Raw genomic sequence first — 144,179 nt, forward strand, 5'->3', positions numbered from 1 at the left:
GCGTCCAGGGTGCATGCATGCCCTGTGCCCCTGCTGCAGTGCCGCCTGCCCTGGAACACCCCCACCACAGCCCAGCGATGCCTCTACTGTGGCTCCACCCGGGGCGTTCCGGAGTGGGGCGGGGGCGGAGGACGCACCAGTGCCCTGGGTGCTTTTCCCCCTTGCTATACCTCTGACTGCAAGACTGCAAGAAAGTCAGGGAAAACATGGGAGATTGTGGAAGCCCACAATGCCATGGAGAAACAGGACAAAAACCACTTCCTCCCAGTGGCATCCAAGCCAAGTGAACTCCCATCTACAAGATACAGTTTGGTCTTCCATGTGCGTGTTTTCTTCTATTCCACTGCTGAAGACCCCTCAAAAAGGAAAGCAGACACATAATGAGAATGGAAGCAATTCCCTAGAATGATAAACTGCATTACAATGATGTAAAAGTGCACAAGGACTAGTTACACATTCCTCCACTGGTTCTGTGTTTTCTCACAGGCATATTGCATGTTTGCCTGTGTAAAAAATCATGTTTCCTCTTCTTGCTACCAGCTCAAGATACAAAGCCCAGCCTGTCAGGAATTAGCACCTCTAGGTATGCTGATAAGGCTGCCTCTGAGCAAATACAAAGTGCACAACTCACAATTTCCTTGGCCCCTTTCCCCTGTGGGTGAATGTCCTTAGCGTCTATGAACAGTGTGTGGACAGAATTTCAGACAGTCTGTTTTCTTAAACAGGAAAGAAGCTCTATTACTGAAGATTAAACTAGAGCACATACTGTAGAAAATAGCTGTTATAGTAGAAGAAATACAAATCTAAGGAAGTAGAAGAAATACAGATAGTAGAAGAAATACAAATCTAGAGATAGTAGAAGAAATACAAATACAAATTATAGTAGAAGAAATACAAATCTAAGGAGGAAAACATAGCTAAGTGCTAGTTATGCTAGTTACCTTCAGATGGTACAAACACATCCCCAGTCACTACAGCTGCGCAAAGTGTTTGAACCCAGAACTAGAGAAGAATTCATCTTGAATATCTCTCCCCACATCCAAAGTTAGGAATCGTGGCCCTCATGGGAACTGCTCTGCCCTCTGTCAATGGGGTCCCTTGGTACATAGCTGTTCTCTCTCTCTTTCTCCCTGATCAAATTTTATGATTCCCATCCATCAAATCCCCTTGGCAAGTAGACCCAAATGGCTAAACCACAGTTCCTGTTTTCCTGACTCTCTCTTCTTTTCGGAAAATAAACAGTTTGCCATGACTTCAGGAACTCCGACCATAACATCTTTTACTTGATATTACTTTTAAAAAGTGAAAACATCCTTCAAGTCTGTGAGTTTCAGCATAGAAATAGCAAAGGTAAGACCAAAACAGCTTAGGTCCTTGCCTTCTGATTGGCTTTCTTCTCAGAATCTTTCCTCCTTGTTATTTCTTATCCTTGGGGTGGGGAGGGTACATCTTTCCTGAAATGGAAAGGTAAAGCTGCCCCTCCACCCACCACTTTTGCACTACTTCGGGGGTTGCTTTCTGTTTTTATTTTTTTTAAGAAAACAAGAGCACAGTTTCATGTGACATGTAATTTGACTCCCAGTTCTGAAGTTATAAGGAGAAACTGTCACTTCAAAAGCAATGGTCCCAATACGACAAGTATCATCCGATGCAAGTGCTCGTGGTTAGTGACAACCCTTGAGCCAGTTGCCTATATAGTGAAGCATTTCCATATACTTTTTGCATGAATAATAAATAAATAAATAAATAAATAAATAAATAAATAAATAAATATTCAGATATATTCTTCATGTTTGATCCTTTCTACCTTTGCATGTGTGATATTGTTACCGCTGCTGCTCGGGTAACATTAAGCGATTTTAGTTCAGGCAATGTAGTGAGGCACAGGAAGCCGGTGTTCTTCGAAAACAGAATATCTTTATTTGAAAGTGATTGATACAGCTCAGGCAGGGGACCGCGCGGCCATAGCCGAGCGCAGGACCTTTTATACACAAAGATCAAAAGAGGGCAAGGGGGCAGGTAAGAGGGCAGGTAAGAGGGAAGGTATCTTACCTCGTAACAATAAAGAAACATCAACACATAAAGAAAGGTACAGTTACAACTTTGTGAATGGAACTCTGGGATCTCACTGTCAGGCATCTTCCCACGAGACTTTATGGTAGTGCAGAAACAGGGAGCGAAGAGTGTCCATTCATAAAACTGGGTGAGGCTGTTAAATGCACCCAGGTATCTGGTTATCAGATGGGCCGCTTCCTTGAGTTATGTCCTGAGGCTCCTGCACCTCAGTCCTGCAACAAAAGAAAGTTCAAATGGTCCAATGATGGTCCTGACATGTTCTTCAACGGCTGGGGCATCTGGGTTGCCGTCATCAAATTCTATTTGCAATTCGTCTTTGCTAAGGGGATTTGGCTGGGTGTTGGTCTAAACTGAATTCCAAGACCATCTTTCTTGAGTTCCAATGTTAACTATTACAAGTAGGCAGGTAATCACACCTTCAAATCGCCGAAAGTCCATACCTGAGCCAGGTAAAACGTCTTTTTCTTGGCGCACCAGCCATGAAGCTGGCTGTGTTCAACTGTCACCCTTCGAATGTTCATGCAGCCTGTCTGTCTGTGGCCTGAGGGCTTGGTTTGAGGGCTTAGAATGTTCGTGCAGATGGGCAGAGATGAGCAGTGAAAACAGTAAATAGGTAATACTGTTAGGTAATATGAGTGGAAGTGAAACACATACCTACACTTTTGGCTTTCGTGTGAGACACTCAGGTGGGGGGGTCCCCCACTCTCACACTCTGGGTAACTTTCACTCTCTGTGTGTGCCTCACCCACTCGCTACCTACACAATGGCCACACATCCAGCTCATCCCTCACACACCTCACTCTGCCCTCCCTCACATCCAACCACCACTTACCCACTTCCTCACCCATATTCACCACAACTCTCTTTTACTAAAAGCGAGCTGGAGTTTGCCTTTTTCTTCTTAAAAAATCCACGGGGTGGGGGCGAACCAACACTACTGGCTCCGCTTCTTTGCACGTGTGCTCCCCATTTACTGAATCCAGTCAGGAGCTGGCCTTTCGATCTGAGCGCCTCACCACCCTGCCTCTGCTGCCTGACTGGGATGGCCTGCTTGCTCCAGTTCTGCCTTACCCAAGCCAGGACTGTGCATGTCAACCAGCCTCATGGACAGCGGGATTTACACTCTGGACAGTTCCATTGTGGAATGGGAAGGGTTACCTTATACTAAAAAAACAAGACAGCACCATATAACAATGTGAATTGAAAAGGGAAAGAGGGATTCCATTTGACCACCCCAAAAGGCTATGTTGGGGATCATTGGACCTGCATGGACATCTGTGTGGGTTGCGGACTGTGATGAGAAGGACAATTGCCACAGCAACATGTGGCTGGGCCTGCTAGAGTGTGTGTGTGTGTGTATGTATGTATGCATATATATATAATCTAAAGTAACATTTTTAGTATCCTAAACCTTAAATCAATTAGAAAACCTAGCTGAGTTCTGCAGTTGGCAACAAAATAAACAGTAGGGAAATAATAAATCTAACGTTGGAGAGCTTACAATAAGTCTTACAAAACAAAATCAGGGAGAGAACCACCTGAAATCTTGGCAGAACCACGTATACGTGTCCCTATGGGGACTTCTGGGTAACGCTGGTCTTTGTGCTCTGGTCCTTAGCCAGTGCAGTCTGGCGATAGGCTTAGGAAGATTTTTTTATATTTTCCTGATGGTAACAGTATTGCATCAGTACACAAATTACATGGTCCATTTACATTGCTGCAGGCATGCTATTCTGTTATTTATGCAAAGCTTCTGTATGGATTGGGGGGGGGGATTACTTAAAGAATCTAAAATGAAAGTCATGCCAACCTGCTACTGGAGGCACATTTTGTGTGAGGGGTGTGGGAGGAGATGGGAAGATGAAAGGAAGATGAACTACTAGAGTTTCTGCCTGGGGAAGTCCTTTAATGACATTGGACATCTGACATTGAGTCTTAGACATGCCTGCCTGCATATTTCTTCTTACTACCACATAATACCTGCTTAACAAGTACATTTATAAAATAAACAAATCACAGCCATGTATAAATCTTCAGTTCTCAAAGGATTGGTTACCTTAAGTTGCATTCAGAGTGGCAATCCTCCACATATCTCTCACTGTTGACATGAATGGGAAGCTATTTGCAGTGGAAGCTGAGTGAACACTCAGCAATTTTCTGTGAACATTTCCTGCCTCAGCAACACCATATCTACCATCCCTTCATTATAATGCTGCAGTAATATAGCACTTCCTGTTTTTTTAAAAAAGTCTGACAAAACCTACTAGTGGTACTTTATGTGGGAAAATAACATCTACAGGGGATTGAGGACAGGAAATGGTACCATTGTGGTTGGGACTTTAATAAATGCACATCTTCCTGTTCACACAGTATCCAAATGTGCTCAGAATGCTATCTTTCTGGATTGTCTTCTACTGTAGTTTTTATGTTTTATGCTATATTAGCTATATCTTATGGAAAAATGTATTTTATATGTGTGTTAGCTGCCCTGAGCCTATCCTAGGCTGGGAAAAGCGGGATAGCAAATCAAATAAATAATGATGATAATAATAATAATATAATAAAGATCATAGCAAAGCAGAGGAAAACCTGAAAAATGGACAGTTGGAGCATGACATTGTATGAGTGTTCCAAAAACCATCATTTCTATTTGAAAGTCAAGAGCCATGTGGAAGCAGCCTTGGATTTCCCACAATCCAGGATAGGGAAGTGTAAAACAACATGAGACACTGACGTGCTTACATTATATCATAGGGATTATTCATGTTGAATGTAACACGTAGGCCGTTTCCGCACGGCCAATTAACGACGGCCTGGGGGCGGTAAAAACGCCTCCCCCAGGCCGCCGTTCGCACAGGCGCTGCTGCTGCAACGCAGCAGCGGCGACCTGAATGCGCTTCCCTCCCCCCAGGGCGGCGTCAAGCCACCCTAAACAACAACCCTTTAAAGGGTTGTTGTTGGGGAGGGAGCGTCTTCCCTGTGGCACGGTGCGGGGCATCGCAGCCCCACCCACACTGCGGGGCATCGCAGCCCCACCCACACTGCGGATCGCCAGCTCCCACCCATTGACTGTCCTCCGCCACCTCCAGGGGTCGAGGAGGGCAGCTGTATGGGCTTGAATGAACGACGCTCCGCAAGCGGGCAGGAAGGACACCGTAAGGTGGGAGGGAGGAGGGGGAACAGGCGGCTCCATGCGGAGCCGCCTGCCGTCTGCCGGCCTCCGCTTCTCCCGTTCGCATGCTTGCATGCGAACGGGCTTGCGCCCCCACGCCGCCCGCACTCTTGGCGGCGTGGGGGCGCAAGGAGGCCGTGCGGAAACGGCCATGGATTCATTTGCAGATTTTCTGGGGCAGACCTATCTGATTAGAATTGATCTGTGTCTATATTTGCACATAAACTGTGAAGTATAAAAAAGGAAACAGAAAATTACTGTGATGAAACTCAGCCAGAGCTGACCTGTAAATCATAATTCCTGGCTGGGCCGACGCTTCTTGTGTGGCCTCCCCTCCATCAAGTTAACTAAAGATCCTTGCTTTTGGAGTTATCATTAATTGTGAGGATACTGGGAGCTCTATAACATGATGATTTCTGTAATGTATTTTGAAATCCTTGACAAAAAATGGCTACAAGCCCTGAGGTTTGTGTATCTGAAGAGAGTTGGATGTTACTAGCCAAAAGTAAAATTAATCTTTATTATTGTTCCTATAATTCCTCCCACATGTTGAGGGATTTGTAAAATGCAGTCATTTGAACTGTATTTGAATCTGGCTTTGGTTCCATAAGAAAGTGTTGTTTGCACAGCTGACTGCAGAGCCCATTCAAAACAATCAAAACTGCTTTAACGTGTTCTGTGGCTTCAGTTCTGATTTATAGTTTCAAGAAAATGATATGCAAAATAGCTTGTAGTTAAATTGTTTGAAACATTTGCTCTCTAAATTGCTAAGAATTAGCTACCTCCTATTTTGCCCAGTCAAGGTCTCTGTGGGATAGAGATGTTAGGCCTAAAATGACACAGGCTGGCCTAATGAAAAGTATGCTATCTATTTTCTATCAGGTGGGACTGGATTGTTTTATTTTTGCAAAGTTGGGAGTCATTTCAGCACATGGTAGATGCAGGATGGACCTAAGCATTATGGGAAATGAAAAGCAGCAACACTGTCTTGGTGGTAAATAGCATGGAATACAACATTGTAACTCCAATAAATTAGTTCTCTTTTACTGTACATTACTGGAGGAGAGATGCACGACTGTTGTTTCCAGCAGCTATCACAAGCTATTGTAATATTTATAATTGCTTGTAATATGAGCAAACATTTTATGCAACATACAGGGGAAAAAAATGGACAGTTATTTGGTCCTCCAAAATCATATCTCAGAGAAGCTGTTTGTGTTTTACTGATGTCTGAAACACAATTTTTGTTGAGATTACTCTAAATGAACTAGTTTTCTATTCTTTGCCCTGTAAAGTTCTGCATCCCTCATGACTTTGGACACCTTTACAGTACAAGAGGTTGGACCAACAGAATATATGCTTCTATACTATGTCTTTTCTGCATGCGCAGCTTACCACAGTTTTTCCCAGTAGCCATACTTTGTGTCCTGGAAATGCTTCTGTGAAACCACTGTGCATATCTTCTTTCCTCCTGTAGTTTTGGGAGTTTTCCCCATTGCCTCTTCAGTTGCATTTATTCCACATGCTACTACTGAAAACATATGATTCCTGATGATGGTGGGATGTCATCCATGATGCAGAAGACCAACCTCCCCCCCCCCGCTTTGTCTTTTGCACAGGCACTATAGTGTTGCAGTTACATTTTGAAGTGGCAATTAAAAATGTTTCAGTCTCCGTTTCTACTATTGAGAACTATCAGCTCAAAATGCAAGCCAAAACAACTCCTGGAGCAGGTGTGATTTCCTATGGGAACAGAAACACAGAATCACCCTTCCACAAAGAACCACATTTTTCATCTGAATTTGATCTGCAGTAAGGCACAATTGTTACTTCAGCAATCCCCAATTACTCCTAATACTGTTTTCAATTGCCCCAGCTTTGAAATTGCTCTTTGCTTCAATGTTAAATGGCAAGTTCTAAGTGAAATTGACAAAGCTGATCCAGTCAACTATGCTAGTTTGTACCTCTTCCTCAAAATTATATTGCTAGAATTTTTTTTAAATCCTTCTGAAAATGGAGAAAATGGCTGGAGGGGAATTCGGGCAACTACATGGGTATAGATAACAGCCAGGCGTTTGCACAAAATGAAAACAAAAAAATCTTACTAGAGCAGGCACCATTACCTGAAGGAACAGAAACCTGTAGACCATCCTCCCACACAAAGAACCACATTTTCCAGCCAAATTAGAGCTGCAGTAACACATAATCATAACTTCAGCAGTCCCTTATCAATTTCCTCCTGCAAAACCAACTTCCTTTGTCAATTTCACTTGCTCCTAACTGTGTTTTCACCACAGCATTACATGGCTAATTGCAGATGAAATTGATGAAGCTGATACAAACAACCTGGCTTGTTTTGTGTCCTAATATTACATTGCAAATGCAATATGACAAAGAGAAAAGAGGACAAGGGAAAGTGACTTGAGGGGGGGATTGGGTGACTACACAAAGTGTGGATATTTGGTAGGGTGGAAAAATATAGTTTCAGCATGATCACACACTCAAGGAAGACTGTCTTAGAAATGAATAGAGAAAAACATTGCAGTAAAAGTGCTCAGGAAAGCAATTGGGGGGGGGGGATGAAGGAACCAAATTGTGTGTGTGTGTGGGGGGGGGAATAGCATTTGGTGGCAAGATACATAGTAAACGACTCCTGCAGAAAAGGCTTACAATTACACAGAGAAAGGGCCTATGAGTTTATCAGTGAATATGCTCTGTTGAGACATTATAAGGAATGTACATAGAGACTGCAGGTATGAATCCGCCCACACCCCACCAATACCTTTCTAAATGTGATGTCTACAGATAGCTTCTGCCATTTCCCCAAACTCTGCCATTTCCCCAAACTGATAGGTATCACATTCCAAAGGCTGGAGAAGGATACCATGACAATAAAGATGATCATGAGACTAATAAAAGAGGAATGTATTTCATGACCAGAGTCCCTGGGGTGTTGTGTGGCTTCTGGGCTGTATGGTCGTGTTCTAGCAGCATTTTCTCCTGACGTTTCACCTGCATCTGTGACTGGCATCCTCTGAAGATAGAAAATGCTACTAGAACACGATCATATATTCCGGAAACCACACAACACCCCAAAAGAGGAATGCTGCATTAGCATTATGCCAAGTAAACTATGGAGTATGGCTAACCACCAACTATGGAGTTGTTAACCACCAGGTGAGGCCTGGAGATCCTCTGGAATTACAAGTGATCTCCACACTACAAAGATCAGTTCCCTGAAGAAAATTGGTGATTTCAAAGGTAGAGTCTACAGTGTTATACTGTACTGAGGAACATCTCCCATGAATTGTATCTTCCTCAGTCTCCACCCTCCAATCTCCAGGAATTTCCCAGTCCAGAGCTGAGAATCCTAAGTATAGTCCTGGTAAGACTGGAGACCTTCTTGGATAGGAAGGAACATTCCCAGTTCTATTTTATCCTGCATTCTATAAGTACAAAGTTTCTGGCAATTCCCAGAGAGTTGTGAGAGTTGCCAGTTGCTGGTATGTTGGTGGGCTCATGGCAACCCTATTACACAAATCTGCAAAATTACATCAAAATTCTCCCACGTTTCAGTCCTGACCATGGGTCCTCAGTAGTTGTATGCTTCGGCTCTGGGTGGTTTCCACTGTTTTTGCTACCTGAAAATATCTGGCAGCCATTCAAGATGAAAGTTGCTACAGTTTAGAATGCTATTGTTAGCTCATCATTTTAATGAATACTTTTGGCCAGTATTGACCAATGTACCTCTGCAGAGGAGAAATGTTGAGGCAATTAATCTGAAATGACATTCTCTAAATTAGAAATTCCGACTTGTTCTTCAGCATGAATACATCATTAAAAACAAACGTGTTGCAACACATTGTCACAACTGGCAAAGCAGGACCTGCATTGGGACAGTCTGGTATGGAAAATATATAATTACTCAGAAGAACCCCTCTGCTCTTACATTTAACAAATTATATTGCTTTGCCACTGGGTTCCTTTCCTAGATCAATGACCATCCAGTGCATCTCCCATCTCTAGGGATAGCATTTCTAATGAGGATAGAAGGCCAGGGGCGAAAACATGTAATAGAAACCACAGAAGCAAAAAACAAAGGAGTTAGGATCAATATTCAACATAGATTTGCAGCACCACATTAAAGAGGTGGCATCTCCCACATGCAACCCGAAGGAAGTTAGGAAAAAACCTCCTGGATTGTGTATGGGTGTGTGTGCGTGAGAGACAGTGTATGTGCTTTGTCTTTCTCTGTCACCCAAGCACTTCAGGACTTATCCAAGAGAGCTATGCCAACCACGTGTCAAGCTCCCATAATCCACCTATGCTATACCAACTGCCTGTCCTTGTCAGTCCGTACTAGCTGATGGGAGAAAACTAGGACCAATAACAGCACAAACTATAAGCGTGCGTCAAAATTATCTATAAAACTGGACCATAAGAAGTCATCCTCTGCAGAGTTCTATTGCCAGCTCAGATTTCATTCCCAAGATTAGTTGATTGCATTGACAAATGTACAGAGTAGAAAAGACAGACAGAAACAGTTTTCCTCAGTAAGAGTTAATCTCTTTGCTCTGTAAGTATCTTTCTACTGGACTACTAGTTTAGTCTGTTCCCATATGGGTTTTTTGCCTAGATTTGATGTTGTGAAGTGAGTTTTTTTCTGCTTTCCCACAGCACTGTACTGCATTTGTGTACCTTCCAGGTTTTCCCCTGGCGGTGGGCAAACAATCTATGTGGCCAATTTTATTGCTAAAAAGTATATTGGAAAGAATATTGAAAGTCTGCTTGCACCACATGTCCACTCAGAGCAAAATCACATCCCCATCACTTTTAAAGTGAGACTCTTCTGAACATCGAGGAGTCAGTCAGCCAACCCTGATCTGATTTGTGTCAGGCATCTCTTGTAATAGTTTTAAAAGGAGTTAACAGATAGATCCACCAATAAATTGATGTTGCATAGGTCCACAAATGACTGTTAGCCAGGCACATCCCACTGCTTCACAAACTCAAAGTTTGGATGGATTCTGATTGTTCTGTCACTGAGTCACCGAAGACTCACTGCACAGTGACTACAATTGTGTGGAGAGTTTAGAATCTGTATCCTCTAACTTATGCAGTGAGGAGAAATATAGTCTCTAGTTAGAAATATGGGGTTGCTGGGGCACAATAAAATTTACCTCAATGTCTAGTCTCAGACTCTATGGATAATACACACGCCTCATGATTGGTTCACTATTTTCAAGTGGTCTCCATGATGGAAACCAACATTTAATTTCTCTTGTAATATTCAGATGGTTAGGAAGTAAGAAAGCTATGTTACATGATTCGCTATATATGTATTTATGAAGAAAAGCTGCTGGATGCTGGACTTGTATTCAGGTATCTTGCAATTGGCTGGACTAGTTCTCCTGCAATCTGACTCTAATCTCTGAGGTCTCACATCTTTGCTTCTATGCTGATTTCCTTTTTGCCACTCCAGAACTAGTCACCACTGCCAGTTTAATGTTAATTGTTTATAAAATGTGCATGTGACCTCTCCATAAACTTGCTTGAGGCAGCTCACAGTTTGAAAATAATAAAATAACATAACCATAAAACCGGCAATATTAATTTAAAAATAACCATAAAACAGCCTAAAATGAAAGCTGTAATATATCTCTCAGGATAGAGGCAAACCTTTAAAACTCCTGAAAAGATGACACCCTTCAGTTAAAAGTTTGGGTAAAGAGAAACGATTTGGTGTGACAATTAGATAGGAAAGTATGTACCAATAAAGACTGCAATTTTCAATAGGAAGGGACCACCACTGAAAAGCCTCTGTCTCTGGTTACCACGTATCTTTCGTTCTATATAGGCAGGGCATGGACAGCAGAGCTTGGGATGAGGATCTTAACATGAAATGCATAAGAAATAAAACAATCAATAGTGGCAGCTGAAGGCTGTCATGAAAAAGTAAGCAAGAATCACCAGCAGGGAATATAGTATAGCTAGAAAACAAGGGGCCAGACAGATCTAGTGTGGTTGCTACCAAGTTAAGATCTGCACTGGACATATTTGGTCTTATTGAAAGTGGCATGAAAATTGTACTCTTTAAGGATCTCCCACTCCCATGAATGCTAATAGCCTCTAGTTACTCGCAAAGCTTGCCCAGTCTTCTCAAGAGCCTTCATCCAACCTTTGAGCAAATTCAATCTGTCTATTCCTCTTCTGCTTTTGAAAATTACAAAAAGAAGTGGGAATTAGCACATAGCCAGGGTTTTTACAAATTTTGACCTCAGGTCAATTTTATAGAAAAACATACGCTGCCCTAACCAGCTGTATTCAGAATGACTTACACTGTGGGAAGAGGTTTTCTGGAAAGATAATGTCACAATCTAATTGGCCACCATTTTACAACACCCAATTAAACAATAAATGGATGTGGTCAGAGAAGGGAGACATGAAGGTCATTATGTAAATGGTGCTGCAGATCTCTAGCAATCAGCCAAAGACCTGCAATTTGGCATTGCCTGGAAGGAGCGATAAGACACTACTTCAGGATTCACATTTCCTTCGTTAATAGCTATTCACTTTCCAGATGATCCTTTCAGTGCACAATAAAGACTGTGTGTGAGCTAAGTAACTCTCCTTTAGCTAGACTTGCCAGTGTGTGGATATTATGGGAGAAAGTATTACGCTTTTCCCCACTGATAATTCCAGTACCTTTACAGCTTTTGAAAATTTTGAGAATCAAACACAGATCAGCTGCAGCCATTCCGCAAAAAACATGACCTGGGCTGTTTCCACATGGAGCTTTTAGTCTGTGTTAACAACTCTAGTAGTGCATGAGTTGTTTTATTCCACACAACATTGCCGTTTATTTGAGTTTTGATTGTGCACAACCTATGTTTACTGCTGAACAGTCCACTTTTTAAAAACCTGGAAAATATTTTTTCCCCTGTATGGCACGGTTGTGATGTTATTTGCAGTGTGTCTGCAATGGAATTCATGCTCTGATTACATCCATGTTATATTTCTGTAATGTACTTGGTGTAGGGCTGCTGCCTTTGAAAACTGTCTAGAAACTTCAGATGTTCCAAAATATAGCAGCCAGCTACAGTTGAGGGAAGGGTATAGGGATCGCATTATTCTTGTACTGAAAGACTTACACTGGCTGCCTATCTGTTTCCAGGCACAATACACAGCGCTGTTTCTTAGCTTTGCATGGCTTGAGGCTGGAGTACTCCATTACTGCTGTCCAGCCCACCAATTAAGATCTACCTCATATGCCCTGCTGTCTGTGCCCCTACCTTCAGATGTCAGGTGGGCAGGGTTTTTTCACTGGTGGCACCACATGGAATGTCCTTCCCCTTGATGCTTGCATGCTATTTACACTACTGTCTTTTAGGCCAGGGGTGTCAAACTGAATTATTACCAGGACAGATATGACATAAATGTGACTTAGTTAGGTCGGGTCTTGTGGTCGGCACTGGCGAGGGGGTGACTGCCCCAGCTGGCAAGCCCAGCAGTTTGCCAGCCAGATGACACTGGGGAGATGGTCAGCAGGGAAGATGGGCGCTGTCAGCTGGTGAGCTCACAGAAGCCTCTTCAGCCCAAATCAGCACTGGGGGAGGCAGTTGGCACTGGACGGGGGGAGAATGGTTTCTTCAGTTGGCGAGTTTGCAGCAAGTTCACAAGCCCAGATTGCCACTGGGTGTGCGTGTGTGTGTGTGTGTGTCTTGCCAGACTAGATTGAGAATGGAGTGGGTTCCTGGACTGGCAAACCTGCAGCTGGGTGGGGTAGCTGTCTGGACTGGCAAACCTATAGTGCCTCACCAGGCCAGACCAGGAGTGGGGTAGTTTTGCCTTAGCTAGCTTTCTAGTCTGATAAGCCCTCTCAAGGGTCCATATGCAGCTCCCAGGTCACATGCTGTACTTCCCTGGTTTAGCCACTAGGGACTAGGCTAAAATATTTATTTTTACCTGTTCCTGCAAGTAAGAAGTTGGTCATTTAAATTTTTTAATAGGGTACTACAGGAGTCCCTTGCTTTACTACCATCAGATCCTCTGAAGATGCCAGCCACAGATGCAGGTGAAATGTCAGGAGAAAATGATACTGGAACATGGCCGTACAACCCGGAAAACCCACGACACAATAGACAATTAATGGACAATTGGAAACCCTTGATAGACTATCTAGGTATAACCAGTGGCATATCAGCCCAGGGAAAGGGGGTAACCTCTGTCCCAGGCGCAACTAATCTGGTCATGTGGGGAGCGCAAAATCAGCCCCCCACGTGACCAGATGCCTTTGTGAAGACGATGAGGCAGCATGAAGTCCTGCTGCCTCGTTGTCTTCGAGCTCCCTCGGCCCTGCCCGTGTCATCACTGACAAGGAAGCCTGAACATGACATGGTCTTTGTGCTCCCTCGGCCCCATCCACGTCATGGGAGCCATGATGTGGGTGGGGCTGAGAGAGCCCAAAGGTATGGTGCCCTGGCGCCCTGCTCCCCTCCCAGCTCCTGTCCTTCCCAGGACCTGAGGGGGGCAGGAACCAGCCTCCAGGGATGAAAAGAGAGGGTGGGGTGCTGCCCCTCTTGCCCCTTCCCTCCCTCCTTCCCTCCTCACAGCCTGGTTTCTGCCCTCCCCAGAGCCTGAAGCGACTGCCAGCCTCCAGAGACTTGCTTTTATAAGCATGGAGGCTGGGGACGGGGCTTGGGGCATGGGCCCACCCCCAAGCCCTGCCTCTGACTTCCGTGCCCATAAAAACACATATCCAGAGGCTGGCAGTTGCTTCTGCTTCCCCCAGCTCTGGGGAGGGCAGAAGCCAGGCTGTGGGGAGGGAAGGAGGAAGGGAGGAGGTGAGGTGCGTGGGTGGAGCCCCACCCTGAACCCTGCCCCCAGGCATGGGGTGGTGGTGCCTGGAGAAGGTTTGTCTCTAGGTAAGATTATCCCCCCCATACGCCTCTGGGTAAAACAGAAAAAAAATGACTCAGGGGTTCTGAAGGTTAAGGATCGTTAAAAGAAAGTTCAACAGAGAAAGGTAAAACTTTTGATCAATAACGATGCTAAATATTTAATTTTGTTTTGATGTCTAATAGCCAAGTGCTGAAAGTTTAGGGTTTAAGAAGTTAATATTTAGTGCCATGGAAACTGGAAGTTTCTATGAAATAAGTACTTTATACTTATTGTATAAAGTACTTTATACTCACTGCCCCATTCAAAGGGCGGGGGGGCAAATCCACCCTTGGGAGTGGTGAATGACTGCCCAACGGATTTGCCCTCCCTTGGGTACTTGATCTGGTGGAGAGGAAATTCTGCTAGCATGTAGCTGTTGCAGCCCTCCCTGGCACTGGGACACAGCACTGGATGCAGCACCAGCGTCCCAGTGTCACTTTTGCCTCTGGCATAGTGGGGATGGGCTAGGGGGCATCACTAGTGGAGGAGCCAACAGTAGTTGGTTTCCTCTCGGACATTCAACGTCTTATGCTGGTGGCCGGGACTTCAGACTCATGGCACCTTAAAAGATGCCATAAGCCTACTAAGTACAATGGGGACTTCTTGGCTACAGGGAGGCTTTTTTGCTTTGCAAACCTCTCCACGCCACTGGGAAGCCCCTATGGAGTGGCAGCATGGCCACAGTGCTGCAGCCAGCCGCCTGGCCTGTTGGATGGGGCTGTTAGTCAACTCTTATTTTCAAGCATGTTTTGGATTTTGACTTTAAAGTATATATTTTAAAATGTTACAAACAAACTAGAGTTCATGTGGAGGAGGCAGTGGGTGAGATGACGGTGATTGTCATCACTGTTGACAAGGGGGTTTCAGCAAAGCGGCTCTTAAAGTACTGGCAGAGCTACCGGGGCTTGGCTGTGCTTGCTCTTGGCTGCCAGCAGCTGTCTCAGGCAGAACCCCCCCCCCCCCCGGGACTTTCCCTGTAAACAAAATGGCCAGTCTGCCTCTGAGGGATTTGAACCTGGACTTCTCTGTGCCAGTGCCTGGTCCGGCATCCACTATGCCACATTGGTATTCTAGTTAAAAGCAAGTTCACAGCTAATCCATTTGTAAGTGTTCGAGTGTTGTGTATCTTGGACTGGCTCTTTATTAGAAGGTTGTTTGGAACAAAAACAAGACTTGAACAAATCAAAGTGAATTTTAAAGCATAGTTCAGTGCAGCTGACCAAGCAAAATAGCTGCTCAAAAGTATTTTGATTACAGTATTCTGTGCCTGTACACTCAGAAAATATCATTGTTAAACTAGGCATTTTACCACTGCCAGCTCCATTGAAGGGGCACAAAAAAGGGTAACTTTTTGCTGTTGGTTCCCTTCCAAAAGCTAAGTAAAAGGCAATGGTCTTTTGGCTTCATTACTGCACTTCCCTGCCCCCCTCCTACCCTGGAAATCCAACAGGATCTGTCTTGATTCCAGAAATACTCAGGAAGATCATTATAGTGCAATTGACAAGATTTCAATCTTTGCTAAAGTAAACATTACTCAGCAAGTTTCTGCTTTATAGTATAAACAGTGGCTAGATCAAGCTCATCATGTGTAGCTCACAGCCTGTTCCAGGCACACCCTTTGGAGAATTCTGTGTTGCAATTCACATAATTGTGCAATTCCATAGGAATCCTGATAACAGAGAAATCTATTATTGAATTTGTAAATTCTTGCCAGCCATGGCAACTGAATTACTGTTGTTCTAAACAAGCTGGCCCTAAATCAGTGTCTCTGTATTATGGGCTGCCAGGAATTTGTCTCAACAGGCAAGCGTGTGAGTAGTTATAGATGAAAACTTTACTCTTTCAAGTGCAGCTTGCCTGCAGCCAGCCAGATTTCAAGGGAGATGGATGGGGGTAAGGAGTGGAGCCTGAAATTGCTGCAACACAGCAACAAAATCTCCATCCCTGCAGCCAGTAGCAGCACCAGCCATCTGCTCAGTCACTCTCACCAGCTGCATGAGAACATAGGGTCATTCCAGCTGGAGATTCTCAGTTTCTCTGCAGAGATTAATTAAAATATTTGTAACAAAAGTGAATTTGTTCTCACTTTTTTCATGAATTGAATGACTATTTGGTGTGCCACTGGATTCTATTTTGTCACCTATCTGGAGTCATATTTACATTATCTCTACATGTGGAATAATATTTACATGTGTCCATTAAACATGGACAAATTGATGACATCTAACTGTACAATTTGTTAATTACTTCAGGTCATTTTGTTCCAGCTTGGAAAGAGTTTGAGTTTTCTCCTCCCTGCTTCTGTACAGCATTGTGGTGCTCTAAGCTCAGTTCAATGTGCTGGTGCTTATCTTTATCTGACAGCCATACCTCTGAGGGACTGCCTCTTTTGATACCACTGACACACTGAGAACAGCCCCGTGATCTCTTCTGAATATTCCATCACGGATGGTCAGCCGAGTTTAGACCAGAAATCATTCCTTTTCTGTAGTTTTGAGAGGCTGTGTGGACACTGTGATTGTTTTGATATTTTATTGTTTTGATTATGGGGTGAATTTTAAACTGCTTTTTCATCATTTTATTCTGTTTTTAACCATCCTGAACTGATTGGAAGGGTGGAATAAAAATGTTTCAGATAAATGTATATGTGTATAATATTATGGACTTATTAAGGTGGTGGTACAACTGAGGGACAGAAGGCAGCATAGTATAGCCCAATTAGAAGACTGGAGCTGGTGCAGCATGCTGCAGCTAGGCCACTTGCTGGTACATCTACATCTGGCCAGATGTACATCACGCTGGTTCCCGAGGAACTGCACTGGCTCCCAATTCAAGATGTTGATGTTAATGTACAAAGCCCTAAATTGCTTGGACCCTACCTACCTAAAGGAACACCTGTGCTCATATATACCTGCCTGGGCACTGAGGTCAAGGAGGAGGCTTTCCTTTGTTACCCTCCCTCACTGAGATATGGGGGCAGAGGCATGAGGGAGGGCTTTCTCTGTGATTGCCCCCAGGCTTTGAAATAATCTCCCCTCAGAGGTTTGCCAGCTGCCTACCCTTTATTTCCTTACTTTCCTTTTCACCCAGGCATTTGGTTAGTCTCCTTGGATGCCCCCTCTATGATGCTGCTGATTATAGGGTGGGGGGTTAGGGTTGGCTTTTAAAAAACTGTTTGCATGCTGTGTTTTTAGCAGATATATTTATGTAAGGGAATGTTTTAATTCGGTAGCTGCCTAAAGATCCTGTATATAGGTGAAGTATAAATGTAATAAATAAATAAATAAATCTTGTCAGACCTTGGAAGCTAAATAGGATCCGTACTTGGAAGAGAGACCACCCCCACCCCAGGAATTCTCTGTGGAGGAAAGCAATGGCAAATCACCTTTGCTTCTCACTTGCCTTGAAAGCTCCTTGTTGGGGTCACTATCAGTCAGCTGTGGCTTGCTGGCACTTTACACACACAGTATAGCAGGGTTTCTCATGTTTCACAGCTGATGAAGTAAGCATTGGTTCACAAAAGTTTATACTGGAATCACTTTTTGTTAGATTTAAAGGTGCCACTAGACACCACTTTTGTTTCACATAGTGAAGCTCAATATGGATTATGCTTGCACATGCAGTAATAACTAGAAATCTGTTTGCAATCATTAGTTTCACTACTCACAGTATAAAAGGGAAAGGTACTTTGTGGCATAGGGATAGACTGTTCTCTCTGTCTTCCTGATTCCTCATTGCAACCACTTCCCCCATGTCACCTCAAACCAGCGGAGAGGGCACCTTGACAAGGCAATTCCTGATCTAAGTCAGATTGTGTTAAAAACATTTTCCCCACCAAAGTAAATCTGCTGCTTGATGAGGCACCCTTTATAACAGATCACAAGATTTAAAATAAATTAATTTAAATGATGAATCAAATAAGTGTTACAAGACTAGATAAAATGAGACTTCCTGAAATGGGCACAACTTCAGCCTGTGTAAACTCCACCCTCAGTATCACAATCAGAGGCGTTCCTCCCATTGGGCAAAGTGGGCAGTTGCCCAGAGCACAGCCTTGTGGGGGGGCGTAGATTCGTTTGTGGGATTTTTTGTATTTTCAGTGGGGTTTTTTCATTTTTGGCCTGCAGGGGGCGCAGGTTTTAGGCTAGCAGCACCAAAATTTCAGGGATTCTTTGTAAGACTCTCCTGATGATATCACCCAGGTTTGGTGGGGTTTGGTTTAGGGAGTCCAAAGTTATGGACTCCCAAAGGGAGTGCCCCCATCCCCCATTGTTTCTAATGGGAGCTAATAGGAGATGGGGCTACACCTTTGAGGGTCCATAACTTTGGACCCCCTGAACCAAACTTCACCAAACCTGGGTGGTATCATCAGTAGGGTCTCACGAAGATACTCTGAAATTTTGGTGCTGCTAACTTAATAATTGCACCCCTGACAGCAGGCACCCCCTAAATTTCCCCAGATTCTCCTTTTAAATCCACCCACTTCCTGCCAATGCTTGTTTTCTTTCTTTCTTTTATTCTCTCAATGCCTAATAAAGGTTATTATTATTATTATTAAATCCATCCCCTTCAGCATGGATTTAAAGGGAGAATCTGAGGTCCCCGGTTTAAACATTGAAAGTGATACTGTTTCAGGGTGGGGGAGAATCCACCCCAAAACAGCATCACTTTCCATTTTGTTTAAACTGGGGACCCCAGATTCTCCCTATAAGGTGGATTTAAAAGGAGAATCTGGGCTCCCTAGTTTAAACACCATTGAAAACAATGCTGTTTTGGGGGTGGATTCCAGCATCGGTTAAACTAGGGAGCCCAGATTCTCCTTTTAAATCCATCTTAAAGGGAGAATATGGGGTCCTCTGTTTAAATAACATTGAAAGTGATGCTGTTTTCCCCAATTGGGGGGATTGGATACAACACCATAAAATGTTTTCATAGCAGTAATAAAACATTTCAAAAGTATTTTGAAAATGTTTTCAAAAATATTTCTGCTGTGTTCAGATTTGTGCGTTGGGGCATGTTCTATAATGTGATGGTGACTTTGAAACAACCTGGTGGAAAAAAATCATTGTTTGGTTACCGTGGGAGAGGTTGGCCGCTGATGGGGGGGCACCAAACTCAGGTTTTGCCCAGGGCTCCAGTTTGCCTAGGTATGCCCCTGATCACAATCATGTATTTGACTTGGACAATCTTGGTGGCATGCGGAATATTGTGTTGTGAGAACACCACTTTGGTGTATATATTGTATACATTGCAATGGACAGTCTTTCCCCCTCTAATATTTGTGTTTCTTAGTACTGTTTCTTAGTACTGTTTCTTAGTACTGTTTGTTAGTTGTAATTGTAGTCTGTTTTGAGCTCCCTTGTGCTGAAACCAGTTGCTCCCATCCCTGCATCTCCTTGCTAATAAAAGGATATTGGTTTGAACTCACCTGTTTCTGCTATGTAGACCTAAGAGAAATCTCAATGAGTGAGTTTTCTAAGATTCCTGATTGGGAAACAAAGGGGAACATTTACAAGTGAAACAATAGCTATTTCTGAATCTGCCTATAAAATATGTATGGAAATTATAAGACCCAAGGAATGAGCAAAGAAAAACAAGCACTAACTATTGAGCTGATGCTCAGCTCACTCTTGAGGAGGATGTAGCAATAAGTTGTAAAGCTGCTGTAAAGCAATTACAGACATGTCACCCCCAACCCCCCATATTTGTATGGGGTGATTTTACATGCAGATGGCTCAATATGTGGTTTGCCACATAGTGAGATTTGGAGCTGCCCTAGCAGGCTGGCTGTCCTGCAAAACTGACCCTGTAACTCTTCTCCCTCCCACACCCCCGCCTGACGTTATTCCTTCCACCCACAGATTACAGTTCCATACATATTCAGTGTTCTTTTCTGATGGTGGCCTTTTCGTCCTCCCAAGTGTAATGTGAATTGTGATGCTAATGTTATTTTTTTTGTCACTCACACAGTAAAGCACGCACACATATATGCCTACTGCAATCAACATCAAAACCATGTAAAGTTTTGTACAGAGCCTACTGGGAATTTTAAAGGCAGCGATGCATGTGATTGTACATATGTCTGCAGTATTAAACCAAAATCAGCTGTTGGCCTTCTTTCATTTTCAAATTAATAATACCCAGAAAAAGGCTTTGAAAGTCATTTGAATGTGTTTATATCAGTCCTTGATAAAAACAGTCCGCGAAGATGGAAGAGACAGGAAGCTCAGCAGGGACATTCCTGCCTGGAAAGCAACTTGTGAAAACAACTGGGCAGCCCATGACGTCCTCCCAGATGTTCTTTTTAACAGGGCACTTAACTTGTTTATGTTTGCCCTAACATTGGAATTGTGACAGATTATTTTTGTTGCACAGCTTTTGCAACATTGTGTAGGTGGTCTTGTAAAGAGAAGGAGGTATTTAACCTCCGCCCGCCACCACCTCCTCCTTTGCCCTGACTGTTTACGTAGTGGCAGTTGGTACCACTTCCTTCAGATAGCAGGGATCCTCCAGCAGACCCTTACACTGACATGGAGGTAGGTCAACTATATATCGACTTTGCAGCTATTTCTGTTGGTTTATGCTGGTGGATGTGAGAGGAAAGTCAGATTCTTGACATAAATCCCCTAGAAAATGTATACAAAGAAGTGAATGTATACATAAAAAGTATGCATAATGAGTAGGGGTTTAAGGTCTTATCAGCTTGAGTGGGTGATCACAGCAATCCCAGGTAGCTCAGAAGGTAGCAAAGTCATTCCAAATGAAGTGCGGCTAAAACCCATTTGCTACATATATGTATTTTTTGTTGTTTTATAGTCTATCACTAAAATGTGGGTGAACAAATCTTGTGAACATGGATCCACAGATGAATGTTGTTGCCTTAATGATGGGAGGGTCATTGGTATATGTCAAGGAAAGTGAGAAAGCATACAGCTAATTTAGGACATTTAGAAAATTCCCCCTGTCATTGTTAGTATGTGTGGATGTCACCATTCACCTAAATGTGGATATTCGCTTTAGCATATGTGTTGCAGCAGCAGAGTCTCCTGCTGTGTTCACACTGAGGCCCCTTCCGCACATGCAGAATAATGCACTTTCAATCCACTTCCACAATTGCTTGTAAATGGATTTTGCTATTCCGCACAGTAAAATCCAGCTGCAAAGTGGATTGAAAGTGGGTTGAAAGTGCATTATTCTGCATGTATCTCTGTAAATTGGGGGGGGGGGGGAGCCCATCAACAATCCCTAACTTAAACAGATTATTCAGATGGCAACAGCAATGTTTTCCTTGGATCAGCATATAGTTATATCAAAGCAGAACATCAGAAAACTTGTTCCTTGTCAGAAGAACCTACCCGAATACAGCACAAACAGTCTCTTTCACACATTCAAATAGAGATTTACGGTTCCAGGGCCCTGTTTACTACTGTGGCATAGCTGCTGCTGAGAAACTGCTCTTGCGTAGCTGGGCTGTATTGTGTATCACAAAGGTAATTTATTTATGTTATTTTATTTATCAAATTTATATCTTGTTACTTCCTTGACAAGCAAGGTTTGGGATGGCTTAAAACAAAAGAAAATACAATTCAATAAACAATCTTAAAAGCAATAATTATAATAAACATGTGATGAACATACAACACAATTTTAAACCACCTATAAAAATCTCCTATTGAACTATATCTGCATCCAACCACCCAACAGTAAAATGACCTGGTGGAAACAATTAAAAAAGAGAGAGATATAAGATGACTAGTTAAAAGCTTGTTGGAAGAGCTCTGTCTTGCAAGCCCTGTAGAAACTAACAATTTCCTATCTGGACATTCTACTTGTAGCTACTGTGGAAAGGGAGTAAAGCTAAACATTGCCTTCATAATAGCAGAGCTAAGCACTACATTTCTGCTTCTCCCCTTTTCACCCTTTAAGCCCCTCCCCTCTTTTCAGCTGAACCACACTGTAACATTATAATGTGGATTGGCAAGGAAGCGGAAAGGGAGAAAGGCAGTGTTCTGGCCCACTGGGGCCCTCTCTGCACACACATGGCTGCTTACTCCAGGGTTTGACTCGTGATTCACAGAAACTGTCACCTGAGCTTAATTCCTCTTGTTTCTCCGCATAGCAGCTGACACCTGCCTCTGGAGCTGAAGTCTAGAGGGGAAGCGGGATTACCTCCTCATGTCTTCCGCTCCTCATTCCCGATTGGCTGCCGTTCTATGGTGGGAAACGTGAGTGCATGTCCCTTTTTTTTCGATTACCCACGTAGGAGCTACGTGGGAGGATTTTTTTAAAGGCGCACTTCTCGCTGCCGCCATGAGTCTCCCGTTCTGTGCATGGCCGAAAATACTGCACTGTGATTGGCTGGCTGACAGAGTCGAGGCGAGGGAGATTCCGCAATCCGCTGGCTTCGGCTCGAGTACAACCCGAGTTCACCAGGAAGTTGCACCTCCCAGTCGAGCTCAAAAATTTAACGGTGAGAGCGGGGTGAGCCGAGACAGACACGAGTCCAACGCTACGGCTGTGCGGAGTGCCCGGGTTGGACCTATGTTGAACTAAGGTCAAATCCTACAGTGTGGAGGGGCCCTGGGAGAGGATCAGAATTGCCACCATGACTGCACTTTTCTGCAGACATGTCGAAGAAAAGTGGGGGGAGGTAGCAGCCACAAAGAGCAGTGGGGGGAGGGGTGGCAAGACGTTGTTCCTCCTTTGCTTGCTGCTTCTGCCATGGCACAGGCTCAAATTTGGCATTTTGGGAGTATGTCATATAATATAATGCCATAGAATCCACCCTCCAAAGCAGCCGTTTCTTCCAGGGGAACTGATCCCAGTAGCGTGGAGATCACTTACAATTTTGAGAGATCTTCAGGCCCCACCTGGAAGCTGGCAATCCTAGAGTACCAAATTTTTAATTTACAAGAAAAAGGGAGACATACTTTGTATTATGCCACTGCTTAAAACTTGTTAATTCCTTGCCCCCAAATTTTGTATTATACCTAACAATAGATCTTAATGTAGGATTGTTGGCTTCAATGTTTTATGAGGGCCATATTGCAATAGGACCTATTTTTAGTATATGTGCTGGCAAAATGAGCATTGTGACGGGACATACTTTTGTGGTAGTACCACCACCCTTCTGCCAAATTCCCCAAGCTCTATGAAAGTCAGATTAATACTCTAATAATTGTCAGATTAATACTCTAATGTAAAAATGAAGGCTGCATGTGTACATTTAGCTGTTTGTATTGCAATGTATTTTTATTTCGCTACCGGCTCTTTTCTAGCTTCCCCCTCTGCTTGCAACTGCACTCTATTTTATTTTCATTGTTTATTTTTCTGTAGGGCTGATACCTTTCCTTTTTTGTGCTCATTTTTCTTGATGGTTATCTTTCCCCAAAAATTCATAGTGCTGATATCCTCTGCATGTAGGGAAAGCTCTGCTTTTCACCATAATAAGACATCCTTTGGGAAAGATTGATGGAGAATCTACCGTATGGTGCAGATAAAACATTTGTGAATCTCTCGCACTCTAGCTTTGCCTCATGGATTCAGCAGTATGACACAAGAGGCAATTAGTAATTCAAAAATTCATGATATTGCATTAATTTCATAGCAGAGGTAGTGCAATAAAAACAACTAAATAACACATATTAAAAAAATTTCTATGATGGAATTATATTGCCCCATACGCTCCATTTTTGTGGTAACAGTACTGTCCACTTTCCTATTGCCACTCCTACATGTAACCCTGAGAGGAAACCTCACAGCTAGTGTAGACTTCTCCTCTTACTGCTTCCAGAGAACTTCCCTTAATGTTCAATGCACTTCAATTTACTCAAGCAGATCCGTTTGTGAGGAAGGACTGCAGCCTACCATGGCAGACTGCAGGTGAGAGCTTTCCCCTTCTTCCAGTGAATCTACAGAAGAAATGCAGTCCTCTACTACTAACCAGATAAGTGGGGGTGGAGACAAGCTCCTCCTCTCCAAGATGTGTCTGGACACTAGCAGGAATCTTGTACAGAAAGGGGAAAATGAATACTCTTTGAATAAAATACCACCATTTTGATCTACCCTCAGCTCCTCCCCCATCCCAAAACCCAGGATCCCTATGGAGGGCAGTACTGGGATAAAGGAGCCTTATGTTTGTTTAAGTTAAAAAAAAATCCCAACCTATGTTGGTATAAACCAAGCCTGACTTTTAAAAACGTGCTCTTGTGTCTTTAACAGAAATTTAACGAGTATATCCTTTTAAAAAGTAAAGTAATATGGAAAACTTCACCTGCTAAAAGTCTATGTCTGGTGGCAACCCTGAACAGAGAGACATAGCACCATTTTACCCTAAATCTCATTTGCCATGTTGACACCACTCACTCAGTTTGACTTTGGTACCAGACTGACTTTGGTACCACCTTGAACAACATGGCATCCTTTGCTAACTTTGATGCTCACCCCCAATTCTATATAATGTTGGATAGCACAGGTCCCAAGGTTTGCATGGCTGCCTCCACTTATGTGTGTGTGTAAAGTGCTGTCACATGGCAGCTGACTTAAGGTAACCCAGTAAGGGGCTTTCAAGGCAACTCCAAGAATTCATTCTCTACTCTGTTGGGTCACCCTTGTGTGAAGAAAGTGTATATATTCTTTAAAATTTATCTAGAGATCATTTATCTTGTATATTGGTTCTTTTATGAGGCAACCATTTGGTTTTGCTAGGTCATTTACAATGCAACCATTTGGCCTCACTAAAGCTGGAAACTGTTTGTGTTTAGTTCAAGTGGTGCTATTTTTTTAGATAATGACTTGAACAAGGCTACATTCTAAATCAGACGGATAAGGCTTAATTTCCAAGAATGCTCAGGTGAGGGTCATCTCCCTCATCATCTAGAAGATTTGACTGTATTCAACACTTATTTGGTTAATTACTGATCAAATGGTCTAGATGAGCCAGTTCTGTAAAACCCTTGACACCATTAAAAGCCCCTTCCGCACATGCAGAAAAATGCACTTTCAGTCCACTTTCACAATTACTTGCAAGTAGATTTTGCTATTCCACACAGTAAAATCCAGCTGCAAAGTGCACTGAAAGTGGATTGAAAGTGCATTATTCTGCACGTGCGGAAGGGGCCTTAGATAGGGAGATTCATACAGGATTCTTCATAAGATTTTCCTGTTGTTGTTCTTGTCTTTATCCTTACTATTATTTTGCCTTAGGCTGAATAGCCTTGTATTGTATTATTATTTATATTTGGAACTGTCTAGAGCTGAGAGAGAACTGGTTTATCTTTTCCTTTCCTTTTAATAAAATTTTAAAATCTCAGCTGTTTAAGAGTATCTGGATAAAGATTCCAGGTTTCGTTACATTACTGGTACGGTACCTGGCTTTGGGCAACCTTTCACACCTCGTCCACATGTTTATTAGAAGTGTGTTAAGACACTCCAGAAGGCTGGTGAGGCAGGACTTCCCTCTACAGACCAATGGCTGATCTTTCTTCAATAAAGCTTGTCCCTCTCTATATTTTTAATCATTCCACCATAGCAATGGTTTCCATCAGTTTACATAAAAGAGATGTTGGGTTAACTACCTGTATCTCTTTTTTAAAAATTGGGAAAACATGCATAATTTTGCTAAGAGAGTAGTAATGTCACATCTAAGTTTCTTGAGAACCCTTGGGTTTCTTTGTTATCAAAACCTGGTGACTTGCTGATTTTAAACGGTGCCCATCTGCACTATTTGACCCAGTTCTGCTGACACCCTTTGGCCCATTCCACACAGGCCAATAAACATGGGTTAAGGATGGTTAAAAAAACATTTTTGGGGAAACTTCTTGCAGATCCCACCCCTAAAGCGAGTCTGTCTCGTGTTTTTTTTTCCAAACCAAGTTTTTCGAGAATCACACTATCCACAAGTCTTTTGAAAAATCCTGGGTTGCAGCCGCTTGTGAGCGAATGGCTTTATTCGATTGCACTTTTCCTTTTAAAAAAAATTTCCCAGCTTACATCTGTATAGCCACTCAGGCACAAATGGTCGTACCATGGTATTGTGAGACATCAGCATGGCTGTGGGGGTTCATTTGTGCTTGCCTGCGTAGCTACGCATTGGTGGGAGGTAAATTTTAAAAATAGACGTGCCTCCATGTAAAGGCGTGACAGCAACCTGCATTGTTTCCGTGGGCTCCAATCACTGCCTGCACGGATGCATGTGAACACGAAAACAGGAAAGTGGGTTACTTTATCCTGACTGCAACCTGCTATACATTTGCTGGGGGGGGGGGGAGCCTTTCTCAGTACAGTGGTGAAGGTGTGGATAACTAGCCCACTTTTTCTGCAGTGAAAACTGAAGGAATTAATTACATTTCTCAGCAGTCCCTCTGTCTTCTTCTAGCAATCCTTTTGTCCCTTTGTTGACCAGGGACTCCACTGCTGCCTTGCTGGTATTTGTGCTTCTGATGTATTTAAATAAATTGTTATGCTTCAATGTATTTAGAAACATGATCTCCATTTTCTCTGTTCAAAAACCTCCCTATCACTCTAGTATACTTGGTCATACAGCTGAAACTGATTTAGAATCAATGACTCTATACATAAAAATGTTTTAGTTGTCAACTTCTGGGATTATCACTGTTTCTTAAACTGGAACATTTAAAGCTGCACAGCTAGTAACTGTGATTACCAGCTGCAGAGTGTATAAGACTGTCTTTGGGTGGACCCTTTTGTATTGCAGAGTGGATAGTCAACATGCTCTCACCAAGATTTAATTGACATTTCAATAAAAAAGGATTCTTGCAGATTTTGTTCAACTGATATAATGATTCTGATAAAAATCAAGCCATATATCTTTTAACTCAAATGTTTCTTTTGGCCTTCTCACTTCCTGGCTCTATTCATGGTGGTCTGCAAAGTTCCTATCAGATGCTTATGAGCTGCCTTTATTGATTTAACCAACACATTTTTAAAAACTTACAATTGCCTGTAGTGTACTAAAGCAGATTTGCCAAACCACAGGTAATAAATCAAAATGCAGTTTTCATTAAAACTAATGGAAACTCTCATTTGTTATTATGTGGGGGAATTTCTTGGCTTGGACTATATTGAAGGGAGGCAGAATAGCTAAAGTACAGGAAAGAATTAAAACGAGAGAGATCTGGAGGTTCTTGAATGTTATCCAATCTAGCTGATACACTTGGAGACATCTAGGTTGCATCTTCTAGCAGCTCAGTCCTCTGAAAGGGCTGCCTGGCTAGATGCTTCAATAAATAGAAAAGTGATTTGTTTTACCCAAGGGCTCAGCATTAATCTTCTACAGTAAACCTCCTTTAGAAACAATTGGCTGATTCCCATGCTACTGAAGCCAACAATTCTTCATTAAGGAGTAAGTTTATATTATACATCAACTCCTCTTTATTTCAAAGTGTTTTTTAAATATTCCATTATTACAAAACTGTGTTTATATTACAACTTCAAGGAACTGTGGCTGAAAATTATAGACTGTCCCTGGAAAGTGCACCCAGAATACACACACACACACACACACACACACACACACACACACACACACACACACACACACACACACACACACAAAGAGAGAGAGAGAGAGAGAGAGAGAGAGAGAGAGAGAGAGAGAGAGAGAGAGAGGTGCTTTCATACCAAACTACTTTATACTGAACTGCAGGCTGCAGCTGGCACACCATTTTCTATTTACATCAGAACAAAGACTTTTATTTGCTCTGGCTTAGAAGAGAAAACCCTGGAGCCCTATGATATGTGATCAGAAAGAACACAACATTGTGTGGGAGATCCCCAAAAAAGTCAATTTATCCCCAATAAAGTGTGTTGTGTTCTCTCCAGGACAGAATCCCTGTTAGAAAGCAGCTCATGTTGTTGGGGTGCTAACTATTGGTTGATTCACACAAAGCAAGTCCTTTTCATTACAAGTGAGAAATTGTGAGAATCTCTTGGGAAACTGACCTGATTGCCAGTCTCTGTGGTGGTCACATGTCAAATGTAACAAGTAGCTCAGTCCTAGTGCATCAACTAAAACGAATATCCAATATTCTGGTGAACTCAAAATTTTGCACTTTGTGTTATATCAGTTGACCTTATGAAAGGTATTAGATGCATTTTTGTTACTGGATTTTAGTAATATATTTTATGTGCCTTACATTTCCTTAAATTTCCATTGAGCACCAGCTTCAAGAGAAAGAGTTTCCACTACCACATGCTAAAATGTAACATCCTCATATGGTGGAGTGGAGTGGCTTAATGAAGAAGGCAAGATAAACTGTTCAGTTGACTGCTCAGAAGAAAGGTTGTGAGAGAGAAAGAGAGGGAGAGGTAGGAAGTAATCAAGCGGCTGAGAACTCACTCTCTGCCTGCAAAATGAGTATTAATCAGCCAAGACATTATTAGAGGGAGCCTGACCACAAATGTCTGGTATCTTAAGGGATTTGGAGCTATACAAAGAAGAACTGATATCTGATTCCCCTAAGAGACTTTACCAGTATCTGGTGATTTTCAGAAGCACCTCATGTATAAACATTTCCTGAAAAACCTGGTCTTTCCCTGACTTCTCTGTATAATAATCAGCTGTTTTATACTGATCTTGCTCTCTGCAGTCACATTTTCATCTGATGTTATCATGAACCTCACATGTTATACAGAATTGACCACATGAAGGTTACTGCAAAAATATGATTTGTAAGTGAAAGGGCTCCCCTCCACTTGGCTCTCTGGTACCACAACTCTCTGTGTCACAACAAGTTCTGTGTCACAACAAGTTTTGTGGCACTTTAAAGACCTAACAGATTTCATTTTTAGGTAAGCTTTTGTAAACTAGAGTCCACTTCATCAGACACATGAAGTGTTTTCTCAGTTGATAAACATACATGCAATCTGTGATATTTGAATTTTGCAACAAAACGTCACAGATTGTATTTCTTGGGTTTGTCCCACATAATGATGATTCTTTGTGGACATATTTTTTCCTGCTGCACCACTGGTGGATTTTTTGAGGATTCACATGGAGAGGAGTGGAAGGGATGAGGTAGAAAAAAGAGATGAGTGCACACCAAACTCCCATGTATAGAAATTCTATCATCAATGTATATGCCTCTGGATTAGAAGAGGTGATGAAAACAACACAGGGAATCCCTGCCGTCCAGTTCTATTTGCTTGCAGCCAGCACAGTTTAGCAACGTTTGGTGAGCCATATGTTTCACTTTTCACATCAAAAGATGCAACCAGCCAGTTCAGTAATACTTATAGAACCATAGAGTCATAAGAGTCGGAAGAAATCCCAAGGGTCATCAAGTCCGTCCCCCCGCAATGCAATCCAACCCCCTGCAACACAATCAAAGCATTCCTGACAGATGGCCATCCAGCCTCTTTTTAAAAACCTACAAAGAAGAAGACTCCACCACACTATAAGGTAGTGTTGAACAGCCCTTACTGTAAGGAAGTTTTTCTTGATGTTTAGGTGGAATCTCTTTTCCTTCACCTTGAACCCATTACTCCTGGTCCTAGTCTCTGGAGCAGCAGAAAACAAGCTTGCTCCCTCACCAACATGACATCCCTTCAAATATCTAAACATGGCTATCATGTCACTGCTTAACCTTCTCTTCACCAACAAAATGTACCCAGCTCCCTAAGTCTCTCCTCATAGCACATGGATTCCAGGCCTTTTACCATTTTGGTTGCCCTCCTCTGGATCTGTTCCAGCTTGTCAATATTCTTCTTGAATCACTGTGCCCAGAACTGTACACAATATTCCATGGCAATAAGAACATAAGAAAGAACATAAGAACATAAGAACAAGCCAGCTGGATCAGACCAAAGTCCATCTAGTCCAGCTCTCTGCTACTCGCAGTGGCCCACCAGGTGCCTTTGGGAGCTCACAATAAGTGTGCAGATGGACATTCAGATCTATACCTACAGCTACATTGACTGTAAATACACATCTTTCATGCTGGATCACTGTGACTGTCTGGAACATATGCTCTGCTTCTGTAAGGTTTGGATAAGCACAGTTTTCAAGAGGAATCTGCAACAGTGTTTGAGCTATTTAGCCTCCCAGAAATGTCACAAATTGCTCACATATTATTGCTTGATGCAGTGACAAGTATGCTTTTGAAAACTGCAGCTTCATCATCTTTATCCATTATTTAAAGAAATCACAAGAAGTGCTCCAGCCATAGGTTTTCCAGTCTTCCCACATCACAAGCACCAAAGCTGGGGTTCTACTTCACGAATCCCTGGCCTACCCAACTAATCATTAGCATCTGTTTTGAGATAGAACACACTAAGATAACACTGGCGGGTGGGGTAGCCATAAAGCCACAATTTTCAGAAATAAACCACTTTCTGGATTAGATTATATACTTCCTTCAGCAATAAGAATACACAGATGTTTTGGAGCCAGACAGTGTCCCCTACTCACTGGTCTAGAGGAAATTGCCTTTTTATTTTATTTATTTATGTACTGAAGGAATTGGACCCAATATTCTGCTCGCATTCCATTCACCAACAGCACATAAAGGTCGTCCAGTCACCAGAGAGGTTGCCATCTTAATCATGCCATATCCAACTTTAAACACTGGTTCCTGCTCTTCCAGTAGATAAGAAACTTCAGGGACAGATTTTTACAGGGTCAGTTTTCTTGTCCAGAGAGTATATATAAGAACAAAAGACCTGCTGAATCTGACCAGTGGCCCATCCAGTCACTGGCATAGCAAGGGGGCATGGGGGATGGCCTAGATGCCTAAGCACCAGTTCCTAGGGTGTGAATTGTAGGGTTGTGTAGGGCCAGGGTGCAGTTAAGTGCCAGTCAGTGGGGCTGGTCCTGCCTCCAAACTCCATTGGGAGTTTGAATGTGAGGTCAGCCACCTCACCCTATCCCTGATCTCCATGTGGAGCAGAGGCGTTCCTCCCATTGGGCAAAGTGGGCAGTTGCCCTGGGCGCAGCCCTGTGGGGGGTGCAAAAACTGCAGGTTCGTTTGTGGGATTTTTTATATTTTCAGTGTTTTTCCACTTTTGGCCTGCAGAGGGCGCTGTTTTTAGGCTAGAAGCACCAAAATTTCAGGGATGTTTCAGGAGACTCTCCTGATGCTACCACCCAGGTTTGGTGAGGTTTGGTTCAGGGAGTCCAAAGTTATGAACTCCCAAAGGGGGTGCCCCATCCCCCATTGTTTCCAATGGGAGCTAATAGGAGATGGGGGCTACACCTCTGAGGATCCATAACTTTGGACCCCCTGAACCAAACTTCACTAAACCTGGGTGGTATCATTAGGAGAGTCTCCTAAAGATACTCTGAAAGTGTGGTGCTGCTAGCTTAACAATTGCACCCCTGACAGCAGGCACCTCCCAAATTTCCCCAGATTTTCCTTTTAAATCCCCCCTCCTTTGACATGGATTTAAAGGGAGAATCTGAGGTCCCCAGTTTAAACATTGAAAGTGATGCTGTTTCAGGGTGGGGGAGAATCAACTCCAAAATAGCATCACTTTCAATGTTGTTTAAACTGGGAACCCCAGATTCTCCCTTTAAGGTGGATTTAAAAGGAGAATCTGGGCTCCCTAGTTTAAACACCATTGAAAATGATGTTGTTTTGGGGTGGAATCCAGCATCACTTGTTTAAACTAGGGAGCCCAGATTCTCCTTTGAAACATTGAAAGTGATGCTGTTTCCCCCAATTGGGGGGACTGAATACAACACCATAAAATGTTTTCATAGCAGTAATAAAACATTTTGAAAACATTTTGAAAATATTTTCAAAAAATTATTTCTGCTGTGTGGCATGGCCCATTGCTGTGTTCAGATTTGTGAGTTGGGGGATGGTTTATAATGTGATGGTGACTTTGAAACAACCTGGTGTAAAAAATCATTGCTTGGTCACAGTGGGGGAGGGTGGCTGCCCGGGGGGTGCGTGCGTTGCATTGGGCAGCACTTGGGGGGGCATCAAACTCAGGTTTTGCCCAGGGCTCCAGTTTGCCTAGTTACGCCACTGATGTGGAGTTTGGGAGCAGTGTGGCTTGTTTGCTGCTGGCCTCAGCTGGCCAGGTTCAGCTTTACAATGCAGGCTGGAACCCTGCAACTTAAAAGGTGACCACAATCCTCTCTGAGGCCAGCAGCAAACTGAGCACAGGGTCTAACTGACTCTAGCTTTATACTGTTGACAAGCTCCACTATGGAGCTGGGGGCGGGGGGCAGAGCAAACAATATAAAGCTAGAGCCAGTCAGCCCTCAGTGCTCAGTTTGCTGCTGGCCTCAGCAAGGCTTGGAGCTGGCTTTAACCTGCAGCCTGGAAGCCTGACCAGCTTAGCCCGGCATCAACTGGGCCTGTGCAGCTCTGAACTCCAGAGATAAGAGTGGGGAGCTGGCTGGTCCTGCATTCAGACTCTATGTGACTGGCTGCACCCACTGGCCAGTTGTACCCCCACCACAACTCCACAGTGTGCAGCTGTAGGAGAGGGGTGTGACACTGTTTTAGAAAGCTACACGGTCACCCCTGCATCTAGTCCTGCACTTTGTCTCACACATTGGCTAACCAGTTACTCTGGAGGGTCAACAATGGCATAGAAGCTGAGGCCCTACCTCTGCAGTTGACTCCTGACAATATTCAGTGGTTTACTACCTTTGTTGTGGAAGATCTCTTTAGTCACCATGGCTAGCAGCATGTAATTATGTCTGTGATCACTGGAGAATGATGGTACTTGTTCTATGCCAGTCTATTTAACAATATAAAAGCAAGGCGGGAAAGAGATTCAAGTTGTAGGGCTATCAGTTCCAGAAAAACCTCCAAGCTGTTCCTTAATAGTTATCTCCAGATTTTGTAAGTCTTTGATCAGAGTCAATGTCTTCCTGCCTGTTGATACACATCTACTCAGGCAGATCTCTGGTCTTACTTTTCTCCAAGACCTTTACAGCAATTTAAGCTGTAAAGAGATGTGTTGGACAGGCTGTTAAACAGGCCAGTATGACTCCTGACAATATTACTGCTACTTTGATTTTGGCAGTACCTTTACCCAAATGGTATTGCTTGAAAAAGTACCTGTGACGGCATAGTACTACTTCCCCTCTTTATTGATGTCAGTGGATGCATACCCTGATAATTTTTAAAAAAATTGAATTGATTAGCACTATTATACTATGTCACCAGGATTATTACCTAATGGTAGAAATAATGAAATGCTATAATAACAGCAATTTAATTTATTTTCAAAGAAATTTGCTATACGGCGGCAAGCAATGCAGGTGGACAACCAGTTCTATGTTGCATGTGAGACAGCATGGAAAATTATGCATCCAGTTTTACTTCAGAGGGCATTGGGTGGGAGCTGTTGTGGGAACTCTGGCTATGTTTTTAGTATGTATTTTTTGTGTTTTGTGGGTTGTATGTAATTGTGTGTTTTATTGTGGATTGTTTTTAACTTGGTGCTTGGCGCTTGTTATGTTTTTGTGTCCTTGCAGCTTTTATTCACTAATTTAAAATATTTATATGCCTGACTTTCTCCTAGTCTCTTAGGATCCTTTTGAGATGCTTTGTTAGTCTCCTTGAGTCTGAGGATATAAAATGAAATATAAATATTTTAAATAAACAAGAATTTAAAATTTCAGTCACACCTAATTAACTAAGTTGATTAGATATAGGGTTGTTGTAATTATTCTGGGGCGTCATTGATTGTGGGATGTCAACAGTTTAGTTTAGTTTAGTGTAGAAGTCGCCATCTAAATTTGATGCTGTTATCAGGTTAGCTCGTCTATGGGGTTTGGCTTAGTTGTAATAGTTTAGGATTTAGGGCTTAGGGTTGAATGCTGTTGTAGGTGTCAGGATGTTGTGGCACCTGGTGTTATGCTATCATGTTATGCATTGTATTATGTTTTATGCTATTACAAAATGTTATGTTGTTATGATGGTTATGTTATGAATTGTTGACCTGTGATAGGAATATTTAGTATTACTGTATATTAAGCATTATTGAATTGGTGTTGGTCTATGTTAGGGTTTATTGCAAATGATGTTGTTATTATGCTCATTATACTGGCTTATTGTTGTTTATCCATGGTTCATGCTAGTCCTACTGTATTAATGTATTGCTGTTTATTATTGTGTTGTACACCGCCCTGAGCCCTCTGGGGGAGGGTGGTATATAAATTAAATTTCAAATCAAATCAAAAATCAAATATTGTTTTTCCTTTTCCTTTTTGTTTTCTATGAGACATCTTTGAAGCTATGACTTGATATATGAATACACTTCAGATTCTCATATTGTGGACATATACCTTTTTCTTTATATCTTCATGAGGGAGAGGGATGGAGATTTAATTCAAAACAATAAAAGCTGGGAATTCAGAGAAGAAGAAGGAGGAGGAGGAGGAGGAGGAAGAGGAAGAGGAAGAGGAAGAGGAAGAGGAAGAGGAGTTTGGATTTATATCCCCCCTTTCTCTCCTGCAGGAGACTCAAAGGGGCTTACAATCTCCTTGCCCTTCCCCCCTCACAAACACCCTGTGAGGTAGATGAGGCTGAGAGAGCTCTGAGAAGCTGTGGCTAGCCCAAGGTCACCCAGCTGGCATGTGTGGGAGTGTGCAGGCTAATCTGTATTCCCCAGATAAGCCTCCACAGCTCAAGCGGCAGAGCTGGGAATCAAACCTGGTTCCTCCAGATTAGATACACGAGCTCTTAACCTCCTACGCCACTGCTGCTCCTGCTACACCACTCTAGCAACATACTGATATTTCACAAAGAAAGAAACATTATGCACATGGAAAAAGCCAACTGAAAACCAGCTTCCAGAAAAAAATAGGAGTAAAAGAGATCTTAAAAAACCTCCTCCAGAGGAATGAAAAACCCAAAGTGAATGCTAATGCCATAAAAACATGTGTGGAAATCAGGGAATAAACTTATTTAGAAAACCCATGAGGAAAAAACCTAGGTTAAGATATCTGATCTCTCTCTATATATATGTAGATGTAAGGGAGTAGCAGACAGTTAGATGATGGCTATATTTATGACCCATGTGTTATGACACCTTTCAAAGTCACATTTCCTCTCACTTGTCAGAACCCTACACTTAATAAAGGGAGTCTGGGGAAGTTTATGCTTGTTTACTAATTGGTTCTTGGCTGTGAGCAGAGAACACCTATTTATGAGGAAGGGTATCAGCAGAAAGTTTTTATAGAAAATCAACACCAACCAATTTCTCATGCTACTCTTAAAAGACATGGACAGCTCTTGGGAGTTAACACCTACAAGCAATAGAATAATATGTGCACATCACTCAGGCAGAATGCATTCAGTTTTCTCCCCCACAAACGTTTTTCTCCCTGGGTCTTCTCTTCAAGATAGATTTGAGTCCAGTAGCACCTTTTTGCCCATAGACAACCTCCTAACCTGTAGGGTATAAGCGTTTGAGAGTCAAAGCTCCCTCTGTCAGACACGGTAGAGTAGAAGCAGAGATCATCTGAATCCTTTTATGCTAGACCAGGGGTAGGGAACCTGCGGCTCTCCAGATGTTCAGGAACTACAATTCCCATCAGCCCCTACCAGCATGGCCAATTGGCCATGCTGACAGAGGCTGATGGGAATTGTAGTTCCTGAACATCTGGAGAGCCGCAGGTTCCCTACCCCTGTGCTAGACAGAAGGTGTGAGGGGTGTTGTAAAACATGCTTGTAAAGGATGCAAAAGTACAATGTTCATTGTGATCAGCTTGATTAGAACAGAGGGAAAATGTTTGAGGGCAGAAAATTAGCATCTGTAGCGAAGATAAAAATCCTGTGTCAGTCCTGAGGGGGGGGGGGTGTCCATTTTTAAAAACTTGTCAGTTAACAAAAGTTCAGCAATCTTGCACTGTAATTTCCCTTTGAATTTTATTTCTTTGAGGACTGTCACTCAGTGGAATGACCAGGAAGATTAAAATGGTTCCCTCTGGTTTCTTAGTATTGTGGTTTTTAATGTCTGATTTATGTCCTTTGGAGTGGGGACTGGCCTGTTTGTTCAGTGGAGAAAGTTGGAATGTCACTGCTGACATTTGATGGCATATTTAAGATTGGAAGATGAGCAAGAGAATGGACCTGAGATGGTATGACAGGTGTTGTTAGTTCCAGTTATTGTCTTGACATAGTGGATATGGGTTCTGAGATGGCATCTGGATGTGTTGCAGGCCCTGATCCCAGAGTCTGTGTCCACATTTAGAAGGGTATTGCTGTGGGTGAGAAGTTCTTTAAGGTTAGGAGGTTGTCTGTGGGCAAGAAAAGGTTTGCCTCCCAATGCCTGTGAGACAATCAGCGGGAGAACCGGATCATTCCATTGCTATCCTAAGAGTGGCAGTCCTCAAACAAAGAAATTTCAAAGAGAAATTACAATGCAGGATTGCTAAACTTCAGTTAATTCACAAGTTCAGACCAATAGAATTTTTACCTCACTACAGATGCTAACCCCAAACATTTTCCCTCTGTTCTAATCAAGCTGTTCGCATTGTACCTTTGCACCCTTTACAAGCATGCTTTACAACACCCTCCCACCCCTAGGGTAAACGGACTTGGATCTCCATTTCTACACTACCGTGTCTGACAAAGGCACTTTGTGCACGGGCTAATTAAACCAGGATAACACCAGTAAAAACCCCAGATTGGGGGGGGGGGGCTTCTAATGGATCCCAATCCTAATGTGGATCAGCTCCGCGCTTCCCCCCTACATGGGTTTTTCAAGAATCGTGTTATGAGCTTTTTTTTTAAAGGCAGTTTGCGGCTGAGCAAACGGAAAGGGCCAAATAGAGCTTTGACTGGAGATCTTATACCCAGAAATTCCTGTTGATCTTACAGTACTATAGGACTCAAATCTGACCAACACAGCTACCTTCTGAAACACTTCCTCAAGATAGTCATTACTGAATCTTCAGGTATAGCTTTCTGGGTTTTGAGTGTTGAAAACACAATTTTATTTCTTCTAAGAATACTGGATTGTGACACCTTTCCTTGAGGATAACCATACTTTGTACTGCCATCACAATAGTAGGACTTAACTTCTACTACTCTGCACTGTCAGAGAGTTTTTGAACCAAAACAATGTTGTGTTCTTGCAATATGGTGGCTCAACCAAGCAAAGCCAAGTTCCAGCAACTCTTTCAGTGTCTCAGGAGCCATTTGGCTCAGACCAGTGGTGGGATTCAGCAGGTTCGCACTGCTTCAGCAGAACCGGTTGTTAAAATGATTTGTAAATAACCAGTTGTTAAATGATTTGAATCCCACCACTGCCTTAGGGGCCCCTCAGTTTCAGTTGTTCCAGGGCTATTTTCACACTCCAGTCCACTGCTGTGGAAGTAGGTGCTGTCCTCAGAATTTCTTGTTTGATTTATAATATTATTTTAACAGGTGGCTGTTGTTGCTACCATTACAAATATTTGTTAGAAAAGATTATCATTAACATTATGCAATAAATAAGTAAAGAACAAAAGATAAGATAACAGAATAGAACCCACTGAAAATAATCTGGAGCCCTCTGTCTGAATAGGGTCACTGCCAGACAGACTAAACAGGAATGGGCAAAACTGACCAGTGATCTCAGTAATGTCCATAGGCTATATGAGAAACTTCCCCATTTTTTTAATTGTGCTGCACTCATGAGGAGTTCCCCCTGGATTCTGCCTGCCACTAATCTGCATTCCCCCCCCCCACTTATTAATCATTCTCTCTCCTCTCTCCTTATTATGAAGCAACTAAGAGGGGGAGGGGGGAGGCTCCCTGCAAGTGAAGGACAAAAGAGAAGGCATTTGCATTGAAGCCACCAACTGAGCTAGCAATTAAATCACTGCTATCCTAGCAAAGGGCTTCTGTGGCCTATTACTATCTGTGCACTCGGTTTATGACAGCAGCAGCTGACATACAATGCTTCCATTCATTTCCTGACTGGTCTTTGTAGATGCTGTGAATTTGCCTTAATTCACTGAGCAATGATTTGCCACCATCTCACTGACCCATTTACTGTCACAAAGCAGGGCAATCTAGAGTTGTTTCAGGTAGCTGATTTGGCTGTGATTGTACTGCTTGGGGAAGGATGCTTCTTGTGTTACGCTGTTATTTCGTAATGTTCACATTGATAGTTCATGTGGTTGCCAATAGGTCTGAAACAAATGGGCAGCTGAAAGTCTTCATGCCATGGATGGAGGTCAACAACATTCTATTGAGGCTCTGTTAAAGTGGCAAGACTTTTTTTTTCTCCAGGCAGTAGGTAACCTTTGTTATTGTCTTATTTATATAAACTATCAGAATACAAAAGACAGAAAAAAAGTTTGTCCTGTCTCAAGAAGGCTCTGCTTTGCTGCAGTTCTAATGCTAGAAAGGCTCAGGGACCCTGACTAGCAGCCACTAGTTTACGTTGCATCCATCCTGGATGTACGTCTACATGCATGTGGTACATCTATTTGTAAAAAAGGAGCCAGTGTGTGTTAATTTTAGAAATGAAACTGGGGATTAGTACTTCAATAAATGTTTAGTTGGTGGATTATGCGCAAGGTGTCTGGTGCACAATTGGGGGGAGGTGAATGTCCATCACGACAAGATTTCTTGTATGGACATATTTCCTTGAGCCCCAGTTTCACTTTCCATTCTCTCTGTGACAAGCAAGACTACTTTGAGCATGACTTTTAATTTGCTTCACCTGCAGAGCGGGCAGATTTGCCAATGAGCACAGCTTTGCTTGACATATTCCCTCCACCCATGGCCGGCATACCTATCTCCACCCTTCCTGCTCCCTCGCATTGCTGTCCAGCTCTTCCCTCTCGCCTCCTTTCCATGGCATGAAGGAAAGTAACATTGTAGATCAAACTGATATTAAAGGTACAGCTGGAGGGCCAACCTTAAAGATTAGCAACCCTTAATGACTCCAAGGGAGGGAAGACAGCATGGTATAATATGTTATTGTCAGATCTTGGGAGCTAAGCAGGGTCAGTACTTGGAATGGATACCACCAAGGAAGACTCTGCAGAGGAAAGCAATGACAAACCACCTCTGCTTCTCACTTGCCTTGAATGGCACTTTGCATACACAATGGGCTTCCTAATTTCTTGGTGATCTTTCTTTGAGCCTGTCCAACTGGATGTTCTCCCTTTTGTTTGATTTTACTTTATCATGAAGTCAGATGAAGGCAAGAAGTGCAGGCTAAACCACTATTCCTTTGGTTCAGCAGGAAAAAGGCCTCTTTTTGTTATATGTCCTAGTATAGAACATGGTAGATAACAAAAAAAGGAAGAATGTGAAATATCTCACACAAATTCATTTGGTGGCCATAGTAAACGACTATTTCATCAGTCTCTCCTTTCTATCTGCAACCTATGGTAGAGGAATAAAATCCTATAGCACTGTTTAAGAATTGCTGGGATATTTGAAATACTTTGAACACATGCAGTGGACTAGTTAATAATATAATGGAAACAGCAACAATAAGATTTGTGGAGTTTCATTTTGCTGACGTCTAAGAATCTTTTCTAATGAAAGTTATAGAAGATTCCCACATACCACTGCCTGATCAAAGTCAGCAATGTATGAGTTAAATCAGAATATTCCCTTTGACTGGAGCATAATATTTGGTATATTAAAAGCACCCCCAGTATCACCAAAGTATGGCTCTAGCTAATCACAGTCAGCCTTGCTTCTGGCCCACTGAATTATATATGTGCTGTTTAGAGTCTCCAGTCACATAAGCAGGACTTTGCACAATTCATGTGTAAATGTCAGATTTGAGAGGATCACCATCTCAGCAACTGGGTGGAGGAAGAAAAGAAGTAGCCAGCCAGTAGCCAGCAGGTTACAATATAGTGGACCTGAACAATACCAGGCTCATATAGAATGGGTCAATAGCATGACATATGCCTGCCCCACTCACCTCAGTGTTTCTTAATCTCTGTTTTTAATAGTATAATTAATGCCATTTGCTCGCCTGCTTCAAACACGGTGCTGTTTTTTTTAGTTCATTCTTATTTTTAGGCTTCTGAAATTTTATTGAGCACTGAGCTCACAGGGAATGTTTTTCAGTTCCCAGAGCAGACCATTGGGCAGGCAGTCTGGAGAAAGCATGAAATTAATCTTGTCTTCCTGAAATGCATCACCCATGAAGTTTGTTTTATGCCATTCATTCAGCAAAGCAACAAAGACACAACGAACATGTACACAGGAAAGGCTGTTCTCGCTTTTGTTGTCTGACTCTGGTGATGAAGGGGACTTGATTTATTCAGTGCTTCATCTTGCTGCAAAGTTGATAGAACTAATGCTGCAAGAATCACTCAATTTTTAAATGTTGATTATAGTTGTTAAAATTTATATTTATTACTCAAGGGGCCCATATTTGTCTCTGGAGCATTCTTGTTTATTCATACTTCTGTTCTTATAAACTTCTGTACAACACAGAATCTTGCATAACAGAAATGCCAGCATTTAAAGATGGCAAGGGTGTATCTACCTAAAACAGAGACTGGGTGGGGCATAGTTGAAGGCTGGCAAGTGTGGCTCGCTCCCCATTTGCAATCTTTACATGGAGATTGTGAATGGAGCGAGGTGGCTGACTCCACCCCCTCCACGTGGAGGTTGGGCCTGGGACCAGCTTCATAGCTGACCTCCATGTGTGTATGGGGGGGGGGGGGCAGAGCAAGCAGGGCTCACCCTGTTCACAATCTCCACATGGAGATTGCAAACAGGGCCAGCCAGTTTGCCCCACTCCCTCTTTATGTGGAGGTTGGGTGAGGGGCTAGTCCCATGCCTGACCTACACATGGAGGGAGGAGCATCAGGCTGGATTCCATCCTGGCCCCAGCCGTGCTTAGACTGAAATAGGTTGCTCTGGAGCCTCTAACTTTATACTGTTGGCTCTGACCCCCCCAAGCTTTACCTCTGGTCAAGAGGAACTTGTGTGTGGGGGGGGGAGGGTGTGTGTGTGTGGGAAGCCAACAGCATAAAGCTAGAGGGATCGAGAGTAGCTGGCTTCACTCTGAGCTCAGCTGAGGACAAGTTTGGATCTAGCTCTAAGCTGCAGGCTTAGTCTGGCCTCAGATGGGCTCAAACAAGTCCCTGCTGCTCCCAGCTCCACATTGAGATCACCCAATCTTCACATAGAGATGAAGGCTGGCCTCGCTCCCTAGCCTTCAATTGTGCTCCTGAAAGGAGAGTTCCCAATTGAGGTGCAGTGGGGTAGGGAATGGCTACAAAATGTGCCCCCACAAGTGGTGGCTGGGGTTCAATGGCCAAACAAAATAGCCCAAAAGGAAGTTATTTCAGTTGCCTGCATGACTATTCACTATGAAGTAGTATGTTGACCTCCTCTGCTTGCTTATTCATGTCAATGGAAGGGTAATATATACTAGACTTGAAAGATAGGATTGGTAGATGCATATTAGTAATGATTGGCATAATTGCTCCTGAGTGTTCTTCCATCACTGGCAGAGCCCTTCAGACTCCATGGTATACTGGGGATCTGAGGGCAATGAAGCAGGAGGGGCAATAGCTTGTGTGCACTTGGTGGAAATAATGTTGAGGATCTGACCAGACACTGATGAGAGCCCATTATCAGGTCTACCAAGTGACAGTGGTGTATTTCTCTGCTTTCATTGTATCCAGAAGTAGCTATCCAGCAGAGTTATTTAGGGTGGTTAACGACTTGCTCCACTTGGTAAACTGGGGTGCTGACAGATAACCTCTATCAGGAGAGAGACAGGGAGAATACTACCCTGTTGATTCTCCTTGATCCCTTAGTGGCTTTTGATACCATAGACAATGGTATTTTGCTGGATCAGCTATGGCACAGGTGTCAGCTATGGCATCCCCTGCCAGCATGATGCAGGGGATGATGGGAACGGTAGTCCATAACATCTGGAGGACCGCGAGTTTGACACCTATGGGCTATGGGGAATGGGGTTAGGGGCTCTGTGAATCTCCTACCTTTGAGGTTATTTTTAGAAGATAGGTATCACTGGAGACCTCATGCTTACAGTCCTGGGAACTCCCTTGTGGTGTTTCCCAAGGCTTGAGCCTGTCCCCTATGTTAGGTCTATAAATCAGCAATCTTGTGATAGTTTGTTGACATTTTTATACTGGGTCTAGAGTGTGTTGAGCTATCATTTAGCAAAGGAGTCTGTTTTTTTGTTTTCTGTGCACTACTAGGACATTATTTTCATACTTGTCTGTTAGGGTGCTTTTAATTTCCTGTAGCCATCCAGGGGCAAAGGGTTGTATCATGGCTGTGGGGGCTCACTCTGGTGCACAGCTCGCCACAGCTATGCTTACTGGTAGGGAGGTGGGGGGCTTTAAAACATCACTGGAAAAGGTGCGAAGGCTAATTCAGCAACCCGCATTGTTTCTGTGGGCCCCAATTGCTGCCTGCATGGAGGCATGCGAATGCGGAAACAGGAAAACAGGTCACTTTATCCTGGCTGCAACCTGCTTTACGTGTGCTGTGCAGAAGGGGCCTGAGTCCATGTTTAGGATGCCATGTTTAGGATGCCACATCCATGGATGTGATCAAGTCTCTTGGGAATGCAGATCAAGATCTTTTCTCCAAGTTGTTCTCTATTGGAAGCTTGCTTCTCTCCATACTTGTTTCTCTTCGGATGCATGTATCTGTTTCCAGCTCTGGCATGCATTTTTGCTTCATCTCTACTACTTTAGGAAGGTAATTGGTGTTTTTAAGGTAGATGTCAGATTTATCCATTTAAATGGATAACAGCCGTGTTGTGAGCTGCCTCGAGCCCTTCGGGGATGAGGCGGCCTATAAGTCCAATCAATCAATCAATCAATCAATCAATCAATCAATCAATCAATCAATCAATCAATCAATCAATCAATCAATCAATCAATAATCTGTGATCTCAGTGTGCATTTTAAGTCAAGTTTTTCTTTTTTAAAAAATGCACTAAAAAGATTCTTTGGATGAGGGATATAATTAACAAAATGGCCAACCAATTAGAACTGTGCATAGTTGGCTAATTGGCCAGTCAATTAGAACTGTGCATAGTTGGCTTCTTCTAGAAACAGGACAAACTGGTTGCTTGTGGGTTTAATTCAATTTGGAAGTTTGTATCTCTGTTGAAAAAGGTGTGAGTGCAGATTCATACCTGCTTCTTATCTGTCTTAACCTTCAGAGTAAGCTCAATATTTGTTCAGTTTTGTCATGTGACTGGAAAATCATCATCACACACCCATTATGCATAATCACAATACAGTTCTAAACAGAAACTGTGAAGTTTGGTAACATCCTGCAGACACAATTTGTACATGTTCATGTTGCTTTGTAAGTTCAGCAGAAATTATAGCACACATGTGAACTATTTGTGACGATTCTGACCTGATGTGTACCTATCCAATTACTTTGCTATTTTGCAGAAAGATCCTTTTCCATATTTTATTAGATAAGAGATTTTAATTCTTCGTGGCAAGCACATTTGTGTCTATTTCAAGGACATTGTAGTAGTTATTAACACTGACAGTCCCACGTCAGTCTCTACCTTGTCCCACAGTTGCATTTCTAAATTCAAATTGTTGCAGAGCTGACTAATAACAGAGTTGTATAAATTAAGATCTGAAGTTCATTGGTAAGGAGAATATATACATGCATGCACATTCACACAATAATCATTTTAGATGTAGTGAACATGTATCCACATCTGGCCAATAATTCCACAAAAGGCTATGTCTAGTGGTAAATATTACACCTTGCAAAAATTTCCATTGGGGATTTCAGTCTCATGACAATAATCTATAGCATGTTTTTCTTTCTTCAAATAACCCCAGTATATAAGCCCTAATGTCCTTAGGCTATGTTGATGGGAACAACAGAAATACCTGTATAATGGTGAGTTTCATGTTTGTACGAAAAAAAAAGAGCTATTACACATTTATGAGCTGGCTAATGAGTGTCAGCATAAGAGCCTGAGGATTTCCATTTCTTCAGTTTGCATGATTAAAATGTCACTTTAAAGTTACGATAGCATAGTTTCTCTTACATTGTGGTATAATTCGTATCATATCTGGGAATGTTTCTATAGGAGAACTCTCAATTAAGAAAACAAATTTTACATTACAGAGAGCCTTATTGGTAATAATAACATACTGTTTCTATGCAAACAGTGTGAACGTTCTCTATGCAGAAATGGGTAGCCGGCCGTAAGTCAGCACTCATCATCTCTGGAATAAGTGGGAAAGAGGATACCTGGGACTCAGCATAGTAGCACTTTAGCTATGAACAGGTTTCCAAGAAATAATAGATTTCAACTGGGGTTCTTGCAAAACTACATTACTAGCTATCTTTTGGAGAAACCAAAGGGAGCCACAGCAAACTCCAGCAGTCTGCAATCACTCCGAAGGGGTGAAATCTCCAGCAAAGGCAAACTGGGTTCATTAATCACCTTGTTATACACAATATTAGTGTGTGCTGTGCAGAAAACCACCAAAACAGTACTGATGATCGCAACAGGTAACTGTAATATAGCAGCAGACTGCAGGATCACTCTAATCAGTGCCCTGGATATCTCCTTTGAGGAATAACATGTGTTGCTCCAGGTGAAATCTTCCAAGCTCAGCACAGCCTTTTATACCTTAAGTATCAGAAAGCCATGATTGCCAAAATGCCTCCTCCTTCTTCAGTAAAGTAGAAATGCATTTTAAAAAAGGTTGTCATTTTGTTTCTTCAAAGTTCAAATCCCACCATCATCCTTTTGCAAGGCAGCATTAACACCAGCCTATATTGCGTATGTTTGCTGTCCCTAATAGGGAATTTATATGCTGCCAGGGAGGAAGGTTAGTTGATCCAGACGGCCACTGGGAAAGCTTTGAACGCAAGGTCTAGGGTTCCGTGAGCCAGATGTGCCCCTCCCCCTTCTTGGAGAGGTCAGTGAGGAGTTCACCTGTTAACTCTCTTTCCATGGGATTAAGAAGCAGTAATTTTATGAGGCAGGTTACTGCTTCTTCCAGTCAGGATCATCATTGTCTCGTAGCATTTTCTCATGGCAGCTTCCACTCCAGTGTGTTTTTTTCTCACTAGATTTCGTGGTGACATCATTAAATCCCTTTGTTGCATCCATCCTTCCAATGTGTTTTTAATAGGGATGCATCTTTTCAACTCTGATACATGCTATTCAGTTTCTTTGGAGTTTGTATGTATGTTGTAAATAAAACCCACATGATGTTTTTTTTTTTATTGCCAAACACTTCATGTCAGATGCATTACTTGTGTTCTTTTATTTTAACCTGTAAATTACAACCACAAACATGAAAAAAAAAAATAAAATGTTGTATTTTAAGAAATTCCTATAACACTTTTAAAATTCAACAAACTTGGACATCTGTTTACTTTGTTTCCTCATGCATCAGAGTCATTGATGAAATTTAAAACCACAAGAGCTGGTAACATACCTCTATAAAATTGAAAAAGAAAAAATTCTCAGGGCTATGTAATAACAGCAAATGGCCATATTTCTGCAAACTCCAAAGTAACTCAGTGTGGACGCTTTTATGTTTCTCAGCAAAATGGTTTCCAACCCGCTGGCTAATTGGTCTTTCTTGGAAATTAAAGATGCTCATGAGACACAAGCTCTAGGGATAGAATGAAAGTGAGGGCAGCACTCCTCTCTCCCAAGCCAACAGCAGTAGACAGGCAACCCTCATCAAATCAGAGCAGCATAAAGAATGATGTAACATCAGGCAGGTGGCAGACATGAGGGGATATGGGCCCCTTTCACCTGAGAAGAGGGCCTTGTGTTACAGGGGAAGCCTAGAACTCACACTAATCCAGCTTCTAGCCTTCACATCATGAAACTATACATGATTTCAGGACAATTTTCCACAGTTGGAATCATTGTGAGGAAAGCTATGCTGCAGCTGGCAGCTCCGAGGAGAATGAAAAGAGGGGAAGGAAGAAACCAAGGTAGTGGGGAGTGGGAGAGTGTTTCGGCAGTGGATCTGTTTTCAACTACTTAAGCTTAGAAACTCTTCCTAAGTATTAGATTAAAACAAGGCACTCAACAAGTTTATCTTTTCATCCTTAGTGAACAGAAAGGGAGCAGAAATTTGACAGAGGGTGATCATTGCATCAAAGAAAATGAACACAGCGCTATAAAAATCCTGATATCATGTCAAGACCCCTGTTAAGATCTGTATTATTTTTTAGCTCCTTTCCTGGTTCTGCCATGAACCTTTTTTTAAGTGGGGGGAAGCAAGTGGCAATGTGGGAACCCCTGACTTGTTTTCCTTTACTTTAAGTGCTCAGTAACTTTCTCTTCCTTTGGCCAGTAACTCACTCCTATTCCTGAACTGCCCTTTTGAGACTCTGCATTGCTTGGAAATGTTATTAGTGATTTCAACCTGTTGGAACTCAAGGAGGGACTGGAGGGAGGTACGAGGGAATGATATTAATCAAAGAATGCTGTAGTGGAACTCAGTTCCAGCAAAGCCTGTTTGTATGCTGTTCATAGTATTCTGACAATAAACCAATTTCTGAACTCAAGAATCTTGTTATTATGGTTCCAAAAAAACCCCAACGCACTGGAGAAAAGCCCACAGGAAGCCCAAGAGAAAGCCTTCCACCACACATGAATGGCCGCAAGAAAAAGGCCCACACCGGAAGATGTCATATTTTTCAAAAGTAAATAATTATTGTTTTAATTATTAGGGCTAGGTAATTGTTTTAGGGTTAGGTGGTCCTTTGCTGTAGTCACTGGGTTTTTTGTTTATATTATGCTGTTTATATTATTCTTTTTAATTATATTTTAATTCTATTTTTTCAATGAGGGTATCTTTCCATGTGGGCATTTTTTCCATGGGTCTCTTTGTCCTTTGTCATAGTCACTGGGTCTTTTGTCATAGTCACTGGGAAAGCCATTACAGGATATGTAATTATGGCCCTGCATGGCCCAACTGAGATTTGCATTCTCAGGAAAAGAAAGGAGGTGGCCAAGAGTACCCAGGCAACTGCATCTGATTTGGAGTCAGCCTATTTGACCAAACTGATCACTTCTGTGACTTTGCAGTTGGATTCCAGAAATGTGTTACATGTTGAGCTGCCCTTGGAGAAAACCTGAAAACTGCAGGTGTCCAGAATGTAGCAACATGGCTATTATCAGGGGCTAGCTGATGGGGACCTGTTTCAAAACAGCTACCTTGGCTTCCAGTTTGTTTCTGAATTCAAGTAAAGGTGCTCGTTATGACCTTGAAAGCACTTCATGCCCCCTGTATCTAAAAGACTGCTTCCTCCTACATATCCCACGATGTGTACCAAATTCAGTTTTCTTAGGGCTGCTAGCCTCCCCCTCCCCCAGTGGGGATTAAGTGATTCTTTTTTTTAAAAAAAATTCACAGATATCTGTGATCTCCTTTATGCTTGGAAGGGGACCTTCTTTTTAGGTTTTTCTGGGTAATTAACACTGGAATTCATGCTTCAAATAGTCTCTCAGGACTTTAATAACCCAGTAGTTGATTACTCTCATTGAAGACATAATCCATTTCTGTTGGAAAGTAGTTACGGATTGGTTTCCCTACTGGGGAGAAGGGGTTACAGATGCCCCACCCTGCCTGTCTACCAGCCACCTCTTCAAGCAAAAGTTCATAAAGTCAGTTTACGCCACCTGGGGTGCAGCTTGATCATTGTCACCCGTTTGATATCTTTTACAGTTGTGTATTTTAAAAAAGTGGTATACTCATGTCATTTATTTACATTATAAGTCCACCTTTCTTACTGAGACACAGTTTGTCAATACAATCAACAGGAAGGGACATCCAATAAAAAGTGTGACAGGAATAACATTGCAAAAATCTAAAACCGCCGAAATCTGGGACAAAGTTGAAACAAAGCATAAGTATACATATGATACTTTAAATGCAGAAATTACATAGATGGGATTATTGATATAGCAACAGATAGGTAGCTGACTATACCCAATGGTAAAAGTCTAAAAGTCCCTTTTAAAAGCAGACTTCTGAACCATTTCTTTACAGTACAACCCTATTATCTATATAAAACCCTCCAGAAGGATTCATAGTTTTGCATAGTTTGTGAAAGGCTAGTAGAATGGAACTTTCTCGATCTTATCAGGTGGCTATTCCATAAGATGAAGCAACAGAGAAGCTGCATACTTGGGAAGCTGCTGATTTTGCCACTTACTGGAGTAGGGCACTCCGTGGCAGAAGGCTGTGCCCAGATGTGGGAGTTGTTCGATGGAGCATCGGAGATGCAGTTCCACATATATAAGGTCTTGCTAATCAATCAATCAATCAATCAATCAATCAATCAATCAATCAATCAATAATCTGTGATCTCAGTGTGCATTTTAAGTCAAGTTTTTCTTTTTTAAAAAATGCACTAAAAAGATTCTTTGGATGAGGGATATAATTAACAAAATGGCCAACCAATTAGAACTGTGCATAGTTGGCTAATTGGCCAGTCAATTAGAACTGTGCATAGTTGGCTTCTTCTAGAAACAGGACAAACTGGTTGCTTGTGGGTTTAATTCAATTTGGAAGTTTGTATCTCTGTTGAAAAAGGTGTGAGTGCAGATTCATACCTGCTTCTTATCTGTCTTAACCTTCAGAGTAAGCTCAATATTTGTTCAGTTTGAGCCATGTGACTGGAAAATCATCATCACACACCCATTATGCATAATCACAATACAGTTCTAAACAGAAACTGTGAAGTTTGGTAACATCCTGCAGACAATTTGTACATGTTCATGTTGCTTTGGAACAGTAGAAATTATAGCCATTATGTGAACCATTTATGACGCATTCTGACCTGATGTGTACCTATCCACTACTTTGCTATTTTTGTAGAAAGACTTTTCCATATTTTTGGTTAGATAGATTCTTAACTTCATGCAAGCACATTTGTGTCTATTTCCAAGGACATTGCAGTAATATTAACACACTGACAGTCCTTACGTCAGTCTCTACCTCCTTGTCCCACAGTTGCATTTAAATTCAAATTGTTGCAGAGCTGAATAACAGAGTTGTATAAATTAAGATCTGAAGTTCATTGGTATGAGAATATATAATGCATGCACATTCACACAATCATTTTAGATGTAGAGAACATGTATCCAATAATTCCACAATAATTCCACAAAAAAGGTTGTCTTGTGGTAAATATTACACCTTGCAAAAATTTCCATTGGGGATTTCAGTCTCATGACAATAATCTATAGCATGTTTTTCTTTCTTCAAATAACCCCAGTATATAAGCCCTAATGTCCTTAGGCTATGTTGATGGGAACAACAGAAATACCAGAATGTGAGTTTATTGCTTGTAATGAAAAAGAGCTATTATACATTTATGAGCTGGCTAATGAGTGTCAGCATAAGAGCCTAGATTTCATTTCTTCAGTTTGCATGATTAAAATGTCACTCTTAAGTTTAAGACAGCATGTTTCTCTTTACATTGGTAGCACTGTATCATATCTGGGAATGTTTCTATAGGAGAACTCTCAATTAAGAAAACAAATTTTACATTTCAGAGAGCCTTATTGGTATCAACATACTGTTTTCATGCAACAGTGTGAACGTGTCTCCTATGCAGAATGGGTAGCTGGCCAAGTCAGCACTCATCATCTCTTGAATATGGGAAAGAGGATACCTGGGATCAGTTAGTAGCACTAGCTATGAACAGGTTCAGTCAATTAGATTTCCCTCAACTGGGGTTTTGCAAAAATCACATTACTAGCTATCTTTTTGGAGAAACCAAAGGAGCCACAGCAACCCAGCAGTCTGCAATCACTTCCTGAAGGGGTGAAATCTCCAGTGCAAAGGCAAACTGGGTTCATTAATACCTTGTTATACACAATATTAGTGTGCTGTGCAGAAACCACCAAACAGTACTGATGATCGGCAACAGGTAGTAATATAGCAGCAAGACTGCAGGACTCTAATCAGTGCCCTGGATATCTCTGAGGAATAACAAAAGTTGCTCCAGTGAAATTCCAAGCTCAGCACAGCCTTTATATCTTCTAACAGGCTGATGATTGCCAAAATGCCCTCCTTCTAGTAAAGTAGAAATGCATTTTAAAAGGTTGTCATTTGCTTTCAGTTCAAATCCTACCATCATCCTTTTTTGCAAGGCAGCATTGTTCAATTACCTATATTATGCTGTTTGCTGTCCCTAATAGGAATTTATATGCTGCCAGGAGGAAGGTTAGTTGATTCAGACGGCCACTGAAAGCTTTGAACGGCAAGGTCTAGGTTCCGTGTTTTCAGATGTGCCCCTCCCCCTTCTTGGAGAGGTCAGTGAGGAGTTCACCTGTTAACTCTCTTTCCATGGGATTAAGAAGCAGTAATTTTATGAGGCAGGTTACTAAGCTCAGTCAGGGATCATTGTCCAAAGCATTTTCTCATGGCAGTTTCCACTCCAGTGTGTTTTTCTCACTAGATTTCAGGTGACATCATTAAATCTGTTACATCCATCCTTCCAATGTGTTTTAATAGGGATGCATCTTTCAACTCTGATACATGCTATTCAGCTTTGGAGTTTGTATGTATGTAAAATAAAACCCACAGGATGTTTTTTTTATTGCCAAACACTTCATGTCAGATGCATTACTTGTGTTCTTTAATATTTTAACCTGTAAATTGCTACCCACAAACATGAAAAATAAAATGTAATAGAGCTCTTAAGAAATTCCTATAACACTTTAAAATTCAATAAACTTGGACATCTGTTTACTTGTTTCCTCATGCATCAGAGTTATGACTGATGAAATTTAAAACCACAAGAGCTGGTAACATACTTATAAAATTGAAAAGAAAAATTCTCAGGGCTATAATAACAGCAAATGGCCATATTTCTGCAAACTCCAAAGTAACTCAGTGTGGTGCTTTTATGTTTCTCAGCAAAATGGTTTCCAACCCGCTACACACTGGTCTTTGGAAATTAAAGATGCTCATGAGACACAAGCTCTAGGGATAGAATGAAAGTGAGGGCAGCACTCTCTTCCCAAGCCACCAAAAGCAGAGACAGGCAACCCTCATCAAATCAGAGCAGCATAAAGAATGATGTAACATCAGGCAGGTGGCAGACATACAAGAGGGGATATGGGCCCCTTTCACTCTGAGAACAGGGCCTTGTGTTACAGGAAGCTCAGAACTCACACTAATCCAGCTTGTGCCTTTCACATCATGAAACTATACATGATTTCAGGACAATTTTCCACAGTTGGAATCATTGTGAGGAAAGCTATGCTGCAGCTGGCAGCTCCGAGGAGAATGAAAAGAGGGGAAGGAAGAAACCAAGGTAGTGGGGAGTGGGAGAGTGTTTCGGCAGTGGATCTGTTTTCAACTACTTAAGCTTAGAAACTCTTCCTAAGTATTAGATTAAAACAAGGCACTCAACAAGTTTATCTTTTCATCCTTAGTGAACAGAAAGGGAGCAGAAATTTGACAGAGGGTGATCATTGCATCAAAGAAATGAACATTGTGCTATAAAAATCCTGACACTATGTCAAGACCCTGTTAAGATCTGGTAATATTTTAGCTCTTTCCTGGTTCTTGCCATGAATCTTTTTTTGGGGGGGCGGGGGGGGGGGAAGCAAGTGGCAATGTGGGAACCCCTGACTTGTTTTCCTTTACTTTAAGTGCTCAGTAACTTTCTCATCCTTTGGCCAGCACCTGCCTTATCTCTGAACTGCCCTTGGAGACTCTGCATTGCTTGGAAATGTTATTAGTGATTTCAACCTGCTGGAATCCCGAAGGAGGGGACTGGAGGGAGGTACGAGGGAATGATATTAATCAAAGAATGCTGTAGTGGAACTCAGTTCCAGCAAAGCCTGTTTGTATGCTGTTCATAGTATTCTGACAATAAACCAATTTCTGAACTCAAGAATCTTGTTATTATGGTTCCAAAAAAACCCCAACGCACTGGAGAAAAGCCCACAGGAAAAAAAGCCCGCAGGAAAAAAGCCCACCGTCATGAATGGCCGCAAGAAAAAGGCCCACACCGGAAGATGTCATATTTTTCAAAAGTAAATAATTATTGTTTTAATTATTAGGGCTAGGTAATTGTTTTAGGGTTAGGTGGTCCTTTGCTGTAGTCACTGGGTTTTTTGTTTATATTATGCTGTTTATATTATTCTTTTTAATTATATTTTAATTCTATTTTTTCAATGAGGGTATCTTTCCATGTGGGCATTTTTCCTGTGGGCCTTTGTCCTTTGTCATAGTCACTGGGTCTTTTGTCATAGTCACTGGGAAAGCCATTACAGGATATGTAATTATGGCCCTGCATGGCCCAACTGAGATTTGCATTCTGCAGGGAAAAGAAAGGGAGGTGGCCAAGAGTACCTTGTAGCAACTGCATCTGATTTGGAGTCAGCCTATTTGACCAAACTGATCACTTCTGTGACTTTGCAGTTGGATTCCAGAAATGTGTTACATGTTGAGCTGCCCTTGGAGAAAACCTGAAAACTGCAGGTGTCCAGAATGTAGCAACATGGCTATTATCAGGGGCTAGCTGATGGGGACCTGTTTCAAAACAGCTACCTTGGCTTCCAGTTTGTTTCTGAATTCAAGTAAAGGTGCTCGTTATGACCTTGAAAGCACTTCATGCCCCCTGTATCTAAAAGACTGCTTCCTCCTACATATCCCACGATGTGTACCAAATTCAGTTTTCTTAGGGCTGCTAGCCTCCCCCTCCCCCAGTGGGGATTAAGTGATTCTTTTTTTAAAAAAAAATTCACAGATATCTGTGATCTCCTTTGAGTGCTTGGAAGGGGACCTTCTTTTTAGGTTTTTCTGGGTAATTAACACTGGAATTCATGCTTTCAACAGTCTTCTGTGACTTTAATAACCCAGTAGTTGATTACTCTCATTGAAGACATAATCCATTTCTGTTGGAAAGTGTTATGATTGGTTTCTCATTGGGGAGAAGGTTACAGATGCCCTTTTACCTTGCCTGTCTACCAGCCACCTTCAAGCAAAAGCCCATAAAGTCAGTTTGCTGCCAATTTGGGGTGCAGCTTGATCATTGTCACCTGTTTGATATTTTACAGTTGTGGTTTAAAAGTGGTATACTCATGTCATTTATTTACATTATAAGTCCACCTTTCTTACTGAGACACAGTTTGTCAATACAATCAACAGGAAGGGACATCCAATAAAAAGTGTGACAGGAATAACATTGCAAAAATCTAAAACCACGTCGAAATCTGGGACAAAGCTGAAACAAAGCATAAGTATACATATGATACTTTAAAATGCAGAAATTACATAGATGGATTATTGATATAGCAACAGATAGTAGCGACTATACCCAATGGTAAAGTCTAAAGTCCCTTTCCCTTTTTAAAAGCAGACTTCTGAACCATTTCTTTACAGTACAACCCTATTATCTATATAAAAACCCCTCCAGAAGGATTCAGTTTTGCATAGTTTGTGAAAGGCTAGTAGAATGGGAACTTTCTCGATCTTATCAGGCAGGCTATTCCATAAGATGGAAGCTACAACAGAGAAGCGCATGTTTGGGAAGCTGTTGATTTTGCCAATTTGCCGGGAGCAGGGGCACCTGCAGAAGGCTGTGCCCAGATGTGTGGAGCTGTTCTGATGGAGCATCGTGAGATGCAGTTCCACATATATAAGGTTCCAAGGTTGTTGCCAGACTGACCCATAGTAGGTGAGCAGGGGCTCTGTTTGTCTACCCATCCTGCCAACTCTTGAGGTACCTGGCCAAAATGGAGATCCCATTCTCTGCACTGGCTAGTTTGCCCACAAGGACAGTAAAATCTTGTCTGGACTTGCCATTGTCCATATCTGCCTTGCAAAATATCTGCCTCACAAACCCTTCAAAAAGGGATTAAGAGAAAACAATGCCTCTGCCTTGGAAAGCATTCCCATCTCCAGCCCCGGACTCCCCATCCTACTGAGACAAAATACTTGCTCATGTATTTGCCCAGATTTCTTCCTCTGATTAATTGCTTTCTAAAGACCAACTTATTTACATTGTCATTGTTTTACAGTTGTAATTTAATCTTTCCCCTTTTGGGCATTCCAGTGATGTAGGTACAGATTTTTTATGGGGGGGGGGTGTTCAGGGGCAAGGCCATGCCCCCACCTCCCTCTGGGGGCATGGCCACACCTCCCCAAGCCCCACCTCAGCCTAAGTGCTTATAAAAGCAGTTCTCCAAGGCAAGGGATGGCAGACTCCCATGACTCTTCTCTCTCCCCTCCAGGCAGAGGGGTAGCTAGGGAAAATGGAGCTCAGTGCAAAATGGGAGGTTTGTGCACCCCCCCCCATGGGCAACTGCTGTGATGCTGGAATCCACCCCCAAACAGCATCACTTTCAATGGTGTTTAAATTAGGGAGCCCAGATTCTCCTTTTAAATCCACCGTAAAGGGAGAATCTGAGGTCCCCAGGAGATATAATCATTGGAAAGTGATGCTGTTTTGGGGTGGGATTATCCCCCCCACCCTGAAACAACATCACTTTCTATAATGTTTAAACTAGACCTCTAGATTCTCCCTTTAAATCCATGCCTAAGGCGGGTGGATTTAAAAAAGAGAATCTGGGGAAATTTGGGGGGTACTCTGATGTCAGGGGTACAATTGTTAGCTAGCAGCAATCTCAAACTTTCAGGGTATCTTTGGGAGACTCTCCTGATGATACCACCCAGGTTTGGTGAAGTTTGGTTCAGGGGGTCCAAAATTATGGACTCTCAAAGTTGTAGCCCCCATCTCCTATTAGCTTCCACTGGAAACAATGGGGGATGGAGGCACCTGCTTTGGGAGTCCATAACTTTGTACCCCCTGGACCAACCTTCACCAAACCGGGGTGGTATCAGCAGCAGACTATCCTGATGATACCACCTAGGCTTAGTGAAGTTTGATTCAGGGGGTCCAAAGATATGGACCCTCAAATGGGTAGACCCATCTACTATTAGCTCCCATTGGAAACAATGGGGGATGGGGCACCCCTTTTGGGGGTCCATAACTTTGGACTCCCGCAACCAAACTTCACCCAACTTGTCTGGTATCATCAGGAGTGTCACCTGACGATAGCCTGAAATTGTGGTGCCACTAGCCTAAAAACTGCACCCCCTGCAGGCCAAAAACCGAAAAAACACTTTAAAAATACAAAAACCCACAAATGGGGGGGCAGAGCTTTGGACATGCAATGGGGGGGGTCTGAACCCGAGAACCCCCCCCTTACCTATGTCCTTGGGCATTCCCAGTTTAGCACTTGCCAAGTGCTCAACCCATCAGACTAATGTTCCAATACTAAAGTTTTATGTCTCTTGTTTGTCTCTACCTGAAAACTCTCTTAGCTTGGCAAGAAGGCTCAACCTTCCTTATAAAATAGCTCCACACCCAATGCTCAGCGCCCAGTACTTCTGAACCTACCTGTGAGAGCAGTTGCTGCTGCATGCCACCCACTCTCAACTCTGCTTCATTGGAGCCTAGTGCAGGTTACTGGTCTCTGCTTCATGGACCCTAAGCCACTTCAGAATCTGGTACAGTATTACCCCTAAGAATTCCCTGAAATCCACTGCTGTTCTCAACCTATCCCCTCAGCACTCCTTATATACTAGAATTGTGTGTGTGTTTTGCTGCTTTGAGTATTGTGTGCTTGTATTTTTTTATTATTGTTCCTTTAATACCATTATTAAACTTTACCTCACTCTCCTGTGGATTTCTTGCAAAAGCTGACTTTAGTAAACTTAGGTAATAAAAATCTCAAGCTTGTCTGACCTTTTGCTAAGCCTTTTGCTTGTCTGCTCTCACTAATTCCCCACTCTAAAAGAAACAGACTTCCACAATTTCGGGTAACAATGAAGGCTTTGTATATGACAGCCAATACCTTGAACTGAACCTGGTAACTGATGGGCAGCCAATGGAGTGACTGTAGAATATGAGTAACAAGAATGCTACTCCACCCAGCTCTTGAAAATAGCTGATCTACAGCATTCTATGCCCAATGGAGTCTGTAATAAGTTGACTTTGAAGTGAAATCTATACATTGCACTAGTCTAGTCACAGTGTCACCATGACATGGATCCAAGTGGCCATATGAAAGCTGCTTGGAAATATTTTTTGTAATGAAAAGAGGGGAAAACAATGCAGAATTCCATAAAGGAAACATTTTATTTCCAGCCCTGAAATGTTGTAAGCTTCTTGTGCAGAAAGGGCCCAGTTGGAGCAACAAAGGTCATCAGCTAAAGCTACCCGAACTGTCTTTATCCCATAGCCCAGCCTGAAGACAGACTGAAAAGAGTCTACCCTGTTTCTCCAAATAAGATGTAGTAGAGGTTTTGCTGAAGTGTGAAATATAAGGCATCCCCCGAAAGTAAGACGTAGCAAAGTTTTTGTTTGGAATCATGCCCGACGAACAGAACAAAGAAAAATAAGACATCCCCTGAAAATAAGACATAGTGCATCTTTGGGAGCAAAAATTAATATAAGACACTGTCTTATTTTCGGGGAAACACGGTAGAGCAGATAAGTTATGCAAGAAGATCTGGAGTTTTTCGGCTACTGTTCTCTCTCAGTCACTTTACATAGAAAGGGCAGATTAGAAACTGGGCACATCATTGTTAGGTAGAGATGGTTTTTAAAGTAGTGGATGGAAAAATGCCTCTTCAAATGACCAAGGAAAGATACTCTGAATTGGTGACTGATTTATGTGAGATACTATGGACTAAGTGGTGTGGTATTTCCATGATTTTCACAGCCAGGATGGACAAGGATCCAGGGAACAAGTAGTGGCCTTCAGATATATCTGGATCCTGCCATCCTCCATTATGGAAACTGAGTCAAAATGGTCCATAAATAAACCAGATGATGTATTAGATATTTCTTCTGAATTACCTATGTTACAATTGCTATCCAATCTCTTCTTTCTGCACAGCATTTTTGTAAGTCAGAATGTACAGGGTCACTATTTAACATTAAGTATAGTGATAAATCATTAGTGGTAACTTCTGTTGGCCTGTCTGAATAATTGAAGACCATTATTGTTGTTGTTGTTGTTGTTGTTGTTTATTTTACAGCTGCCAGATCTTTAGCTGGTCATTGGCCTTTATTACAATTAGAGCCTCACCCAGAGGCTTAGGAAGTTGTAATATATCAGCGTAGTATTCGGATCCATTATAGTATGCAGATCCATTGTTGTTGTTGTTGTTGTTGTTGTTGTTGTTGTTGTTAATCTGGTACATTATATGAACTGTGATGCAGGGAAAAGTGCTCTACTGGTGTGCTTATTAAATGAGTGAATATTAGTATGTAAATTGCTATCACTATCTTCACTACATTTGGTGCATCTAACTACTGTATGTCAGGTGAGGTTACAACTCATTTAATTTACCTCTCTAGAATTGTGTATATTACCAATATAGAAAAAAGTACACTCATTGGTGCTATCTCTTACTACCGTGGGTATTTGGTCATGTGTACAGGGAATGTTAGAAGTGACTGATACAACAAGAATAAACACAATGCACTATTGCACTCTAACTGTACAATCTTAAACAGTTACATTCTTCTAAGCCCATTTTCAATGGATTTAGAAAGGTTAACTCTGTTTAGGATTGCACTTTAAAACAGAGATTGGCAGATGGCAGTGTCCAGATTTGGCCTTAGAAGCCATCTGGCTGCACTAGGTTCTATTTTGGTCCTTTTGCAGGAATATCTGGTTGGCTACTATGTGAAACAGGATGCCGAACTGTTTTCAGCATTGGTCTGATCCAGCACAGCTGCCCTTTAATACTTATGCAACAAAATATTTCCAATTGCAAAAATTAAAGATTTTATTTTTCAACAATATAGCTCTCTCTTTTTTTAACACTAATACGTTAATATTTGCATGTAATGTTATGCATGAGCCTATGTGTACTAAAGTATGGCGGGATATTGCTAGATGGCACCAATTTTAAAATGAAGATAATCTCCGCCAGCCTCAGCCTCATGAGAAATAAAGTGCTCTTATTCAATATTTTACTTTAGTCACTTCTTTTCTGAGTATTAGTATACATGCAAACTGAAAATCGAGAAACTGGTCCTTGTTAATGCTCATGTACATCATGGCACGATCACTCCTGTTAGTCACAGGAAATTATCTTTACTAATCTCTGACATTCTCTTTCTTCATCATTTTTGTTTTGGGAAACTCTGCAAGATGTTGTTTTGGATTATCTGGGCTCTGTGTTGTACTGTGTGTGAGCACAGACATTCTGTGTTCTGAGGATCCTGTTTTGGATGAGACAATTTCAGATAGTTGATTTGTCATGACCACCTGGCCAAGAAGAGTATTACACAGCACAAAGCACTCTTTGATGTGTCTGAAGGACGATATTAAGACAGAGTGACACAATGGCTGGAAACACTCTTTGGAAGACAACAGTAAAGAGGAGCAAAGCTGCGGATGCTCCCACAGAAATTGTTACATATTACATGCTTTGCTGATGCTGCGTTTACCATTGATTATTTCACTAACATTTTATCAACACAATAGCAGAAATGTATGTGTAATATACATGAAAAGCTTATTCAAAATTCTTACATTTCTGCCCCTGTCTATTCATTCTCAGTCAGAAGCATCTTAACCAGTTGAAACATTAGAGATATACCATTATTATATCATGAAGATAGAAACAAAAAGGCTTCCTTGAAACTATGGAGAGCCTTTAAAATACAGATAACTGGCAGCCTTGCTAAGGCATTACACAAATAAACTTTGAAATCCAAACAATGCAAACTGTAGTAGTGCACTGCTGACCCAGCAGCACCGTGGTAGAACGTTGGGACGCCAACGGACCTACGGCCTTCTGGTCGCACCGCACCCCCACTCCTCATCCCCCTATGAGTCACGGGTCATGAACTGTCTGGCTCAGTCACCGGGCGCAGGGACAATGGTCTTGCCCCCAGGTGAGGATTAGGCTCAGACGCTTACGCTCCTCTCCGCACGTAGCCAGGTGAGATCATGCATCACATGATGATCTCCCGACCTCCCGCCTCCCGCTCTCCCGGAACTCCCCCCGGTCCTCCCTCCTACACGCCCCCGATAGAATAACAATAAAAGGTGCCAGGAACCAGCACCGCTGAGAGACTCGCTAGGAACATCGGACTCCCTCCGGGCTCCCGCTGCCATTGGCGACATCTCCACCAGATGTTATTCCGCTGCCCGTCTCGCTCGCTTCTACGCTTGACCACGTGGGTCGACTACAAGTTGGTGCCGGAACCCGGAATCCTCTCAACCTCCACTCCTGCTCACCGTCGCTTGGGAAAGGGGTCAGCTGGATAATCAAGTCCGCTGGATCGGCGTAGATCCAGGGACCACTGCTTCGCATCGCTTCTGTCCCTTCTGATCATGCGATCCAGAGACATCGCCGTCTTAGACACTCTCTCAACCGGGATCGGAACACCGGTGAGTATGGGAGCTTCTTGCAAAAGCAGGGCTTGGCGACCGGCATCGCTGACGAACCTGAAAGCGTGCTAGCGTAAAAGCGGCAGGGTCCCCGTGAAGAGAAGGGGAGCTGGCGAAATTGGTTGAGGAGGATTGGAAGCCCAGTGTCCATGGTACCCAGAGGGGGGGGGACATTGAATCTAAGTTGACTGAAAACATCGGGCGACTCTTCGCATACAGAGCCCTCGCTACGATGTCACTGGCTACCGATCGGAGATACGTTATGTCAGCCATCAGCCTGTGATCTTTCACCTTCAATTTCAACTCCCGGAATTTTCTATCCACCAAATTGGATCACTTGTCCTCCTCCTCTGCCCCCCCCCCCCCCTTGTTCTCCTCCCGGCCCATTCTTCAAACTCTCCTCACAAGCTCAGCCGCCTCCTCCCCTTGTTCACTTCTTCATTTTCCTCGGCTAATTGCACCTCCGGCTACGCTGCCATCGTAATGGCGCTGGTTTCAAAACCTCGTGAGAACGATTGTGCCACGACATCTGCAGAAGAAAGAAACCCTGACGGAAGACGGCATGCCTATAGTTCTTGCATTGTGCCCCGCCCATTCTACAGATACCGGTGGGAGGGTGACGCCATCCTCATGGGTTGTCGAAAATCACCTAAGCTATAACATCCTCACTTGAGTTCGCGAAATGCGAGCGGACGGGACGGAGCCACTAGCTCCCTAATGCGGAGAGGCATGCTGGAGGTTAATACCAGGAACCACCCAATGGTTCCGGACGACTGGAAGCACCACCTTTCGGCATGCTCCTGAGCCCTGCACAATTTGTGATCTGGGAAAGCTTAGGTTCCGCCTCAGCAGTGCTTCAACAGGGCAGCCAGGTCTCCATGGCGGCGCTACACCGGGCCACAGAAGCTTTGCACGGGCTCGGCATGCCTCACCAACCCCAACGCATCAGATTGTCCTGCCTGTGGCCACCCTTACGGTCGCCTCTTCTTGAATGCGCCTCTACCAAGGCGCTTTTTTGAAAGTCCCCTAATACCGGACAGCCAACCCAAAGTTTTTTCTAGCATTCCCGCAGAAGCCCTCAAGAGCTATTCTATGCTGAGTTTGTGAACAGGTCTCCAGGAGGTCTCCCGGGAGTAGGCAGGTTGACAACGCAGGGAGGCTCCAGGGCTTAACCTCTTAAGCGCCTTGCCAAGTGAGAACGCCTGGCTGAGTGCCGCAAAGCTTATCACAGGCCTAGGAAGGAACTCCCCGAGTTGGCCGGCTTATGCTCAAAGCTTGCCAGGATATCGGGTCTTCGGCCCATCAAGCCAGCCTTCTAGTCAGCTTCTTCTCTCCGCTGCCAAGTGAGACAGCCCCGGTGACTGAAAGTGTTTCACCTGCGGGTAAGCTAGGACATTTCCTCGAGGAATTGTAGTCGTCTCATGGGGGCCTACAACTCCTGACGGAGGGAGGGTCTCTCCCCAGAGGGCTTAAGACCCCAGGGAAAGTCTAGGGTCAAGGCCCCTAATGCCCGGCTGGGAGTAGTCTCGCCTCGGCATCTCCCCAGCCCGGAACCAAGATCCGGCACCTCAAACCCTTCCCCCCCGAGCTCCTTATGAGATCTTCGCTGCTCTAGCTCAGTATAGCGTGATCCCATCCCCTAATGGAGACCATTAGGCTGGTCTTGCTAAAAGCCTGGGCTGAACAGGTGGGTTGGTTCTATCATCCCAGGGGTCATCGGACCTTACGCACCAGGGAGCCAACCACATCCAAGTATGGGACAAACATCCCAAGTAGAAACCGCCAAGTTCACCCGAACACTCTGCCTCTGCATGCTCTCACTCCTTGAGTCTAATCTAAGTTCAGCTAATCTAAATCTCAAGTTGCTCGCCCCCCCCCACGCCTATACCTCCTGCTCTGCTAGCCCTTTCTATTTCCAAAGTCACCATGTTTCTCCGCCTAGTGCCACAGAGTGGTAACGATTTCCAAAAATCTCTGCAGGAGTCCGCCAATCACTGAACCACAAAGCAGCTGTGAGGGATCAAATCAGATCTCAGAGCTCCTCTGAGCCTGTGCAAAGCCCTGTTTCTCCAAAGCTCCCAGTGGCAGGCAAAATCGCCAATACCTCAGAGAGAGCAAGATCTCAAATCAGAGTTGCAATCCCCACTTTATGCCTGTATGCCTATATATATGCTCTGTATGTCTTACCCCTTTCAAGAGACCCCTAAAATTTTCCTCTATCAGAGGGATTTGTCCATTGCTTCTAAGCTATGCTCTTATGCTTCAATTAAAGTCTCTCCTTGATTATGTAAAGCAATGCCTTGAAAGGTTTCCACCCATTACAGCATCAACCCAAACAGGACGCAGTTCGCGTATTGCCCTAGGAGGCCGATGGGACCTGCTTCAGGTCACTTCCATCTTAGTTTCTTAAAACCTCAAACTCTTCTTCAAACCTCTCTTTGAGAACCTTTTCTTCACTTCATCTGAGCTCTTACACTGCTACATTATGACGTAGTTACATATATGTGCTTACTACAGATCATTGATCCTGAATTTTCAGACTTCCTAAATTCAATTTACTCAAGGGAAACTGTTTCCTCTCCTTCTCTCTCTCCTTCTGCTGAATTAGCGGGAGGGCCACTATTGACTGGGTTCCCTCCTGGATTGGGAAGAAATTGGGCCCGCCCCTGATACCGCAGCACTGCCAGGACAGGCCCAGCTCAAAAAAGCGAGGCTGCCGCACTACCCACCCACAACCGTCTGGCTTCCAGTGGTGATGGTACTATAGCACCATCATCAATTTCTTGTAAGACGCTTGGTCGAAAGGGTTTCGCTACGCTCCTCCCAAAGATAATTGGACACAAATTCGCCACTCCAGCCTTCCTGCATTAGCCACCAAGGTCACGGTAAGTGCAACTCCTTGTAAAGAAACCCCTTTTTTTTTCTTTTTTGTCTGTCCAGTGAATCTGCCTCTAATCGCTTCTGATTGTTTCATTCCCTGGATGCACCTCCATCCCCCCACAAAAGGCGCTCTAAAGCCCTTTTGTGTTGCTGATTAAGCATGTATACCACAATCCCCCAGGCCCGCCTCGTCAACCTTCTTCCTCTCGAGGTTCGGACCTCACTTTGACGCACTTCTGATGACGCCCGCTAATTCTGCACCAGAGTCAGCTTTACCACTCTGCCCCTCCTGTCAAACAATTAAAGAAAGAGGAGTAGGCGTGCCCCCAGTAGGGATTAATTAAAGTAACCTTCACGCAGGCTGCAAAACAAGCCTTCTTATATTAAACTCTAAAAATCCAACTCAAACAAAAAATCCTCTCGATCTGATTCTCCACCACCCGCTTCTTAGAACCGGGAAATTGGCGGGAACCCGCCCTCCTATAACCTGGGGAAGGGGGTGTGTTTCAGTCCCTATTCCTGCCAGGCTCCTGTGGATTCTAACTGGGCCATGACGGCTGCCAGCCCATGGAATGGCTGCCAGGAGGGAAACTAACCCTATCCTGCAGAGATGGGAACACATCTCTGGAAGTTGATCCCGCCCCAGCGGCCTCAACGGGAACGCCAACGCCGACGCCAGACGGTCCAAAGCATCCGATGACCTGGGAAACGCTGCCAGCAACCAAGCCAGCTGCTTTCAAAGAGTCGCTGCAGCCAGCAAGTACACCCCCAGACACCCAAACTCCTGTGCCGCTTCTTTGCTTATCATCACCGGGCCAACTCAAGGCCACCATCCTGTTCTGGTGCCTCTTGCTGCTCTCCTGCCGCATGGCGCATCGGCCACCCCTGACGAAGCTTTCTACCAGACCAACATCTGGGGAGCAGTTTGCTGCCGCTGCTAACGCCTTCATCTTTTCTGCCTGCTGGCCAGTACCTAGGAGTCGAGCCTGCTAAGCTCCTGCCTGCTCCCTCGGTCTGCAAAGCGCCTCGGAGACTTCCTAGCGGGAGTTCGCTAAGCCCCCTTCAAGGAATGCCTCATCCATCAGGTACTCTATATGGCGAGCTTCACTGGGGACCCATCGCCCAAACTCTCGGGTTGGCGCTTCTCCTTTGTCACTCAAAGACTGTCGCTAACCACGAATTCAACACCTGGCGCCTTCTATCAACAAGTAGCTAAACGGGAACCACCTCGGCTCCATTCATCGGCTCGGCCAATTGAACTGCACACACATGGAGTGGACATTCCCCCACATAAATTGGAAACATCCTGCTCCCCCCCCCCAGGGCTTCAGTTCTGGGACCCATGGGAGAGAACGCTTTAATTACATTCTCAGCCTCAATTTCTGGCCGGAACTCTTGTTGCCTCAGTCGCCACCATCGCCCAATACCCCAGGCTCCTTCCACTTCGGGAGCCCGACGCCGCCGCCGCCTCGGGCTTGCCTTTCGGACCCTCCTGTCGGAGCTGCACGCTGGTGTCAGCCTTCTCCTGCCGGGAGTTCACCTCCCCTCGCGAACTTCCTAGTGGGAGTCCCTTCGGACTCGCTTCTTTACAATGTTAAGACTATTGGCCGGTTGGCCTGTGCTCTTGCGAAGTCCATCAACTTCTACCTCCATTGCTCTGGATGCTCTGGCCTCCGAAAGCAGCAGGAACTTCACAAGCCGGTCCCTAGACAATCGTACCAGCCTATTGATTTCTTATTGCTATTACATCACGTCAAGGTTGTGAGAATGTACATAATATGTGTTGTTTTACCATCTTCTTGATAATTCCCAATTGATTCCATATGAAAGTACGTGGAGTTGCAAGAAAGTTGTATCTAATCTGGAAATATGATGTTTTGCCCCTATTGGTGGTCAGCCCTCTGAGCTGGAAGGCTGCCGGGAGTGTGATGGTTGAGTGCTACTGTGCAGCTCTGCATTGGTTTAATTCAGGTGCCTCAAGCTATCGGATCTTGTTTCTGTCAATGTGTGTCTAATATTGCCTGTAACGGTGTAAAAAGCCCCCCTCGGAATTTCTACTCCTCAAGCAGAACCAAGCTTCCTAATGTTACACAAGCAGCTCGGGTTGCTTGACCAGACGGGCGGAGGGAGACAAGCCGCCCCTTTAAATCAAATCTCTTGGGCATTCTCGTCCCCCCTTCTAAAATGTAAAAGGAGGGGAGATGTGCACTGCAAGGACCCAGCAGCACTGGGTAGAACGGGTTAGACGCCAACGGACTCCACGGGCTCTTGGTCGCGATCTCCCCGCAGACTTCTACTCTCATCCCCCCTATGAGTCACTGGTCATGAACTGTTCGGGTTTGAAGTCACCGGGCGTAGGGACAATTTGGTCTGCTCCCCCAGGTGAGAGGATTAGGCTCAGACGCTTTACGCCTCTCTCCTCGATCGTAGCTGCAGGTGAGATCATGTATCACATGATGATCTCTCGGACACCTCCCCGGGCCCCGGGCCTGAACTCCCGGGTCCTCCCTCCCACACTCTCGGGCATAGAATGGGTCAATAAAAGGTGCCAGGGAACCAGAAGCATCGCTGGAGACTCAAGAACACGGACCTCGGCTCCCCGGCTGCCATGGCTTATCTCCACCAGTATGTTATTCTCATGGCTGCCTCGTCTCTGCTTCTTACGCTGACCACGTGGGTCGACTACAGCAAACACAAAATAAAACAATTTATTTGGGTGCTGTGTGGTTTCCGGGCTGTATGGCCGTGTTCTATATTTTAGTTTAGTCACTTCTTTTCTGAGTATTAGTATACATGCAAACTGAAAATCGAGAAACTGGTCCTTGTTAATGCTCATGTACATCCTGACACGGCCATACAGCCCGGAAACCACACAGCACCCAAGTGATTCCGGCCGTGAAAGCCTTCAACAATACATAAAACAATTTATATCTCAGAATTTGATGTCTCCTGCTCTCCAGGGCAATAGAGTATGCCTTCCTAGTGCAGCCCATGGTTACACACTAAGTCCTATGAGCTGCAAATGCCATTTTAAAAGCTAAGTGATTTATTTCAGTCGCTGGAACCCAGCTAGGGTGTAATAATGTATAGAAGCAGGCTTTTGCAAATGTAGCTCGTGGACATAAGTTATGTGTTTGTTCCTATGGTTGCCAAAAACCTGGAGAAAAAAATGTCCTGTCCTTTAATAGAGGCTCAATGTGTGGAAATGAGCAAGTGAAGCTTTTCTTAAGCTGAAGGAAACCAACATCAACTGGTAACTGACATCACGTTAAGCCTGTGTTAAAGTCACAGGGCACTTTTCCCTCCAGGTTGTTGGTCAACCCTATTAGTTCCTCCCTTGATAAGGCTGTGGCTGTGCATGTGTTGCCCTGCTAGAAGACCGGAGAGCATAAATTGACTTCTCTCTTACCTATACAGCTGTTGAACTTATCAGAGCTTTATTTCCCTTTGCAACAAATAAGCTTGAAAATCAAGAACGCCAAAGTTTTATCAAAGAGCTGATACTTAGAAGACTGATGATGTTTAAAATTGATCACCTGAACTCATGACTGTGTTGAGATGAGAACTGGGTGGCTCAGCAGCATTAACTGCAACAATCTGAATGCCAAAGCAGTAACAGCAGCTACACACCCGGCATTAATGATTCATAAAACCAACCTTTAAACCCCAAGCAAACGCTCCTATTCTTGAAAACAAATTCCTACTTTTAAATCAGTGCAGGAAACCCTTCTTTCACTGTAAAATGACTGAAGTAATGTTTTATTCATGGAAAATAAAGATTTTATTGTCCCCTTCCTCTTCATCTCTTCCCACTGCAAACCTCTTCGCTGTGCTACAGCAATTACGATGATCTGGCACAGCAATTTAGCTCATCTATCCCTCAGGAGGGCTTTCCCCTCCCCTGCTGTACCTTATTTTTTAGCCAGCTGCTTTGCCTTATTGTGTTCTTGAGTGAGAACACTTTAGTCAGGTGACTGATTTTGCCAAAGGGTGCTCCCCCACAAATCTTTTTATAGTTTAAAGCCTTGATTTATAGTCAGGCTGGGAAAAAATTAGTAGAGTCCCAAATTGGCTGGGTGAGCCACTGGCGGTGGTTTCATCTGCGAAATAGTTACTGTGTCCCCACAGGTAGCACTTTCACAGAATAATTCTAAACAGCGTCACCTTCTAAACCCACCTGTGTGGATTGTACTGTTAAACTGTTGGGAGGGAAGATGGCAGGTCTGAAATAGGCTTGAGTTTCTGGGCAAGAATCTAGACTAATTGAAGAAATCTGAAATTTTGTACACATATATAGAAGGGCTACTCTTTGTAACAGATATCAATTAAGCAACTGAAGTTTTAGTTGCTTACTCACCAAACACAATTTTTAGTCATTTGGAGTAATGGTTAAGAGCATTCTTGTTTATTTTTTGAAGTGATTTTGGTTCTGCTGAATAAGGAATAAAAGTATCAATGACATCCTTTTTTACAATGCCCAAATGCATGTGTTTGTTTTAGACATCCATATAGCATACCTCAATCAGACAACTGATTCCCAGTGCAATCTACAATAACCACAGTGTGATGTAGTGGTTAAGAGAAGGGGAATTCTAATCTGGAGAACTGGATTTGATTCTCCACTCCACCTGAGTGGCAGAGGCTTATCTGGTGAACCAGATGTGTTTCCACACTCCTACATTCCTGCTGGGTGACCTTGGGATAGTCACAGTTCTTTGGAACTCTCTCAGCCCCACCTACCTCACAAGGTGTCTGTTGTGGGGAAAGAAAGGGAAAGGAGTTTGTAAGCCACCTTGAGTCTCCTTACAGGCAGAGGTATAGCTAGGAAAAATGGAGCCTGGGGCAAAATCTGAGTTTTGTGCACGCCCCCTGTATGGGCAGCCATTCTCTCCCACCTTGACCAAAAGCCACCCTCCCCCACTACAACTAAAGAATGATTTTTTGCACCAGGTCATCTCAAAGTCATCATCACATTATAGAACATGTCCCAACTTACAAATCTGAACACAGCAATGGACCATGCCATATTTTTTTGACATTTTCAAAATGCTTTCAAAAAGTTTAACAACTGTTATAACACTTAAAAGTGTTTTAAGTGTCATATGACTTAAAATGTTTTCATTCTTACTTTACATAATGACATTATTTGCAGCCTTTTTATAAATACATTGCAATTTGAAAAACAGGACTCAATCATTTAGTTAAGTCGATTTATTTACCCTCCACTCATTCTTTGCATTTCTCCCAAGCATTGCCAGAAATAATAGCCAATTTGGATTAATATCAAACCTGCTTAACTAAGGCACAGTACCAGCAAGCCTGAATTTCCATCTCTTCCTCTGAATGCCTATTTCATGCTTGTATCTACAAGAACTCCAAGCACTGAGTTTTTTTATATAGAGAAGCAGAGAGCTCTAGAGAGGCTGAGACCAAGCACACCAGGCAGGGACTGGGGAAGGGAGGATGAGAATCCACGAGAGCACATTGTATTTGTACATTTAAAGTATATTTTGTAAGTTGCTTTGAGTCCACACCAGAATCAATAAATAAATTAATGATGTCCCCAATTCAGACCAATGGAGAGGGGCAGCTGAATCTGCGTTTGGGACTGGTGGAGGCCTGCACCTGTGAGTTTACCCCCTGCCCCCAGTGTAAGGAGCACCTATTGGTGAGGAGAGCAAAGATAGTGATGTGTGGGCGCTGCTCAGCTCTGTGGTGGCCAAACCTGGAAATGGGCACTGCCAGGAAGCAATGCCGACATTAGATTAGATTCTGACACAGGGAGGGGCAGCCTGGGGGCATTCCAGGGTAGAGTCAACTTTAGTTGGCTTTCACCAGACTTTTTGCCCAAGAGTGCCCCAGTGCAGCACTCTTACACCATGGAAACATGTGGCATAAGTCATTTTGTGCTATGGATCTTTTCCAGGTGGCAGTGAGGTTTGTATTCCTCAGTGGTTGCTCCACTGCCTGGAGCTCCACTGAAGGCAACACAGTGCTGCCTCTCCCATGTCATCTCTGGCTACGGTGGTGTCCCCCCCCCCCCATGTGGATTGGGCTGTAAATTTCATAAAATAAAATTCCACTAACTATGGTTTGTTAGGATCTATCAGGATCTGAAGTTGGTTTACTGACCCCACAGTCTAAGGCCGTTTCTGCATGGCCCCCCAGGCGCCTCCACGCCGGCAAGAATTCTGCCGGCGTGGAGGCGGAGGCCGTTCGCATGCAAGCATGCGGACGGCCTCTGGAGAGGCCGGCAGACGGCAGGCGGCTCCAAGACATGGAAAGTCGCTTCTTCCTTTCTCGTTTCATCTCACTTGTCTCCACCGTTGGCCTGTTCGCTGTCGAATGCTCGTTGCCCATCGCTGCCCTCCAACCTCCAGGGGTCGGAGGACAAATGCATGGGCGCGTATTTCACGGCCAGCAGGTCGACTACAGTAGGACGTACAGGGAGAAGTGGGACGGGAGAAACAGCGTGTTCCCCGGCGGGTGCTGTTACCGCGCTATGCCGCCTGGAACACGCTGTTCGGGGAAAAACAACCCTTTAAAGTGGTTGTTTTTTTTCAGGGCTGCTCTGACGCCGCCTCTGGGGGAGGGGAGCTGCCGCCACAGCGAATGGCTCCTGGGGATCTAAGGCATAGTCCCGTCCTCCCCAGGGCACCATTTAAGGGCCATGCGGAAACGACCTAAGTTAGGGTTGTCAGTCTGGCTCCTTTGAGGTCTTCAACCTCTTTGCTTGGGAAGAAAAAGAGTGATAATCATTAAGAAGCTTTTAAAACAAGAGTGGAACCTACTAATAATCCAAGATGCCAGATGGAAACGTTCCTCCATGCCATCTGGGAATCAAATACTTAGCAGAATTTGATTTCTCATCCTATCTTTGCATGCTGGTGATACCTAAACTAATGTGGTCTTATTAGTGCTTGTACACTGTAATGTGAATAGATCAAGGGGGTTTTTTTTGCTGGGATTCCTCCAAAACAGTGTTTTTGCAATTGCTCCTTGTCAATGATTAACTCATTGTTGCATGCTCTTCTTTATTGTTCCAAATGCATGCAAAATAACTGTTAATATATTCAGCCACTTCTGACACTCATGAATTAAGATAGTTTTTGAATGACTTTTGTAAAGCTTGCACAGTTGATGTGGCAAAAATTTTCTTTTCTGATATTTTTAGTTCTTAAATATTTTGTTGGTGTACGGCTTTTGGGGTGGTAAACCTGGGAGATTACAGAGGGTCAAAGACTGACCTTTCTGACATCCCACTCACATCATGACATCATTTCCAGGATGACCCAGAAGTGATGTCATTGTAGGGTTTTTTTTTTGTAGAATTCCCCCATAGTGATGACTTTCCCATTTGAGCTGGAAGTGATGTGATGTTGCCATGATGCTGATTACTCTCCATTTTCTTCCTATTTTCTCCCCACTGGTCAACTGAGCAATGGCAAGATGACTGGGGCTGCTGGAGGGAGGTCTCCAGCTTAAGTGGGGGATCTTAACTACAGTTTTGTGTGATGTTTCAGTATGGACAGCTTGCCTGAATCCTGATTAAACCTTGGTTTATTCTCCGACAACATCCTCCCAGGCAACAGAAAGAAATTTATTTATTGAGTTTTGCTGAAGCAAGCAAGCACCCAGAGTGCCAGTCAACAAAACAGTGCCAATTCTTCAAATATGAAGTCCCCTTCTCAAAACCCCAAGAACTTCTGTATCAGTCACCGGTTATACTAAGAACCACTTCTGTTCAATCATTGCCCATCCAAGTAGGTTGAGTATGTCCAGTAGCAGTAACTGCCCAAAGTTATCAATACAAGTAAGCATCTTCTATTACTATTTAAAAAAATATTTGTTATTATAAGCCGAAAGAAAAGATCATTTCAGTTTGAATGGCTATGACACATATTTCAGTATGTCTCTTTATGGATCTTCACAGAACTCACTTGTAACATACCCATTTACTTTCAGACCCATTCCACACAGGCCAATAAACACTGGTTATGGGGCGGGGGGAAACTTCGCCTGTTTTGGGGGGGCGGGGGGTTCTGCACAGATCCCTCCTCTAAAGCTACTCTGCCCCATGTTATTTTCCCAAACTGGGTTTTTCGAGAATTACACTATCCACGAGTCTTTTGAAAAATCTCAGGTTGCAGCCACTTATGAGTGAATGGTTGGGCAGGAGGCTCTTTATTGGCTGCACTTTCCTTTTTAAAAAATTTCCCGGCTTACATCTGCATAGCCACACAGGTGCAAAGGGTCATATCGTGGTATTGGGGGATGTCAGCATTGCTGTGGGAGTTCATTTGTACATGCCTGCATAGCTATGCATTGGTGGAAGGTAAATTTAAAAAAATAGATGCACCTCCGTGCAAAGGTGCGACAGCAACCCACATTGTTTCCGTGGGCTCCAATCGCTGCCTGCACAGATGCATGTGAATGCAAAAACAGGAAAGTGGGTTACTTTATCCCGACTGTAACCTGCTATACATTTGCTGTGGAAAAACAGCCTCAGCAATGGTAAATTTCCAAATAATGGCAGTGCTTTCAGAGTGTTTTCAAGTATTTAAATATCATTTATTGCAGGTCTGTGTCATGAAAGACTTAACAGTCCAGTTAAATACTGCTTTGCAACTATTCCCAGGCATTGCCTGAAGCCAGAGTCTACTCACTCTCTCTCTACTGAGTGAAGGAAAACATGTTTTCATTGCAAAGCAACATGATAGCTTCCTGTGTAGTCACTGAATGATTATGTCTGGGTGGTCTTTGTGCTTCTCACAATTAACAGGCCTTTAGCATAGCTCATCACTTTTCTCTTTATTCATATGGCTGGGAGATAGTTGGAATGACCAGATACATTTCTAACAGCTGTATACAACAGGGAATTGTGGTGCATGCAGCTTTTCTCACCCATGCAATACTGACATGTTATGCTGCAGCTATCAAAATGTCTTCTGCATTGCTATGGAATTTTAAGAGCACTATATCCTATGGTTCGTCTCTGCTTGTCTAGGTGCTTCTGTACGATCAGAAGTATATGTTCACATTGCTCTAAAAGGGAAATGGCCTTTAGTTTGAAGATACATCCCAACATTTTCATGTTTAGGCCTTGCAAAAACATCCCTGGGTTTTATACATTTTTCTTTCCATATAAAGGGAGAGGGGAGAGGTTGAATGCTCTATAAAGGGATGGGAGAATTTGAATGCTCTCAAATGTTATGCATTCTCTCAACTGCTTTGAGTACTCAGCTATCAAAGCTTGATAAATGCAAATGGCTCTCTCATCAAAGGACAATAAATGGACTGCTCAAACCTTAGATGAAATGTGATACTTAGAAGGAAACAGAAATGTGGGATGCAGGAAATTAGAGCGTATCTTCCTGAAAACCTCAAAATGGGAAGAATTGATCCACTCTTGCAGGTATGTCCCGGCCCAGCATTTTAGCAGTGGAGGGTAAAGGAAGGAGGGGGCTGGCTTCATCCCTGGGATAGTGAGAATTTCCAAAACTGACCAGCCATTGCCAATGCCTTGCCAGAGAAGTGTGAGAAAACCCCTTTGAGAGTCAGGCAGATTCAAACAAGTGGTGTATAACTAGACAGAGATGTAGGTGCCTAGATGGCTTGGAGGGCTGAAACAGAGTGGGCCTTGCAGGTCAGCAAGGCCATTCCATGACATACTCAGTTCCCCCCATTGCTCCCCAATGTTGCCTTCTGCTTGCATAAGTTGCATAAGTCCATGTTTCATGGATCATAATGCATCTGTATAAATTCAATAACTGTTTTTCTAAACATTATTTTTTATTATTTCCCAGCTTGTTGTTAATAGAAAGTTGTGAGGAACATCAAGAAGAGAAGAGAATGTTTGAACTCACACAATGCTATAGTTGCACTAGTAAAACAATACTAAATTTAAATACAGGTGTGTTAACATTTGATTGGCTATTAATCCCCATCTTCATTTGAATCTGGTAGTTCCCTTTCTTTAAAAATATATTTTAGCCTGATACATTCAAGTGTGGACTGAATCCTTAAAATGGTTCCCAGAATCAAATTGAGTTGGCCAAGGTCATAGGCTGAACCATTCCCTCTTCTCATGCCACTTCCTGAGTCTGAGGGGGCTGTCCTAGGGGGCAGACCTGAACAAGGTCGAATCCCCACTTGAAATTTGCACGCAGATCCAAACCTGTTTGTTGCGAAACTGTGTCTTCTTCATTGGAGTTTCTCCCTCCCCACCGCAGCGAGCACACAGCAGACACACCCGGTTGCAGAAGTCTTGGCAATCCCCACTACCAGGCTAGCTCGCTTTGCCGGTCTCCCCTGATTGGCTGGTGTGGCTTGATGGGGCAGGACCTTTTACCACTGCGGAAACGTACATTGTAGGGGTGTGATAAAAAAAACCAGCGTGTAAAAGTTTAACGTTTAACTGTTTAACTGTGCAAACAGTTAATCGTTACCTGTGTAAACCATGAACGATTCAAAGTTATGCGTTTGACTGTTTAATGTTTGCATCCCCTTCTGCTGGCCGATCGCAAAAGCGGAAATGAAACCAAGGAAAGGCTGCATGTGCATCGCAGTGCTGATTGGTTGCCCAAATTCTGCGTCACACTCCAGGACGGGAAACGAGTCAGGGTTTCAACCCTCACCCCTCCCCTCGGATCAGCTCCGAACCGTGTTAATGGGGTCTATGCCACTTGCAACCAGGTCCTTCCGGAACGCAGATTAACGGGGAGAACGAGCACCAGAAACGGAATCTGCTACACAAACAATGGGGAGGTCATCCTTCAAACCTGGTTAGTTTGTGTTCTGAAACCTGGCTAAGACGGTAGTGGGGAATCGACCCAAGAGCCATTCAGGAGGAGTATTGCATGTTATCTCTGCCACTGATCAGGTCTGAAATAATCAGCCCCTGAATCACAGGAAGCACTGCAGGGGCTTGGTCTGGCTTCCTCCTTGCCACCAGCAACTATCCAGGGAAGCAGCCCACCAGGAACTTCCATGGTAAGGGAAGCGGCCAATCACCCCTGCTACTGCTATCTCTATAAACACTAGGGATAAAAATATAATCATAATGATGGTGATGGGGGGCCGCTTTGATTCAGGCTTTCTTGGATCAGGCGTAGTTCATAAGGAAGCTGCAAAAATGCCTTTAGTTTGTGCTTATTGAATGGAGTTTTGCATCAAACTGTAAATCTAGCAGTGTTAGCATGGAAGGTAATAAAAGAATATCTTCAGCACTAGTTAGTCCATCATTAAAATCAACTAATAAAAAGGATCCCTGTGACAGTAATTCTTTGTGGGTTAGCAGCCAGCTATTTCTTTTCCAACTGACACAAATGTAATCTGTAACACTTTTGTTGTCTGTAATTTATCCAGTAGACAAAGATGAGAACTTTAAGGGTTTCCGCCTGGCTTGTTTCCCAGTCTAATGATGATACTGTCTGTCTAAAAAAACCCGAACTTTCAATGCCATAAAAAAATAATCACACCCTCATAATAAGCAAACATTGCTGCTAATTTAGATTTAGAAGTTTATAGCAGCATATATCAGGAGTGCTACAGATGGATTGTGTCACAGATGAATGACCTTTTGGATCTACCTACTCCTTCTAGCCCAAAAAAATGATTCCATACAAGCAAGCATTATCGATGTTTTAATTTCCCACCTCATTTCTGTGGGAACTTTCTGTGTCAAATTCCATGGTGAAGCAGTGCGAAAGTTTAAATGAACAGACTTCCAGATATCTCAAAAGTGGTATCAGAGGTTTCTCATGCATTTAGATATCTTCCTTTAACTTACAGTAATAATAAAACCCCAGCAACAAAAGAACAGCTCCATCCAATGGGAATAGAGGAGCTGGTTCAAGTCACCTCCACCAGTGTGTTAAAACATAATTTCTCATGCTGCAGAAGAATATATGTATGCATGCATGCATGTATGTATGTAGGCATGCAATTTTAATTTTTTTTTCATTATATGTATACAAAGTCCACCTTTCTCACTCAAACTTCAGGCAGATCACACAATACAAATCAATACAATCAACAGAATGGGCCAGTCAATAAACAATGTCATGGGGTTTGGATTGCAAAAACCTGAAACCAAGCAGGAATCTGAAAACAAAACATAAGAAAAGCATTAGCATTAACATCACACATAAACTTATGCAAAAATTACACAATAGGATTATACTTGCAGCAACAAATAGTATGTACTATGCACAGAAGTCTAGTCTACAGTCCCTCTGTCTCTTTACCGATGCATCGTTTTGAATGATTTCATTACAGCACTGTGCTAATCCCTGTGTAAAAAAATCAATAATCCATAGCTTGTGGAAAGCCTGGAGAGTGGGAGCCTTCCTGACCTCATCAGACAGGTCATTCCATAAGATGGGGGCTACAGCAGAGATTGCACATCTAAGTGGAGTTGTTGATTTTGTCCCTTTGCGGGGAATCATAACTGGACACCACTTGGCTAGTCCTTGAGACATCACTAGTTATGAGCAACATGTCATCGATGCCAAGGCCATTTTAATATTTTAAGCATACATTTTACAGGCAGGGGGACAGAAGAGTCAGATTCTAGAAAACTCTTCACATTATTACTCAAAACCTCCAAACAGAATACTAACAAAGCTACTCCATCTTTTACAGAAATCTCTTCAAGTAAATCATAGTTTGATGCTATTGACAACAATAATGGATGTACTCCTGGCTGCCCCTGGAAGTCCTATCCTCCTCAATTAAGAACGTGATAAAACAAAAGAAAAGGAAGCTTTGCACTTTCCTCATTTTCTACTCCTGGCTACCTTTGCAAATCAACCTTTCCAAGCTTGGTGGTTTCTAGTGAGTGAAGGTATGTACTCTGACCCTCCAGATGTTCATGGGTTAAAATTCCCATCAGCCCCTGCCAACATAACCAATTGGCCATACTGGCAGGGGCTGATGGGAATCGTAATCCATGAACATCTAGAAGGCCAGAGTTGGACACCCCTGTAATACAACCAACTTAAGAAATAGATTTGGATACATTATAGGGGGCCCTGTGAAACTTATGATCGTTGCAAAGAGATTTCAAGTAACCATTCATTATTTTTGCATTGCTTTTTATTATAATTCCTGAATAAGTTATATAATTAGTAGTGAGGGGGGTTTTTTTCTTCCAGCAAGGTATTTCCCCCACTTCAGTAGAGCAGGCAGCAGCTGCTGTATTATTTCAGGTTTAGCTGCCATTTATTGTTAGAATTATTTCTTTTAATTGTGGGGAAAAATTCACTAAAAAGTTTGTTTACAGAAAAGATGCAAAGATTTACATGGATGTATGTGAGAAGAACAAGCACAACTACTACACTGAGAACCAAACTTGATGAAATCCTGGAAGATCCATGACTGGATCTGTTGCGCATTTGTAAATAGCAGTTGTGGGATGACCCAGCTGGATGAGGAGCACAGTTAGGAGGCGGTAGAGAGTGTACTGTTGTACTTTATTCCATGTTCCCAACCTCAAATAGGACAAGGGCAGCAGCAGGTGATTCTGGCAGCAGCTCTCTTGGAATGGCTCTTTCTTTGAGTGAGAACAGTTCAAATCATAGTATGTGATATATTGCACCACATTATATAATTTTTACATTTTTTTTTGAGGAGCACCAGGCAGGGTTAATGCAGCTAACCCATTTCATCTCATTATAGTTTAGTGAGGTAAGTTGGGCGTAGAGATGTTTCAAGGCCCCAATTCGTCTGTCAAAGATCTGACCCAATTTTGGAGTTGTAGCAACACTGAGCCATGGTTCTGAATCAGAACTCAAAACACAAAATATATATTTAGAATGTTATTAAAGATAGAAAGTAAAATAGGTTTTAAAACATAACAGTGAACACAAAATCAAGGTGTAATACAGTTACACAAATAAAACCACAAAAGCGAAACTCTACACACCAAGAGAAATCTTTACAGGTAAAAGGTACTAGATACCTTCAGTACATGTGCAAAGTTCCATCAGTATTTCGGGTAGAGTGGAGAGGAAGCATAGAAAAAAGAAAAGGAAAATAACTGTTATTACTGATAGAACAAATGTATAATGTAGACTGGTCACACCAATTGATTACTGATTAACCAATCAGGATACACCTTGATCAGATAGTTCTGGATGAAGATAAAATCTCCCTCCTAAAATTAGACCTTTCCAATTAATCTCTAGCTGATCAGTTGCAACTGGTTGGAATTAATGAAGATGGCTCCATACCTTCTAACGAGAGCTAGGACCTTGGAGAGACAGTACACTCATTCTCAATTATCAATCACCTGGTTTCTGAACCCACTGAGTTCATGAGAAAGAAAAAGGGTTCTTCTCTATGCCTTACAACAAATGAAGTGAATTCTGGCTTGATACCATCTGCAACACTTTATCCATTTCACTGTTCTGGCATTCCTTGTGCTATGATAGCAATCCTTAGTAAGTCCCATTTTATTCACTGAGGCTTTCTTTCAGGAAAGTGCTCTTAAGATCCCATTTGAAGTATGTATTTCTGTGCAAATGCACATGTATTCCATGTTGGCAGTGGTGGGATCCAGAAATTTTAGTAACAGGTTCCCATGGTGGTGGGATTCAAACAGTGGCATAGAGCCAATGGGGTTGGGCCGGGCATGACGAGGGTGTGGCCGGGCATTCCGGGGGCGGGACATTAATAATTTATCTGTTACTGTAAAAAACTCTTACTGTAAAAAAAAGTTCCTAATTTCCAGCTGGTATCTTTCTGCCCATAATTCAAACTCATTATAGCAAGTCCTATCGTCTACTGCCAACAGAAACCACTACTTCTCCTCTAATTGACTGCCTGTCAAATACTTAATACTTTCAAATACTTAATTTTGTTTCTAGAAATCAAAAGAAGGATACTTTCCTTAAACAAGGAACTTTACCATATTTCTAAAACACATTTTTAAAACAGCCCAACAGGGAGAATTATCCCGTTTTCTACCTTCGCTAACCAGCCACATAGGAAACAACAGGACTTTATGATTTTTGGAACTAATGGTATTTTTAACGGAAAAGCAGACCCAATTAGTAACCCCCTCTTGGCACACACAAATAATTAGTAACCCACTCTCGAGAACTGGTGAGAACCTGCTGGATCCCACCTCTGCATGTTGGGAATTCCTGTGTGGCATGTTGTATGAACATCTACCCATGAAGCTGGCTGTTACACAGTTGCTCTGCCTTTAGTCATACAAGCCAATCCCTTTCTTTAGCATGAGAAGGTTAATATTTGATGCCTTCCCTCAGGAATTATGGGGGTGAGACTTTATACAAACTGCTTCTTATGTGGAATGGCACCCACATGGTCCCAGTGTTCAGTGGCTGCTGCACTGCAAAAGCACCATGTGTATCAGAACTAACCCAGCAAGAGGTGTAGATAGAGAAGAGGGTCACCATTTTGCAGTTCGCTCTGGTTCTGCTGAAGTTGGGTATTAGGCTTAATTGAACTAGATTCTGTTAGAGTTTTACTGGACCTGGAATCAAAGTCACCAGCTCTTTGTCACCTCTGATGACATAAGCCTTGGATGATGACAGCTGCTTTTCTTACATACCTGCAGGCAACACTGGACATAAATCCAATAGGCAGTCATTGAACAGACAGCAGGCTATAGTGTGTAAGAAACCGCCTTTATTATCTCATAGAAATGGTCATTTTGCATATTAGCATAACACCTCATTGCTATTGTGTGACTGTGTCAAAATGATGGATGTGTGGGGAGTGATCTGATTTTGAAGTCTTTTATGATTTTATTAATTTAAAACATTTCAATTCCACCTTATCTCCTCAGACTCAAGGCACATCTGGGTCCACCTGATAGCATGCAAGGAGAGAGTCTGCCCTGGGTCCTAAGGTCAGGGAGTGAGCGTGTTATAGCCCTGCATTAAATTTGAGTTCTGTCAACAAAGCAGTAACAGGCCTTTTGAGAAATCTGAACCAACATTTGTTGCATAATTTAAGCTTCCAAGTTGTCACTTCTTCTGCCCCAGCATTTGACAATCTAATTGTGCCATTCTAAACACATTTATGCCCTTCTGTGTTTACTGATTTCAGTGGACTTAGAAGGGTGTAACTCTGCTTAGGATTGCATTGCGAATTCAGAACACTGGATTTTACTACATAATGCTTCGTACCCACTTGCATTTGTTCTACCTTTTAGCCACACAGTGCCACCATGTGTATACTTGCAAACTCCAAGTATTGTAAGTGTTCCACAATATACTCTGTCTCTAGCCTGTGAGTGCTTATGCCAGAATGAAGTGGTTTATCTAGGACAGGCATCCCCAGCATGGTGCCCCAGGGTGCCATGGCTCCTGTTGACACTTTTTCTGGTGTCTGTCTAATGTTTTCAGAAAGCGGGTGGGCCTAGACGAAGCTTTTGCCCAGCAGGGCTTTTTATTGGCATTGGAAATATGATTGATTGTGAAGATCTGTTAAATTTAAATGTCAGATCAGTAGATTTAGGAATCTGAGGAGGCAAGTGCCCCATTACCTTCCCCGCCTGGCCCAAGATCAATCAATATAAATACCATGAAAATTCATATAAACACAATTTAATATACAGCATTTTCATATTTTCATATTTAAATTATGTATTATTTCATGTAAATTTATTATTTTATATTTTCTGAACCACAGTATGCAAATTGTGATATTAGTTGGGCTCAAATACATTCAGTTTGATAACTGGGAAATATGATGCTTGAATTGAGCTCTCCTCAATATCCACCCCTGCCAGGCTGAGACATGCTAGCTGGCCCACCCCCTCCTTTCGTTTAGGACAGTCACAGAGCTGCTGGCTGCGAGTCTGCAATGGTCAGAGTCTGCCATGTGGACTGAGTGGCCAGTGGGGGAAGGGGAGGGGCCGGTGGGATTTTCCACCCCCACATGACCCACAGCCATCTGCCCAGTGCGTGGCTCACCTCCTGTCCCTTTATCATTTCGCCACTGCTTCCATGGGCTCCTTTTCTCACCCAGCAGCCCAGACGGCTGCTGGAAAAGAAGAGGGGCTGCCCTTGGCCCCTTTTCCCAGCCCAGCAGCAGGGATGCCAGAGAAACTGGTGTCCCAGCTGTTGGGCTGGAAAGAGGGGCCGAGGGCAGCCCCTCTTCTTCCCCAGCAGCCAAGGCGCCAGTTTCTCCATGGCTCCTCTTCCTGCCCAGCTGCTGGGACGCCAGTCATCCTGGCTGGGGAGTGGGGCTTACTTGTGAGTAAGTGGGGCTTACCCGTGAGTAAGTGGTGCTCCGCGCGGGGAGGGGTGCCTGGAGGGGGTTTGCCTCTGGGCATCATTTGGCCCCGTATGGCTGACCCGCTCCTGGCTCGCCTTGGCTCCTGGCATCCCAGTGAGTCTGGGGAGGAGTGGCTCCTTTCTCTGGGGGATGGGGCGTGGTGTGTGGGGCAAGTCTGGAGCCAGGCTGGCCAATGGGATTTGAAGGGTGTGTTAAGTGGGCCGAATATAATTATATGCCGGGCAGGATGTGGCCCATGGGCCTTGAGTTTGATGCATGAGATTTAAGGTGATGGCTGTCATGGCAAATCACTGGGTGGACTTGGTCTCTTATATCTGCCTCTTCCCTATGACAGCTTTAGTCATCTAAGCAGTTCCTGCTGTGCAAATGGGCAAAATTAACAACTACCAGCACATATACATTCTCAGTTCTGGCCTCCACTTTACAGAATATTCTGCCTGATGATCTCAGGAAAGCTCCCATTCTGGTTTCTGCAAACTATGCAAAACTAAATTATTCAAGAGGACTTTTCACACAGGTAATAAGGCCATGCTATAATAAAATTGTTCAGAAATGGCAAAGGGATAGGGACTGTGGACTATGCTATACTATACTTTACTACCATGTATTGTTTGTTGCTATAAGTGTGTTTCTCCTTTAACGTGTCATGTTTAAATGCTTATATGTTTCAGATCCATTCCAAATTTCTGTTTATTTTCAGATTTCACCAGTCCAAATCCTATTGCAGTACTTTACTGGATGTTCCCTTCTACTGATTGTATTTGACTTACATGCTGTAATCTACCTTGAGTCTCAATGAGAAAGGTGGACTACAAATAATGAAAATAAACATACAAATGAAATGGGAAATTAATGTATCTAAACCCTGGTGAAATAATATAGACAGATTAAAACTATGCTAACTTAGAACTGGCCTCAGGTTCTAATGAATTTCACTAACAGTGCAATTATATGCAGTATTTCCCTACCCAGAACCAACAAGCTGAGGCTGGGGATTCAGACCTGGGCCTGTCACATCCTAGTAGTTCAACACTTTAACACTGCACTATGCTGGCCATTCTTCTCTGCATTTTCTTCATTAACATTCTTACCAGCATCTTTCACTGTTCTGAATTCCTCCAAGAAATGATCAAGGAATTGCAAACATACTAGATTTTCTCGGAATGGGTGTGAACAATTTCAGGAATACATTTTTAAGACAATTACTTCTGAGAAATTTAAGTGCCTCAAAGACTATCTAGTTGAACCCACCAAGGGAATGTTTTTAGATCTAGCACAAAATAGTTGCTCAAACTACGTATTTCTCTGGTATTATCATCTGGACACACAAAAAAACCTGAGAGGAAAATCTCATAACATGACAATTACCCTGGTCCCAGAACCACAAATGATTGTGTACAGCTGTTGGCAAAATGAAATGTTGTTCCAAATATTTAATACCTAATTGAATAAACTTGTAGAGATGATGTGCTGTCCCTGATTTACAGTTCCTAGTGTTGTGAGTATAAAGAGAGTAACAAAAATAACATGGCTTGGTAAAGCATGCTTTTGTAAAAATAGCCTCTCCCACCTGAAAGCACTGAGAGGGTTAAAAGCCAAGCTCTTCTCTTATCCATTTTCATCACAACTGATTTGCATTAACAGCATTCAGCTTTGGGGACCTTCAGCGAAAAGATGCAAACGGCAATCGCTAGATAGCATATCACATGGAAATCGACTTGGATTGGGATGCAAGTCATTCCAGTCTCTTTTTACTTGCCTTGAAACAAATTTGATTTTATGTCCTTCTCTAGCGCATAAGAGCTAATCATCACTTCAGATTCAAGATCAGTTTATGAAATACAAGCTAGGATTTGACAGAAACCAAAGAATGTGTTTCCAACAACTGCAGCTCATTTAGAAAAGATGGGAAGGGTTCGAGGATAGAATGATCTTTTGTGACATAAGTGTAATTTATTAAGAGCATGTTATTAATTTTAATTTTGTATGAAGTTTTTCTAGCTGGCTTGTCTGTATATTGTACATTTACTTCTGAAAGCACCACAGATAATATGATCAATAGATCCACTAAACAGAGTGAGGGATGGACTGGGTGACTTTTCTACAAAGCCAAAAGAGTCCCAGGTTTGTAGAAAATCTGATATCTAGAAACAAAACAAACAAAATAACAGAAACAATGCCTGTAGCTTTAAGAAATGAATGTAATTTTGGAAGATGCCAGGCAGCCACAACAATATGAAGAAGAAGAAGAAGAAGAAGAAGAAGAAGAAGAAGAAGAAGAAGAAGAAGAAGAAGAAGAAGAAGAAGAAGAAGAAGAAGAAGAGTTGGATTTATATCCCCCTTTGTCTCCTGTAAGGAGACTCAAAGGGACTTACAAACTCCTTTCCCTTCCCCACTCACAACAAACACCCTGTGGGGTAGGTAGGGCTGAGAGAGCTCAGAAGAACTGTGACTAGCGCAAGGTCGCCCAGCTGGCATGTGTTGGAGTTCACAGGCTAATCTGGATTACTCAGATAAGCCTCCACAACTCGGGCAGCAGAGCGGGGAATCAAACCAGGTTTCTCCAGATTAGAGTACAACTGCTCTTAACCACTACACCACTGCTGCTCACTAATAAATGGCTCTTTGCATCTGCAGAAAGCCTACTAGACAAATACAAAAAGAGCTGAAATCACTAAGACTTCCAAGCCTTGGTTTCTGTAAAGCAAAGCCATGGGGGAGGGACAAGAGTGGACTAGGTGGCCAAAACAGCCCTGGAAAAGGCCCCCTCCCTCTCTGCTTTCATGTTCCCTGCTGGAGGAAGGCTTGCTAGTGACAGGCCAAGAGGTGACTACTGCACACTCCCTACTTCCACAATTCAGCCCAGCAGTGGCCTAACTATGGTGGCCACTGTGCAACAAGGCCTGGTCTAATAAGATCAGCCAGTATGCAACTTGATCCTGCCTGGCAGCCAGCATACAACTCTGTTTGGTTTGGCTGCCACCATGCAACACATCATTTTAAAAAATCATTCTTTCTTCTGTTTTGCTGCTATGCTGTTAATTTCCCTCTCGTATGACTTTTGCTTATTTCCCAAATTGTAATCATAGACATTCCTTCAGTCCTGTTGTTTTTAAAGAATTTGTCTAGAACTTTCTTATATTTTTCCACTATAACTTCTTGCAGCAAAAGGTTGTCATTTAATCTCCATCTTCATCCTTCAGTCTTGTTCCGTTGCCATGTCATTTCTATCAGATTGTGATCTGCAAAAGTTTAAAAAATTTCTCTTGCCTGTGGGCAAGGCTGAAATGAGGCTGGAGGCAACCCTACCAGATAGAAAGCATTTCCTATCTAGCAAACTGTTTTCATGCATAGCCATTATGAACACTGGCATGAAGGAAAATCTGTTAGCATAGTTCTTAAGTCATAGGGAAAGTCTTTTCTATTTATTACTAGGTTTGACCCATAAATATTATGCACAGATTTTTTTAACCTCCTTGAAACCAGCTTGGATACTATTTGTTGCTGACACATTGTTAAAAAAGATGTTGGCATTTTCTGCCACTGGTGCTGTGAGTGGCACTTAAAACTATCCAAAAGCATCAGTAAAATCTTGCTCTAGGGATTTCTTACATTTTTCTGTATACCTGCCAGAAAGGATCCTAAATACAGGGTAGTTTCGATTGTGTTTCAGTTGTAACTTTCTTATGATACTACTCTGCCTTTCTTTACTTCACAACTGGAATTGCTGATTTGCTGACACCCAGTATAAGAGTGCCCTTAGCAAAGGAAGAGTTGAAAAAAATCTGCATGAAAGCTGTTATTTAACCTTACAATTCTTATAGGGATGCCATAATTCTCAGCTATGCCACAGTGCCAGTCAGGCCTACTGATTGACCCATGTGTCCATTTGAGACTCCATTTAAATATTTACCATTCCAACTGTAAGTAATTAGTTCTTAACATTTATTTTTTTCCCCTCTGCATGGGTGAGAAGATCACACAGAAGTGGGGTTTATTTATTCAAAAACAGCCTCATCTTCATTCTTAACCTCCAGGTGTTTGAAATTTTTAAATGACTATGTCAACTTGGACATAAGAGTTTGTCCTTTTCTACATGAGCTGTTTACAATGTATCTTGTTGCCAAATTCTACATTTTTTAAAATTCTGCATTGGTTCTTTTTTTCTTTGTTTTTGTTTTTGGTGGCATTTTTTGCTCCATTTGGTTTTGGGAATGTTTCTCTTCATTTCTCCTCAGTGTGTGATTATGTTGAAATGGTCTTTATTTCTCCACCCTACCAAAATGTGGCCCTTACCTGTGCGCCTATGTAGTTGCTCAACGTTCCCGTCACACATTTTCTCCTTTTAAAAAAATCTCTTTGTCATATCACATTACTAATGTAACGTTAGGGTACAGATACAAGCCAGGTCAGTTGTATCTGCTTTGTCCATTTCATCTTGAATTAGCAATCTATTGTTAAGGTGAAGATACACTGTGTCTGCAGTCCTACTTCTGTCCTCAAGGGGCTGGGACCCAAACGGAGCATGCTAGAACAAAGATGGTCCAGGAAATGGTGGATGAATTCTCAAATCTCCTGTCATCTTTATGTTGAAAAGGTATAGGAGCAGATGAAATTGGCAAGGGAAGTTCAATTAAACACTATGGCAACATCCCTCTCACCCTGAAGTTCCTAATTTCCCTCTTAAAGTCATGACATAAGTCTGCTTTTCTTCTTTTGAACTTTATATCACTAGCCTGGTAAAGTATATGGTAAAAGTCCAAAGTTTTCACACTGTTATGTGTCTTTGGGTTGGCCCTAATAATAGGAATGACAGAACTGTATTCTTGGCTTTTGCATTTGGACCAGTATGGCTGATTCTTAATAAACAGCATCTTTTTGGAGAGGGATTTATGGAGGGAGGAGCCATGGCTGAGTGGTAAAGCATCTGCTTTGCATGCAGAAGGTCTCATTTTCAGTCCATGGAACCTCTTGTTAAGAGGATCAGGGAGCAGGTGATCTGAAAGATGTCTCCCTAAGACCCTAGAGAGCTGATGCCAGTCAGATTAGATTGTACTGACCTTGATGGATGAATGTTCTGATTCAATGTAAGGTGGCATCATCTGTGCTAATGTGCTGAATTGAATCCAGCTGTAATGCAGCTATTGATATTTGTTGTCAATAGGTGTGTTTTTAGGGGTTTTATTATTTTATCTGTAATAATGCTTTGCATCTATGTTTGTCAGCTACCCTGAACTTTTGGGGAAAATTCAAGGAATAATATTTTAATGGATTAATTAGGTCAAAAGATTTATGACAGCTCCTGTATATTGGAATGTAGAAGAGGAGGAACCTTTCCAGTATGTTCAAATGAGATACAATCAGTTCGTCATCAATAAGTTTCTTATTGCACATCCTTAATGATATAAAGCTTAGAATTTTAATTGCAGTAGAGCTAGAATTGTTCTAATTGTGGGCTGAGGGTTGAAAGCTGCTAAGGGATGACCTAAATTGGTTCTGTTCACTATAGATGCTTGAGCTGAAATTTATGGATAAGGCCACAACAGAGCATCATTAGGATATTGTCATGTCCCAGCCCTGTACCCTTGTAGCTTTGGCTAGGATGTCAGCTTGTAATGAATTGCAGCAATTAAGATTGCTGCATTGGGATCCTTTCAGTCTCTTTTGATCTGGAGCAGCTTTATTTATTATTGTTTATTCATTACATTTCTATCCTGCTCTTTCTCCTAGGAGCTGAGAGTGGAATCCCCCCCCCCCACCCACTCCCACAAACTAGCAAGGAAGAAAAGACTTGAGAATGACTTACTCAAGGCCATCCAAATAGCAAATGAGCAGGGTTCATTTCTGTATTTATAGCATGGTTAAAGCTCTGGGGTAGGAGGGGGGAGGGCTGGGAGACCTTGTTCCTTCTAAATTTTCAGCTTTCATTATGTAAAAAAAAGCTAGGTTTCTAGTACTTTTACTAGTAGAGAAATAAGAAAGACATGTCATTCTATTCAATGGCTTAATAAGAAGTAAAACTGTTCCTGCCTTTTCCTAGGTAAGAATGACTGACAAGACTTTGGATTCTTTGTGCTTAAATCTTAATAAAGTTTTTAAATAAACTATGGTATATAACTTAGCACATTGGGCTACTTGGATTTAGGTGTTAGCAATGTCAAAAATAAATCACACTTAGTAATATACACATGAATTCTTCCCTTATTAAAGAGCCTAATTGACTCCATACAAGTTTGCCTAGTAAACCTCATATAAATCCTACATTTGGTAAATGATTATCATTTCTGATGTACTTACAATGATTAAGAAGTGTGAAGCAGTGCTAGAAGAATATAAACGTACACACACAGGATCTGTCCCTATGAATGTGAGCCTTGCTACTTTAGGGTTTCCAGTTATCTAGAGAGGTGCCTACATATTTCAATCTCTCTCTCTCTGTGTATATATATTGGCATTAATCCTCAAATAATGAAGTAGCAAGTTAGCTTTAAGAAACACGGGTACTCAGTGGCCCTTGTTAGCCAACCACATCAGTGTTGCCAGCCTTCAAGACTTAATGTATTGTCGAAGGCTTTCACAGCCGGAATCACTGAGGTGCTGTGTGGTTTCCGGGCTGTATGGTCGTGCTCTAGCAGCATTCTCTCCTGACGTTTCGCCTGCATTTGTGGCTGGCATCTTCAGAGGATTTGGCTGGCCCTGGCCCTGCTACTGCTGTGCCAGGACTCTGCAGCCCTGCAAACCTGGCGCAGCAGCAGCGGGATGGGGCCAGCCAGATCCTCTGAAGATGCCAGCCACAAATGCAGGCGAAACGTCAGGAGAGAATGCTGCTAGAACATGGCCATGCACCCCAGAAACCACACAGCACCTCAGCTTCAAGACTTAGTTTCTGTCAAATAAAAAGAAGGGGAGAGGACATTCCAGGAATGTCCAGACTTTAAGGGAGGATTCATAAGGACTAGGCTGGGCAGCAACAATGTAAAGGATTCAATGGTGTTGATGAGCGGGACAGCCGCCTGGCCTTGACTGCATTCCATAACCCGGGCGATGGGCCAGCATCTGCGGCGGAGACCTTATCTCTGCGAGAGAGATGAGAACTCCGCTCCCATGGGAATCCGGGAGGGGGGATGGGATGGACAGAGTTATAACCTGTGCTTCTGGCGGGAGACTTTATTCCTGCCACGTCGTGTACGTGAGCTTTCTAGGATGTCTGAATAAACGGTCTTTTACACCAAAAAAGCCTTTTATTTCTGCTTCTATGGAATTCCTTACATTGTGGCAGGAAATCCTAGTACATCTATCTTCCTAGTGCAGTGGACCTCTGGTGTCTCGGCATGGAGAGGATGAATATTCCTGTGGAAGGTGCGGTAGCCCCCAAAGAGGGCTCCGAGCTTTCCCTTCTGGATTTGGAGGAACCGGCGGGAGAACGGGTCTCGCTGGTAACTCTTTCCCGTCCTCGTATCGACACGAGTCTTCCCTTACTCCGTTGGGACGAGGGACGAGGAGACGATCATGTGGACTTGCATGAGTCGTTTGGGGCGCTGTCTATGGATCGAGCGCCTGTGGATCGGATATCTGCCCGTTTCCGTGTGGATTACAAACCTCAGATGCAACCTGTCACGGAGGAGACGGGTCTGACCACCTTTCATGCGGCAACACAGGAGTCCATTGAACGATTCCTGGACTCGTACTTTGGTGATGCTCCCAAGAATCCACCGTGGCATAACACTGGGGCCCGTCCGAAGACCACCGTTGAAACCGGGACTATATCGGGGATTGGGAGGGGTATCCGTACCAGCTTCCGATCGACCCCCCCAGATCCCGGATTAGCAGCTGCACCGGAGGTACCCCGCGGAGCCACCGGGTGGGCAACGATGTCCTACATTCTGATGAAGAGGGAATCCGAAGAAAGCCTGCATTCCCATCGGATCTATTCCCCCTCCCATCTAAAGAGAGCTGGGATGAGGAAGTGGGCCGACTGCGAGATGCCCAAGAAGCATGGGCCCGTGAACGCCAGCTATGGGAAGAGGAACGAGAGCAGCTGCAGCAAGAGCGTGAAAACCTGCAAAGAGACCGGGAACAGCAGCGCAAAGAAATCCAACTCGAATTGGACCGTGCCAAGACGCGCTGCAACGGCAATATGTGCAGAACCTATCAGTCCATGATAAAGTCCTGGAACACTCCAAACTGGACTTACAGCGTCAACGCGAAAGCTGTTCAGGCCTAAGTGCACGCAAAGTGAACTAACTGCAGCTGTTCAACGTGACGAACTGGCCAAACTGGAACGAGAGAAAGCAGCTTTGCATGCGCACCAGGATGCCTTGACCCGCAAGGAGAGAGAGTTAGCCGCCTTGGAGAGGGAACTGAAGAAGCAGCAGAACAAGATGCCCCAAGTTGGAGTCTACGCTGTCACTGGTACAGCCAACGCCAGAGGGGCGACGCTGCTGGGGCCTGCTACTCACGCATCTGCCACCTTCCAAGGACCGGCTCCCACCAGAACACCAGCGGCACCCCTCCACCGATTCCGGCCCCTCCTGCGCCGCTGCCTCAACCTGCGCAACCGCCGCCCCAGCGGGCGCCAAGGGCCGTGGAGAGAGGATATTACAGACCTCCAAGACCCCCCCGCTCCGATGGGACCGCTTCCAAACTTCCCTACTTCATCCTACAACTCGATGCCCACATGGAGGACTATGACGATTTGTACCGGTCTGAACGCGAAAAAATACGGGACATCGGGTTCCGCCTTTAGATGGGGCGGCAGCCGACTGGTTTGTGACTCTTTGAATCTGCAAGATGAAGATACTGCACGGTGCCGGCGCTCTCCAAGCCTTAAGGGCTCGCTTCCAAGATCCGGGTGCTGAAAATGAAGCCATCCGGCACCATCAAAGCTATTCAGCAAGGCAACCGCCGCTTGCAGAATTTGCCCGTGAATTCCGTGCGGCGGCTGCTCGACTCCCTCCTGAGTGGCCTGAGCGCATGAAATGTGAATACTTCTCGGATGCTGTCGACGGCAAACTGCGTGAAACGGTGTTTCTAATTCGGATCCCCCGCACTATTGCTGATTGGATCGAATTTGGGATCCCAAGTGGCGTCTCGTTTGGAGTACGCTCGTGCCGGGGGCAGCCCACGCCCAAAACTCCGCCGCTACGACCGCCGCCATGACTCCTGCCAAGCTCAGCAGCCTCTACCGAGACCACCTCCGAAGCCGCCGCCGTCTGGGATTGTGTCTTTACTCGCGAGGACCGGGTCATCTAGCCGCCAACTGTTCAAAAACAGAAGCCAACTGTTCGGCAGCGCAAGCACCCCATCTGCCAAGCCACCACGTTAGTCCGGGCCGCCCCCAACGGGCTCGTCTAAGGCAGTTACCGAAGCGACCCAGAGGAGGGGAAGCAGCTGTTTGCCTCTCTTCAGCCCCATGGATATGGGTTCGACTCCAGATGCGGTGAGTGAAGGCAGCGCCCCATTACGATTCAAGCCGCTTCTGGCCAACCCCGCTAAGCATACCTGTATTATAGCCTCAGCCCTTGTAGATTCTGGGTGCTCCCATTGTTTAATGCGGCCCCAGGTGGCGGAGGAACTTGGTCTGGACCGAGTCCCCTGGCTAAGCCCATACCGTTCACCCAAATGGACGGCAGTCCTCTCGGGTCGAAGGACCGCCCAGTTCAAAACGCAACCGTCCTCCTCGCTAAGCGCTGACCATTGGGAGAAAATTAGTTTTATTCTGGCGCCGGTGCAAACACTCCATAGTTCTGGGCATGCCATGGTTGTTATTGCATGAACCAAAATTCATTTGGAAAGAAAGGATCTTAGAATTCACTGACCCTCCCTGCGGAGAACACATGAATTTTAGGAAAAACACACCTCCTCCTGACTATCCCGCCGCCTTGGCTTCATAAGCGATGCATGTCCTGATTGCTCCCGATTCTACCGGCATTCCACCAGCTTACCAAGATTTAGCCAGAGGATTTCAGTGAGCAAGAATGCGATCAATTGCCACCCCATAGAGACACTGACTGCAAAATCGTAATACAGCCAGGGGCGCAACTGCCCAAAGGTAGAATCTACCGCATGAGTCCCAATGAGGAGAAGGAACTTCGTGCCTTCTTAGACAAGAACCTCGCCGCTGGTTCATACGACGGGCTACCAAACACACGATGCTGCTCCTGTATTGTTTGTTAAAAAAAAGGATGGGTCTTTAAGGCTCTGCACGGATTACCGAGGACTCAATGCGGTTTCCCTGTCCAATAAATACCCTTTGCCATTAATCAAGGACCTTTTAGATGCATTGGGCAAGGGACGATTTTACTAAGTTGGACTTAAGAGAAGCTTACTACAGGGTCAGAATTGCGGAAGGCTATGAACATTTGACTGCATTTAACACGTAAATTTGGACAGTATGAATAATTTAATAATGCCATTCGGGTTAAGTGGGGGCCCCGGAGCTTTTATGGCCCTTATCAACTAAGTTCTCCATGATTTATTATACAAGGGAGTTGTGGTGTACTTAGATGACGTTTTAATTTATTCCCAAACCATGGAAGAGCATGAAGCATTGGTTCGGGAAGTATTGAAACGCTTGCTCAACAACTCCCTCTTTGCCAAACTTTCTAAATGTTGTTTCCACCAAACCTCGATCGACTATTTGCTACCGGATCTCTCTCGAGGGGCTAAAAATGGATCCTGCTAAGATTGACGCGAGTCCTCCAATGGCCTGCCCCTACCAATCGAAAAGGAACTCCAATCTTTCCTAGGGTTTGCTAATTTCTATCGTGACTTTATACCCCAATGGCTGAACTGGACTCTCCCACTCACAGACCTCTTACGCACTAAGGGTAAAGATCCACAGGCTGCCAAGCCCGGGGCCCCCCTTTCCTGGTCTAAAGAATGTCAGACAGCCTTTCAGCTTTTAAAATCAGCTTTTACTACAATCGAACCCATCCTGAAACACCCTGACCCAGATCTTCCATTTGTGGTTCACGTGGATGCCTCGGACAAAGCGCTTGGAGCAGCCCTGTTGCAGAGAAATAAAGATGATAGGCTGGTTCCGTGTGCTTATTTATCAAAGAAATTCTCCGGTGCTGAGCTCAACTGGACTGTAGGGGATAAAGAGACTGCGGCCATCAAAGTAGCACTTTCCACTTGGCGCCACTGGCTGGAGGGGGCTAACACCCTTCGGCTTTTTCAAGTTTGGGTCGGATCACAAGAACTTTGGCCGCCCTCTCCACCCCCCCTCAAGATGTCTCCGCATGAAAACAACTCCTCATTGGGCCGATTTCTTTTCTCGTTTCTCTTTCATCGCGGTCCATTTCTTCCCCGAAAAAAAACCAATAAATTGGCTGATGCGGCTCTAAGCCTACCCGGGGAGGGGGGTGGAGCTGCCGCCTTATCCAAGGATATTCCGCCAAGACTGTTCTCTCCCCTCCCACCATTGGGGCTGGCTGTCACCGATCTCAGACGCCCACTCCTCCTTCTCTACCCATTTCCCAGCCTGGTCTCTCCTTTCCCTACTGGAATCCCTTCGAGGAGGCGCATATGGCTGCTGTGAGCCACCAGCGGAGGAAAGTGACTCCCAATCGGCGCCTGGAGAATGGTGTTTGGCTGCTGGGGGATTGTTGGTACGCGGCCTCCCTCCTCCGTTAAGCAGGTTCTCGGTGGGCCTGTCATATGATGCCCGGCCGGGCTGGACATTTTGGCTTCCTAAAAAACTCTGCATTTGGCCCGCCGTCCAATTACTTTGGTGGCGCGCGATGCGCTAAAGGGACATCGGTAGACACATGTTAAAGGTTGCTCTGTTTGTCGCTGGAAGCCAAGACCGTTCGGGAAAACCCCATGGTCTGTTGGAAGCCTCTCTCCGGTGGCCTCACGGCCCTGGGAAGTCATCTCCATGGATTTTATTACTGGATTTGCCAGGAAAGTCAAAGGCAACACGGTCTTGTGGGTAAGGTGGTGGACTTATTTTCGTAAACAAGCCCATATTTTCATATCCCATGTGCTTCCATCCCTCCTCCGCTCCTAAGTTAAGCTGCGTCTGTTCATTCAGCATATTTATCGCTCGTCTACACTCCGCCCCCGTTAAGGTGGTCTCCGACCGCGGGCCCCAATTCATTTCAAAGTTCTTGGAAAGCTTTTCTGGGTTTGTTGGGGGGCCGCCCCGGCGGTTGCCGCTCGCCTACCACGCTCAAAAGTGACGGTGAGTCAGAGAGAACGTAACAGAACTCCTGGAGCAGTATTTACGTTGTTACACCAACTACCACCAAGACGGGTGAATTGCGCGAAGTGCTAATCTCCGTTTGCAAGAATACGCCTATAATAATAAAGCGTTCATAGCAGTTACTAAAAAAACCCCCTTCGAAATTGTGTCTGGTCGGTCCTTCCCTCCCGTTGTACGCAACTACCTCTCGCGGAAGCGTTGAATCCTCCGGAGTTTCAGCAGTGGATTTCATCTCTGGCCAAGGGGTGGAAAAATGGTCCAGACACGCCTTTAGCAGCAGGCTAAAGACTCCCAAAACTTCAAGCGGATAAGGGCACCGCCGGATTTCCCTTTGCGTGTGGGCGCCTGGTCAGTGTATTTGTCTACCAAAAAATCTCAGTGAGACGTTGCATAAATTTTTTCAAAACTGGGCAAAAGTATTCGATGGGACCTTTTCAGATTACTAAAGTGATTAATGATGTCACTGTCCCGGGTTGGACTTGCTTCTAATTCTCTAGAAGTAATATCCATCCCTGTCTTCCATTCCAGTTTTGCTCAAAGTTGAGGCTCCTCCGCTTTCCGATGCCTGGCAACGCACCCGCCGGAGAGACCCCCCACCGGACTATTGGCGGCAAATTGATGGCCACAAGCATTACGAAATTGGACGCCTATCCTGGACTCTCGCTTTAATCGCAGAAACGCTTGCAATATTTAGTCTCTTGGGTGGGATATTCCTCTGGGTATAATCAATGGGTTTATTCCGAAAATATTGACGCCCCCGCCCTCATTTCTGCTTTCCATCGCACCTTTCCGCACAAACCTGGGGGGGAGAAGTCTTTTTTAAGGGAGGCAGAGTGTAAAGCGATTCTAATGGTGTTGATGAGCTGGACAGCCGCCTGGCCTATGACTGCATCTCCATAACCCGGGCGAGTGGGCAGTGCATCTGGCGGCGGCGAGGACCTTATCTCTCGCAGAGAGATGAGAACTCCGCTCCCATGGGAATCCGGGAGGGGGGATGGGATGGACAGAGTTATAACCTGTGCTTCTGGCGGGAGACTTTATTCCTGCCACGTCGTGTACGTGAGCTTTCTAGGATGTCTGAATAAACGGTCTTTTACACCAAAAAAGCCTTTTATTTCTGCTTCTATGGAATTCCTTACAAACAACCAGTGGTTTGCTACCATGCAATGTGCTATTATGTGACTTACCCAGGACTGGTGGCTTGCTATAATTTAAAATCAACTACCCCACAAAAGCCAGTTCAGTGTAGTGGTTAGTGTTTCAGATTAGGATCTAGGAGATCCAGGTTTGAAACCCCAATCTGCCGTGGAAGCTCACTGTATGACCTTTGGCCTATATAAGTCTAAATCCATGGGACCTCTGCTCATCTTGCAGTAAATGTAGGGTGGAACTTAGTGATGCAAATGCTCTCCCCACATGTGCATTTATTCTCCCCTAAATGTCATGTAAAAACCACCCATCTCTGATTCTTGAGAACTATCTGCTAGTGTCTGGCTTGGGACTGAAGAGACATATAAGAGGCCAAAAGATGGGAGAGGGGGGAACCATCCCTCTGCCTTCTATTTATATTGGACTTCACTTAACTGATTTGGGGCAGAAGTAGTTTTTGTAATATGACACTTAAGATACTGCATCTATTATAACATATCCTGGAAAATGTAGACAGTGCACTGGGGCAGTCAATGTAAGTTCACAGACAATTAGCTACTTGTCAAGAGTATCATTTTGGCATTCCTGATACATGGAGCTCAAATATTCTGAAATATTCTTGGACTTCTTTATGTGTTGTTTCAACCATATCCTCATTGGTAAAGATATTTCCAAATCCTCTTGTGTCCTTCCAAAAAAACCCTCATTTTAGATGTACCTAAGCTGGGGTTTAAACTTTCATGCGTAGGAGCATTTTTTAGGGTGGGGGATTAGATGGTATTTCATTGTGTTTCTGCTTTATTTGAATTTGTAACATACCTTGAACAATGGAACAGTGGGATGAAGTATTTTAATAAAATTAAGTACAACAAATACAAATACAAAACCTTTAATGGCATATAAAGAGTGGTAAAATACAGATTATGTTAAAACCAATTGACTAAAATTTACACAAAGGTTTCACTCTTGATCCAAGTGCCTTTGTTAAAAACCTGGCAACTGATTCAGTAGTGTGGGGATGATGGTCACTAAGCAGGTGTGAAACTATTTCCTTGTCTGATCTCACTGAAAATTTCTTCAAGATGGCTCTACGAGAAAAAAGCAACCGATAGACTGCCAAATCTTTGCAATGAAGGGAGCACGTGTTCGAAGAGATTGTTTCGGGTAGGCCTGGCTTCGCTACACAGGAACAAGTCCTGTTCTCCTGTGGGATGCCATGATATCTGGGCCTCTTTGTTTGGGCAGCTCTGGGTAACACATTTCCAATGCCGAGCAAGCATAAAATATCTGCGGAGATGTGGATTGATTAAATTACTCATATATTTAGCCATAAAACCCGGCAATGGTGGTGAAATGCCATAAAATGTGGGAGAACAAGTTCTGCAGGCTCCAGCTGTGAGAAGCTGCCCTTCAATGTCAAGAGGCACGCTTGTTTCAAAACCTCCTCAAAAGCCTGTCTTTCGTCCATCAGTAGGAGTTGGTCAAAAGATACACCTATGTTGTTTATTTGCTTGATAATTTTGGTGTGCCAGGTGGAGTGGAAGTGGTCGCTTAACAGAAAATATGTGAGACTGCCCGGGAGGGCTCTATAATGAAGGCGAAGCCAGTATTTAAACAAAGAGAGCCAAACCCGGGCAGTAAAAGAGCTGGGTCAAATCAGACAAGAGGTGGGAAGGCCCATGATTCCCAGACCAGAAGCATAGTATGGTAGAAGGAAGGAAAGTTTCATTCTTTTCCACTGCACTATTTTCTTAACTTTAAAGGGTCTAAGTCCTACTGTAAACTTTGTTGGGGGAAACTGACAGGTTGCCTATATCTTGAATATGGCTTACTATGATATATGGCAAATATCAGGAGACCATTTGAAGTTGGGAGAAGAGCAGCAAGAAGGAATTAGGGGCTTGTGCATCTGCAAATGTGCCAGAGTCACAATCATGGATCTTCTGGCACATTGTTTAATTTAACCTTCATTTAGTGATAGGAAATGTGAGTCTGGAGAGTTCACCCTGACTGAGGAGGGCAGGCTCTTCTTTTTATTGTAAATCTGGGACCTGGTAGAGGTGTGTGGGACAAGAAACTACCCCAGATAGGAAGCCACACCTCTTCCTCATAAGCAGGAAAAACTTCTCCATCCAGTAGAAAGGAAGTAGAAAGTATCAGAATGTCTACAATTTCTCATGCTCACATGGTATGCATGTTAGGATGACAACCTTACCTTGCAACTTTTATGTTTTTTGGAATATGAATAAATTGTAAGTACCTTAACTGTTCTCTTGAACCAAAGGTTTTTTGTTTTTCATGTTATATGCTATATAGATTTTTAAAGCTCCATAATTGTTTAGGACTGATGTTCACAGATATTCAGGGTGAGTGGAATCAATGCTCAAATAAATGCTATAAGAATGACTTTTTTGCATTCCAATTCACTTGGTTCATTCTCCCAATGCATGCATACTACTGCAGTCTGCCAAATGCATCAGCTAAACTTCATTATAAATCTGTTAGTCGTTGTCGTTGTCGTCGTCATCGAAGAAGAAGAAGAAGAAGAAGAAGAAGAAGAAGAAGAAGAAGAAGAAGAAGAAGAAGAAGAAGAAGAAGAAGAAGAAGAAGAAGATTTATATCCCCCTTTCTCTCCTGTAAGGAGATTCAAAGGGCCTGACAATCTTCTTTTCCTCCCCCCCAAACAAACACCCTGTGAGGTAGGTAGGTCTGAGAGAGCTCAGAAGAACTGTGACTAGCGCAAGGTCTCCCAGCTGGGATGTGTTGGAGTGCACAGGCTAATCTGAATTCCCCAGATAAGCCTCCACAGCTCAAGCAGCAGAGTGGGTAATCAAACCTGGTTCCTCCAGATTGGAGTACACCTGCTCTTAACCACTACGCCACTGCTGCTCCCAAGATGCCATAGTGCTCTCACCACCTTTAATCTATAGGAAGATACACCTAAGATAGTGTGAGACCTAAAACACAAGTGGACAATCACTTGTTACATCATTTCCTTTTCTCCGTCATGTACTTGAAGAGGCTTTGAGCAAAATGTTTTGCATGATAAGCGCTGACGCATGCTTGCTTAACACTGCCTCATCAATTTTAATGTTAAATGAATAAATAATGATGAGACACTTAAGGTGTTAATGGTGCATTAATTATTACTGAAGTACAGTAGGGTTCCTATAGAAGGTGACATCCACATTAATTCCTAATGACATTCTTTATGACTAGCGTAATTACAGTGAATATTAAATGAACTACTTCAGCAATGGGAGCTGTTAACATTAATTATCTAAGGTACGTAGCAAACTTCATCCTTGGTATTATAGCTAGCAAAAAATAACAATAGACAAATATGAGTCATTCAGATGCAACCTGGTGTTGGAGATATTTCTTCTGAATCTCACAGTAACTGTTCTGCCTTGAAATACTATTTCCTTCTCTCTTACAACTCGTCTCCATTCTACAGAGTTCGGTTTCCCTGAAGAAAATGGTTATTTTGGAAGGTAGCCTCTATGGTATTATACCTTGCTGAGGTACTTCTACTCTACAAACCTTGCCTTCGCAGACTTCATCCTCAAAATCTCCAGGAATTTCCCAACACAGAGCTGGCAACCCTATTTTTAGAGAAGTGCTTAAATTTTTTTGTTTAATTGTTTCAGCAGGCATTTTGACAAATAAATGATATATAGTGATATATAGAGCCAGCGTGGTGTAATGTTAAAGAGCAGGTGCACTCTTATTTGGAAAACCGGGTGTGATTCCTTGCTCTGCCACTGGAGCTGTGAAGGTTTATCTGGTGAACCAGATTAGCTTGTGCACTCCAACACATGCAGCTGGGTTGATAGCGGTGTCAGAAATAAAGAAATCCATTTCTGATCTTTGTTTCCAAATAAAATGAAACTTTATTTTATTCTTCCATAGTTTAGATAGAAATAGTTGCTGTATTAGATAGAACAGTGATGGTGAACCTATGGCACGTGTGCCGAAGGTGGCACGCAGAGGCCTCTTGCTGGGCACACGAATGCCAAATCTCCCCCTCCCCCCTTGCCCTTCCTTGGCTCCTTGGTCGGTCAGTCAGATGCGCCAGAAAGGGCCTCTGAGAAAGGGCGGCGGAGAACCCCACTGCCTTCTGGGGCATTCCCTTCCCACACTGCCTTCTGGGGTGTTCCCTTCCCACACTGCCTTATGGGCTGTTCCCCTTGTTCCACCCTGTTCTATCTCCAGAGGCCCAGAGCAGGAGGATAGGGGAGCTCCGAAGGAATACAAGGTGAGGCCACAGGGTCATTGCAACTGAGAGGCTCGAGCTGTCCGATGCGGGAGGGGGCTTTCTCCCAAATGGCTGCAGCAAGGCTTTTGTTTACAAGGCTTTTATTGGGGGAGGCCATTACTTCCTCTACACCACTTGCGAGCAATGCCCTCGCCCAGGCGGGCCACCCCGGAGCAGCAGCTGCCAGCCGGAAGGGTCCCCCACACACTGCTGCCGCGGCCTGCCCTCTGCCGCCCGCTTTCTTCTCCAGGAAGGGGACCAGGTCTCCCCCCTGCGCCCGCCACCGCTCGCCTCCACCACCAGCGCCTCCTGCCTGCGTGCCTGCTCTGCTGAGTCTGCTCAACTCGGCCACAGCACTGAGTCAAGCAGACTCAGGAGAAGGCATGCAGGCAGGAGGTGCTGGAATGGTGGAAAAGGCAGAGCAAGGGCAGCATCGGGCTGCGAGAGACCCTGGCTGGTCCCCTGCCTGGAGAGGAAAGTGGGCGGCAGAGAGCAAGTGGCCTGCTGCAGCCAGGAGAGGCGGCGTTGGAGCCGGGAGGAGGAGGCCGGGAGGAAACCTCAGTATTCAGGTTAAAATGCCTTATTGGCACATGGCGACACATAAGTGGGTTTTGAGTTGCAGTTTGGGCACTCAGTCTCGAAAAGGTTCGCCATCACTGAGATAGAAGATAGGATTTGTTCTGTGTTTGTATAAACTCTCCGCAAGGCAGAAATGCTGGTAACAGCCCAGCCCTGCCCCACCTTGGTATGTCCTTTTCATTCACAAAACTAAGACCAGGCTGTAACAAAGGAAACCCCGAAAGACAGAAATCAGCCTGCCTTGATCTCATCACCCAGCAGATAAGGGATGCTGCACGCTTACGTTTCGTTTCCTGATCTTATCACACAGTAAATCCTTTGTGTTTTTCCCGCCTTGGACTTGACCGCGCCTATGTCAGCGCCTCGCTCTGTATCTCTGGCGAAATTCAAGAGGGGACTGCCCTCTGGAATGTGATTGGTTCTTCATTTTGTTAATGAATGGTGGTGGGTTGTACCATGGTCTCCCAGTTTACCCAGGGGGAGAAAGTGTTTAAAATGCCTTGTAAAGCTGCTAGGCAGCACAGTTGCTGTGGAACAACGGTGTTGACACTTAGGTCAGCATTGCAATAAAGAATCTTTATTTGTTTACTATACTTGCTGTGTTGGGTCCCGATTTCTGTTCCTCCGCGCTACCGAGAGCTGAAATCACACTGAAAGTAATAAAGTTACCCTGGTAGCGCGGTAACAGGGTGACCATGGATTAGTTACATGAGCTACATGAGTTACATGAGTTACATGATTAGTTCTGAGCTCTCTCAGCCCCACCCACCTCACAGGGTGTTTGTTGGTGGGGGGAAGGGAAAGGCGATTGTAAGCCCCTTTGAGTCTCCCTACAGGAGAGAAATGGGGAATATAAACCAAACTCCTCCTCCTCCTCCTCCTCCTCCTCCTCCTCCTCCTCTTCTTCTTCTTCTTCTTCTTCATACCTTTATTACATTACAAATGACTGTCATTTTGATGTGTTTATTGGCTTGCAGAATTAATTTGATATAATTGTAATGACATATTATTATCCGCTTTGGGATTTCAAGAGGACATAAATACATACACACAGTTTTAAATAAATTAAAAATAATATCTGCTCAACTTTTTAATTTTGGATCCTGGAAGAAAACATTTCTTTCCCTTTAAGAAAAGTTATACTGAATTTTTCTTGTACTAGAGAGACTATGCAGCATCATTTACACATTGGGATTTCAAGGGCAGAGAGAATGATATTTGAGTATGTGTTGTATGTTATAAAAAATGGCCACCTGTGCTTATCCCGACAATGATACACTGTGCAACTTCCTCAATAAAAAGAGGTTTGATACTGGAGCACATACTAATATAATTTTAGCACAATATTTTATTAACAGGCTCAATCTAGTTATGTCATCTATGTTCACCCAAGTCAGGAAAAGCTTCCTCATAAGACCAACTGTAACAGGCGTTGTGCTTTTTCAATACATGGCAACACAGTGTATTTATCTGATATATTTATCTGATATTAATGTAATAATTAATGTTATGTAATTAATGTAATGTTATGTAATGTTATATAATTAATGTAATGTTCAGGGCATTTTAAAATGTCCATTTTTGCAATGCATTTTTTGTAATGCATTTTTATGTTGGCCTTTAGTTTGTGGGAAGAGGAATTCATAAATACAAGAACCACACAGTGGATGAGAACTTTAATATCTAACCAACAATTTTTCAGAAGAACAAGTGTTAGTTTTTATGCCCCACTTTTCTGTCCTGTAAGGAGTCTCAGAGCAGTTTACTCTCACCTTCCCTTCCTCTCAACAGGCACCTTCTGAGGTAGGTGGGGCTGAGAGAGTTCAAAGAAAACTGTGACTAGGCCCGAGGTCATCCATCCGGCTTCTTGTGGAGGAGAGGGGAAAACAAACCCAGTTCACCAAATAAGAGTCTACTGCTCTTAATTCCTACACCATTCTGGCTCTCAAAATTGCTTACACTAATTAGGTTGTGTTGTGTCTTAATTTTGGATGTTGTTTTATTCTACATATATTTTGTTCCAAAATTCAGTAACTCTGAGCCTGTTGGTAGGGAGCTGATCTGAAGTTTGTCATCTGGCCATGTTGATGTAATTAAATTTTTGCCTTGAGTACAAAATGTCCATTCCAAGGCAGTCCAAGATGGTGCAACAAAATGCTTTATGAGACAATAATCGACAGATCCTGGAGTCAACTAATCTATTGAGTTTTGTATCCATTTCCAAAAAATAAATCCCTGCCATCAGTGCTGCTTTTTGAGCAGGAAATTATTACCGAAATCATGTTTATAAAAATGAAAAGTGGACCCAACCAAACAAGCTTCCTTTTTTCACAGAGATTGCATGCGTACATCATCAAAACATAGCTAGTCAGTGCCAGCTTAACCATTAATGCAGTTAAACTAAGTAGCACATTTTGGGGTATCATTTAATGGCAACAACATGACAATTATTAGTTGGTAATATTTTCATAACCATTGGAGGTTGCCATTTGGATTTTCATCTAGTGATGTTAAACTTGCTGGCCCTATTTTATGGATTCTGAAGGGAGACATAACAAGCCAATACTATGTCCCGTGGTTTTCTTGATGACATGTCTGCCCTTATTGCATTTCAATCTGATTTCAGGCCTGGGTTTAGTACTAAGATGGCTTTAGTTGCACTTCTGGATGATCTCTGCATGAAGTATGATTCTGCTGATCCTGTTAGATCTTTCAGTGGCTTTTGACATGGTTCACCTCTCCGTTATTATCCACTGGCTTGAACATGGAGTTGTTGTTAAGGATGTAGCCCTTCAGTGGTTTCACTCTTTTCTGTCTGACAGGTCACCAAGAATCTCCACTGAAAGTGCACATTCAACTGGATGGCATTCCTTTTGTGGGATACTACAAGGTTCTATTCTCTCTCCCATTCCCTTTAATATATATATGAGGCTGCTGAATGAGATTTTCTGGAGATTTGGGGTTGGGTATCATCAATATGCAGATCGCACCAAGTTCGGTATTTCATTATTCAAGCCTCCAGATGCACCCATCTTAGTTCTTAACTTGTGCTTTGAGGGTGTGATCATGTGGCTATGACAGAACAAGCTGAAGCTGAATCCAGACAAAACAGGGGTAGTGCTAGTTGGGAAGGATGATACTGTAGAAGTATTGAATCTCCTAGATGGAATAAAGCTAGGCCCCAGCTACAGATGCCGAAGAAAAGAATTTGAAAGCTTTTAGGACACTTTTAGGACAAAGTAGAACACTTGCTTTTGATGGACAGCCCCTTCAGAGTTGTAGAAGATGTTGGCTTCCTCTAGATGCTCAAAGATACCTATATTTGGGATATGCTGCCTTCTCACACCACGATGAGAAGTAGGGCGATGCCATTATTGTATAGCACTGCCAGGGACCATGTGAAGGCACAGTTACCCTGTGCTTGTGAGAGAACTGTGCACTTCACACCCAGCATCTGCAGTTGCCCTCATGCACATCTTGCATATCTCTCATTGATGGTGCATTGGTAACAACCTAATGATGCTCTCGTTGGGGATGGAGAGACCAGCACTAGGCAGGATGAGGGCTAATGGGCCAGTAATCACAAAGCATCTTCATGCCAAGATTCTTGATAGAGTGCACACATGAGACAACAGCTCTGCTGCCGTTGATAGACAGATAGCAGGCTAGGTAGGCAAGGACATCACCATATGCTTCATAAAACTGGACCCCTTGAGCCAAACCTCACCATACTTGGGGGTTCTTCTAAGGCACAGTTAAGCAGCTATGCTGTAAATTTGGTTGCTCCACTTTGAAAAACACCCCTGAATCCTTAAAAAATAATATCCCTGTAGGCTTTGTTGGAGCCAAAAATTTCCAGATATCCAGAAAAGAGCTGAAACCCCCCATTTACTAAAATGGATATTTGGCTTCTTTCAACAAGGAAAAGTTGAAGGCAGCAGAAAAACTGAAAGACCCAACATTAGATGAATTGAATCTATAAAGAAAGCCTCGGCCCTCCAATTGCAAGATCTAATCAAGGCTGTTAATGGGGTGCTGTGTGGTTTCCGGGCTGTATGGCCGTGTTCTAGCAGCATTCTCTCCTGATGTTTCGCCTTCATCTGCTAGAACACGGCCATACAGCTTGGCCGTGGCGTAGTGGCATAGGAGCAGCAGTGAAAAGTGAGGGAGGGTTAAGAGCTCGTGTATCTAATCTGGAGGAACCGGGTTTGATTCCCAGCTCTGCCGCCTGAGCTGTGGAGGCTTATCTGGGGAATTCAGATTAGCCTGTACACTCCCACACATGCCAGCTGGGTGACCTTGGGCTAGTCACAGCTCTCTCAGCCCCACCTACCTCACAGGGTGTTTGTTGTGAGGGGGGAAGGGCAAGGAGATTGTAAGCCCCTTTGAGTCTCCTGCAGGAGAGAAAGGGGGGAAATAAACCCAAACTCTTCTTCTTCTTCTTCTTCTTCTTCTTCTTCTTCTTCTTCTTCTTCTTCTTCTTCTTCTTCTTCTTGGAAACCACACAGAACCCCAGTGATTCCAGCGGTAAAAGCCTTCGACAATACAAAGTCTGTTAATGATTGGAGATTTTGGAGGTCATTCAGTCAGAGGGTCATCATAAGTTGAAAGTGACTCAACAACACTTAAAACAAACATACCCATTTTATTGTTTATGATTTAGTTAAATTAATGTTTTAGTACCGTCCCTATATATGATACCCAAAGCAGCTTAGTTTTTTTAAGTATAACAAAACAAACAATTATAAACATTAATAAGTTAATAAATTAATAAATTGTCAATAAATTAATAAGTTAAGATAGAAAAAAGAACCAATTAGAACAATAATTCAAACAGATGCCACCAAAACAAAAATCTAATCAGCTTACGATGTAAATGAAAAACCAATTATAATTATACAAACAACACTGGTACAATGTATTGTCGAAGGCTTTCATGGCCGGAATCACTTGGGTGCTGTGTGGTTTCCGGGCTGTATGGCCGTGTTCTAGCAGCATTCTCTCCTGACGTTTCGCCTGCGTCTGTGGCTGGCATCTTCAGAGGATCTGATGTTGGGAAAGCAAGTGGAGTATATATCTGTTGGCGTGTCCAGGGTGGGTGGGGAAACATTGTCTGTGAGTAACAAAGAAGGCAACCAGGTCAATAGTTGAGGGCATCTGAATAGAAGTATGAGTAACAATGAAGACTATAGCCTGGGAGTAACCCTGTAGATAGCAAGGTCACTGGTGGGAGCATCTGAATAGAAGTATCCTGGCCTTTGTTTCTTTTGTCTATGGTCATCCTGTGTTTGTGTGGAGCTGGTTTGACACAGTCTTGACCCTAGTATTTTTTTTCAACACTGGCAGCCAAGTTCTTGTTCCATTTTCATAGTTTCTTCCCTTCCTATTAAAATTGTCCATGTGCTGTATGGATTTCAATTCGCTTCTCTCTGTATGTAGTCTCTTGACGTGAGTGGCTTCAGGAGTGGTCCAGAATTTCTGTTTCTTTTCAAAATAATATTCTATGTCCAGGGTTGGTTTATCATGTGTTCTTAAGCTATTTGCTGATGATTTTTCTGGCTGAAATAGTCTGCAGATTACCTTTCGTGTTCTTTGATAATACGTGTCTGTCAGCCAAGCAAGTGCGTTTGGTGGTTCCTTTAAGTGTAGACTTGTCCACAGCTGCATGGTATGCGAGTAGGACTCCTGCAGTAGAAGCTAAAGGATCCCTCTTATCCCTTTGCTGAAGGCAGTGAGCATCTGTTGAATTTTCTGTAGTGGGTCTGTAGATTGTTTGTGTAGGTTTGTGCTTCTTCTATCAGTTTTCCTGTCGCGATCCGAGTGGTTCCCTTGATGTATGGCAGGTAAAGAACACCTTCCCTCTAGATGGCTCTTTATCTTTGTTCATGTGGCTTTGTTCGCGGGTCTTGCAGCCTCTTCCTGATTTCCTGTATTACAGAGTAACCCATTAGCCTGGTAGTGAGCCCTGTTCAGGTTATTCAATTCATCTTGTAGGAGGTGAGGTCTTCACAGATTCTGTTTTGCGCCATGTACCAAAGTTTTGTGGTTGCTCCTTTTTTTGCCCTGGATGGGTGATTGGAGTTTTTGTGTAGATATCTGTCTGTGTGAGTAGGTTTTCTGTATACTGTGTGTCCCAATTGCTGGTTTGGTTTGCGGATGACTAAAACATCTAAAAATGGCAGTTTTCCTTCATTTTCTTTCTCCATAGTAAATTGGATGTTTGGGTGGATCTTGTTGATATGGTCCAGGAACTTGTTAGATCCTCTGAAGATGCCAGCCACAGACGCAGGCGAAACGTCAGGAGAGAATGCTGCTAGAACACGGCCATACAGCCCGGAAACCACACAGCACCCAAACACTGGTACAATTGTACAAACAATTGTACAAACAACAATTGTGATTATATAATTAAACAATAATGGAGGGCACCAATTTAAAATCACAATTAGGACTGCTAATAAATTTTTAAAAAACTAAATTAGTCAAATAGAGTCCTAAAAAAACCTTTTAGGAAAAAATTCCGTTGCATTCTTTACAATATAAAAGTGCCTTTTTCCTGTGATTATTCTTTGGAGCTTATCAAGACATAAAATGGAGGTGCTTCAGGGATCTTGGCTGTCTCCATTCTTGTTTTATTTGGGAGGTTAACGTGGATAAGCAGAAAAGTATCAGAGATGATGTGCTAAGGAAGAAAAACACAAAGTAATGAGACAATCGTAGGTTTCTTTGTCACTTTTATGTCTGTCTTGTACCAATAAACACAGCTGCATCTTTGGAAGGAGCCTCTGAATTTGTTAGATGTGAGCAGTGACATTAGGCTTTTGATTCTTTGCTTTTGTAAAACAAGCAAAAAATAAAAATGAGCTAATAAATAAAGAGCTGTCTGCATCATGCTACAGCTATGTAAATTTGGCTTGGCTGTGTTTGTGAACAGGGCTTTACAAGAATCAGATGTGAGAGTATTCTGGGAAATCCACAGGGTTCATCATGTCATCTTCAACACAAGCTTCAACCAGATCCAATCCAGATCCACTGAAATCAGCAGAGTTTTGTGGTTGACTTCAATGTGATTCAAAATAGGGCAGTGTTGTCCCACAGATTTTGTACTCAGCTTCCTCTGTGATATATGATCATATAACAGCAATACATTAAAGCAAAAAAGACTGGGAGTCATAACATTGATAAAAGGACAACCTCTTCCTGTAGAAGTAACAGTGGCTGGGCAGTGGCGTACTAATGGGGACATGGAGTATGCCATGTCCGTAAGTGCATGCCACTGAGCACTGCCCCACTCCCGGCCTCACTGCAGGCTGGCTTCTGCCCTCCCCTGACCCTGGGGAGGGCAGGAGCCAGCCTGCAGGGAGGGAGGGGGATGGGTTTGGCAGTGGGTGGCCCCACAGCACCTGCTTGAGCTGCCCCCAATCCCCACCCTCCCCTGCCCTCCCTACTGGCTCCCGTAAGTGGGGCGTGGGGAGGCGATCATGCCCTCGGGTACCATTTAGGCTTGTGGCTGGGGAGGAACAGGCAAATGAAGTGACTTAGTTTACCAGCTGAAGTCCTTAGATCAGCCATGATCTTACCCTGTGTCTGTTTGTCTGTCTGTAAAGTACATTCAAGTTACAACCAACTTGTGCAGACCTCAGCAAGGAGTTTTCAACACAAGTGAGAAGCAGGAGGGCTTGCAATTGTCTTACTCTACAAAGTCTTCCTTGATGGTCTTCCTTCTGAAGTATCAACCCTGCTTAACTTTTGAGATCTGATGGAATCAGGTTATACTACACCACCATTGCTCCCCATAAATTTACTTGAGGGCTACTATTTCTTAGTTATCACATGCTAAGTAAAACTATTGGTTCTTCAAGGCTTGTATTGCCTGTTTGGGCAGAATACATATACTATATGCTATTCTGCATTGACAACTTTTTCTGAGGGTTTTCTTTTATCGGGTAAAATGGCCCCTTGCTTGTGCCTTTGTGCATCACATGTAGAGCATAGGAAGTGAGACCCACAGGCACTTGTCATGCCCACTAGATCCATCTACTTCTTTCTTGGTGGGGGTGGATTGCATGGATGACGTAAGCAGGTATAAACTACATCTCCTGCATAGTGCACTGTGTGTGATAGTAGCATTGTTGATAGTGTGGCTCTGAATGAATCTGCCATTAGTATTTTAAAGTATTTTTGCTTTATGCCCCCAATCCTTCATGAGCATCCTTTTAGTAATCTTTGCTAACAAGTGTAAAAGGCAGACAAAGGGGGCAGAGCTCCATTCCCATGCCTTACCTACCTACCTACCTACCTACCTACCTACCTACCTACCTACCTACCTACCTACCTACCTACCTACCTACCTACCTACCTACCTACCTACCTGTGCTCTGTATGACCAGGTTTTAAGGGCTATTTGCATCATATGAGAATCATTAAGTGATCTAATAAGTGTTATTTCTATATCATCCATGCCTTTTCCATTGCAGAGAGCTGTAGACTGAAAAATCTATTCTCTGATTTGGAAACAATCAAATGTTAACATGCAATGAGACAATTTACAAATCAGAAAATTCAGCTCAAGCATCCTGTTTCACTGAGCAGATTTACAATTCAACAAAAGATGGGTAAATGTATGTGTTCTCAACTCTTTCCACTGATTCTGCAAAGGGTGTTCTGAACTTACCCAGTTTGGGAAAACTGAGAAAAAAAATCTCACCAACTCTGATGCCTCTCTAAATTTTATTCCTTCCTGGGTGCAGCAGCACTCCATATCTCCCTTACTGTCTTGGTGCCTTGATGTTTCCTTCATATAATGAATACATTTGAAAGTAATCTATGTCATCTCACATCTCTCTCTATTATTACTTCTGATAAGTTAGATTCAGGAGAAAGATATTGTGAAGAAATGGAGAGAGCATTCAGGCAAAATCATCTGAAAATGAATGATAATTATGCTTGCAGAGTTTTTTTCCTGTAGGTTTAGTGGAGATAATGATGGCCTTTGGGAGAAAATTAGCCTTTTCATTCCCCCTCAAACAGTGAATTACAGTCTAATGGGCCTCCTGTCTGAAGTTAAGGTAGCTGGAGCAGGGCATGATGTGTATTTTTTAAGGGAAACAAAAGTACAAAATGACACCCCCATATATTATATAGATATTTTTCTTTATATAGATATATATAATTAACATATATAATTAACAGCTATTTTAAATGATAGAATAAATTATGGTGACATCCATGAACTGTTAATGAATAATTACTTTTAGATAATTTTAGCTATCCTTAAATATTCCCTCAACCCCTTCGCACATGTAAAAACCCAACCCAAGGAGAAAGTTTTTCAGCCTAGCCTTTCCTGGGAATTTTTTTAAAAATACAGCATACATAATTTTGGCATGGGAAACACTAAATACACTTCAAGCTCCTTTACAGCCTGGCAAAGTACATCCCAAGGAAAGCTTTATCTGGTAATTATGTTGCTAGAAGATAAAATGACTAAACAGAAGCTACTGTATTTTAATCACTTGAAGAGACATAATGCTAGAAAATGTTGAAGATGGAGGAAAAGAGGAAGACCCACCATGAGATGAACTGACTCAATAAAAGAAGCCACAGTCCTCAGTTTGCATGACTTCAGCAAGGCTGTTAAAAAGAGGACATTTTGGAGGTCATTGATTCATCTGGCTCGTTCCTTTTCACAGTCTGTTTAGGGAAAGCTAAGCCTAACAGATAAGGGGGCAGGTCTACTTGTGGCCTCTGGCAAAGCTAAGCATAATATGGCTCCTAGTTTTAAAGCATTCGACACGGGGCTGCCCCAGGGCTTGCGGTGCCATAGCAGAGCATAAGGTGGGGGGTGGGCAGGAAAGAAGGGTGCATTAGGCATTTCGAAACCATTAATGGTCACCATCCCCCTTGATTTTTTATTATTATTATTATTATTATTATTATTATTATTATTATTATTATTATTATTATAGATTTCACAGCTGCCAGATCTTTAGCTGGTTGTTGGCCATTCATTACAATTCGAGCCTCACCCAGAGGCCTAGGAAGTTGTAATGCATACCCTGATTATTTGGGCGGATCACAGCAGGGCTGCCTTCTGAATTTGACAGATGTTAATGTTGTCAATTCGAAGATGTTTCAAGTGCTGCCCTAGTGTTTTGGGTATTTGGCACCTAGGCGTGCGACAATTGCCACTGGGACTGACTCCTCAGCCATTGGATTTGTGCTACTAAGTACAGCTGAAGCTCAATTTTCTAAATAGTGGTATCTAGTGACCTTCTCATGTTCTTTTTCAATGACCCTGCTGTTACCGGGGACTGCTATGTCGATGATGCTCACTATTATTGTTGTTGTTGTTGTTGTTGTTGTTGTTGTTGTTGTTGTAGATTTCACAGCTGCCAGATCTTTAGCTGGTTGTTGGCCATTCATTACAATTCGAGCCTCACCCAGAGGCCTAGGAAGTTATAATGTATTGGCGTAGTATTTGTGCAGATCCCAGCAGGGCTGCCTTCTGAATTTGACAGATGTTAATGTTGTCAATTCGAAGATGTTTCAAGTGCTGCCCTAGTGTTTTTGGGATGGCACCCAGCGTGCCGATTACCACTGGGACAACCTCAGCTAGTTTGTGCCATAGACGCTGAAGCTCGATTTTCAAATCGTGGTATCTAGTGACCTTCTCATGATTATTATGATTATGATTATGATTATTATTGACAAAAACAAACTAATTATTCATTGTACTCACAACCCACCAGGAAAATCCACTTTCGAGTTGAATTTGTTTTGGCGGCCTTCCTATCCGGCTTCATGAGTTCCACCCTGGAACTTAGGAAGACATAATGTATCGGTGTAAAATGTTTGCAGAGCCAAGTAGAGCAGCTTTCTGCATTTGGCAGACAGTGATTTTATTGATGTTAAGTTGTTGCAAGTACTGTCCCAGGGATTTTGGGACAGCACCCAGTGTGTCGATCACCACTGGGATCACTGCTGCTGGTTTGTGCCATAGATGCTGCAGTTTAATTTTTAAATTTTGATATTTTGTAATTTTTCTAGTTGTTTTTCTTTGACCCAAATGTCATTGGGTATTGCAACATCAATAATCCATACTTTATTGTTCTCAACAATGGTAATGTCTGGTGTGTTGTGTGCTAGTACTTTATCTGTTTGAATTCTAAAGTCCCATAATAATATGGCTTGCTGATTTTCTATCACCTTTTTGATGTTATGTTTCCACCAGTTCTTGGGTGTGGGAAAACCATAATTTTTACATAAATTCCAATGAATCATTTTGGCTCTGAATTATGCTGCAATTTATAATCAGTCTGTGCAATCTTCTTGCATGAGCTGAGAATGTGACCCACAGTTTCATCCAATTCAGTACACAATCTGCATTTGGCATCGTTAAATTTGTTTTTATTGCATTTGTTCGAATCACTTGTTTCTGAGCAGCGAGAATTAATCCTTCTGTTTCTTTTTTTAGTGTTCCAAATGTTAACCAATGCCATGTTTTGGCAACAGCTACTTTTCCACTAATGCCTTATTATGACAGTTTTCTGTTCTTTCTTTTAAGGTTCTACTTCAGTATTCTTTTTTTTGTAGCTGGTACCTTCAATAAGTGATGATGATGATGGTGGTGGTGGTGGTAGATTTCACAGCTGCCAGATCTTTAGCTGGTTGTTGGCCTTCATTACAATTCGAGCTGCACCCAGAAGCCTAGGAAGTTGTAATGTACTGTGCATAAGGTACATTCTGCAGTTAGCTGGATCCCCAGCAGGGCTGCCTCTCTGAATTTAGTTTCAGGATGTTAATTTTGGTTTCACCTAGCGACTTTCCAGGTTGGACAAAAAATCAGGGCAAGCATTTCTCCACTATGTCTGTATTTCACAGAAACATACCTCACCAATTCTGTAAGAATAGCATGCAGCAAAATTACATGTTCTGTGGAAGATTTTATTTAGCAGCTACACATGCATATAGTTGTGTGATCTGGGTTGAGATCAAGGCACTGAGGGAAGGGAGATTTTACCCTTTTCACCCATGTCGTTTTCCCAGTACAAATGCTTTGCCCACCTCACAGTTAAAGTAGAGAAAAAAGTATGCACACACTCATCCTTCTCCTTACTGGGTCTACTAGCTGTTTTGGGGTTACCTGCACTTTCTGTTGGAAAATGTGGCATGAGAAACAGTTCAGCCTTTCCCCATGAATGTAGCCCCAGTGCACCCCTCCCACATTTTAATCATTGACAATACTGAAAAATTCTATCACACAGTTTCCTTCAAACATGTTGTTAAGCCTTTTAACTGACTCCCTTGTGATGCTTCTTCCTTGAACTAATTATTTCCATCTAGTCTTCCACTTCTCCTATAAGCCTGTTTTTCACACTGTTGGCCACACAGCCTTCTGTCCTGTTTCTTTCTTCTTCTTTTCAACTACAGTCATTAATCTCCAGCCTAAAATCCTGTCAGTTGCTTTTGGGTAATCAAAATATTCTAAATCCACTAAATTACCTTTATCTGTCATGGCAAAAGTATCTTCAAAGGATCCCAGGCTAGTTAAGCATGACTTGCCTTGCCTGGGCCTAACATGTGCTGGCCCTGCCTTTAATCAAACTGGGCTTTCCCAGATATTCTCCCACCATGACCCTTGAAATCCTTTCACAGATGTCAAGCCCTCTGGCCTACACTTCCAACTGCCTATTTTTCTCTTTTCAAAACAACAAGGTCTTAATTTCCAGTTTCCAAAGGTTGCACATATTGGAATCTCTGCAAGTGATGCTAGAGTAACTTTGCCCCTGTGCAAATGATTTATGAACAAAGAGATACAGGAGGTGGTGGCTTCCATTGGATTGTTATAAGGTCAGCAGGTACAGTATGATAATTCTGCATTATGCCTTACTTTAAATGCAGAGAAATCAAATGTACTTTGGAACCTGTGCAGGTTTGGAGGCCTGGCACAAACATACAAGTATTTCATCCTGTGCCACACTCTGCATGTCTCCATTTAACATCAAGTATTTAATTAAGTAATGGCAAATTTAGACATGAAACATCACCAGCACTGCCACTGAGAATAGCATTCCAGTGGTGGTGTTCTTCTCCTGCTACAACATAGTGTTGTTTGCCTTAAACAACACACTGTGTTTCATTACCTACACCAGCAACACATGAGGTGTATTGGGAGGCGGGGGGAGGAGTAGGGAAATTCACAACATTGTGACGACAAAATATGGGGTAGGAAATACAAATAAATGGAAGGTAGGAATGTGATTTTTTGTTGCAACCCCGAAATGTTCAGCAACTTTGTTACTGTTCTTTTCCTTGAAATAAATCAAGGATGTAAGAGTACAACAGAGATTGGTGAATTATGCAGGAACAACCTAAAAGCTCATGAAGAATGAGATGCAGCATGGAACATGCTCCTCCATTATGCTCCACATATTGATCTGGATATCAATATATTTCAAACCCATCCAGAATTATTGGGAAATACTTGTTTTGAACACTCCTTTGAACAGTAAATGGGTAGTTTATTCAGCCCAGATTGTTTAGAGGGATGGTTTGCAAAGCTAGTTCTTCCTGTCTACTTTTCAACAGCAATGGGACAATTCCAATGTATCCAAATTAATCTTTGTGGATTTAAATTATTAGTTAGAAGATCAAATATACAGCTTTTGATCTAGATTCAAGTGTTTATTAACCCACCCTGTAATATTCGCACTCCTTGTAATATTTCAAATTCTTTTGCTTTAGGCTTGGCTGACCTTGATATAACCACTTAATTTTCAACTGAAGTGAAAGCATTGATGGTAAAACATTTAAATGCATGTAAATACATAGCTGTCTGTCTGACTCATGTTTATACATTATGGTAATAGGGGATTTAGCATGGATTTCTACAGGGGTAAGCTGCACAGTTAATATTAATATCTAGTAATGCTCAGGATGCATATGTTATGTTACACTGATAGATCCAGAAAATACAAGGTACATAGAAGTGCAAAAGTACAGAAAGGCCTGCATGTGGGGGCAACCTAGAATAGGATGTATCCTCTATATTTCCCTCCCTGTGTTTCCTTTCTCTGGATTATTTTGCTCCTATGCTTGGCAGTTCTACAATTTGCACCAGCAAAGTACACACCCCAACCTGCTTTGTGGGGAAGCAGGCTGAGCAATTCTGTGCACAGGGAGGTTGTATTGCAGCTTGACAGGTATAAAGAAGCCCTTGTTAGATAGCAGCTATACAACATATGAAGACTGCAACTGATTTGTTGGCTGCAAAAGGCTTCCTTTGAAGCAGCATACTAGATCCTATTTCCACAGATCTGTTCAAGACTAAACATGTGACGGGCAAAGGTGCTGACTTAAGAACAAGGAAATGTCCTCTCTGATATATCTTCAGATCATGCTCAAAATATCAAATTGTAGAAAAACGCACATCTGTTTTAACTAGGGGAGCAAGGACTGTGGAAATTGGTGTTGCATTATGTCATTTCCTGTTTGGTACCTGGAAGTCACAGCACATCATAATACAATGCTTTTGGAATTTCCTAGATCTCTGTTGTTGTTTTTTACCATAGAGGTTTAGGAAAACTGTAGAATGTTACACAGTGCCATAAAGTAAATTCCAGGTACACAACTAGATGTGATGTTTCAATGTCATGGAATGCTAATTTCCCCCCTTATTTTGCACCTGCTACTCCATTGAACAGCAGTGGGAACCTGCAATCTTGAGCAGAAGGCTGCCCACCATGGGGCAACCTGTCACCCCTACTTTTAACTAGGGGTGAATTTTTAATTCAATCATCCCCCAAAATGGAGCATTTTCCACTGACTCAGAGCCTAACTACATTAGATATATTCCCAAGTCCATCCCCAGGTCAGGTTGTAGATATGATCTGGAAATTTCATGCTTCACATGTTTGATTCCAATCCAGTTCAGGACTGTGGTGCATAAGAAGAGGGAATGAAGCTTTCCCCCCAAAGCAATACTGCTGATCTGAAATGGCCTTGGGGTGCTGCTATTTGACATATTGTGAAAGCTTTAAATGTAGCCAAACGTACCCATTTTCTCAGCTGGTGAAACAGCAGCTCTCAGGGTTATTTCAGGTTGGGGATTAAGCCCTCATTTTCTGTCCGTTGCAGTCCAAGTTTGAAGTGGGTCTGCACATACCTGGGAAGTAAGAAACTCCCAAACCATGTTTGTCAGCCTGACGTGGGGATATAGTGCAGACAAGAGATACAACAGCTTTCAAGGCTGGCACTGTTTACCACTTGGTCTTGGCATCTATAAAGTCTGAATGCATCAAACTGTTACTTTCACCGAGACATTACTTCTTTATTTAAATTAATTAACAAGAGCAGTGGCCCATGTGTTGACTCTGGGAAAGGCATCAACATCATTCTTAACAAATCCTGCAATCCTAAATAGAAGTCAGCAAAGAACGCCCACCAGGTGCTCCAATTCTTCCCATTCTCTTCTTGTTTAGTAAAGTAGGATGTTCTTAGTGTTACTGGATTGTTTGGCTAGAAGCACTGAAACATTTTTGATTTTATATAATAAAATTTATATAATAAAATTTATAATTTAATATAATATATATAATTTTCAAGTACAAGTATTGTTAAGCAGCTGTGTACATCATGTTTATTTTGACAAACTGAATTAGAACAATTTTGTTTTAGGAAACAAATCTAGGAATAATTCAGCATATGTTTTGCTGAATTCAGCCTAGTGAAAACCAAGAAGAAGTTTGGCTCTATAAGCTTCCTAGATTGAAGACTGTCTGGTAGCAATAGAGCCCTTTAGAGTGGGAGCAGGGTATAGGTCTAACCCAGAAACAAAAAGTGCAATCCAGGGTGGAATTAACTGATCTAAACGCATTGATTTCAACTGAACTACAAGCATGTAACTAAATTTAGGCCCTTTTTTGCATGGCACAATTACACCGGGATTGAACTGGGATCATATATACCTGGGCTTTTTTATCCCGGTTTCTGCCTATGCACCGCTCCCCACTTCTGCCCAGGAGCAGAGTTTGGACCAGTAGTAGAAAATGCTCCAGTTTGCTCCACATGAGCCAGACTTCTGTATTTACTTTGGAAGCATGTCTGAGTATGCCCAGTGTCCTGTGTTCTGATTGGCTGTTGTTTTTGAGTAGCAGCTGCAAGCACCTGTGAGCTTGCTTGGTGTCCCATGCTCATTTGCCGCCTCACTCTCCTGCTTCCTGCCTCGCTTTCCCAACTGCTGTCTTGCTCTCCTGCTTGCCACCTCACTCTCTTGCTGCCTTGCTATCCCATTTGTTGTCTTGCTCACCTGCCTCTTTGCTCTCCCTCCTACCACCTTGCTCTCCAGCCTGAAGCCTCATTCTACTGCCTGCCGACTCTCTCTCCTGCTGCTTTCATCTCCTGCCACCTCATTCTCCTGTCTGCAACCTTGCTCCCTTGCCTGCCCACTGCTTTGAAGAGATAGGGGTGCCATTTTGGGAAAAGGACATGATTTTCAAGGGACGGGGTGTGTGTGTAGTTTTAGTACTGCACTGGATGCCATGTTCTGGTAGTATGCCACTGCCCTCCAGACCAGTGGTCCCCAAATATTTTAGGGTACCACCCATTTGGTTTTGTGAACTCATCCCCAGTGTCCCCTACCGTACCCTATCCTACTCTACCCTATAAAAAGCACTATTCAGAATAGCTGTTTGCCCAACCCAGAAGAGACGATGATAACATTCAAAACAGTAAAAATGAATTGCTCATTTATTAAAACTTTTTAGTTTTTTTAAAAAAATTGATAATCATTTGGGAAGAATTTTCAGTACCATATTTACAGTTGAATCTTAAGTGGAATCCAGTCTAAGCCCATTCATTTCAATGGGCTTAGACTGGAGTAACTCTCCTCAGGATTGTACTGATAGTAACTACTTTACTATACAGTACATTCTTAATGAGATGGATAGATAGGCATGATGAAGTGATGCAAGTTCCTCAATGCCTCATTTAAATACATTTAACAACAGCCTCAAATCACCACATTTAGTAAACTGGAGTCAGATACATAAAATCCAATGAATCATCTGAACGTTATATAGAAGTGTAATCAGGAGTATTTTGTGTTGTTCAGCAGTTCTTCAAAGATAAGGAAATTCCACTTATTAACACAATTGCTTGAGCAACTATTTGAACACCATCAGTGACTGGTGTCCTGCATGCTACAGGCTGGCAGGTCAGGTCTTCCCTGGAGAAGTGCCCTCAGGTCTAGCTAGCAAGGCTTGTGAATGTTGATAGCTGCTGGCAACCAGAAGCTGAAAAACAAGGAGCAGGAAATGAAGATTGATCTCAGATTGCAAAGGCCTTAGCAGACCAGGTGCTCAGGAGCAGCAGCAGCAGCTGCAGGCCATTGCTTTCACATCCTGCATGTGAGCTCCCAAAGGCACCTGGTGGGCCACTGCGAGTAGCAGAGTGCTGGACTAGATGAACTCTGGTCTGATCCAGCAGGCTCTTTCTTATGTTCTTATGAAGGTGAGGATCTGGAGCTGGTATACAGGTTTGCACCTAATGAATCAGCTAACTAAGGCTGTCTAGACCTTTGTCCACACATCATACTAAGTTGTGTTTTCTAGATCTACCACATGTGTTTGTCTGTGGCACTCTGAATCCTTTCTGACCTTCCTTAATTCACTTCAATTGAAATATATTTCCACAGTAAAAAAGGATGTTTCCCATGAAAGTGAATGGGAAAGTCAGCACATAAATTGAAGACACAGTCTCTCCTCCAGACTTTTTCATATCTTCTTCTCCTGACCAACACTTAATAATACAAGTGAGCTAATTGTTCATTAACATAAATGGCTGTCATTTTTTTCTACAGAAGAAAATAAATGATCTTTTCATGCTGATGGGCACCTTTTTAATTCAGAAGGGAAGTAAACAGTGTAGTAGAGCTTGGCAATAATTTGTTGGTAAACCTTAATTAACAAAGAGCTGGTTTTGGCACAGCAACTGGGCCGAATGCTTGCATTCCGAAGTTCTTAGTTACTATTGTAACCAAGGTTCTGTGGGATTTGAGAGCTGATGTAACTGTATATGTATTGATCAAACTGCAGAATGCCATGTCAGTTGGCTCAGAACAAAAATTAGGATGTTCTATGAACTCCTAGATCACTTCTTGTAAGCTGTCTAGTTAGAACTACCATGTTTCAGTCACCTCCATGTTCTCTGCTTTAAAGTGCTTATTTTGCAGTTGATACATAAAGGGAGTGAACAAAAAAAACATGCAAATGCTAATCTGAATGTTTGATTTAATGTCAGAGTTGCAATTTGTCTCCTTTGCATTTAATAAGCTTTTCTTGTGACAGCTTTCCTTTGCATTCATAAACTTTTACAAGATATAATCAAGATTTAATCTTCCGTTCTCTCACCACTACTTCACAACAGTAATGGCAGAATTAATATTTACTTCTCCAGTACATAATCCAATGAAGGCTGCTCTCATACTTTCATTATAAGTGACCAATTTATAATTTGAATGAAATATGTAAATTGCAAGGCCAATTTAGTAATTGCTAATAGATCCCATTTTCCCCGTTCCCAGAGACATGCCAAACCGTATAACCCATAGGTATTTTCAGACAGGAATTCAGTGCCATGTTGGCCATACAACAGGACTGGTTAGTTTGCTTGATTCAGGCTAAATAACACTTTCTATCCTATGATATTGGTGATCCTGTGTTTCTAAATAGTAAAAAAAGAAATGGAAGAGGGTGAAGTGATTCTAAAATCAGCTCAGAACTGCCCTGCTGAGTTGCATGAAAGAATCACATCTATGTGATTGTCTTAATGGTTCTGAAACTTTCTGAAGAACAATTAAGGGCATTTCCAGATGCTGTGCTTCTGTTGAGGGACTTCATTTTAATCATAATTTAAAAGCATCATTTGAAGTGGTTAGGGTGTATACGCACATACATCGTTTCAGCAGAAATAACTCTGCTGTGGAAAACCACTTGGCACATTTTACTTGCTATCTTTTCCTATGGTTCTAGATTTGACAAAACCCATTTTTCTGTATTGCAGCAGAAGCCAGATTTGTAAAACTCTGGTTCGCTGGGTGCTTTGTCAGTAGAGTATGAAGCCTTGGCTCTTCTCCCTCTTTTGCCAGACACGCTCCGTCTGCCATTAACTCATGTAAATTCTTCCTTCACAACATGAAAAGTATTCCCCTTCTTTTTCACTCCAACGGCAAAACCTCTGGCTTGTGTTCTGGTCCTCTTTTTCTACTACAGCCTCTCTGTTCTTGCACTATCATGCCATGGCCTTTTCACTGCAATCCAGAATTTTGCAGTCAAAACCTTGCACATCATTCTGAACATGGTACACCCCACATATTACAGGGACAAATGCATATTCTTCCCCTGACTTACTCACGGCAAGATGTAAACTTCTTGGGACAGGAACCCCTCTTCTTATTCTCTGTAAATCACCACACAGATTGATGGAGCTACGTATGTAATCATCATGAAGCCAGCTCTGCCCCCTTTTTAAGGCTGTTTTTGCATGGCACAATTACACCAGGGTTGAGCTGGGATCATATATACCTGGGCTATTTTCTGCAAACACATGGTTCCCCACTTCTGCCCAGGAGCAAAGTTAGTAATGCTCCAGTTTGCTCCGCACAACCTGGACTTCTGTATTTGCTTCAGAAGCATGTCTGAGCATGCCCAGTGTCCCACATTCTGATTGGCTGTTGCTTTTGAGTAGCAGCTTGAATGGGCGTCAGGCAGGGAGATCAGCTGGCTGGGTGGGAACAATACACTTGGTCTGCCCCTGATTGGTGTTTTTTGTGTATGTGCTATGGGAATGTAAGAAATTGACCCATGTTTTTAATGGTTTGAAATAGATTCTGCTATCAGAGGGAGAAAACTAGTGAATAGGTCTGCTAATTGATTTAAAATAAAGTTTGTGCTGAGGAAAATAGACCAAGTGATTTTTCTGATTGGCTACTGTTTTTGAATGAATGTCAGCTTGAATGAATGTCAGGTGGGGAGATCAGCTGGCTGGGTGGGAAAAATAAACCGGTCCAGCTCCTGATTGGTTTTTGCACAGCACAGGCACAAGCAGCGTCACACTGGGATTTTTAAAAAAAGAACCTCCAGACTGGTGATTTTTGAAAATCCTGAGCCAAGGCAAATATAGTGGGAGGACACCAGAGCAGACCCTTTGCAGCTTTGGGAGCCATGCGGAATTTCTGGCTGCACAGGGATATTTTCTGTGCTCACCCCAGGATATTTTGACTGTGTAAAAAGGCCTAAGATAGTGTTAAATTATAAACTTTTAAATCAGATAATTGTGCAGATGCTAGAAAAATAAAACATAGTGGACAATCCAGCTGAAGTATGAGAGAAAGATTTTTGGGCTTTGTTTTTTTCTGTCAAATAACAGCCAAGTTATAGCAAATCTATAGAGTTTTCTACCTACTGACCTTCATATTCCTTGGTGGTTTCCAAATACTTCCCATGTCCAATCCTGCTTAGCAGCTATGATCTGACAGGATCAGGCTAGCCTGTGCTGTCTGGGTCAGGGAAAGGGAAATATTATTGGTATTTAATTCACACCCAGGTACATGGGCTCATTAGGCAGTAAGCAACCACACCTGCTCCTGGGTACAGCTCCTGATAGCATTAGACCCGTTAATGCTGCTGAACATACAATTCTAAATCATAATTAAAACCAATATGGGAATGTGGAGTAGTTTCTCCCAGGGGCAGGGTATGCTTTTATTTAGAAAGCTGTTTGCAGAGAGTTATACAAAGCCCTGAAATGTGGCCACTGAGAGACCCCATGATCTTTTATCCCTTTGAAAAATTTGCCCTCTTCTTCCCGGATGCTGTTATTCCAGCTTTGAGGTGAAAGGAAGGAAGGGAACTATGAATTAATGCTGTTCAGTTTTTACCTGCTCTGAAGTAAATTGAAGGGCTTCTGTTACAGTGCCATCATTTCATCTGTTCTTAAAATTGCACTTCAAAAAATATGAACTTCCTTCCCCTTCACACCACAATGAGCTTAATGATCAACTGGTACTTTGAAATTAGTCTCCTAGATTTCCTATTCATTTTGCAGTTCTCTTTCCTCTGACTAAAAAAAAGGGACTCAGACATCCACAGAAGAGAGACAAAGCAGAGGCCTTGGCAACTCTGGAGCTGCCTGTCTCAGGTTTCTTTTCCTTTTTAATGGCTTACACACACCCCTCACAAAGTCTGTCTCTTATTTTCAGGGCATGACCTTGATTTTACATCAAACATTCTCCTCATCCTGCTGGTGTCTGGCTAGATTACTGAAGTTAAAGCTGATCTTTCATTAAAACATTTTGGCTTTACTGTTTTCTTAAACTAAAACCTATCTAAACTAAAGCCCTGTTCATCTTTTTCAAAAACTTGCAGGCTTTGATTCTTTGTCTATGACTGAGTTATCCGACAGCTGCAAGGTATGATGGCAAAGAGAATGTAACCTGGGAAATGAGCATCCGGTTGAGAGATACCAAAGTAACTGCAGCAAATTAATAGCTGCTCTGATTTGCTCCTCTTTGTTTCTAAACAGCCAACAGTTCTGCTTCCTGAATCAGTCCATCAGTCAATCTTTATTACGGTCATAGATCAGTATATTACTTTCTAAGAAATTGTCTGTTTTATTATGGTTGGAGTGACATTCATGCCTCCATGTTGTTGACTTGCCAATTCTGGGTTTGGTGATTTGGGGGTGGAGGGTGGGGAGGGGCAAGACCTCAACAATCCCATAGAGCCCATCATTTAAGGTTCCCATGTCTTCTATGGGAACTGATCTCTGTCATCCTGAGATCCGCTGTAATTGTAGGTGATCTCCAGGCCCCACCTGAAGTTTGGCAACAATGTCAACTGATATGACTGTCAACTGGGATTTGTCTACTTGATGCCTATCCATCAATAACCTTGTTCAAAGTCATGCTGAGGATGCAGTTTGAAGCCCCTGTCAGGATTGGTGGTAGGCAGCCTTCCTAGGAATTGTACAGGTTATCTGAGCTTCATCTCTGAACACAATATGTAAACAAGAGATACACTGTTTCTGCACATAATGTATTTTATTATTAGTCTCCATACTTCGCCTTTAAAAAGCAACCAACATTGTTCAAATTATGTACATATTAAACAGATTGTTCCATGGAACACTATGATAAACATAATGGTGATAATTAGTTAATATTTCTGCTTGGTTCCAGACTTATACAATTCTAGTGCACAGTTTAGTGAACGTCCCATTTTGTTGATTGTACTATTTCACTATATGAGATCTGCCTTGAGTCCCTGTGAAAAAGGCAGGTTATAAGCAACACAAATAAATACATAATACCTCTGCTAAGAAGAGTTTAAAGCTGCTATTAAAAACGCACAGCCCGTAAGCTCCGTGACAAGTGTGTTTCAAAAGGATACGCCAAGTGTGAACAAAGAAGACTGAATCACATGACTTAGCAGCCCAGGCAACATTCCTAGGTATGACGATATTTCAGCCATGGGAGCCTACTTGAAGTAAGGTCAAAACTACATGCTCATGAGCAGTGGGGACAGAGAAGATTAATGAAGTGTAGAATGTGCCTTTTAAAAAATACAGAGTGGTCCAAGAAATGATTTTAAAAGATGTGATTTTTGAGGATGTGGAAATACAGGTACAGCAGGAGCCAGCCACTGCTCAGTTATGAAGCACACAGGAGTTGGGCAAGTCTGCCTACTCTACCCAGCAGATCTCTTATAAAACTGAGAAAATTCCTTTGCACTTTTTGAAGAAGGCAAGAATACAAATCAAAGGCTAAGTGAAGTACAAACAATTGACAGCGCTTCTTTCTGCACATGCCCCATTCCTCTTCTTTGCAGAAGTTCTGCATCGCTTTGCATTTCCTGCTAATTTTATATGAGTGCAGGTCCCAGAAGGACCCTACCTAGAGAGTTCAGTTATCCCAGAAGAGTTCCTGACATCTCAGAGGAAAATATGAGTAACAAAAACTCCCATTCATGAGAAGGAACACAAGTATTTGTTTTATAGCAAGCTACATGTTTTATTGACCAATATTTTAATGTTTTTTAACTTTATTTTAAAATTTTATTTTACAGAATTTATATCCTGCCTTTCTGCTTTCATAAGGGCCACAAGGCAAAAATGTTGGTAGGATTTGTTCTATGTGAAAATAAAAAGCCAGTATTCAAACTGCAGAGGGGCATACTATATGAAAAAATGAAATATGTATGTGTGTGAAAAGGGCCATCAAGTTGTAGTTGACAAGGCAACCCTGTAGGGTTTTCAAGGCCAGAGATTAACTGAAGTAATTTGCCATTGCCTTCCTCTGCACAGTAACTCTGGTAGTCATTGGTGGTCTCACATCCAAGTATTGGCTTTAAGAACATAAGACAAGCTCTGCTGGATCAGACCAAGCTCCATTAACCTCAGCAATCACTTCAAAAAGTGGCCAACCAAGTGCTTTTAGGAAATCCTCAAGCTAGATGACTGCAGCAGTATTATCCTGCATGTGTTCCATACCACCTTGTATCATAGGCTTGCTCCTCTGATACTGGAGAGAATAGGTATGCACTGTGACTAGTATCCATTTTGATTAGTAATCATGGTTAGTCCTATCTCCCATGCCCATTCTCCCAGTTTGGAGAAATCATTTTGGAGCTCTTCAATGTTTTAACCAACCTAAATAATTGGGTTGCCAGGACAGACCCTGTTCAGCTTTTGAGATCTGACAAGATCTGGCAAGCCTGGGTCATCCAAGTCAAAACAATAAAATATATTGGTGACAAGAGAAAAATTGAAGGAAAATACTTTTGAGCAAAGTTCAGGGGAAAGTGAATTAGGCTCTAAGAGTACCACAATGAAAGTAACACAATCTTATTTCAGCCCAATGACATGCATGCTGGGATTGCCAACAGCCAAGTGGGGCCTGGAGATTTCTCACTATTACAGCTGATCTCTATACAATAATGATCAGTGCCTGTGGAGAAAATGGCTACTTTGGAGAGAGGACTCCATGCATTGTACCCTGCTGAGGTCTTTCCCTTCCCCAAACCCCACTTTCCGCAGGATCTACCCCCAAATCTCCAAGAATATCCAAACCAAGAGCTGATAACCCAAATGCATGCAAGCTACTTATAGTCTACCATCTATCATCACATGACATATTCCTGCAAGCTGTTGTAAAGGTTCTCTCTCTCTCCTTTCCTTTCTAGACCTTTGTACACTGTCCCGGCCCTCTGCTAATTGGATACATCTGACAAATCGGCTTCTTTGGAAGTCCTCCTAGAAAACATTACAAGGAGCCCATTTGCTTCACACTGAATCTACAGAGTGAAAGTTTTACCAGCTGGAAATCCCTGAACCAAAGCTGTACTTTCCACAAAGAGCAAACAAACAGATTGAATCCAGACCATGGCAGCTTTCAAGTTTCGTGTTAATGTATCACACTCATTACATGGGTGGGGGGAGAGGTAATGCAGGCACTACTTGTTGAATTTCAGTAGCTTATTTGAAAGGGGGGAATCAAAGGATTTAAGACAAGCTTTGTGCTTTATTATTTTAAGTCTTCAGCTGTATTTTTTCACTTAGCTTTAGAATGCTGAATGCCACTGCCTTTTCTGAAATTGCACTGTAAAGGGAACACAAAGACCCATCTGCAAAACCAGCATCAAGGTGTATGGAATTGAAGCTGAAACAAGGTCAGCAGGGTTAGTCTCCCATGGTCTAAGCAAAAACCACCAAAGACAACAGAATTAATTCCAGTTTTGTTGAATTAATCTGACTGCAGCACTAGCTTTACACAGCATAATGTTTGAAAAGGCAAGTAACAGTTGCAGACAGGATGAGCAAAGGCTTATTGAATGTCAAAAGTCATCCTCCTCATGAAGGCATCCAATGCAGGTAGGAACTAAGGCCCTTTGCATGAACCTTACACATTCCACAGTGGCACGGTTCCTTCTGGAAAGCGATCCACATTCCACATGGCATGATTATTTCTGGAAAGTGATCCCTGTTTTTAAAGTTCTATAGTAATATAAAGTGCAAGTTATTTCTGCTTACTTTATTAACCCACTCTTCTCAAAAGCTCAAAGTGGTAATTCAGCTTCATTAGTCACCCTGAAAAATTAGCTGAGGGGTAGTGATTTGTTGAAGACCACTGTGAAGGACCTAGTTTTTAATATTTTAACTGACAATAAGCAAAGCATCTGGTGAATAATTCCACAAAGTGCAGCTTGCAACCAGCATCACCTACACTGATGCTCGAGTGATTTCAGAGTAGTTGCCTCAAGTGTGTTTAAAACAAAAGTCTCTTGTGAGTGTTGACCAGCAGCACATTCATAACATTGTGGACAAATCCTAGAGTTTAGACTAAAGATCAGATAAGGAGGAGGGAAAGTCTTTAAATTCCACATCTTGCCAGCATTTGTTTGAGCCCAAGGCAAATTTCATTTTCTCTATTATTGAAAGGAAATAATGTTTATTAATATTTTCCAGTTTCACAAAGTCCTGACAGCCTCATTACACAGGCAAACAATAAACAAGTGAATGTTTAGTACATTTGATATAATCCACAAAGAAGCCAGTTTATTGTATTTAAGGATTGGATATGGATACTGCCTGCAGTTAAGCTTTCAGCTCAGCAATATCAGCTGCTTGCCAAAAGCCCCAGAGAGGAGCAGGATCTTATTGTGAATCCCATTTTGGCAGATAAAGCCATACAGGAGGGAAATGCATATGACAATATTAGGGGGTGAAAGAAAAGAAACAAAATTAAGCTTTTATCACGCACGTTTAAAAAACCCTGTATACATGGATTGGCCCAATCTGCACAACCCACCTGCCCCAGCATCCTAAATCTCATTTAGACTGAGGCAATATCCCTCCCCAAGGCATTGTGCTCTCCTGCATTGAAGGATGGTATTGCTTGAAGTAAACACCTGCTTCCACTTTGGATCTGGTCCAGCCAATAATGCAGTCTAGACCAGTGATTCCCAACCTTTTTTCATTGCTGTACCCCTTAGCAACCATTTCCCTAAAACAATACCCCATATTAGCAAACTCATTATGTAATTTTTTTCAGAAACCTCCTCCCCACCAAATGCTCTGGCACGTACCTTTGAGGATACCCCAAGTTGGGAACCACTATTCTAGATCAAATCAAGCCTGAACTATCCCTAGAATCTAAAATGCAAAACTGAGGCTATCATACTTTAGTTACATAATGAATAGACAAGAGTCACTGGCAAAGACAATAATGCTCGGAGAAGTTGAAGGCAGCAGGAAAGGAGGAAGACCCAGTATGAGATGGATTGATTTAATAAAGGAAGCCATGACCCCTCAGTTTGCAAGACCTGATCAACACAAGCACAGAGAGACATAGGGCAGGTTTATTTACTTCAGAAAAATATAATTTATAATAAATTCCTCATGTACACATGGCAATGCATAGAATTCAAACTCTTGAATCTCTGATGACACATTAGGATTTTCCAGCCTTAATTTCAACCTTCATAGGCAATTTATGCACTTGTAGTCTCCTTTGCATGGAGTGTCCATTCCCTTCGAGTTTGGTTTTGAGTTACGCACATTCCCCCTGCTTCAGAACTCACTGTGGCTGATTCCGCACGGTACAACTATAATGGGTTGATGAAGGGAAATATCTCGGTTTGAATAAAAACTTTGTATGGTTCCCTTCCCCAAAGTGGGATGGACCTGTGATATTTCCCTCAATCTGGGTTTTTCAAAAAATGCCAAAATGGCGATCTTTTTTAAAAAAACCCTGTGTTGAACCAGGTCCCAAGGGAACATCACAGGCACCCAATCGCTTTATTTTTCCCGCTCAGCCAGCTGTTCTCCCCACCTTACGTCATGTCAATTTCATTTCTGCTGAGCTGCTGATCGGTGTGATAGCCTGCCATTTCAGAAACATTCCCAAGCACGTTTTCTCCACTTGGCAGCAACTTTGAGCGCCATTTCACCCAAATGTGTACAGCAATGATTTGCAACAAATGGGGCCATTGTGAGCAATGGCCCTGTTTCCTTTCCTTTTTATATTTTGGGTGCTCAGAGCATGTAGCTAGGCAGATGCACACCTTTGGATGTGGATGGGATAGATTTTTGGACAAATTTCATTATTTTATATATCACAATGTTGGGGGGGTGCATGCTTCATGTTTACATGTGTCATGATTTCAAAGCCCTAAACTTTTTTTTCCCATACTGTAGAAATGGAAGGGGGTGGTCCTGCTTGGGTTCCCAAGGTTGCTGTAGATTCTCCACCAATCAGAAGCCACCCTTAGCAGAGAGTGAGATAAGGCAAAGGGGGGGGGGACTGTGGTGATGGAACAGCCAATCAGAATGCAAGAAAAAATGGAATATTTGTGCCTGCGCTTTGCATTGGGAAAAAAAGCAGGTTCATGTGAAGGGACAGAAACAAAATTGATTGTTTCCTTCACAGAAAATGGGCACCCATGTGAAGGACAAAAACAGAATAAAATAGACCCGGATTCAAAAATGACAGATATAACCTGTTACTATTGTGCTGTGCAGAATCAACCCAAGCCACAGATCAGAGAAGCCACATCGTTTCCAAAAGTGGGCAAAATTCCCTGTCTGAACAGGCCTTTTTTGCACAGTCAAAATGCCCCATGGTAGATCCGGGATCTTACATGCTGTGGGGCTTTTTTCCATTTCTGATTCTGCATGACTCCCTGGTTCTTCCCAGGAGTCGAGGCAGGACTGGTGCATTATGCCCCAGCTGTTTCTGTGCAAGCCCAGGGATTTCCCATTTGCACCATGGGCTCTTCTGCAATCTCTTCCGTGCTTGCGCAGACAACCTGTTTCCTGCATTCTGACTGGCTGATTCTCCCCCCATCCCCCCCACTCACTTTCACTAGTTTTGTTTTAAATTACTCTGGACTCAAAACTTCTTCCCTGTTGATAAGAGAGTTGGCTTTCATTGTAGCGGGGGGATGGGACACAGAGGGATAAACCTTGGATCTTAGATAGAAAAGTGGGGTGTGTGGGCACCACAAACAGCTGATTGCCAATTCTCTCTCACAAACAAGGATTTCAGTCGGAAAAGTGGGGTGTGCCTGTTGATTGGTGGGGTGGGCCAGAGCAGCGAGTTGGGAGAAATGGCCCTGGTTCTGCTGCTGTGATGTTTTCATGCTTCCTATGAGATAAGTTGCACTAAACCAGCTTAGGCCCATAAAAGTACCAGTCCACAATGCTAATTGTTTATAAAAATAGTAAATATTTTTGCATTAGAAGTACTACAAAGGTATCCAACCTTCTTCTAAGAAGCCGTCCTCAAGTGTGTGGCTTTGCCACTGGAACATCAGAATTTGTTAAGTGGAGTGTTAGGACAGGCAAAATCTACTCTGCTACAAGGAAAATCCCATTCACACTTTAAAGTTCAATTAACCTTGTGAATACGATTCAATTTAAATGTCCAGGAAAAGAACACAGTCAAATCCTCCTATCCTTTAATGTCTGGTTGGTGCCCAGAGCCCAACATTTCAAAATGCAGACACAGATTAAGATGTTTTAATGCTTCCCCCTTAAATGGAAGCTTCCTATGTTCCAGACTCATGTTTTAGTTTAGTGCATCAGTCAACAGTCTCAGGGGAAAGACAGCATATGGCATAATCTGTGATCTGAAAATCTTTTGTCAAGAAAAAGAAAGAAAAAGAAAAAACCCTGCTTTGCACAGAAGGTAATGAATTAGATGCATGCAGACAGCCTAGTTCCTCACAATTTCCCACTACATGGCAACTGCAACTCTTGATACATATTGGTGGAAAAAATAGTTGTCTCAATCCACCCATAGTGAGCCTTTTTTTAAAAAGTGTTTTACAAAATCACCTCAGTTGTGCTTTTTTTTAAAAAATTATTGTATAGAATGTTTATATAACCATTACATACAGTATATTTTATTCAAACTATACATTTCCCCCTATTTTTCCCTCCCTCCCCCCTTCTTTTTCCCGGTTGTTCAAGCAAGCAGCAGAAGGTTCATTCTCCGTGTTCTCTTCTCCCAGATTTCTTCATTAAATCCGGCTTCTCTCATCCAAGTCTCAAACATTGTCCATATCTTCATAATGTCTCTTAATTTCTCTTGCCATAGCATATTTTTTGCCATCATCTCAAAAATTTCTAACTGTATTTGTTCCCATACATACTCCAACCATTTTGAGATTGTCCATTTCTTATTATCTTTCCAGTCCAATGCTATCACTGCATGTGCAGCTCTGACCATAATTTTATACATTGGGCCCAGAATTCTATTTACCCTTTTATCTTCTATTATTCCTACCATTAATAAATCATTATTTATGTCAATTTTCACTTTTACTAATTATTCTATATACTTCAGAATTTTTCCCCAAAACTTTTTTACCACTTTACGTTTTATCCACATATGGATGTAATATGCTCCCTGTTCACCACAATGCCAACATCTTGGACTCAATCCCTTAATCATATAGGCTAGCTGTATTGGGGTTCTATACCATTCAAATATTACCTTTTTTCCAGTTCCACATATTTTCAATCTTTATCTTATTCATACTATCCATGATCTTTCAATTTTTTCATCATCAAAGAGTTTTTCTTTCTCCCATTTTTGCTTCAATATTCTCAACATAAAATCCTTATCTTCCAACATATATTTATAAACTAATCCCAATATCTTTCCTTTTAGTATTTCATGGCTCTTCAACCATTGAATTATTATACAATCACCTTTTATTCTAAATTTCTTTAATCTTTCCCAAATCCCTCAATACCAGCCAGTTCTCTTTCCCTCCAATTTCTATTAAATTTTGTAATGATATAACCTCTCCTTCATGAACTAGATCCACCACTTTTTGTATTCCTTTTTCCTTCAGGTTTTTTTTATAGTTTTCCATCCTTCTTTTCCAATCACACTTGCCACTGGAGCACTGTCCAGGATGCCAGGCATCCATTTGCTTCTCCATTTTCCCCATATTTCCATATTCACTTTTCTTGGGCCTATAACTCTTTGTTTTATATTTTTATAATCATTTGTATAAATACCATATTTGCCTATTCCTTTGTTTACTTCATTTTCAAACTTAATCCATTTTTCTATATTATCTTCTTTTATGTCCATGAAACTTTTTATCTGGAATGCCTCAAAATATTCCTGTGTTTTCGGTATTCCCCATCCTAGAAGTTTATTTGGCACATATTGTAAGGAACCTCGAAGGACTCGAAACAAGTAACTTAGAATAGTTCTTTATTTCATAAACTTCAATGATCACACTACATGGAATGCAGATTCTGACCTTCCCGGGAATAGGCGGCCTCTTTTACGGGTAATGGAGCTCCTCCCATGCCTCCCCAACCCAATTCCCACGATGCAAGAAAGCAAGCTTCACACACATATATGATAAGCGCAAAAGCAAGGTTAACTTCGCAGCCACTCTGGGCACACAGCCCAGATCCTGGAATGTGCCAAGGCCAGAATGCCTGAACAGAAACACACATCAACCCCCTACCTTACACATATACTACTTTGTTCATTACTCTTGCATTTTTCGTATCAAACACCCATGCTTTCAGTTTCCTATCCCATTCCTCAAATTGTTTTTTAGTAATCTTCATAGGTAATGTTCTAAATAAATAAAACATTTTAGGTAATATAGATAGGGTCTTTGACTCCCTTTCTTTAATCTGTTTTTGTATTTTTTCATCTATTCTCATAATTGTATTTAAACATCTTTTCTATTCTATTAGAGATTATGATGCCTAGATATTTAATTTTCCTCTTCAATATCCTTTTATCCAACTGTTTCTTTTCTATATTTACACCCAATATTTCCGTTTTGTCCATATTGATAGTTAAACCTGAATATTTCTTAAAGTCTTCCAAAATTATTTTCAATTCTTTCATTGTGTCAACTGGATTAGTTGTTATCAATAACACATCATCTGCAAACATATGTATTCTTATTTCTTCTTGATTTATTTTATATCCTTTTATTCGTCCATTATTTCTAATTCTATCGGCCAGAAACTCCATTGCCATTGCAAACAGGGACGGAGACAGTGAACAACCTTGTTTAACCCCCCTTCTAATGTTGACTATTTCTAACAGACCCTCATTTACTCTTATCTTAGCCTTGTCATTCTTATATAATTCTTTTAATACTCCTATAAATCCATCACCAAATCCAAAATTATGTAAAGTTTTTAAAAGATATTCATGTCCCACTGTATCAAATGCTTTATATACATCCAATTTTATCATAGAATATTTTTTGTTCTTTCCATGTTCAATAACATTTCTTATCAGGTGGCTTATATCTCTTCCTTTTACAAACCCATATTGATCTTGTGCTATTATTTTTGGAAGTATATCTCTTATTTTATTTGACAATATTTTTGCAAATATCTTATAATCTTGATTTAATAAACTTATTGGTCTATATGAATCTACATAATTTGCGTTCTTCCCTGACTTTAAAATTGTTACTATCTCCGTCTCCCCCCACGACTCTAGAACTCTCTGGCCTCTTAATATTTTATTAAATAAAATTTGAAGTTCTGGGACTAAAATTTCCCCCATTTTCTTATAAGCCTCAGTTATGCTAGGATATTCTCGAAACAGTATTTAATAGAATTCTTCAGATGCTGGTGCTGTGATATATCTGGAATCCTTTTTGTTACTCATTGAGAGTGATTGTACCAATATGTAATTTTATCAGTTAAATGGTATTGGAAGCTGCGGAATACAAAAGAGAATAAAATAAGTAAAAGACAAAGAGAACAATTAACGAGAAGGTAAATCTTAAGCTGAAATTTCTGCTGAGGGTTATTTTGTTCTAGATCTTTTGTTGTTCAGGTATCCTTCATGTGCATTATCACGGCTCTGCTCCAATGATTATTTTTCTGCTTGACCTTGCTGTTGAAAAAGGAGGAAAATTGCTGGGTTACTGTATTCACATTCTGTATTATTACAAATGATTCTTGGAGTGATCTATGTTCTGGGCATAAATAGCTTTTCTTCTCTTCAGGGTGTAATATCTCTGGAATTTAGTTTTTAAAAAGGGACAGTAAGACTATCAAGAGGAAAAACATTCCTTTGCAGGCCTATGTGTGAAGGCCTTTGTAGGCTTTTATCAACACAGGCATTCCTAGAAACAGCCTTATTAATTTTGGTCTTTCATTCTCTCAGGTTTTTTAAGTATTGCTAAGCTCTCCTTTTGGCATTCAGTGGAACCTGAGGCCTTTTTGATATTTCCAGCCACCAAGAACACAACACCTTGAAACCTTGTAGGGCACCTCTCTAATCTGTCCCTTTTAGAATATTTAGCGCCACTATTGGTGTTATAGAAGTACAGTCATAGTATAGCAGTTTCAAAAATAAGTAAAATTAGGATAGGAAAGCACTTTAGAAACATATTTATGTATTTTTATATTTATATCCACCTTACTGGAGTAAGGGTCCCCTACTCTCAAAAGATGGGAATTAGAAATAGGGGGGGTATAATTTCAGTGCTTGCCCCAAGCACCGTTTTCTGTAGCTATGCCCATGAGCCCAGTGAGAGCTTTCCCTGCCAAGAGCCCAGTGAGAGCTTTCCCACCCCGCCCTTCTTCAAGCTTGCTGGGCCGCCGAGAGCCTGGCAAGAGCTTCCCTGCAGTGGTGGAGCTACAAGGGGAAGGGGGTGCACCATGCACCGGGCACATGCCTGGGGGTGCAGAAAATCACCCCAGGCCCCTCCCCTTTCCTCGCCCCCACAGCACCCCCCACCGCCTTCCCACACTTGCCTTAGTTCCTTTCCTTTTTCTTGAACTTTTTCAGGCTGCAAAAGGCCTGTTCGCAGTAAAAACGGCCTGAGGAACTACAGTTCCCAGGAGACCTTGGGGCTCACAAGGTCTCCTGGGAAGTATAGTTCCCATCAGGCTGTTTTTACTGTGAACAGGCCTTTTGCAGCCTGAAAAAGTTCTAGAAAAAGAAAAGGAACTAAAGTAAGTGTGGAAAGGGGGGAAGGGGGCACTGTAGGGGGGGTGCCGTGGGGGGCCCTGGGGTGTGTGGAAAATATAGAATGTGCACCAGGTGCAGTTTAACCGAGCTACGCCTCTGCTTCCCTGCCCTGCAGCCAGGGGAGCTTGAAGGAGGGTGGGGTGGAAAAGCTCTCGCTGGGCTCTCTGCAGTCTGACTTGAGTTGAAATGGAAGCACTTCCTCTGGGCCTTCTGTGGCCTGGGGAGCTTGAAGGGGGGTAGGGTGGGGGCAGCTCCGGCCAGGCTTGGCGACAGCTTCCCCACCTCTGCTCACCCTGAAGCTCACCAGCCATGAGAGCCTGCCGAGAGCTTCCCTGCCCCACAGCCTAGGGAGCTTCGGGGTGAACAGAGGTGGGGAAGCTCTCGCCGAGCCTGGCCGGAGCTGTTCCCCCCCCCCGGAGGCCACACCTGCTTGCATCCTCCTATGGAGGTGAGGGGTCCAGCCGGCAGCAGCCAGTGCCGGGCTGACAGCGCCCGGCAGGCTCTTGAGCCAGGCCAGCTGCTGCCCCCCCACCTCTATCAAAGGCTGTGCCTGTTCACGGCCTGCAATGGAGGTGGGGGGGTGGCCTGGCAGCAGCCAGCGCCGGACTGGGAGCCTGCTGCGAGCAAGACCTTGTTTTTGCACACACACGCTATCAGAGACCAGGGGCGCAGGGCAGGGGCACAAAAACAAGGCCTTGTCCCCAGGCGCTGTTTTATGCCAGTATGCCCCTGATCGAATTAGTAATAATAATGCAATCTGGTTTTCAAGTTGAATTCAGACAAAACAAACTAGGTGATATGAAAGAGCCTGAAATTCTTGGGCTCCCAATCTTCCTTCCTTCTCCCCTTAAGTTGCAGACTTCCTGGATTACAGATCTTCAAACATGACATCTGAGATCTGAGACCTCCCTTATGAGGAGATGCTGCAGCGTTTGGGACTCTAGTTTGGAGAGGAGACATTTGAGGGGGAATATGATTGAAGTCTATAAAATTATGCATGGGGAGAAAATGTTGACAGAGAAAAATTGAAAATTCTGGTGGGAAGAATTAGGAAACATTTCTTCACGCAACGCATGATTGGTATTTAGAATATGTTGCCACAGGAGGTGGTGATGGCCGCTAACCTGGATAGCTTTAAAAGGGGCTTGGATAGATTTATGGAGGAGAAGTCGATCTTTGGCTACCAATCTTGATCCTCATTGATCTGAGATTGCAAATGCCTTAGCAGACTAGGTGCTTGGGAGCAACATCCTGCATGTGAGCTCCCAAAGGCACCTGGTGGGCCACTGCGAGTAGCAGAGTACTGGACTAGATGGACTCTGGTCTGATCCAGCAGACTTGTTCTTATGTTCTTAATACAGGCAATTAAACAAAATGAAGGTTGTTTCTTTCCCATAACCCAGGATTCCAAACTGATTTTGTGATTTAAATTCTGCTCTGTGTATGTACAAGAAACAGCCCCCTCCCAATAGGTTATTTATTTATTTTTTCTTCAGTGTCTTGGATTAGAGTACACAAATTTGGATGTCAACATAAATTGAGGTTGCCCTGAAGATTTCCTAAATACAGATGAATTCACTCTTGGCTCTGTGCGCAAGAGGTGGAGGACTGAAGATGTTGGCTCATATATGTCATGAACAAATTGTAGTTTGTTAATAGCATCAGAATATCACCCATGTTTTCTAACATTCAGAGCCTTAACTTCACAATTTGTGCTGGTTAGGATGGGTGAATCAAGAGAAACTAGCGCTATTTTCCATGTAACATTTTGGAGAACTCTGAGTCTAGATTATGTTTTCTTGTGAATGTTACTGCAAAAGAGAGCAATATTGAAACAGTGCAACTTTTTTCTAAATGATATAGACACTGGAATTTAAAAAATGTAAACCACTTAGGAAAATGATTCAAGAATCAAGTAGTCAGAATCCGATTGGCTTGGAGGTCTGAAGTGCTAAGGAATCATAATCATACTGGCCATTTCACCTATAATATCCATGGGCAGGTGAACATTGAAAACTTTTACCAAATTAATCTGGCAAGGCATCTTGCTGATTGGCCCCCACAAATATTTGTGTATTTGCATTTATACATACAAAGATCAGTAAAAAAGAGGGAAAAAACCTATATAAGCAACATGCAGTCAGCACTGGTCATAGGGCGTTTTCGCAAACACTTTTTGTTCCAGAATAAAAGTGAACCGCATTGATTCCTTGCCTTTTTAATGTAGTTTCGTCGCTCGATGGCATTCGCACATGGCCCTGTAGTCACGCATCTTCCGCTTGCTTCGCAACTCCCGTGTTTTCGCATCCCTCAGGAATGCGGTGCAAACGATGAATCTGATAGGCTGGCACGCAGTCCTGGGGTGGTCCGGGGGTGGGCTAAACGTTCCTTGCGTCACCCATGGGGGCGTTGCCTCGTTGTCACGTGAGTACGTGACGTGGGCGGGTGAAAACCCTGATTGGCCACCGTTAGCTCGATACATCTCGCGTTGATTGAGACGTGATCTCGTCACCATTTATATCGTAGCCTCGAGTTCTCGCGCTACCAAGGAACCGAGGTATTGCTACCTGGTTAGGAGGTTTCCCTCACCAGTTGTGCCCCGCTTTGGCTACAGAACTGCTTTTTGGGCATAATATCAGATGGAAAGCCATCAGGTCGCCATGCCTCCTGACACAGAGGAGACAGAGCTGCTTCTTCTGGTTGTGACGCTGCTGTGCCACTGGACGAGGGTTGTGTCAGCAGCGCAAGCCTTCATGCGCGCCATGGCTGTGCATGAAAGTTTGCCGCAGGCTTCTGCACTCTCGCCGGACAGTGGGCGCGGGGCGCGCGGGTCTCGCCGTTGGGTTGCCTTGGCCGCCGCCCCAACGCCGCGCCGCTTCTGGGTGTACCCGCACCGTAGCAGGGACTGGTGGTATAACTGCGTGTGGTCATCATGGAACGATGAGGAATGGATCAAGAACTTCCGCATGAGCAGACGAACGTTCCAGAGGATCGTTGACAGCCTAGCACCAGCATTGAGGCGCCAAGACACACGCATGCGGGCGGCGTTGCCCGTGGAGATGCGAGTGGGGATGGCCATTTGGTATCTGGCCAGCCCCAACTCCTTCAGGGAGGTGCGGCAGCAGTTTGGAGTGGGCACCACCACCGCTTTCGAGGCTGTCCATGAATTCTGTGAAGCCGTGAAGAACATCCTGTTCAAGAGGGTTGTCCGGTTTGCGGATCCAGTGGAGAAGGTAGGCTCACAGTAGGTTTGATAGTGCTACCAGTCGTGCACACCCTCACTTTTAGGGTGCGTGTCTCTTGCCTCTGGTGGGCCTGAGATACAGGTTCGAATTTTCTGGAGTTTGATTTGACAAAGGGCAGGCAGTGGGGGCCACCTATTCCTCTTTCTTTAATTTATTCGGAAATGGACGGGGGGTACGAAGGGCAGGCGACTCCTATGGGGGGTTGGCTTCAAAGACGTCATCGGGATGCGTCTTTGTGAGGTTCCGAGCCCAGAACAGACCGTCAAGGAATTGTGGGTATGCATATCTAATTTTGAAAGAAAAAGGGACCTTTGGGGTGCGCTCAGGTCAGAGAGGGCAAAACAGTTGAACATTCTGGGGGTCTGTCATTGGGAGGAAGGGCTGGGGAAGGTTCCACCCTGGGGCAGATATACTTACCGTGATCGCAGGGGTTGAGGCAGATATGGCGTTCAGAATTTGGTGTCGCATTTGAGTATCTTGGGGAAATGCCGCCCGCCGAAACCACTCCTTAAAGGGCGGTTTCGGCTAAGCGCCTGGCCTTGCACACTGTATTGATACAGCTGCCAGGCGCTGGGCAACCACAACCCAGGCAGGTTTGTGTGTGAATTTGGTGCGGCAGCATCTTTTTAAACTGGGGCCTGTCCTGGCAGTGCTGCGGTACCAGGACGGGCCCAGATTTTAATCCAGGGAGGGCCATTCAGCCAATTGGCCCTCCCGCCTTTGCTGGTTTAAAAATAGAGAAGAGAGGAAATGAAGAAACTTCAGAGCAGGAGCTCTGATGAGGAGAGTAGCGCCCATAGCAAGGGGCATGCTCGCAGAGTCGTCCCATAGCACACTCATGTGCCTCGCGCTGCTGCTGTTCAGAGACACAGAGCAGTGGCGCCATGACACTAACTGTCTCTCTTTTTCCAAACGACCTCCAGGTTATGCGCGGATTTGCCAACCTTGGCTTCCCACAGTGCGTCGGAGCAATTGATGGGTGCCACATTCAGATTCTAAACCCATCGGACACCCCTGCGGACTACATCAACAGGAAGAGGGTGGCCTCCATTGTTCTTATGGCTGTTTGTGATGACAAAGGACGCTTCTTTGAGGTGGACATTGGTCACCCCGGTAGAAGCCACGACGCACACATTTTCAGAGGTTGCCATTTCACGCAGGCCATGGACAGGGGTGCCTTCTTCCCAGTTAACCCTGTAATGTCCATTCACGGCGTGGCTGTCCCACCATTGATTTTGGCGGATGGCGCATTCCCCATGTGGAGGTGGCTTGTAAAGCCATTCCTTCATCCACGGAACGCGATAGAGCGCCTATACAACAGAAGAATGAGCAGGGCCAGATGTGTTGTGGAGCGTGCCTTTGGGCGATTAAAGGGGAGGTGGAAGTGCCTGTGGCACAAGTTGCCCATAAGGGTGGAGAGGGTAAATTCCCTGGTTGCCACTTGTGTTGTTCTCCACAACCTATGCGAAGCGGAAAGCCATGACTCTCCGGAGAGTGAATGGCGGACTGGCCCCCTGCTAACTCAGATGGAGGAGCAGCAGCCCATCATAATTGACCAGGGTGAGGGGTCCTACTCTGAGGATCAGCATCTGGCAAGGGGGAAGGCGGTGAGGAATGCCCTGGCAACCTACCTCTACTGCAACCGCCCTGTGCAACAGTAGTCTCCTCGTTGCATGGGCATCTGTTCACGTCTAGTCCCATTGGTGTGTGCGCTAATGTGCACAATGTCTATTCGTTTTGCCATAATAAAGTTTTTTTATTGATAAATCAAAATTACAAGCCTGCGGTCTCTCAATTCTACCACACATCTCCCCCCCTCTCCACTCACACTGGGAGAAAGCATCCAGGTGAACCACCTTTCAATTATTAAAAGAAATGTCTCATGAGTTGTGTAGTGGGGGCACGGTGCAACCTTTGGGAGGGAGCCGTGAAAAAAAGATGCGGTGGTTTGTGCGGGGTGGGTGGGTGGGTGGTACGCAACCTCTCCTGGAATTCAATGCTCCCTGCCCAAGCTCCGCGATGGGATCATGACAGCCCTGACCTATAAACGTGGGCGGGAAATTGTATTATCAATAGTTATGTCTGGGAACATTGAGGCCTTAAGTAAAGGCTGTGCACTGGAAGTTCATAGGACACTGCCTGCATTCCTGTTACGTAACGCACAGATGCTTGTTTGCTGGGAGCACTCTAACAGCAGTTTCACAGCTTGTGCGCTGGAGGCATGACGGACAGGAAGTTCCGGGGTTATCCATGCAACGTCACCTCGTTTTCCCGTTAGCTCACTAGGCTGCCCTTCAAAGGCGCCTGTGCAGGCTTGTTGGCCCATCCCCCTCTCGCACTTCTATCGCCCTCAGTAACAGTGAGCACTTAATGGTCGATATGTTGTTCTCTAAAGGTGTGAACTGGTCTGAAGAGGAGGTGGAGGCGATGATACTGGCCGTAATCAGCAGGGGGGTGGCGCCAAACCTGGTGGGGAGCGGTAAGGCTCCCAACAGGAAAATCTACTCTGGCCTCAGCAAGGCCATGGCAAGGAGAGGACACAACAGGAGCCCAACTCAGATACAGAACAAATGGAAAGCGCTCAAAAAAGAGTTCTTAAAGCTGAGAGCGGCCTGCAGTGGCGAACCAAGCGTCGCTGGGAGGCCAAAGCACTACTCCCTTATGCGGGAGGCTTGGCTGAAGGCTGGTGGTCCCGAGCGAACATCGGAAATGAAGGGGGGTGAGTTTGGAAATTTTCCACATCATGCTCTTGCAGAGACAAACCAGTTTCTGGGTACAAATGCACCAGCTAGCTTTAATCTGAGCACCACTGTGAACCAACCAATATTGCACCTGCACTCATCATGAAACTTCGTTTCAGGGAAATTTGCAGCTTTAAGATAAATGCAATGTCAAAGATGCGTTGCATGTGCAGTGAGATTGTGAGGTTAGCTTGAAGGAGTGTGACTTTTACAGTAGTTTTACAGAGCACTCTGCAGCAATGGGTCTGCTTGAGCAAAAAGCTTTGAGGAGTGATTGTGTGCACGAGCAAATCGCCGCTAGCAATGAACTTTCTGCAGCGGTGGCTTTGGAGGTTAACAGCCAGAGCGAGACCACTCTAGGGGCGTGGTCCCCCCCCCAACGTGTGCAGCTGGTGATGTGAAGCCTTACCTTTTGAATTCAGGTTTCCATGCACAAGCCCAAATAGACTTGCTGGGTTAACTTTGGCCACCCCCCAGCCTTTAATAGCTTTATCTGACCCAACCACGCCAAGTGAAGTCTTCTGAGGGTGGGCAAGTGAGAGGGGAATGTGATGCCCTTTGAGCATGCTGCAGTAGAGGAAGGGGGCCCGGTGTAGAGGTTGCCATGCAATTGAGAAAGTTGATGTGTGGAGTCTAACCCTAACATAACAAACAGAAGAAGAACTTTAGAAACTTAAGAAAGTTAAAAAATTGGGGACCTTGCATGCAGTTTGCAATGCTTACCCTTGGCTGTAGAGAGGCCTACATGCTGGCCTGCAGTTCAATGAGGGTGGGACAGGGAGAGGTTGCGGAAATTCAGTGGCCAACAGCTGCCCCTCCCGCGCACACGCAGCATGCATTGCATTTCCAAGCAACCGTGGGAGGTGTATAAAAGTGCATTTTCGCTGTACACACTGACAGCAGCAGCACTGCTGAAGGTGTGATAGAGCGCAATTTTAAATGTTAGATGTATGTGGCCATCTGGAGCTTAAAGCCATGCATCCCCCTATTCCCTTCAGGAGCAGCTTCACCCACCACCAAAACCAAGGAGGAGAGGAGCAAGGGGGCCACCCAGCTGCAGTGCAGTGAAGATGAGGGTAAGCCTACTTGTCACCCAGAGTGCCATGTTCTGGGGGACTGGTCGTGTCGCGGGATTCCAACGTTGCCCATGTTTCTGAGAGTTGTGTACAGCATCTTCCAATGCTAACTGGCTCTGCAATCTCTCCATGTTTGCCAGGAATGTCTGGGGACCCAGGGGGGGCTCTGAGCACAGCAGGGCGCTCTGCATCAGAAACCACGACACGTGCAGTTGGCACTCAGACAGAGCCATCGCTGGATGCCAACTGTGAGTTTAGGAAACCGGTGGGGGTGGGGAATAAGCGGCTTGCGGCAGCAGAATGATCTGCATGGAGCGGGATGGTTGGCGGTACTGCCAAGCTCTGAAGGGGGGGAGGGGGAAATGTGGACACACACACAGAAACCAGACCCCGCGCCTTGCATCATCTAAACTTTTCACTGTGTTACATCTTCCACACTCTTCAGACAAGGATCTGGAGCGCAGGCTGGCTGTGGTTGAGAAGTGGATGAACAGGAGGAAGGGGGCCGCCAGGAGGCTCCTGGAGAAGCGGAGGGCTGCAGAGAAGGCCGGCAAACCACATGGTGCGGTATCCAGCGAAACAAGCACCAAACTTCCCTAACCCATCTCCCGCACCCCTCAGTTGTCTTTACTTTTAATGTATTGCTTAACTCACACAATAAAGGCAATGGTAATTTTCACAAATGTTCGGGCACATGGTTTATTATCGCTTGCTGGTTACATCTCTGAAAAGCAGAGGATTGTTGCCTTGTCATGACCATCCTCTCCTGGCAACCGACCAGAGAGGACAGGCATGTGTAACGTTTTATAAAACATAAAACAAATTAAACTCTGATGCTTAAACGCGCATCGCTAACCTATGTAAAAGCAGGGGGGGCTTGCCCGTGGTGGAGGCAGACAGAGAAATAACAGGGGGGGGAATGGGTCCTCATAGGTCCATTCTGGCTTTGGGTTTCCTCACGCGCTTGTGCATTGGCTGTGATTCTTGGCAAGCCAACTGAGTGCCGCACAGCTCAGAGGTCTCCTCAACCATCATGAGGTCCTCCACCTGTGATGGGAGGGGCGCCATGGCGCCCACACAGGACTCCAACTCGGTGTCCTCAGCCAGAGTGGGGTAAGTCACCTCTGCCGCATTTCCACTGAGATTTGCAGCTGGGCCAGAAATTGCACAAGTGGGCAGGCACTGCTGAAACGCTGGGGCAGGCAAGGTGTGTGATGCGATCTCAGGAGCAGAGGCGCCCAATGAACCCCCAGCACCCCTGCCACCCGAGGAGCCCATGCGCTGCAGCAAAGCCGTCACAAGGGTCTGCATTATGTCATTCCCCCTGTCGATGGCCAGCCTCAGCGATGACAGCTCGCTGTTTTGCTCTGCGCGGCTCTGCATGAATGATGCCACCTCCCTTTCCCGCCTATCCTCGAAGCACCTCCTCTCCATCGCCTCGGCCTCTCCCTGCTCCACCATGGCCTTTGCAAAGTCAGCGAGCACTCCAACACGTCGCACACGCAGCCTTTCAACAATCATTCTCCGCTCTGGTGAAGTCAGTTCCATCATGGTCATGGGTGTGGAGCCTGTAAGAGGACATTGTTGTGCAAAGAAGCAAAATGAATAGCCAGATTATGGAAGGAACTTTTATGAATCAACTGTCATCTACCCTAGGCTCGCATGGAGGGAGACACACTCTCTTGTTGAGCACATGAGCAGATCTGCATAGGTATCCCTGGGTTTGCAGAGAAGCTGAATCAGAACCCCTAGCATTTACATTGAGACTCAAGCAGTGGGAGCTCAACGGGCACGAGTAATGAGCAGCTCAGTTTTGCGGTATAGGGTCTTTTCTGGGTGTGCAATGGAGTGGGTGTCCGATGCTGCCAGAGTGTCTATCACAAAAATTGCTGGGGTGGGGGTTTGTTTTTCAACGCACCTTCATTGGCACCAGAACTGCCAGCAATAGGATGGTCAAGGACATCATTCATGTCACCAGAGGTGTCTGCAAAGAGAGCTGCCATGAAGGAGAAAGAACATGAGGGCGCACTCATCACTTTTCTTCCTTTTTGAAAAGCACTAACGCATTGTGCTGTGAGTGCTGCCTGATGCAGGGTGTTTGGCCGCACAATCGTTCCGATGCACACCATCCTGGCAGGGGGCAGACACGCAGCACTAACATCCAATGGCTTAGAGGCGTCTCATTGTGGTGGCCTCACATGCTTTCTGGAAAAAAAGACGTGAAACACTGCCCGTGTTGGCAGTAAACCATGGGTCTTCAAGCCACGGCCATCCAGATGCTCATGTACACCACGGCAGGGAGAAAAGCACCAGCAAGCTTTGTAAGGTGGCCGCGCTCCCTTGAACCGTACCGTATGAACATATGTTTGGCCAGAGTTTCAAGACCGCTGTTTCAAACAATGCTCCCACACCTGCATTTGCAGGGAAAATTGATCTGGTTATCACACAGGTCAGAAAATCAAATGTTCCCCACCCTCCCCACACCCAAAACTAGCATGTCTGTGCTGCATGCAAATGTTGCAAAAAGCAAGCACATATCTGTGCTGGCAGAGCAAGGCTGAAGCTAAGGGGAACATGATGATGTGAAACTCCTCTGCCCATCTCCTCTGCTCACAGCAAGCGCGCACAGTGATGCACAGGCAAAGTTCCACTTGTGCTCTTCGTGGCTGGTCCACCCGCCCACATCCCCCGGCACACATTGAAGGGTAAGGCCGCGTGGTGCAGAGTGTTTTGAGGAGGCACCTGCCCGCCAAGGCCGTGAGGGACCATTGCTCCCTGCATCGTTCTCCTGGAAGGAAACCATTGAAAGTGCACTGCTGTTTTGGGGGAAATTCCATCATGAGCAGCTGTGTTCCTTAACCCGTCCCCACTTTTGGCGCACTGTGATGGAGGGATGTCGTGGGAACCCCACAAAGCATGGCCTTACACCAGCAGGTTAAACAGCCAATGAACTCACCACTCATCTGCGACATAGGGATCTGCGTGGCATCGTCCTCAGGAGAATTGCTGATTTCAGAGGTGGACACTGTTGGCGAAAAGCGTAAAAGTTCAGTAGCTGCGTGCAGAAACGTTGGGCAAAGAGGAGCGAGGGGACAATTGAGGATTCACCCTGAAGTCCGCAGCACTGTGCGACAACAGCGACAGCGGGAATGCAAGCATTGGCAAACCCACCCACCCCGCACATCCGCACATTACCGTGAAATAGGACATGAGCGGGGACCACGTTTAAACAGACCCAGAAGTGAAGCGTGCAGAGTCTGGAGTGCCCCATCACAATAGAGGCACAACAGAGCAAGCGCTGCATCCGGGGGTATCAGGCAGAAGTATAGGAAAACTCACCCTGGGATGTAGGGGATGGGGTGGAAACCTGCAGGGGTCTCGTGTCTATGGTCTCCAAGTCTCTGCTCCCCACGCTGGTGGAATCCCTCGCGGCCGCGTCTTCAGAAGCGGTCACCACGCACTCTGTCGCCCGGAGCTGATGTGGGGGGTTGATCGTCCTGTCCCCCCCAACATCTGCTCGAGCTCCTCATAGAAGGGCATCGTCCGAGGCCCATTCCCTGAAGTGTTGTTGTGCTGGTGTATCCGCTTAAAGTCCCTTTTCAAAGTCTTTGCCTTCGTCCTGCACTCAACGGACGTCCTGTTGTGCCCCCTTTGGCGCATTTCAACTGCCACCCTCTCAAATGCGTCCAAGTTGTGGTAGGTGGACTTCAGCGAGCGGTGAACTTCCTCTTCCCCCCACACGGCAATGAGGTCCTTCGTCTCCTCTGGCCGCCATGATACGCCCCTACCAGGACCCTTACTCGAAATGGCGGCGGATTGTTTGTGCGCGTCGAAGTTCCCTCTCATCCTGTTACTGAGAATGCTCGAAACGTTGCACCATGGTAACGGGGCAGGAGACGAGCTGACGAGTCACCGTGCTGGGCCACGAGGCCTCGGTGGGTCGAGCTGCAAGGCTTACACAACCGAACGGGACAAGGGGGGAAAGTCGAGTGAGATGCAAAAGGAACAAAGGAATGTGCGCGCGCAGCAAGAACGCCCCGTCGCACTCCCATTGGATAGATCAAATCTCGTCACACTGTGGGCGTAAACCCTCGCTGCCGCCTGATCCACTTTCGCTCCACTTTTGTTTCGCAACTAGGCACCAAATTCTGGGGGGAAACTGCGTTTTCCAAGAAAGTTGCACAAGTATCGAGCGACAGGAAAAATGCGGAACAACGGCTGGAATGTGGAACAGAAAGGGGGTCGGGACACATTTTGGCTTAAGTGTGTGCAAAAAAATGTGTGATACGGCGACGACCTCACATGCCAGATCTGCAACATACAGTGTGTGCGAAAACGCCCATATTTAGGGATTCATTCAATTTTGCCACTAATTTCAAAAAGTTCTCCCAAGAGAGCGCCAAGTTTCTTGGCAATTGAGCATGCCTGATGAGCAGAGAAATAATTTCTGCCAAAATACACACAATGAGCTTGGACTTAAACATTGCTGCATCAGCAGCTCATAATCAAGTGAATGTGGGGTTGATAGTTTATTGAAAGGAATAAAAGAGGCAATGCAACCCAATGGAATAACTAGCAGATCATTCAGAGGGGAGAACTGGGTTTGTTTGTTTTTTCTTGGACAGTAAGTCTTTCAGCTAAACACAAAACTGGTCACTTTCCTCCTTTCAGGTACAAGGCAGTGAATGTTACCTGCAGGACCAAGGAAAGCAAAGGAACAATAAATCAAAGAAATCAGGGGGTGGAATGCAGCAGGAGAAATTCTGTGATGATTATCAGCCAAGAGCTCTCTTTCTCTTCCTTTCTCTGTCTGTCTGACTATATGAGTGAAAGAGACCCTCTATATGGAGACACTTGAGATGCCATCATTTTCAAGCAGTGCAAACTTCTTGGCAGCATTGACATGTTGGGCCTCCCTTCCAAAGAAGGCCTACTGTGTCCTCACAGGATATGGCATAAACCATTTCTTTTGCTCATACTTTCAATTTGTTTCCTTTGACTTTTAGTGATGCCTAGTCATGGAATCGAAACCAATTCTTCAGATTAGAGTCAGCATTTTGTATATTATACCATTTTAACAGAAAAAAATCTATATTGTTCAAATCTTTCCCATTTTGGAGTCTTCTCAGCATATGCAAGCTATTAAAAAATAACATTTCTAAAAATGGGTCTGTTTTTGACATCTTTTTTCATATTGGATTGTCATGCCTCTGGTTCCTGTTAATTAAAATACTACTGAGGGAACATGGCAAAACACTGTGCTAGGCATGTTGCTGGAAAGAGAAGCCACTAATAAAAAGGTTGACATCATGTTGGCAATGGACATTTTTGGTAGTTTCTCTTTTTTTATATTAATGTGGCAGTACACAAAGCCAGTTGAAGAGTGATGAAGTTTTCAGGGTCCCCTGGTGAACTTCCAAAACTATATTATTCTGCAGTATCCATAACAATTACCTCTTTGCTCATAAAACATACAGTGTTTCTGTTTCCACTGGAAGTCAATTTATAGCTGGAGCCTGAAGACGGGGAAATGCATGACAGATAGTAATCTTCGATGCCTTAAGGAAAATAATGTGAAATTATTTCAGGTCTTGCCTTCTTAATCATTTTTTAAAAAAAGTATGGGCAGAGCTGAAATAAAAAAGGAAGTATTTTTCTTTAAAACAGATATGTCTGTTCAGAATACTTGCTCAGTGGGAAAGAAAGGCATAACTTGTAAAGGGAAGGGCAGACTTTATGCTTCCAGGAATTACTTAATTTATTTTAAGAGCCTTGGGAGCTACCTGTCAGTCAAAAATGATTGCAGGTGAGGCTAGTCACAAAAAGAAAGCTAGTACAACAAAATTGCATCTAATGTCATTCTGTGGGTCACAAAGGCCATCTCAGCAGGAGTGTAGCTTCATAAAATGTCACCCAAGGCTCACCCTGGGAGCCCCCCCCCCAAATTGCACCTCCCATCCTGAACTCCCCATGGAGTTTGAGACAGGGACACAATAGGGATTGTTTCATGCTCAGTCTCCACGTGGAAACTGGAGCAGCAAGGGCCCATTTGATCCTTGTCTCAGTGAGGCTTGGGTCAAGCTCAGATCAGACTGAGCACTGAAGGCTGGCCAGCTCTAGCATTATACTACCATGTTTCCCCGAATATAAGACAGTGTCTTATATTAATTTTTGCTCCCAAAGATGTGCT

The 144,179-nt window shown here is 43.5% G+C and overlaps 1 non-coding gene across 1 annotated transcript; it reads right to left on the bottom strand.

Moving 5' to 3' along the window:
- Positions 1–82,309: 82,309 nt before the first annotated feature.
- Positions 82,310–82,370, bottom strand: LOC125425644. The gene has a single exon (XR_007243407.1). It is a non-coding gene; the product is annotated as a U7 small nuclear RNA (small nuclear RNA).
- Positions 82,371–144,179: the final 61,809 nt, after the last annotated feature.

This window comes from Sphaerodactylus townsendi, linkage group LG01 (genome assembly GCF_021028975.2).
Source record: "Sphaerodactylus townsendi isolate TG3544 linkage group LG01, MPM_Stown_v2.3, whole genome shotgun sequence".
NCBI classification, from domain to species: domain Eukaryota; kingdom Metazoa; phylum Chordata; class Lepidosauria; order Squamata; family Sphaerodactylidae; genus Sphaerodactylus; species Sphaerodactylus townsendi.